Below are 121,896 nucleotides of genomic sequence, written 5' to 3' on the forward strand. Positions count from 1 at the left end.
ACGATACAAATGGGCGGTTATCTGTACAGGTAGAGGACAACTTTAAATAATATTTTTAGGACAAAGTGAGAGGGTCACGTCCCGCAGCAATGAGGACAACGACGCAGAAGAAGAAGAAGATAAGGCAGGTTAAACAGTTTTCACAAGGTAATAATATTAGAACAATATAGGGTCATCGAAAAATAATGTAAACATTTAAAATAACTGTTGGAAATAATTCATGAAAATGTGCCTTTTTTTTAAATCGTACCTTAGCCAGTTTCGATGTGTGAACCGTTCGAACGGTTCACACATCGAAACATACTTAGGTATAGGTATAGGTATAGGAACGCGTTCGTCGCTTTGCAGTTGTATAGTCTGTAGTCGATTTTTGCCATGTACGTGCAATCATTTCAGGAGTAACTGTCAAGATAGCGGCAGAAAATCGCTCCCGCAGATATTCTACGTAAATGGAAGTGTAAATTGACAAATTGTAATGATTACCACTTATATTTATGTGAAATACCTGCGGGAGCAAATTTTCTGCCGCTATCGTGACAGGCACTCCTGGAATGATTACACTGGGACTACGTCGCAAGAAATCGACTATGGACTAAACATCTACAGAGTAACGAACGGTGCACACATCGAAAATACTAAGACACGGAATAAATTGTATCTGTTTCCGCATATTTTAAGATGAAAACCGTTAAATTATTTTTCGATCATTCTGTATACGAAAACTATCTGTACAGAAAACAGTAATTGATTGATCTTTGGAATTGATGGCCTGAATAATAGCTCTTTGTTCTTACTATGTAATCTAACGTGGCAAAAACATTACTTTTGTAACTTATCGATTTTGCTTGTTAGGTTGGTGCGTGACTCTATCGGTAGTTATTTCACAAGATACCTACGTATAACGCTACGAAGGTTTTGAATGAATTCATTAAATAGAGTTTACTCGAATAACGCTGATTTAAATGGTAATACTGTTAAACAGGTAACCGTCGTTTTACGCCGAATCACAATTACGCCGTTTGGTGGCGGCCGTGGGATTCATGGGTTTAGCCAACACCAAAGCGCCACGATTCTAATAGCAGAAACACTCTTACACGTTGTTTTATTATATAACCGTGTGCGCGAGCAGCTAATTGTGTGGGTAAGTGAAATTATTTTGAAATTGTAAAAGAAATATTTTCTTAAATTATTATATTTCGCTTAATATTTGTGACTAAAATAACTTTCCAAAGAGGAAAAAGATGAGAAAAAATTATGGGAAAACCTTAACACGGCCGACCTAACTCGTATTCTTTCTTCTTTAGAAAGGTTCACAGATGAGCTTTGCTATTCTGCAAGAAAGGAAGCTACAATCAAAACAAATCAAATTTAATGTTTTTTTACGTGTGTGATTTTAATTTTGTACCAACAAACTGGTGAATTAGTATTTATTTTTATAAAGTCTTTAATTTTATCAAGAGGTTATTTATTTTGTAAACAAATTTAAACTTTATTTGTCAAATATATTTACAATTAATTGTATATATAGACTATATAATAAATAAACATGTTAGATTTTTAGTAAAACTTTGACACGGAACCTTACATTATATTTGTGTTCATTTAACGCTGATTCATTTTACACCGGTGTTTCTCGGCACGAAACCCCGGCGTAAAACGACTGTTACCTGTATTTAAAAAAATGTAAGAGGGTTAAAAAGGGCGTGCGTGTTCTAAATCAAAAACCATAAAAATAATTTTAATTTACGTTTTTTTTCGTGAATCGGTTTTTTCGTTAGTTTTATCGTAATTTTGTATGATAAAGTATTTGGAATCAATACATTTACTGATATAATAGATACAATGATTGCAAATGTTTGTTTCATCAATTCGAAGAACCGAGATATGAAAATATTTTTTATATCACTTATTTTATGGGAACCTAGTCACATTATTCTTATGTTATAAAAGCAAAACGAAAAAGGGAAATAAAAACAAATTATTATTCAATAAAAAAAATAAATTTTATCGGGAATTTCTGAAATAATCAAAAAACATTAAGTATTAACAGTATATTTTTGTATTCCATAAAAAATAAAAAGGAATTTTATCGAAATTGATTTTTATTGAAATGAATTTTTATTTTTATTTTTATTGAAAAAAAAAACATTTGGGAGTAAGGGAATATGATTACCTGTAAGTATTTTAATATTTAATTGTTTTAGAATTTAATGAACCCTAATGATGACAAGGTTCTTGTCGAACCGGTCGGTTAAAGTGTACTTACATATAATAAAGAAAGTAGTTAAAACAAAGTTGTTTAATTTTATAAAGTTCAAAATTGTTGGGTCATGTCAGGTGTCTAGATGTAGAGTATCTACCTAACCTGATAACGAAATGGATTGGTTTCAAGTTGATAGACAAGTCATTTGCACACAGATGGCTCTCGATATAAAGTAAAACAATGCCTTGTGTTAGGCAGGTCTGCCGAAAGGTAGTGAAACTACGTTTTTTTCGAGGTTTCTGAGTAAGGGAAAGGCTGAGAGAAAGTAATCTCATCAACCTACACTAGCCATAAAAGACTAGCTGAAACACCGGGAAACCATGGTATTTTAGATAAATATAAGCGTTTCTTATATTCAGCGTTTCTTCATTACTTATTTTTATTTTGTAATTAAATTCACACGATTTTCGAAAAATGGCTGCAAAAATTCTGCACTCTTGAAAACTGAATTATGTATGTATTTCATTTTTAAGAGAAATGGGCACGTTCAACTCATGGAACAACGTTATTTTACAGTTATCTTAAATTTGGGTCCCCATTTAAAAATTCTAATATCTTAATTAAACGTCAATGCTTAAAATTTCAATATTTTTGTGCTCTGTAGTACTCGTACAATAACAGAAATATATTATTTTAGATTTAGAGTTAACGGTTGTGTGTGTGTGTGTGTGTGTGTGTGTGTGTGTGTGTGTGTGTGTGTGTGTGTGTGTGTGTGTGTGTGTGTGTGTGTGTCATATAAACATATTTTGTGCATACACTCTTATTGGAACACTTTATTTATTATCTGCGTTATATTGTTAAATGCAAATTTTAAAATTAAAATAATAAAACAAACAAAATATCTATGTGTTAGTATCCAGCAAGCTTAATTCAGACTAATAAAAATAATAACTAACTGTTGATACCATTTTTATAAATTCATTAAGTTTGATATATGATTATTTTCTACAATTAAAGAAAAAAAGTTTTATTTACTACAGTTAAAGAAAAAATATAAAACACGTCTTTATTATGAATGAAGACGTGTTTTATTTTTTTCTTTAATTGTAGTAAATAATATTTCAAAAGAAACTTCAGCGATGTAGAACCAACTGAAGCCTCTTACTAAGGATTATTTTACTGTCAGTTCTATTTATAAAATGAATTTTCTACGTGCTTTGTAGCATTCTTTGTCGAGGGAATTATCACTTAATTACCTCTGGTTAAAAGTATAAATTACAGTAAAGATTCGAATAAATTGTGCGCCTTTATGGAACTGAACGTTGAAAAAAACTGTTGGGATGAAAAGGATTATCTATCTAAAAGACGAAAAAGGAAATTGCTTTTATGTGGAACATTTGATGAAGATGGGAAGTACTCACAATGAAAACCAACCAAACCTTTGTACCGGACGTTTTACAAATAAAACTGGGAATGAGTTAAATAAACCACATATACATTTTCGGTGACGCCATGGTCACTGACGTTACCTTTTACTCCAACTTGTAAATATGTCCAAAAAAAATCCGAAAACCAACTCGTTCAAAATAAAAATTGAATCCCTATTACGTATACAAGTAATATCATTCTTAAAAACTAAGAATATGTTTTATTTATTTCTTTAATTAGCTTATATTACATTTAATACAAACTATTTTTTACATTATATTTTCATATTTAATTATATAAATTTACATCTTCTTACGGTATATAAAACTTCTTATTTTCATTCTTCATATATTCAGGCATACATTTTCAAACCCTTATACATTATACGATTTTGCAAAAATTTCTTATACTTTGTTTGTGGTTATTATTATTTTATTAAACTACTTAATGCCAAAATATTTAGGTAATTTATCGTTAAAAAATTATATATAAAGATAAGCATATCATAAATTAGTATTTTTTTATGGGTAATCAGTTGAATTCTTATCTCATTTTTTCTTCATTTTTTCTACGTTCTTTTATCTATTTTTCTTAGTTCTTTTAAAAAATATCCATTTTTTTCAATATCTATCATTGGACAAAAATAAAACTATGGAGCAGTTATCTACGCGTGCAATTGCCAATATATCGTATAAATATATATACAGGAGAAAGTGACCAAGTGCATTTTTTACAAAAACGTGATCGTTGACTATTTATTATCTTACTAGCTTAATATTGCCCTAAAAAATCTTAAAGCGATTTTAAACTAGGAAGTATAATATATTGACTTGTTATGATAAATGACTAACTGCATTGGTGTTTATTTTTTTGCCAAGCAAAAGTGACTTAAATGGCCCTCCTGAACATTTTACGTTTTGTTAATTGGTGACTTTCTCCTGTACGACTACGATATAATAAATTCGGTTGTTATGAGAAAACAATCGTTTATTTAAAAGTCATATTATTCTATTGAATTTTTTCTCTCATTAAGTAAATATAAATTAGTCCACTTCCATAATATTGTGGTTAGTCAAATGTTTACGAAAGACAACTAATGATTTGATTGAATATTTATTTTTGTTTAATTTATTGTATTCAATCTTCATGTACAGAAAATAAATAAGTACATTGGCGGTACCAACTAACCAAAAACAGACTAGTGATATTGATCAAAACGTTTGATACCATATATAGCTGTTCGCAATCAGAAGGTTGATAGTACTTTACATTTAAAAAAAAAACAAAAATTACAAATTAACATTAAAAAAAAAACAAATTTCAAAAGATGATAATAAGGAGGGCAAAGGAAAAAATGGAGTTTGAGGAAGGAGGTAGAGGGAAAAACTAAGGGAGGAGGTTTGATGGACAGTTATGATTCTAATGATAAAAAGGAATGTCTCGGACGTTTCTTAAAAGTTATTAGAGAAGGTGCATTTTTTACAAGGAGAGGTCATTCATTCCATAGTCTGGCCGCTTGGACAGAGAAGGTTACAATTACTAAAGAATGAAGTGTTATGGCGAGGAATGGAAAGTGGTCTATCTTGGGAAAAACGAAGTGATAGACCATGATCCGATAAGTATATAATATAAAATTTTCAGCCAGATATTTAGGTGCATTGATATTTCTTTCATAAGACAGGTTTTTTTTCTAATTTAAAGTATATCCATTTTTGGTATTTGATAAATTTATTTTCATGGATCTTATGTCGCATTTTACTAATTCTACCCTGATTTAAATATTTATGAAGCATTTAAATTTGAAACGTTTATGAATTTCTACAGTAATTTATTCCGAAAGATTTAATATAATGTATCCTTAATCCTCTGAAGTGGTTTCATAACAGAACACGAAGACATATTTGTATTAATTTATGTTTTAGAGAAATATTACATTAATTGCATGTGATGTAAACAATGTTTAATAATTACAAATATAACGTCTCCGTTCTGATGCAAAGCAAACAACTAATGGCGGTGGAATTGTTTACCCTTCACATAATTAGCTAAAAGAGAACGCGATTGACAAAACGATTCGTTATCTGTTTGTTAACAGATAACGAATCGAGATAATATCCCTGTTGGGAGCATTTAAAAAATTTTAACACATCGCTAGAAAAAAAGCAAGCCAGCGTAAAAATCAATCCTTGTTTTTGATCATTATTTTTATAACATAAATGTAGAATTGTGTAATTGGCTTTCTTTTTTATGAATGTAACTATTTTTCATTATTTACTTTTACTAAATGTAAACCTGTACAATTCCCAAATAAAAAAAATAAAAAATAAAAAAAATTACCTCTCCAGACAATCAAACGCCTAAACCTGGTTTAAATACATTATCACAGCATCATGTACTTACCTACCTTTAAAATAAACGTATTGGACAATTATTATCATTTCTTGCGTTGCCATGTTACTTTTGACGTTGAATAAAAAATAGGAATATAATATTACAACTAAAAAAAAAAGTTAAATGGTCATAGAACGGGTCAAAGGTAATAGTAGAAGAAGAATCTCCACTTGGTAGACTAACCAAATCAAGTCCACCAAAAATTCATTGGTGGTTGAAACGATACAAATGGGCGGTTATCTGTACAGGTAGAGGACAACTTTAAATAATATTTTTAGGACAAAGTGAGAGGGTCACGTCCCGCAGCAATGAGGACAACGACGCAGAAGAAGAAGAAGATAAGGCAGGTTAAACAGTTTTCACAAGGTAATAATATTAGAACAATATAGGGTCATCGAAAAATAATGTAAACATTTAAAATAACTGTTGGAAATAATTCATGAAAATGTGCCTTTTTTTTAAATCGTACCTTAGCCAGTTTCGATGTGTGAACCGTTCGAACGGTTCACACATCGAAACATACTTAGGTATAGGTATAGGTATAGGAACGCGTTCGTCGCTTTGCAGTTGTATAGTCTGTAGTCGATTTTTGCCATGTACGTGCAATCATTTCAGGAGTAACTGTCAAGATAGCGGCAGAAAATCGCTCCCGCAGATATTCTACGTAAATGGAAGTGTAAATTGACAAATTGTAATGATTACCACTTATATTTATGTGAAATACCTGCGGGAGCAAATTTTCTGCCGCTATCGTGACAGGCACTCCTGGAATGATTACACTGGGACTACGTCGCAAGAAATCGACTATGGACTAAACATCTACAGAGTAACGAACGGTGCACACATCGAAAATACTAAGACACGGAATAAATTGTATCTGTTTCCGCATATTTTAAGATGAAAACCGTTAAATTATTTTTCGATCATTCTGTATACGAAAACTATCTGTACAGAAAACAGTAATTGATTGATCTTTGGAATTGATGGCCTGAATAATAGCTCTTTGTTCTTACTATGTAATCTAACGTGGCAAAAACATTACTTTTGTAACTTATCGATTTTGCTTGTTAGGTTGGTGCGTGACTCTATCGGTAGTTATTTCACAAGATACCTACGTATAACGCTACGAAGGTTTTGAATGAATTCATTAAATAGAGTTTACTCGAATAACGCTGATTTAAATGGTAATACTGTTAAACAGGTAACCGTCGTTTTACGCCGAATCACAATTACGCCGTTTGGTGGCGGCCGTGGGATTCATGGGTTTAGCCAACACCAAAGCGCCACGATTCTAATAGCAGAAACACTCTTACACGTTGTTTTATTATATAACCGTGTGCGCGAGCAGCTAATTGTGTGGGTAAGTGAAATTATTTTGAAATTGTAAAAGAAATATTTTCTTAAATTATTATATTTCGCTTAATATTTGTGACTAAAATAACTTTCCAAAGAGGAAAAAGATGAGAAAAAATTATGGGAAAACCTTAACACGGCCGACCTAACTCGTATTCTTTCTTCTTTAGAAAGGTTCACAGATGAGCTTTGCTATTCTGCAAGAAAGGAAGCTACAATCAAAACAAATCAAATTTAATGTTTTTTTACGTGTGTGATTTTAATTTTGTACCAACAAACTGGTGAATTAGTATTTATTTTTATAAAGTCTTTAATTTTATCAAGAGGTTATTTATTTTGTAAACAAATTTAAACTTTATTTGTCAAATATATTTACAATTAATTGTATATATAGACTATATAATAAATAAACATGTTAGATTTTTAGTAAAACTTTGACACGGAACCTTACATTATATTTGTGTTCATTTAACGCTGATTCATTTTACACCGGTGTTTCTCGGCACGAAACCCCGGCGTAAAACGACTGTTACCTGTATTTAAAAAAATGTAAGAGGGTTAAAAAGGGCGTGCGTGTTCTAAATCAAAAACCATAAAAATAATTTTAATTTACGTTTTTTTTCGTGAATCGGTTTTTTCGTTAGTTTTATCGTAATTTTGTATGATAAAGTATTTGGAATCAATACATTTACTGATATAATAGATACAATGATTGCAAATGTTTGTTTCATCAATTCGAAGAACCGAGATATGAAAATATTTTTTATATCACTTATTTTATGGGAACCTAGTCACATTATTCTTATGTTATAAAAGCAAAACGAAAAAGGGAAATAAAAACAAATTATTATTCAATAAAAAAAATAAATTTTATCGGGAATTTCTGAAATAATCAAAAAACATTAAGTATTAACAGTATATTTTTGTATTCCATAAAAAATAAAAAGGAATTTTATCGAAATTGATTTTTATTGAAATGAATTTTTATTTTTATTTTTATTGAAAAAAAAAACATTTGGGAGTAAGGGAATATGATTACCTGTAAGTATTTTAATATTTAATTGTTTTAGAATTTAATGAACCCTAATGATGACAAGGTTCTTGTCGAACCGGTCGGTTAAAGTGTACTTACATATAATAAAGAAAGTAGTTAAAACAAAGTTGTTTAATTTTATAAAGTTCAAAATTGTTGGGTCATGTCAGGTGTCTAGATGTAGAGTATCTACCTAACCTGATAACGAAATGGATTGGTTTCAAGTTGATAGACAAGTCATTTGCACACAGATGGCTCTCGATATAAAGTAAAACAATGCCTTGTGTTAGGCAGGTCTGCCGAAAGGTAGTGAAACTACGTTTTTTTCGAGGTTTCTGAGTAAGGGAAAGGCTGAGAGAAAGTAATCTCATCAACCTACACTAGCCATAAAAGACTAGCTGAAACACCGGGAAACCATGGTATTTTAGATAAATATAAGCGTTTCTTATATTCAGCGTTTCTTCATTACTTATTTTTATTTTGTAATTAAATTCACACGATTTTCGAAAAATGGCTGCAAAAATTCTGCACTCTTGAAAACTGAATTATGTATGTATTTCATTTTTAAGAGAAATGGGCACGTTCAACTCATGGAACAACGTTATTTTACAGTTATCTTAAATTTGGGTCCCCATTTAAAAATTCTAATATCTTAATTAAACGTCAATGCTTAAAATTTCAATATTTTTGTGCTCTGTAGTACTCGTACAATAACAGAAATATATTATTTTAGATTTAGAGTTAACGGTTGTGTGTGTGTGTGTGTGTGTGTGTGTGTGTGTGTGTGTGTGTGTGTGTGTGTGTGTGTGTGTGTGTGTGTGTGTGTGTCATATAAACATATTTTGTGCATACACTCTTATTGGAACACTTTATTTATTATCTGCGTTATATTGTTAAATGCAAATTTTAAAATTAAAATAATAAAACAAACAAAATATCTATGTGTTAGTATCCAGCAAGCTTAATTCAGACTAATAAAAATAATAACTAACTGTTGATACCATTTTTATAAATTCATTAAGTTTGATATATGATTATTTTCTACAATTAAAGAAAAAAAGTTTTATTTACTACAGTTAAAGAAAAAATATAAAACACGTCTTTATTATGAATGAAGACGTGTTTTATTTTTTTCTTTAATTGTAGTAAATAATATTTCAAAAGAAACTTCAGCGATGTAGAACCAACTGAAGCCTCTTACTAAGGATTATTTTACTGTCAGTTCTATTTATAAAATGAATTTTCTACGTGCTTTGTAGCATTCTTTGTCGAGGGAATTATCACTTAATTACCTCTGGTTAAAAGTATAAATTACAGTAAAGATTCGAATAAATTGTGCGCCTTTATGGAACTGAACGTTGAAAAAAACTGTTGGGATGAAAAGGATTATCTATCTAAAAGACGAAAAAGGAAATTGCTTTTATGTGGAACATTTGATGAAGATGGGAAGTACTCACAATGAAAACCAACCAAACCTTTGTACCGGACGTTTTACAAATAAAACTGGGAATGAGTTAAATAAACCACATATACATTTTCGGTGACGCCATGGTCACTGACGTTACCTTTTACTCCAACTTGTAAATATGTCCAAAAAAAATCCGAAAACCAACTCGTTCAAAATAAAAATTGAATCCCTATTACGTATACAAGTAATATCATTCTTAAAAACTAAGAATATGTTTTATTTATTTCTTTAATTAGCTTATATTACATTTAATACAAACTATTTTTTACATTATATTTTCATATTTAATTATATAAATTTACATCTTCTTACGGTATATAAAACTTCTTATTTTCATTCTTCATATATTCAGGCATACATTTTCAAACCCTTATACATTATACGATTTTGCAAAAATTTCTTATACTTTGTTTGTGGTTATTATTATTTTATTAAACTACTTAATGCCAAAATATTTAGGTAATTTATCGTTAAAAAATTATATATAAAGATAAGCATATCATAAATTAGTATTTTTTTATGGGTAATCAGTTGAATTCTTATCTCATTTTTTCTTCATTTTTTCTACGTTCTTTTATCTATTTTTCTTAGTTCTTTTAAAAAATATCCATTTTTTTCAATATCTATCATTGGACAAAAATAAAACTATGGAGCAGTTATCTACGCGTGCAATTGCCAATATATCGTATAAATATATATACAGGAGAAAGTGACCAAGTGCATTTTTTACAAAAACGTGATCGTTGACTATTTATTATCTTACTAGCTTAATATTGCCCTAAAAAATCTTAAAGCGATTTTAAACTAGGAAGTATAATATATTGACTTGTTATGATAAATGACTAACTGCATTGGTGTTTATTTTTTTGCCAAGCAAAAGTGACTTAAATGGCCCTCCTGAACATTTTACGTTTTGTTAATTGGTGACTTTCTCCTGTACGACTACGATATAATAAATTCGGTTGTTATGAGAAAACAATCGTTTATTTAAAAGTCATATTATTCTATTGAATTTTTTCTCTCATTAAGTAAATATAAATTAGTCCACTTCCATAATATTGTGGTTAGTCAAATGTTTACGAAAGACAACTAATGATTTGATTGAATATTTATTTTTGTTTAATTTATTGTATTCAATCTTCATGTACAGAAAATAAATAAGTACATTGGCGGTACCAACTAACCAAAAACAGACTAGTGATATTGATCAAAACGTTTGATACCATATATAGCTGTTCGCAATCAGAAGGTTGATAGTACTTTACATTTAAAAAAAAAACAAAAATTACAAATTAACATTAAAAAAAAAACAAATTTCAAAAGATGATAATAAGGAGGGCAAAGGAAAAAATGGAGTTTGAGGAAGGAGGTAGAGGGAAAAACTAAGGGAGGAGGTTTGATGGACAGTTATGATTCTAATGATAAAAAGGAATGTCTCGGACGTTTCTTAAAAGTTATTAGAGAAGGTGCATTTTTTACAAGGAGAGGTCATTCATTCCATAGTCTGGCCGCTTGGACAGAGAAGGTTACAATTACTAAAGAATGAAGTGTTATGGCGAGGAATGGAAAGTGGTCTATCTTGGGAAAAACGAAGTGATAGACCATGATCCGATAAGTATATAATGTAAAAATTTTCAGCCAGATATTTAGGTGCATTGATATTTCTTTCATAAGACAGGTTTTTCCTAATTTAAAGTAATATCAATTGGTATTTGATAAATTTATTTTCATGGATCTTATGTCGCATTTTACTAATTCTACCCTGATTTAAATATTTATGAAGCATTTAAATTTGAAACGTTTATGAATTTCTACAGTAATTTATTCCGAAAGATTTAATATAATGTATCCTTAATCCTCTGAAGTGGTTTCATAACAGAACACGAAGACACATTTGTATTTATTTATGGTTAATAAATAATTCAATGTCGTAGAGAAATATTACATTAATTGCATGTAATGTAAACAATGTTTAATAATTACAAATATAACGTCTCCGTTCTGATGCAAAGCAAACAACTAATGGCGGTGAAATTGTTTACCCTTCACATAATTAGCTAAAAGAGAACGCTTAATATTTACTGTATTTAATTTTCTTGAATATTGTATGATACTAGTTTGAAGTGTATAATTTAACCGTCATATGTGTTCAAAACACCATAATCCATGTTATACGTGAAATTTTGTATCTGAAATGGTACAAATATCTATTTTGTGTTACTCGTTAATGTTCATTTTTATTTATTTAGTTTATTTGTTCGGGAATTGTACAGCTTTACATTTAAAAAAGTAAATAATAAAAAATAGTTACATAAACAATAATAATAATTACATTACATTAACAAAAAAAGTTAAATTAATAAAAACAAAGCCAATTAAATAATTCTCTATTTATGTTAAAATAACTATTAAAACATTAAGAGATACAATTTTTTTTTAAAGTGGGAGTGTGTGTGTGAGGAAGGGAGTAAAAGGGTAAGGGTATGGTATTAAAAATATAATTTGCAGGAAGGAAAAGGAAAGGAGAGGAATTAGAGTGCTTTAAGGATTTTTTTATGAATTAATGTATCTATTTTGTTGAATATCAACAAAAAAAATATATAGTAAAACGTACACGATGTACAAACGTAAAGTAACGAATCAACAAAAGTAAAATTAAACTACTTTTCTAATTAGATTATTGAGGTAAAGTTTTACAAAATAAATCTGAGTAGAATGGTGAATGTTACACGTTTATAAAGTGATCACTAAAACCAGCCTACAATAGGTCGTGAAACCTGTAAATTCCCAAACTTCTATATCCTTCTTCATCTATGTTGAGATATCAATTTAAGCATTTACTTTACGGAACCGATACGCTGATAAAACAAATCTAATCAATTTAAGCAATTTGTATATAAACGTGAACATAAAAAATAGTCAAAAACTCGTCGTTTTTTATGTTTTTTTTAATCGTTAAAAATTTCTTAATAAAGTACATTATTTAAATTATGAAAATTGTTCAGCAAACTGTAAACGTATACAACACACTTTTTTTTTACAAAAATATAAGCAATTTTAATATAAAGCCACTCGCCGAGATTTTTTTTCACCGGTTGTGAGACGTACCCGTCTCTTCGTCAAGATAATGACTACTTTAGCATGCAAACATGTCACCACCATAGCACTAATCACACACTTAATAGTACTGAATAGTGCTATGGTGGTGACGTGTATTATTACTTGCATAATGTTATAGTGATTGTCCTGACAAAGAGATGGGTACGTCACGCAAACGGTAGACAAAAATCTCGGCGAGTGGTTATTTACTAATATTACTAAAAAAATATATATATATTTAAGTAAAAATGACTAACTATAAAGTAAATGCTTTAAATATTAATAGTATTGAGAGTAGTACGTCATCATTTTTGACATGGTCAGTATTTCCAGTGTATTCGCATTTATTACGTAAAATGAAAAAGCTTCTGTATGCACGCAAAAGGTTCTACACGAGAGCTGAAAGTATACAAAATTAGATATTTATGGCGTTAGCGTTCGTTCCTTTGTTACCAACTTCTGCTACCCTGGGTACTATGTATTTAAATTTTAATATAATTGTAAATTTTAATGTTAACTTGGAAAATACTACTAATTAAAATACAACATTAAAATAAAACATGTTTAAAATTAATTTATTACAAGGCACCTGTTATTTTAACGACGTATCACTGGTTCTTGAATCATTACGTAAAACATTAGCACAAGTAAAAAATATGTAAAATGTAATAATACTAGAGATCTCAATATTGACATCCTTAAACATGGACACACCCACTAAAGTGCAAAGGCAAATAGCCGCAAGTTAAAAACAGTAGTTTTGAGATAAATGGGTTTTAAGTTAACTTAAAATTATGCTTTTTGGCAACTCGTGTATCAAATTAATACAATTTTGCTATTTTGATAATGAATATCTCGGTAAAGAAAGAAGACAGAACAAAATCTGTAATTGTATATGATAGAGGCCAGTTATAAAAATGCTCTGAGCCGTGTAACGCCAAACAGCCGCAATTGGAGTTACGGCTAGTTGCCTTTACATATTAGCCCAACGAAACAACTACGAATAACTTCTGTTGCATTACTCATTTAAATCAACTATAAATAAAACTACAAGAAAATACAAAGAAAGTGAATCTTGCATTGATCTTATCATAGTTAAATAAAAAAATCATTATGAAATTGGTCACTCCACCTAAATACAGTCAGCTAATCATACAATTATTGTTGCATATTTGTCAATTTCTCATAGTAGGTACTTATTTCGTAACATAACATTATTTTTTATTTCGTGTTGTTATATTTGTAATTTAAAAATAATATTTTTTATAATGTAAATGAATGTTTCGTCACGGGTTCTGCCTAGTGAGACGTTCATCAAAAAATAAAACATCGTTAAGAGTAATTATTAACAAATAATTCAATTTCAGGCAAATTATTACAGACAAGAAAATTAAAACATATAGTGCTGAACATTCAGGACATCTAACAAATGTAAATCCTTCGCACCTACATATTGACACATTTTATATCGCTGCTTTTCTATCCTGATAATTTAGTTCATCACACCGAATGGCTTCAATTCTTCACTTGGCATTCCTTATTTCCAACTCCTCTTCTCAACCTTCCAAGACAATTTCAATTTCATTGCTCGGTCTTCTACATATTTTTGAAGTTTTCTTTTTAGATTTACATAAAGTTATTCCAAGTTCTTCTCAGAATCTTTTTAACTTGAGTTCTGGGTACCTTGCCTACAAATATCTACGCCTTTGTGACGATTTCGTTGTCTTTCCAAGAAACGTCAATGCATGTATATTATAAATACGAGAATAAGTGTCAAATTCATCAGGGGTCCCTCCGAGTAATTTACAAATTTCTTTCTCTGATGAATCCATGAAATCAGTGTTTATAAAATAAAGGAAAGGATAGTATGTATTCCGCTATAGTGTAAATATATCAGTAAATAAGTGTAGTAGTTGTCAAAATACATTTTTTTTAATGTCCAGTAATTGAAACGTTCTCGTTATTTTAATGAACAAATCAGGTTTATACCAAACGTTATATTTAGAAACTTTACAAAATGAAATAAAACACTTACTTTTTCTGACCACATTTTAGGCACTATTTTCCAAACTGATTTCGACAAATAACCTACTAACGTAGATAAATACTTTAAATATATAAGTATGTATAATTTTTGTTTTTTTGTTTTTGTTTTTTGTGTGCTCTGAATAAATTCAAAAAATCAAAATTCATAAATTGTGCCACACTATTCTTCTTCTTTCCATGTTCGCTCCCTAGTTGGAGCATATGGCCAACACGAGACGTCTCCAAGTCACTCTGTCACGCGCCATCTCTTTGGCTTCCTCCCAGGTCAGTCCGGCGTCTCGAAGTTCCGCTGAGTATAGTCGGTGAATGGTCGTCAGCGGCCTTCCGGGGCGCCGGAATCCTCGGATTTGGACGAAGAGACATGAGGGGTTGATGCTCTCAGGTGGCAATCTAAGGACATGTCTTAACCATGTCCACCTTCTCCTCTTCAGGACTTCCAGTATGAGGGGCTGTTGAGTTCTTCTCCATCATCATCATTCCTGACGAAGTCATACCACTTTCCCAGTATTCTCCTCAGGCACCTATTTTCAAAACATGCTAGATTCTTGCTTTGAGCTTTGGTGAGGTGCCACGACTCACATATGTACACCAACACTGTTAGGATGCAGGCGTTAAAGAGACGACACTTGGTTTTTGTCGAGTAATGCACTGAGTCCCAGATTTTTTTTCGCGCCAAAATATAGCATTGTAAAAAACATATTAATCATTTTCTTGACATTTTTTCCTAAAATAAAAATACTTAATATGGTGTGTGGATGATTATCGAGTTTGTATCTATGTAATTTTATTGATACATTTCTTTTTATCCGATGATTGATACTTTAAACTTCTATAGTCACTTATCTCACTGTTGACTTATTCAGTGCTATCACTCGTGCTATTACTATTACTATTGCTATTACTCGTTGACTTATTCAGTTTTTGTAATTACTTATTTATGATAAGAGGCCTAAATAATTTGTTAAGGATTTGTAATTTGATATATTATCATTTAATATCGAATTAGTCATACATTTATTTATAGTACTCTGTGTAGGGTAAAATTTTAAATAATTATGAATGAAGTTTAAAGCGCGAAGATTATTTTGTAACTGCAAAATCGTTTGCTGCTCCTAATATAAATGTCGATAACATTATGAATCCCCCTATACCCTAACCAGGTTTGAAAATTTTATATTGAATTCCAATCGCTTGGAAAATTGGTTTTATAAAGTTCCCTCGTACAATTGAATAGCATGTTTCAAATGAGAATATACTGCGATTTTATACTGAGCCTTTTGGTAATTTTAATTTATGAAAGGATATATTATTTTTTGACATCTCAACATAGATGAAGAAGAATATGGATATCTCGGCATTTATGGGGTGTATAACCGTCATAGGATGATTAAAGTGATCACTTTAAACACGTGTAATATTCAACATTTCTACCCATAATTAACAACCACACTAATCAAATTTTTTGACCTTCTATATTGTTTACATTAGAAACATTTTCAAACCCTTATCCGCACCCCAATGGTGCGGATAAGGGTTATATAATGTGTTTATATAATGCTGTGTAATGCAGTGCATAGGGCACTGCATTATATAAACACAGTGTTATCTTGATCGTTAACACACGAAGGAAAGGTGATCAGCCCTCTGCTTCAGGTACGAGTCCAGGGTAATATTGAATAAATATTAGAGTGAAAAAATCACTTGTATTTATTTGACCCCCCACCCTGGGAATCGAACCCGGGACCTCCAGAACGGTAGCCGAGCATGCTGACCATTACACTACGGAGGCAGACAAAAACATTGTGCTTGATTTCACTATAATTTCACTATCCAAGAGGAGAGGAAAGAAGCTTTTTATTGAGCAGAAACTCTTTCATTTGTATATGAGGTCCGATTCCTAGATAATAATCTAAATATCTGGATAAGAAAATAAATAATCTGGATTATAATCTAAGTAAATGCCCAGACTTCCATATTCTTCTTCACTTACATATATATTTAAAATCTTAAAATCATAATATTTCAAATCAATTCAAACTCAGCCAACCGTTTTTTATATCTTCCTTTTTAACTCTGCAATACATCATTTTTTTTCACTCATACGTCGAAGAGATTGAATTTTGAGAGCTCTCGTCATGCTTTTATCCTTCTTTTGCATTTTGCAAATTGTATATTTCACATTCATTCTTTTAACTTTTGCATATGAGGAAAGGCAGGATATAGAAACGACATATGTACGAAAAGAATTGAAGTAAATATTTCACAACCCCTACGGAAAAACGCCAGAAGGGTTCGTTAGTCGGGCAAATAATACTGTTCAAATTTTTCTTGAACTAAATTATATTTTAACTAAGTTACCCTAACACGTCCAACATTTACGGGCAGTGTAAATATACATAGAAAAACGTGCATATTTTACGCCTTAGAGGGATGTTTTTACTATGTGGAGGGTTGTAAACCGACGCAACGGAGCGATTTTATGCATAGTTCGGGGAGACGCGAGCTACTGCCACACCTGCCTCATAAAACATTCTGCCTCGTCATACGAGTAAGGGGGGCTGGTGAGGTGTTTGTAGGTCAAGAACTAATACTACCACATAACAAATGAGGTGGAAAACCCAAAACGCGTAAAATATTGTAATCAAAAGGGATGAAATTAATTGTGCTTTTTGTTTGACACTCTACGCCGAAGGTAGAAATTATCATGGCAGTATTCATTTCGCTCACTCCTTTCAACAACGTCTTAAATGAAAAAACTTGATTTTTCTGGAGGTCATTTGGGTCCGCCAAATAACTTTTTTTTTTTGAAAAAAGGGCGCAAAACATCGAGTGTAGCTTCGGCTGTGTGGCACGTAGCGCCGTCCTGTTGAAACCAAATGTTGCCAATATCCTCCTCTTCAATTTTTGTGAACAAAAATCCGTTCAACATGGCCCGATAACGATCGCCATTGACTGTAACGGCCACTCCTTGCTCATTTTCAAAGAAAAATGGCCCAATTATGCCTCTGGACCAAAATCCGCACCAAACAGTGACTCGTTTTGGGTGTACCGGCTTTTCAATGTATGCGTGCGGGTTTTCTGTGCCCCAAATACGACAATTTTGCTTGTTTACATACCCGCCAAGATCAAAATGAGCTTCATCCGAAAAGATGATTTTTTTGGCAAAATCGGCATCTTCTGTAAGTCGATCGCAGGCCCACTCAGCGAAGCGAAAACGCATTGGATGGTCAGTTGGCTTCAACTCCTGAACCAATTGGACTTTGTATGGCGTCATACCAAGGTCTTTATGCAAAATTCGTCTCAATGATGTCTCCGAAATGTTCAATTGTTGAGAACGACGGTGAATTGATGTTGATGGCGCTTCACGCACACTTTCTGCCACAACATCGATATTCTCGGGTGTACGCACTGTTTTTGGCTTTTCACGCTTTGGTTTATCGATGAGGATGCCAGTTTCTTTCACTTTTTTCACAAGATAACGAACATACGGAGCTGACGGTGCTTCTCTTCTTCCAAAAACCGTACGCAATTTTCGCACACATTCTGCAACATTACCATGATTTTCAAAGTAATGTCGCAATATTTCCCAGCGTTGTTCAAGCGTATACACAACCATATTCGCTCAGCGGAAGGATAAAACTAATTATCTGTCAAATCAGACATGAGCTAAGTGTTACCATTCACGAAATAAGCACTAGTTGAAAAAAAAAACTTTAAATGGCGGACCCTTTACAATGTATCAAAAATAAATATCAAGCCACTTATTGAACTTTTTACTGTGCAACAGATCTTTTTAGGTAAAACCCTGTTTCTTCTCCATTTGAAACATATTAAGTATATTTAAAAAAAAATAAAATAAAACCTTTTCTTCAAAATGCAAAAACAACACTTTCTGCCCTGTAGCGGGTAAATATTAAGTTAAAAATATGCCGCTTTTGCTGGGATATAGTAAATTTACAGGGCACTCCGAAAACATGCACAACTGAAAATTGACGATTTTTGGTTTATGACGTTCTTGAAAGGAGTGAGCGATTTGTTTGCAGCAACTCTAACACTGAAACCACTGTCTTAAGTTTTAAGGTCAGAATATTCGTCTTATTACTTCACCTTGTGGTGTAAAACGTTTTATTTACTTATTATTGTGATTTCGTTTATTTTTACAATATATTATATAGCTCCTTGAAGATGATCAAATCCGATCCGAAATTACTGTCAGTAAAATGTCAAAACTGCGCATCAGTAACGTCGAAATAATGAGCAAATGCTTAATGGGTAAATGCTGAGAAGTTCCTGATTGGCCCACACTAGATTATCCATCCTGTTCCCAACACAGATTTAAATAAAACATCTTTACAAGTTAGGGAAACAAAAATCCACTTAATGATCTATATACCTTGTACATAATTAGCAAAGAAATTAAGTCATGCAATTCCCATTCAAAAAAAAACGTAGAAGTAACGTAATGTTAATTTCATAGACTACAACCTGGCCATTTAAGATATTGAATCAATGTTTAATAAAATTATTATTTTTATAGGTTCCAAACACAAGTAATTAATAAATGTGTAATATTATTTACAACACTTTGAGTGTGTCCAAATACAAATCTGGATTAGCTCCAATTGAAGAAGTTATTTTTCATATTATTCTTTATCTCACCAAAAGATGTGTCTAGTGAAGTTCTAGTGATTCAAGAACAATGTTTTTGAATTGGTTCATATATATATAGAACTTCCAAGAATTTGAGTAGTATCAATAATGGGTCGAATTGGTGAATGTTACACTAATGCAATATTCCAATATAGATGGCAGTAGTGAAGCAATTAACCAACATTTTGAGTATGTCCAAATACTTGTTCACAAAATCTGGATTATCCCCAATTACAAGAGTCACTTTCGTATTATTTTTTGACATCTCATCAAAGATGAATTAGAATATGAAAGTTTGGGCATTTACGGGGCTAACGACGTCAAAAAATAATGTGTAATATTATTATTAATGTGATATGTTTTGAAGCATCTTAACCATATGTACCATATTACGTCTATAAAAAATTCTCGCTTCAGCCCTGGTAAAGCTCTGGTTTTTAAAAAGTAAAAAGAAACATTATTTCTTTATCTTTTGCGAGTACAAAAAAAAACATGTGGTAATAATGTTTTTTAATCTGTTTTCTTTGGTCATGTTATTCAAATTCAAATGTCAAGTGTCTCGGATTATTCAAAAAAGGATCCTGACCCCAATAAGAAAGCAAAAGACCTATACTCAAGATTCTTAGACTTTAAGTACAAGAGAATCTCGAGTCTAAAGATTGCCATGGCAGTCGAGAAGATTCTCAAACCAGTACGCCAGGGGATGAAAAACTTATTGACAGGCATATTTGTTTATTTTTCGTCCTACACGTATGTAATTATAATTTACAATAATATGTCCTCACTGGGTTGTCTCATGCCGAGGGTACATTTCACAATATTAAAAAAATAATTAAACTTATTAAATTAAATTAAACGAATAGTAATTTGTGCATGCATGCAATCATATCGCTCACTCCTTTCAAGAACGTCATAAATCAGAAAACTAGATTATTCAGGAGAACGTTTTTAAAGTTTTAAAATATAATACAATGTATTAAAAATACATATCAAGCCACGTATTGAACTTTTTACTGTGCAACAGATCTTTTTAGGTAAAACCTGAAGTTTTTTTCTCCATATGAAAAATATTTAGTATATTTCAAAAAATAATTAAACAATGCCTTTTCTTCAAAATGCAAAAACGACACTTTCTGCCCTGTAGCGGGTAAATATTTAGTTAAAATATGCCTCTTTTGCTGGGATATAGTACATTTTCTTGGGCATTCCGAAAACATGCACAACTGAAAATTGACGATTTTTGATTTATGACGGTCTTGAAAGGAGTGAGCGATGTATGACCTGACGGAATGATGCGGTTTATTTCAAATCTGCAGTCCTCTATTATTCAACTACGAATAGCTCTTTTATACGTAGTTTTGTTATTTAACGACTTTATGGAAAATGGAAGCAGGCTATACAGCTTTATTGCATGTGATGCAATAAAACTGTATAACTGAACTAATTAACTAACCATCACGCCGCTTTCCCTCAGGGGTAGGCAGAGAGAATAGAACGCCACACCAATCTGCATTTGCAAAAATTCTTCGCCTCTTCCACATTCATGCATCTCATACGTACCCGCCTATTATTTCGACTCCTGACCCGACCGCTTTCAAGTAGTTGACATACTTGATTGAACCAAGTTTTCTCGATCTTCCTCGGCTTCTTTTTCTTTCTCACTCTTTTTTCCTCGCTCATTCATTCAACATCTCAATACACCTTCCTTATTTTTTTAACTTACACCCAAACCCTCTATTTTAGAAGATTGTCTAAAGGTAGGATAGTAAGAAAATGGAAGATAGATATGAAAAATATATAAAAAACAATGGAAAATAAATATTATCCAACTACGCCACAGCGCCTGTCTTATATAAAGGTACTTGTATATTGAGAATTTAAAAAAATATCCCTTTTGGAAACTCTAAAATTACATCACAAATGGCAAAGTTAAGTAACACACATTACAATGGAGTTAATCCCTAGGCATTCAAGTTGCGAAATAATATTTTTCTCATCCCCTTCTGAGGGACTTCAGCCCCGAAGTGCCCTGCGTTAAGAATTATCTGGTAACAATTCATTCGGGCTTTCGTGGCAACACGTGGCTAAGTTAGGTCTTTTCATTTGGCATTTTCAAACTAATGTCATTAGTTTGAAAATGCCATAACAAGGCGAAATAATTGTCACAAATTTTAATTTTATGTGTTTTTAACAATAAAATACAGTTAAGTAGACTCTAGAAATCAGTGTTTGATTTTACATTTAATTTATAAGTTAAAATGGAGTTCTACAAATAAAACGTCAAATCTAAAATCATAAAAATAAAACATAGTTTTTTAATGCCGTATTGAGAAAACGAGGTTTATTTACTAGCATACGATTATAATAAAGTTTTTATTTGTTTAGGAATTATACAGCTCATACATAAAAAAAATAGTTAGATCGACAATGATAAAATCCAATAAATAATTTATCTTAAAAATATGTTTTGAAGTCCCACCCCACCAGACATACAAGGTGGCTTGGTGGGTGTCTGCGAAAAAAAAAATTAATACACTTAAAATGTGATTTAAATAAATGTATACAATTTATGTCAATAAAAATAAAAGTTATTTAAAAATGAAACACAATTGACAAATGATTTTTATTTTAGCACAAAATGTTTTTTACGTCTTAGGTAAATAAACGTTCCCCCTTTCGAATGTGCTTCCTCTGTCTCCCCACATGATTCAAAACACATTATTGATAATGAATGATAAATGGAGAATTCAATTCACAAGAACCTAAAGGAAAAGGGTGGTTTCACTGCCATGTAAGGCTTTCTCCATTCAATGAACGACGTCACGTTTTTTTTTAACATGATTAGTAAAGGCTCCAAAACATGAATTATATAGCCATTGACATTTACAGATTTCATTTAATAAAGGAAAGAAACGAAATTCTTTCAAATTTTCTGATCGATGTATTTCAAACTGGAAATTAAAATGAATTCGAGATTGTTGATATCAATCTGTTTTATTTTCAGAATAAAAATATGAACTAATTTACAATGATATATTATAATAAAAATCCGTGATTTTATTGCGCATTTACGATAAAACTTATCGTTCCAAAAGCAACTTAATAAAAAATGAAAAAGAAAAAACTTTTATAATAAAAGTCTATGATTCAGTATCGAAGTTAATGAAAATCGACAATACCATAAAAGTAAGAAATATATATTTTTGGAGTGCTGCTTTGAAATACAATCATTTATTTATTAATTTACGAAACACAAAAATCAAGTTGTATCCTAAAGAAACTCTTGGGACAACAAAGGGAGAGAGAGATATATATTTATCCGCTTCTATAGTGCATTTGTTAGCACGTTTGGCTACCATGCAAGAGGTCCCGGGTTTTGATTCTCAAGAGGGTTTTCTATTTTTTATTTAATTTTACCCTGGACGGGTAGTGTAATCGCTGATTTGGTTATTCGTGAATTCAACAATCAAGATTATACAACTTGTAAACCATGCCCTATGCACTATTGACGTCATCAGTGAATAAATAGAGTCTTTTTTTTTGTTTGTGCAATATCAACTTAAATAACTATAGTATGGTCTTTTCACTTAGTAAATTTACAATAAATACAGTGTGGGGCGTGGTCACTTCTTTATTTTAAAAAATCATAGCACAAAAAGTATTGACACTTTTTCTGCATATAAAAAACCCTTATCCGCACCCCAATGGTGCATAGGGCACTGTGTCATATAAACGCAGTGTTATCTTGATCGTTTACACATGAAGGAAAGGTGATCAGCCCTCCGCTTCAGGTACCAGTCCATGGTAATATTGAATAAATATTACAGTGAAAAAATCACTTATATTTATTTTACCCCCCTTGGGAATCGAACCCGGGACCTCCAGAACGGTAGCCGAGCGTGCTGACCATTACACTACGGAGGCGGACAGAATATTTTTGCATATAGGGGCATATTTTTAAATATATTTCAATTGATTTTAAAAACACATCTCGAAGGCATCCACTATTTGCGCTATGCGTCAATGCGCGTCAATGCGCGTCAATGCGCTAAGGTAGGCGAATTTCGACATTTCTGTCAAGTTTTTTAAGCATATCCATGCCTATTTTAGCATTATCAGCAAGAATATCCAGCTTACTAAATATCTTTGGACGATTGGTGTAAATTAATGTTTTAACTTACCCGCGCAAAAAATAGTCACAGGGAGCTAAATCTAGGAATCGCGCTGGCCCCTAAAGATCGTCGAAGTTCACGCAAAAATTTATGAAAATTCGTGTCGTGTGAGCCGTTGCGTCATCCAGTTGGAACCACATATCATTTCGAGTTCGGGTATAAAAAACTCGAAGAAATATATATGACGACGACGTTTTCGACAGTCAACGTTTTCAGCCATCTTATGATTTTAGAAGGTCCATTATGTTTTTTATTCACACTACCAGTATCGTAATGTATGATACCTGATGTAAAAATCAATCAACGATTAGGCACACGACCTACAGGGGCAATATTGAATTGTTTTCTGAATGCACGCTGAGTTGCGACGACGGAACGGTCAAAGGAAAATTAGGCCTCCACGGCAAACGCGCGCTCCTCGTTCGCCCATGGCATGATTGACACTAAACTAACCTTAAAAAAACTTAAGATCCTGTGCTTTTAAACTCTAGGAGTACCTGTCGTTTTGAGGCGAGAGATTTAAAAAAGGAAGTGACCGCGCCCCACCCTGTATATCCAGTATTTACAATACATAGGTACCTATTGGTAAATTTAAATTTCTTAGTGACACATTATTTGATCTTTCATTTCATATTCCCCGTGTCGTCGTAAGGATCTCAGTAAGCAAGGATGACCGTCTTAAGAATACATGTATGTAGGTACATTGTAACAGGGATCTTCCGCAGAGAGTTATATTGCCAACTCAGCCCTAGAGTAGCGTTATTTCCTAGCATCTGAGATATGGCCAAGGGCGTGCCTTCCATATAGGCAGAAAAGCCTATCCTAACCCGCGTGACTTATAATAACGCAATCAGTACCTACCCTACGTTACTAAGTAGTACCAGCTTACCTTTCTCCCTACCTCTTCTGTCTACCCAAGAGAGTAGTCCTAGCTTACCTTACTACCTACCCTAATTAATTCTCTATGCGCACCACTGGATATAGCCATACCAACGCTGTGTGCTATGCCGGACTTTTCCGCTACATACTGCATATGTATTGTACTATCATTAACAAAATACAAATTTCGGGTGCATTTTACCTCTATACTCGCACTGTTTTACGCCGAATATTTAGTTTTATTTTTGTTTCGTACAAAAAATATATCTTTAAAAGCTGTGTCGTCATCGTAGCAACGCTCATGGTAAAATAAATAATGAAAATCGCGCAGAATTGTTTCTATAAATTTACAGACTTGTTTACAACATTTTGAGTTTGTCCAAATACTTCACATGTTCACATATCTCGATTATCTCCAATTATAGGAGTTATTTTTCTTTTTTTTCACATCTCAACATAGTTGATGAAGGATGTGGAGATCTGGGCATATACGGGGCGACCGTCATAGGCTGGTTTAAACCAGCCTTTGACGGTCGCGTCGTAAGCCCCGTAAATGCCCAGACTTCCAAATTCTGCTATGTCTATGTCGAGATGTCAAAAAAAAAAACAGACTTGTATTTACATGCGATGCTCATATTTTACTAGATATTATTTTTATTTCTTATACGTTTTACTTGACTCCAAGTGACTTTACGTGACTCCACTATATCTCTATATTTATTACCAGTATCGATAATTTATCTGTATATTTAAAAATTTAATTATTTAGAAAACAATTCCAATGAAAAAATTAATCAAATAAATGTTAAACAACCAATATATAAAAAAATTCCTATTCCATCTTCAAATTACTCATAATTTATCAATAGATAAATTATAGGTATTTTATCTCTAAATGAGATACCTTTAATATTTATATGTCATCCGTAGGGTAAACATACCAGTGTTTGATAGAATAAAAAATATTTAGTTGCAATATATGTTGGTAGATTGCCATTTATAAAAATATTTAAATCGTATTCCACATTTTCTAATTATTTTGCTATTTTTAACTTTTTATATTCAACCTATATACCGATAACATATAAAAATGCCAAAAAAATCTTTCATCGGAATATATGTAATTGAGGATGTAAAAGTGAAATTTAAAAAAAAAACTTTTCCTAAATTAACGAAAAGAGTTATACGTATTTTCATTAAGAAATATTGAAGCATGTTAAGAAAAAAATTGCCATAATTCCTGTAAATTGTTTTTACATTTCTTGTTATGGCTTTTTTTCTGTGTTATAACGAGCTCCTTTTGTAAAATAACTTTAAATTATTTTCAGTTTTGTTTCAGTAAAATTTCACTAAATTTTCAGTTATGTTTCAGTGAATACTCGCTAGATTTTCAGATCTCATTACCCTGTGAACAATAGCGTTTCTCCCTTCGGAAACATTTCATTCAAATTTGTATTATCACGACACGGCAGTGGATGCTTAAGGAAGCTTCACAAATTAATTTTAAGGATCTTGCCAAACCAGTGTTAAGAATCAAAAAGTCCTTAATTAATGTGAGCAACCGTATATTGTCTTCATTTTAAATATTTTAATCAACCCATACGGAGTATGTTTTTGAAACCATATTTACAATTGTATAGTGAATAAATATTTATGTTCAATAGATTTATTTTTAATATATATTGCAAATTACAGGTGTCTCAACTGAGAAGAAAGATCTATTTTTGAACTAAGGAAGATGGAAGTTTAAGCATTCCAAGGCTTACGGTCTAGCATTTGGATGGCTTGAGTGATTACTTTATTCACTTGTGTAACGTTAACCATTTTTTCATAACGAAATATCCCTGTTGAAACTTGTATACACGAGCATATACAGATTTAGTTTCAGCGATGAATGTTATTTACTAGAATTACTTCAAAAGTAATCTTAGAGAAAGCACAAAACTTGCTAAAGAATTGCGTCTACTAAATATGGATATTTGGCCGATTAAAAAAATTACAAAGGTATAAATTCATTCAAGGTTTGAATGATAGATGTAATGCAGTGTGTAAAATGATCACTTGAGCAGCCAATGAAATATCGATTAAAAAAATATTTTTTTAAAAAAAATGTTTATATGTAAATAAAGATAGTCCCGTCCATCTTTTAAAAAGTCCAGATTCTGTTTCTACAAATTTCTTCGTTTGTGTTGAAATATCAATATTTTAGAGGATGGCGGTCTTGTTCAATCTTTCAACATCTTACAACCAACTTTATTTTTTTTAAATCATAAAATTTGAATTTAGTCGATATTTTGATCAATCACAATGACATGAAGAAAAGATTTTCCTTATTTTGAAAGACACAAATAATTTTAAAAATGTATTATAATTGGAATGGTGATTTTTATTTCTATTATATATTATTTTTCCGCAATTTCCTTTACAAATTTCAATTAACGTCTCCTTTTTAAAGCTATAAATTGATTTGTTTTTATCCTATTTTTCAGTATTTTTTTGGCTTTATGTTCAAGTAAATTAAATGAGTCAAAATTCTGACATTCTGTTGTTTGATTTTCTCGTTTAAATTTACTTAATGGCATGATTGACTATCCTGATTTATTAGCATTCATAAATTTAAAAGGTTAGTCGCGCCCCAATTTGTTTTCTGTTAAAAAATCAACAGAAGCACTGGAATAACTTTTTTACGCTATACATCAATTAAAAGATTTAAAATGTTTAATAAATTAAGAACCTTAAAATATTTATTTAATCTTCAAATATTTATTTTTATTTACATTTTATTTTATTTTAATGTTATTATAAATCATTTTGATTTTTTTCAGTAGTTGTCTACTCGTACATATTTCTTCCAACATTTAGATTTCTTTATTTTAAATCAAATTAATATCTACAACATTTTGAGTGTGTCCAAATACTTGTTCACAAAATCTGGATTATCTCCAATTACAGGAGTTATTTTCATATTATTTTTTTGACATCTCATCAAAGATGAAGAAGAATATGGAAGTCTGGGCATTTACGGGGCTGACGACCGTCATAGGCTGGTTTAAGTGATCACTTTACACACGTGTAACATTCACCAATTCCACCCATTAATGACAACCACACTGCGCTAATTCTTGGAAGTTCTATATATATATAAACCAATTTAGAAACCTTGTTCTTGAATCACTAGAACTTTACTAGAGACATCTATTGGTGAGATGTAAAGAAATAGATTCTCACCAATAGATGTCTCTAGTGAAGTTCTAGTGATTCAAGAACAAGGTTTCTAAATTGGTTCATATATATAGAACTTCCGAGAATTGGCGCAGTGTGGTTGTCATTAATGGTTAGAATTGGTGAATGTTACACGTGTGTAAAGTGATCACTTAAACCAGCCTATGACGGTCGTCAGCCCCGTAAATGCCCAGACTTCCATATTCTTCTTCATCTTTGATGAGATGTCAAAAAATAATATAAATTAATATCTTATTAATTCATTAATAATTTATGACTCATTTGGGACCCAAATTATTAGTTTTTGTTTTAATTGTTGATTACATTCTGTTGATGTTAAATTGATATTTAAGTAAAAAATAATACATAATCATTGAATCATTTTTATGACATCGATAAAATAATCACTCGTTTAGCTTATCAGCGAATAAAGAAATGGTTCTCAATAAAAAGAAATAAAAACACACCAATAAGTAATATGAACGTAAATATTTGCTCGTTTTCAAAGTTTTCAATTTAAACTTTCCTTATCAGTCAAAAGTTTTCACTTCCTCGTCATGCTCAGTATTGTTTATTATACTCCAAACTCGCTCACAAATGATATCCTGAATTCCAACCAAGTATGTTTATTTCAATGTACGCTATTTCGTGACAATTCAAATAATAACAATTAATTCCTACCCTGATGTACAACTGGTAAGGGCTGATATCACTCAAGTATTCGGTGATACTTTCTGTACTACGATATTAATTACAATTTATCCCCCTTTGGTTTTATATTCATCGTTTCATACCTGCATTTTCAAACAGATCAATAAACTCTCAACCACTTCTTATTTGTTAAATCGGGGCTTCGGTCTTGTTCCTTTGATGAGGAGATCCAACTTTCAGTCCTGATGGTCTGTGTTCTTCTGAGCATTTAGGGATTCTCGTTAAGTCCATTATTTCGACATGATCTCTCCAGTACCGACTTCTTTGACTGCTCCATCTCACGATGTCTTCGACATTGCAGGTTCTGCGGATTTCTACATTGGGTATCCTGTTTTGGAGAGTTTTAATTAATATGGGCCGCTGTGTTTTCATTTTGCAAGTTGTTTTGTTCTTACCGTGTCCGCTCTTGCTTCGATTCCATAAATCATAATTGGTCGGATGCATAATTTGTATATCCTGACTCAGTTTTCCACTTACATGTGACTATTTCCTCGAGAAATGTCTCTTACGCATCCAGAGATAACTGCTGCTTTATTAGTCTGTTCTTTGACTTCATTGTACAGATCACTGCAGCTAGATATCTCCGCACCCAGATACTTAAACTTCATTACCCATTATATATGCTTATTTTCAATAGACTCTCAACTACAATAAACTTATTTGTTGAAATATTAAAAATTTTGTTTTTGCAAAATATTATAATACAGTTCCAAAATATAAATACTTAAAAACGTAACTTCTTAAGTCTTAAGCCTTCTGTCCTCCACTGCTGGATAAAGACCCTTCCATTTCCTTCAGTCTGTTGCTGTTTGCAGCCAGTTTCTGCCCCCCACAGCGCCTATGTCGTCGGAGCATTTTTTTAAGTATTCCGACGCCTCTTTTATTCTCCCAAGGTCTGCATCTCGAAATTTTTGGGATCCATGTTATGGGTTCCTATCTTGCAACATAGGACATATTGTAAAACCATCTTTTAGAGGTCTTCTGACGTCTCTTTTATTTTCCCAAGGTCTGCATCTACAAAACTTTGGAATCTATCTTGTGAGGTCCTGTCTTGAAACATGTAACGCTCATTGTCGCTTGAGTCTTGCTAACGGATGCATGATAACTGTTTTTTGAGTCTGTTAATGATTTCTTCATTTCTAACTTTATTCCTCAGGCTTGAACCAAACAAGCGTGGATCTTTCCATGGATCGCTGAGCATTTGAGCTTCTGCATTTCTTTTTGTGAAAGCCATTAAAACGTAACATATTTTGATCAAACAAACTTGATTTTTACATCCCTAGGACACACCTCAAAAATTAAGACTTAGCTTCATATACGGTATTCGAAAATGACGCGGATTGCATCTAAACACAATATATTTTAAGACCGAGTAAAACTTGAATTAAAAATGGATAGATTTTACCAAAAAATGACTGCCAAATCAATTGATGAAAAGAGATAAAATTTGTACTCACAAGTGACCCCTTTTTCCAAGTCCTCGTAGAAGCCGCACAAGGCGAGGTGGTTAAGGGCGGAAGGCGGGAGCCGCCCCAGAGGACCCGCCCTTCGGAGCCGTTGGGCGATCAGCTCCGCATCTCTCGCATTCCTGTCACCGGGCCTATAACAATCCAAAAGACAAAATAAATAACCAATTAAGATTCAATATCCAACAAGAAAGTTCACAACATTTTGAGTGTGTCCAAATACTTTTTTTCTTTTATTTACGGCAGTAGCCAATTTTTACATGATAAATATAATACATGTTATAATTGTTTTATAAAATAAAAACCTCTTTTTAAGCATGATAATTAAATAAAGGTTAACATATTAGACAAGGAATTATACATCAGCCTGAAGTTTTATAATTATTCGTGCTATATAGTTAGGAAGTGACATGTTCCAGATATCGGAATGATTCGGAGTGACTTGTTCACGAATCTAGATAACCTCCTCTTAGGAGTTATTTTTAACATGTTTGAAATCTCAAAATATGTGAAGAAAAATATTTCAAGATTAAAAATAATTTTCAGGTGGGGCTCGAGTATGTCAATTTAATCCAAAGTTTTAGACCTGGCATACAAATAGAAAGTGCATTTCTTATTCATCATCTTCTTCTTCTTTTAGGACTAGGTCCTGTCATTCTCGGGTCTCTCCTGGGAGGTGGAAAAAAAATAGAAAGTACATTTGTTTAATAAATCCTTTCCCTATTCCAACAAAGATGTCTGTAGTGAACTCACATGTACTATGTTATGAGTTTAATTAATATATCTACAAGTTCCTAAAATTGAGTAGTGTGATTACGGGTAGAATTGGTGAATGTTAAAGTGAGTAAATTGATCACTTAACCGAGCCTATGACAATCGTAAACCCTGTAAATGCCCAGACTTCCACATTCATCTATGTTGAGATGTCAATAAAGAAAAACCCGTATTTTTGTTATATTTTTGCTATGTTTTTCCTGTATTTTTCGAAAATGTTTTTGTTTTTTTACTTTTTCTACTTCATTACTTTTAATATGTAAAAATATTTTAACTTCATTTTTCTGCCCGTATTCAATGTAAAAGTCCTACAGGCGTATAAATATTATATGTGATAAATAAAATGTACACTTAAACCAGTTTTTATCGAAATAACATACGGTAATATTTTCTTCGTATGAGTTGGGTTTCTGTTTTACAATTTTTTACTCCGAAAACCTATTCAAAATGATGCATGGATAAAAAATCCTTTTGTGTTTAAAACAGTACGTATACTAGCAAAAGTTAAAATCTTAATTTTATAGATATTGCGAAAAATGTAAATAAAATATAAATCGACATATGGAAAATTTTCCTAACGTGTTTACCACAAAACAACGAAGAAGTTGTTACTAAACAAAGTAACAAAAATCTATACCATTCGAAGATAATTTGACGATAATGGACCCTATTTATCGATTTTATATATATATATATATATATATATATATATATATATATATATATATATATATATATATATATATATATATATATATATATATATATATATATATATATATATATATATATATATATATATATATATATATATATATATATATATATATATATATATATTTATATATATATATATATTTAAAAAGTCCATTGTGGTTTTATTATATTAAAATTATATTCGTACATTTTAATTCATTTGTATAAAAAAAACCTTTATTTGTACATAAACCATATATATAGTAATAACAACGTTTTTACCACTGAACAACGAAAACGGTGTTTACAACATTTTGAGTGTGTCCAAATACTTGTTCACGGACCTCACATACCAATAAAAGAGTTTCTGCTCAATAAACAGCTTCTTTTCACCTCACCAATAGATGTCTCTAGTGATGTTCTAATGATTCAAGAACAACGTTTCCAAATTGGTTTATATATTTAGAACATTCAAGAATTTGAATAGTGCGGTTGTCAATAATGGGTAGAATTGGTAAAAATTACACGTATGTAAAGTGATCACTTAAACCAGCTTATGACGGTCGTCAGCCCCGTAAATGCCCAGACTTCCATATTCGTATAGATCTTTGATGAGACGTCAAAAAACAATATGAAAATAACTCCTGTAATTGGAGATAATCCAGATTTTGTGAACAAGTATTTGGACACACCAAAAAGGTTGTAAACTTTATAAAGCTTAAATGTACTGCAGATCAGAATTTGTTATTACGATTATTTTTTTATTATTATAATTTAATTTGTTATTTGTTATTTGTTACTAGAGTGGAGTAATTTTAACGCACGAAAAATAATGTTATTGAATATCTCCAACAAGATTGGCCAAACAGAATATTACGCTCCCTTTGATTCTGAAGTGTCCATAGCTGAAATCCAATTTATTCAGATTCATGTGAAAGCCTTACCTTTCTGGATAAATAACACCAGCTTGCCAATTTCAAAGGTCCTTTCGGATTTCAAGCATATGTATGAGCTTTTATTTGACCTCGTTTGGGATTGTGAATAAATAGTTATTCATTTTATGAAAGGTCGAAACCATTTGAGCGACCCTCACGCCTTTCAAGAGATTAACACTCCAATTGTTGCTTAAAAATATACACATTTTATGAATATTTTAGGGAAGGGATTATTGCTTAATTTTTTCCGGTAATATTTTAAAAACTTTTAATTAAAATTATTTTGTGCTTTTAAATTCAACAGGGTGGTTTATCAAGCCGCAGCCAAAGATGTTTTCTTCAAGTAACAAAATCCAATATTTTTGTTATTTATATAAAATATAGAACAAAGGCGAAATAAAAGAATGATTAAATGATGAAAAGTTGAATTATGAGACACCCTGTAAATAAATAAATAAATATGTATTTATGTATATATACATATATATATATATATATATATATATATATATATATATATATATATATATATATATATATATATATATATATATATATATATATATATATATATAAATATATATATATATATATATATATATATATATATATATATATATATATATATATATATATATATATATATATTTATATAAATAAATATTTATATATATACATATATATATATATATATATATATATATATATATATATATATATATATATATATATATATATATATATTATATATATATATATAAATATATATATATATATCTTTCTAGAAAATAATCTAGGACAATTTTATCTTAACAAAGAAGTCATTTTCTAAAGAGGTGAAGCTGATTAGACTTGATTTTAAAATAAATTAGTGAGTATTTAGTTGAGTAAATATAAATTCAGTGGAAAATTATACAAAACAACCCTCTCAGATACTACTCCCAGTTCAAAATGTCCCTTCGGCTCTGGGAATAATTTGCATATCACTCGAATCATTCATCCCCTTTTAGTTCGCTCATACAATATTTATAATCTAAAGCCTACCTACTGCGTACATGAGCCCTAAAAGGGACTGGAGATGCGAAGAAAATACACTCCTAATTTCACACGTACTACGGTTTTACTTTAACTGAAAATTGGTAAGCGTTATTGTTTATAAAATAATGGAATTTATTTATATATTCTCAATATTATTAATATTTAAACCATTTACTTTGTGATGTCATTTTTACTTATTTATTTTTTTAACAAAAATGTTGGTAATATTAATATACAACCACTCACCGAGATTTTTATGTGTACCGGTTTCGAGACGTACCCGTTTCGTCGCCTCCTGACGAACAACCACAGCATGCAAACAATATTTTGTGTAGTTTTAAGTTTGTAAATAGTGCTATGGTAGTGAAGGGTAGTATTGTTTGCATGCTGTGGTAGTGATTGTCTAGACGAAGAGACGGGTACGTCTCGAAACCGGTAGACATAAAAATCTCGGTAAGTGGTAATATACTAATATTACTTACATTTCTGTATAAAAAATAATGAGGAGTTTATTTATTCATCAAACTTATATTATAAAATAAACTCATAGAATATTATTTATTGATTCAGCATTAACTTTGTGGAATGACATGATTATTTTATTAAAATTAATCACTTGAATATACCACTTTAAGAAGTTTTATTTATATATACGACTAGTTTCGAAAACGACAGATGTTTTCATCTACTGGTACAAAAATATATAAATAAATTGGTTTATATAAATAAAACTCATTAAAGTGGTATATTCAAATTTTTAATTTTAATAAAAATCATAGAAAACAAATCCTTCCCGCGCTGTGATTTATTTTGAAATTTTAAAATAATATATATACGAGTGTATGGAAACTATTTGCGAGATTAGTTCATTTGTCTTATCAGCAATCGTTTTAACGTATATTGAATTAAAGTACATTAACTAAAATTTGATAACGTTAAAAATATTTTAAAAAACGCTTATACTCGTAAAAGACACTTTCAAGTTTACTAATATTTAATCACAAGTTTTGAGAACAACAAATTCTTATTACCAAGTGAAAATACAAAATCGCCTGTTGACGAGAACATGTGTAGTTTTTTTGTAGCCAAATCAATCAAAATTATATTCGTTTTATTTCGTCTGTAGGAATTAGAAATTCCGATTACCATATATTTACATAAATGACTATGATTAATATATGGAGGAATATGGATTGTGAGATATGTTTATATTATTTAAGGCGTATGGTTTTGTACGAATGGGCGTATTGTCGGAGGCAAAGACGTTTTCATATCTCAATATAATGTTGTGGTTTCAGTGGGGCGATGGGGAAAACACCAATGTGGCTCAGCCAGACTCGATGCTAAATGGGCTGTCACGAACGCTCATTGTTTTCCCGGATTAGTGTTATCATGATATATCACTCAGCATGTACGCGCGCTTTCCAGATCTAGTCAATTTTACCCCTGAAGATTTCCCTCTTAGTAATATAAACTCAAGGGTTGATATCAGAAGGCGCCGGCGAGCTAGTCGCATTGCTGTCTCCGTTTGTATTACATATTTGAAAAGTTCTACTTAAACACATTATTCTTCATTGAATGACTCCTCGTTCGAGGCATAGCAGGATGGATGGATTCCCTGATAGATACACCTAATGAATTATTAAGACCTCCTTGAAAAGCTGCCTTCTACTATCTCCTACTGTTTTTCTTGATCTTTATTTATATTTATTTATATATATATATATATATATATATATATATATATATATATATATATATATATATACATATATATATATATATATATATATATATAATATATATATATATATATATATATATATATATATATATATATATATATATATATATATATATATATATATATATATACATATACATACAAGTAATTTTTTACATTATTTTTGACATTTCAAAAAAGATGAAAAAGAATATGGAAGTCTGGGCATTTAAAGGGCTTACGACCGTCGTAGCCTGGTTTAAGTGATAACTTTACGGACGTGTAACATTCATCAATTCTACCGATGATTGACAGTCACACTACTCAATCTTCGGAACCCCTGGATATATTAATAATAATAGTAATAATAAATTTGGATAACTTATATAGCGCCATTTTCGTAAAAAAAAATACCTCAAGGGCGCTTCACTGTGAATGAATTGGGGAAAATATTATGGTGGAAATGATTTAGCAAAAAAATGTGTTTTTAGTCTTTTTCTAAAGATCATCTCACTCTCACTATTTCTAACCACTGGTGGAAGAGCATTCCACGCCGTCGGTCCTGCAACAGCAAAGGCACGCTCGCCAAATTTAGTGCGTTGGTTGCGAGCTGGTAAGATCACTTTGCCCATTGCAGATGTTGTAGCCGATCGAAGCGTGAGACGTCTATCAACCAATTCATCTAGAATACACAGCTCCTTAAGATATTCAGGAGCCGTATTGTGTATTGATTTATACATGAGTAGGCAGAGTTTATACTCAACCCTTTCGGGAAAGCGTAACCAGTGGAGTTTGTGAAGTAGTGGGGTGATGTGACTGAATTTAGAAATTCCAAAAATTAGTCTCGCTGCTGCGTTTAACACTGATTGCAGTCGAGTCATTTTATTGTTTGGTAGACCCGTGTATATACCGTTACAATAATCGACTCTAGATATTGATCTCACTCGTGACACAGTTCATATTATATGAGTTTCTACCGACATGTATGTCGGAATAGGGAAAGCTTTTATTAAGCAAAGACTTTATGTATGTATGTAAGGTCTGGATCTTGGATAAATTCACATACTCGAGACCCGACTCCCGGGCGGACCAACAAAGATATGGATTGATAGCTGGGAATCGACATCGCAGGAGGCTAATCCCTCTTAAAAACAGGCTACAAGGCCTACACCAAGAAGAAGAAGAAGAGAGCTCCGACTGAAACCATGATTTTCATTCTTTTATCTAGCTTCCTATTTCACCAATTATTTTATGTACAACATTTTGAGTGTGTCCAAATACATGTTCACAAATCTAGATTATCTCCGCTTAGAAGTTATTTTATACATTGAATACCTTTACCACGTACATATCGTGGTCATACAGGAGAAAGTGACCAAGTGCATTGTTTTACAAAATCGTGATAATTGACTATTTGATATCTTACTAGCTTAATATTGCCCTGAAAAAACCCAAAAGGATTTAAAACTTGGAAGTATAATATATTAACTTGTTGAAAATGACTAACTGCATTGATGTTTATTTTCTTGCCAAGCAAAAGTGACTTAAATGGCCCTCCTGAACATTTTACGTTTTATTAGATGGTCACTTTCTCCTGTACGACTACGATATATGTGTTCAGTATTTGAGTCGATACTGAACTATTAAGGGATTTGTGAAATGTTTTCATTAATTGTTTCAGACAGAATCCGAAGGATTTCACTTTACGGATAGGGTCTAAGAACAGGCTTTCCGGAGGGATGTACCACGAACTCAAATCTATAATTATTCAAGACAGATTCAATTTTAAGACCCTGGATTACTATATCGCCCTCGTTAACGTAATTACATCAGCACGTTTAGTAACTTTTCGGTAGCAATTCCAAATGACAAGTACAGTATGGTGAGAAAGCGTAAGAGAGCAATACCCCCGATAATATCTTTATATCGTTTAATAGAATTTATCTCGAAGAAAATTTTTTTTAAATCTTATTATAAACGTTTCGACAAAGCGTGCAAGCCACTTCATAAAAAATATACGTTACATTTAATATGCAATGCGAAATTGAGAAGTTTAAAAATATTATTCATAAAGAAAGTTAAGTTAGTATTCCTTAAAACAATCGTTTTAACGAAGTATGCAAGCCTGTAAGTTTCATAAAATATATACGTAACATTTGCTATACAGTGAAAAATAAAAACATAAGCAAACACAAAAAAGTTAAATTGAAAAATTGTTAGCAGAGAAATCGTGTATTTTTAAATTTTAAAGGTCAGTCTCATTACTAACTTCCAAATTTATAACATATTCGGGTTATGAATTCAAATTCTGAAAGTAAAGTAAAAAAAAACTTTTACGAGAATCTAAATATAAATAAATTAATAAATGTGATACACATATATATGTGTATCACATATATATATATATATATATATATATATATATATATATATATATATATATATATATATATATATATATATATATATATATATATATATATATATATATATATATATATATATATATATATATATATATATATATATATATATATATATATATATATATATATATATATATATATATATATATATCGCAAATCAAATTATTATCGTTATTAATATAAGTGTTATCTTGCGTTATATCTTGCGTCTCAGCTACCAATAAAAATGACAATATATATATATATATATATATATATATATATATATATATATATATATATATATATATATATATATATATATATATATCGCAAATCAAATTATTATCGTTATTAATATAAGTGTTATCTTGCGTTATATCTTGCGTTTCAGCTACCAATAAAAATGACAAGGCATGAAAAATAACAGACAAGGCATGAAAATGAAAGAAACAGATCAACTGACAGTTAAAAATGGCAAGGTAATTTACATTTTAATTTATTTCGTTAGAGTACAAGCATATTTCAATATTGAAAATCAACTTCCCTTTCTACTCAGCACTGCGTATTTAATTTGTATATATATATATATATATATATATATATATATATATATATATATATATATATATATATATATATATATATACTAGGGTACAAATAAAAATTAGTTTTTTTTTTACAAAGTACTGATTTAAGTATTTTTTTTTTAAATCAGACCAAAAAACAGAAACAAAAAGACAGAAAACGAGTTAAAACACACGTATGGAAGAGACAAAAAACTAAGTAAATCAGTAAATACTCATTTTATTATACTATCTATAATTCTATTGATTATCAATATCATTCATTATGTACGTATAAATTCTACTGTTCTTAGTTTTTGAATAACAAAATTTATCCATGCAATTCAACGTCATGTACCTGTCATTAGAAAATGCTTACGATACGACTTAAATCATTGGTAGAGTAAATTTATCAATGTAAATAATATAAAACGTACCCATAGTACGAAAATTGTTATACACAATGCACTTTTTTATTTTTTTATTATTTTTTTAAACCCGCAAAGCGTCTACTTTTAGAGGCTTGTCTGCAGGTAGGATAGTAAGGATAGGAAAGGTTAATGTGAAAAATACATCACAAACCCCCAAACAGAATGAAAATAAATATTTCTTGAATTTATTTTGCACTTGCGGGAATCGAACCCTCGACGCCAGTTTTGCAGTCAAGCGTCTTCCCAACTACGCCACGGCGCCTGTCCAATTACGCATAATTGCCATAGCTCAAAGCAATCATTGCAGATAAAAAATCATAATGATACCCGCATACAAAATTACAACAAAGACCACCAGAGCATAATTAAAATGCATTTTACGAGGCGTTGCACTCTATAAGATACGTGTACCTATGTTCGCTCACCAACATTTGATAATGTATCAACAACTGAACAATAATTACCAATTTAGTTATAAATAGCACCTATAATGGCACAAGCAGGCGGTGCCATTATGTCTGGGAGTGTTGTTATAACCATAGTTCTAATCGCGTGTACGTCGTCGAGTGCTCTAAGTGGTCTGTAATATTAAATTACACTATATCCTAGTAACGCTTACCTTCAACCTAAAATAACTTAACATGAAAACAAATAGTAAAATTACTCTGCACTTTTCTCCCATGAAAATTCGAGGGATGATAAAAAAAATAACTGCATAATATATATAAATACAATATGACTACATATTTTGTGTGAAAAAAACGAAAAGGAATGCTCTTGTTCAATTTTTAACGACTTAAAATAGATTAAAATGAGGTATTTGAAAAAAAACTGCGTGTCCGTGCGATAATAAGCACCAAAAGTGTAATGAAATAAATCAAGTTGAAATATTATTTTCGTTTTTGTTCTTTTGGAAATGCGTGGGTGAGTCTGATTCATTTCTAATTATTGGTATACTTATAAAATAATGTTCCCTTTTTTGTTATTTACGACCAAGTGACTTTGAAATCTAGCTACGGCTTATGCGACACCGCTCACCATGTTCCTACTTTGCTCAAACATTATAAATTTTAAAACCTATTCTTATGTACAACATTTCGAGTGTGTCCAAATACTTGTTCACAAATCAAATTATGGGAGTTATTTTTCATATTATTTTTTTGACATCTCATCAAAGATGAAGAAGAATATGGAAGTCTGGGCATTTACGGTTAAAAGACTTTCTGCTCAATAAATAGCTTCTTTTCATCTCACCAATAGATGTCTCTAGTGAAGTACTAGTAGTTCAAGAACATCGTTTCAAAATTGGTTCATATATATAGATAGAACTTTCAAGAATTTGAGGAATGTGGTTGTCAATCATGGGTATAATTGGTGAATGTTACACGTGTGTAAAGTTATCACTTAAACCAGCCTATGACTGTCGTCAGCCCCGTGAATGCCCAGACTTCCATATTTTTCTTCATCGTTGATGAGATGTCAAAGAATACCTACTCTTATGATTAAATTAACTATAATATAACTTCTAGGCGAAATCACTCGATATCTAATTAAATGCACGAGTTTATACAATTCTATGATTCTAAGTTTACAGTGAAATTACAAAGGTGTATGATTTCAGTTCTATGATTTTACTTGCGAGTTTACATAGGATATGAGTTTACTTGTATTATGTATTAACTATATTACATTCCACTGTGTTTTTATAACTAGCAAGCATCCGAGGGCAGGATTATTCTCGCCAATTAACAAAAAAATATCGTTTTATCAAAAAACAATTAAAAATATTTTTTTAAGGTAGATTACTACTGTTGAAAAATTCAATATTAAAGATATGTGAGTTTTTTATACTGCAAAAAATGTTTTCGTTGTATGGAAAAAAAATTTTTTTTGTAGGGTAATACCTACTAAAAAAATAATGTTTGAAAACAAAGGAAAAAAAATAATTTTTCCTTTGTTTTCAAACTCCGCTCCTTATTTATAGAACAATTTTATATTTTATATTTAAGTTATTATACAGACCTGAATTATGGAAGTTTAACTTCTGAAACATGAAGTCTTTAATAAAAACTCAAGTGGTATAAAACAAGTGTTTTCTTTAATCATTGTATATTAATACTGTTAATAATATCGATATTAAAGATATGTGAGCTTTTTAATGTTTTTTGTTGTATTTAATTACTGTTCACAATATTTATAAAAAAGATATATGAGCTTTTGGATATTATAAAAAATATTTCGTGGTAGCAAAAACAATAAAAATAAAAATGAATTCAACGCAGATTAACACCAATTATTAACCAATAGCGTATGAAAGATATACATATATGAGCTTTTTGATGCTACAAAAAATATTTTGTGGTATATTTTTTAATAAAGATTGATACTGTTAACAAAACCGTGGTAAAGGTATGTGAAGCTTTGAGGATATAGAATCTTTGAAACGATTTATTGACAAGAGCACATTTTTAGGCACCAGGTCGCATCATCGTTCCTTACAAGCTGGACAGACCTAATAATAAGTTGATAGAAGCATGTTAAAAGGAAACAAATCAGAAAATATAACTAATCATTTACACAAATATCTTTCCTTAATTTATTTTTTCAGTTAATTTATCTTGGATCCCTGACTGGGTTTTATTTTACATACATACATACATACATACATATGTTAGGCAGCTGGTTAATTTGGGTACAGGCAAAATATTGTAAGGACCTTACTCCAAACATAGTTGTGTTTATCAGCTTACATGTATTTTTTATGTCTTCTTTTATTCAAATGACGAATTTCTCTTTTAAAATCGGTCCGGTGTTGCTGTGAGTCCTTTTAAAATTATATGAAGCATTGTATTTGAAATCTCATATGTTGGGAGAATCTCAAAAGGTATGGGTGGCATCACCGGGTACAAATCCAAAAACCGATATTTAGGATTAATATAAATTTAGATTAATCGTTATATCGATGATACTAAATTTAGAAATGAGGCACTTAGATACAAAATTGGATATTGCAGAGAGGGTTAAGTGTACAAAAGACAAAATGGCATGTTTGAAAGGGTTAAGTGTATAAATTACGTTTTCAGGTCGGCGTCACGGCAAGATTGTCGGTGGGGATGTAGTCAGCATTGAAGAAGCCCCCTTTAATGTAAGGCACTTTACGTTAATATTGGGTTATGATCAGTGGCGTGCATTCCATAGAGGCAGAAAAGCAGTGCCTATCCTAACATACCCGCGTGACGGGTATGTTAGGATAGGCACTGCTTTATTATAAACGTTTCGACAAAGCGTGCAAGCCACTTCATAAAAAATATACGTTACATTTAATATGCAATGCGAAATTGAGAAGTTTAAAAATATTATTCATAAAGAAAGTTAAGTTAGTATTCCTTAAAACAATCGTTTTAACGAAGTATGCAAGCCTGTAAGTTTCATAAAATATATACGTAACATTTGCTATACAGTGAAAAATAAAAACATAAGCAAACACAAAAAAGTTAAATTGAAAAATTGTTAGCAGAGAAATCGTGTATTTTTAAATTTTAAAGGTCAGTCTCATTACTAACTTCCAAATTTATAACATATTCGGGTTATGAATTCAAATTCTGAAAGTAAAGTAAAAAAAAACTTTTACGAGAATCTAAATATAAATAAATTAATAAATGTGATACACATATATATGTGTATCACATATATATATATATATATATATATATATATATATATATATATATATATATATATATATATATATATATATATATATATATATATATATATATATACATATATATATATATATATATATATATATATATATATATATATATATATATATATATATATATATATATATATATATATATATATATATATATATATATCGCAAATCAAATTATTATCGTTATTAATATAAGTGTTATCTTGCGTTATATCTTGCGTCTCAGCTACCAATAAAAATGACAATATATATATATATATATATATATATATATATATATATATATATATATATATATATATATATATATATATATATATATATATATATCGCAAATCAAATTATTATCGTTATTAATATAAGTGTTATCTTGCGTTATATCTTGCGTTTCAGCTACCAATAAAAATGACAAGGCATGAAAAATAACAGACAAGGCATGAAAATGAAAGAAACAGATCAACTGACAGTTAAAAATGGCAAGGTAATTTACATTTTAATTTATTTCGTTAGAGTACAAGCATATTTCAATATTGAAAATCAACTTCCCTTTCTACTCAGCACTGCGTATTTAATTTGTATATATATATATATATATATATATATATATATATATATATATATATATATATATATATATATATATATATATATACTAGGGTACAAATAAAAATTAGTTTTTTTTTTACAAAGTACTGATTTAAGTATTTTTTTTTTAAATCAGACCAAAAAACAGAAACAAAAAGACAGAAAACGAGTTAAAACACACGTATGGAAGAGACAAAAAACTAAGTAAATCAGTAAATACTCATTTTATTATACTATCTATAATTCTATTGATTATCAATATCATTCATTATGTACGTATAAATTCTACTGTTCTTAGTTTTTGAATAACAAAATTTATCCATGCAATTCAACGTCATGTACCTGTCATTAGAAAATGCTTACGATACGACTTAAATCATTGGTAGAGTAAATTTATCAATGTAAATAATATAAAACGTACCCATAGTACGAAAATTGTTATACACAATGCACTTTTTTATTTTTTTATTATTTTTTTAAACCCGCAAAGCGTCTACTTTTAGAGGCTTGTCTGCAGGTAGGATAGTAAGGATAGGAAAGGTTAATGTGAAAAATACATCACAAACCCCCAAACAGAATGAAAATAAATATTTCTTGAATTTATTTTGCACTTGCGGGAATCGAACCCTCGACGCCAGTTTTGCAGTCAAGCGTCTTCCCAACTACGCCACGGCGCCTGTCCAATTACGCATAATTGCCATAGCTCAAAGCAATCATTGCAGATAAAAAATCATAATGATACCCGCATACAAAATTACAACAAAGACCACCAGAGCATAATTAAAATGCATTTTACGAGGCGTTGCACTCTATAAGATACGTGTACCTATGTTCGCTCACCAACATTTGATAATGTATCAACAACTGAACAATAATTACCAATTTAGTTATAAATAGCACCTATAATGGCACAAGCAGGCGGTGCCATTATGTCTGGGAGTGTTGTTATAACCATAGTTCTAATCGCGTGTACGTCGTCGAGTGCTCTAAGTGGTCTGTAATATTAAATTACACTATATCCTAGTAACGCTTACCTTCAACCTAAAATAACTTAACATGAAAACAAATAGTAAAATTACTCTGCACTTTTCTCCCATGAAAATTCGAGGGATGATAAAAAAAATAACTGCATAATATATATAAATACAATATGACTACATATTTTGTGTGAAAAAAACGAAAAGGAATGCTCTTGTTCAATTTTTAACGACTTAAAATAGATTAAAATGAGGTATTTGAAAAAAAACTGCGTGTCCGTGCGATAATAAGCACCAAAAGTGTAATGAAATAAATCAAGTTGAAATATTATTTTCGTTTTTGTTCTTTTGGAAATGCGTGGGTGAGTCTGATTCATTTCTAATTATTGGTATACTTATAAAATAATGTTCCCTTTTTTGTTATTTACGACCAAGTGACTTTGAAATCTAGCTACGGCTTATGCGACACCGCTCACCATGTTCCTACTTTGCTCAAACATTATAAATTTTAAAACCTATTCTTATGTACAACATTTCGAGTGTGTCCAAATACTTGTTCACAAATCAAATTATGGGAGTTATTTTTCATATTATTTTTTTGACATCTCATCAAAGATGAAGAAGAATATGGAAGTCTGGGCATTTACGGTTAAAAGACTTTCTGCTCAATAAATAGCTTCTTTTCATCTCACCAATAGATGTCTCTAGTGAAGTACTAGTAGTTCAAGAACATCGTTTCAAAATTGGTTCATATATATAGATAGAACTTTCAAGAATTTGAGGAATGTGGTTGTCAATCATGGGTATAATTGGTGAATGTTACACGTGTGTAAAGTTATCACTTAAACCAGCCTATGACTGTCGTCAGCCCCGTGAATGCCCAGACTTCCATATTTTTCTTCATCGTTGATGAGATGTCAAAGAATACCTACTCTTATGATTAAATTAACTATAATATAACTTCTAGGCGAAATCACTCGATATCTAATTAAATGCACGAGTTTATACAATTCTATGATTCTAAGTTTACAGTGAAATTACAAAGGTGTATGATTTCAGTTCTATGATTTTACTTGCGAGTTTACATAGGATATGAGTTTACTTGTATTATGTATTAACTATATTACATTCCACTGTGTTTTTATAACTAGCAAGCATCCGAGGGCAGGATTATTCTCGCCAATTAACAAAAAAATATCGTTTTATCAAAAAACAATTAAAAATATTTTTTTAAGGTAGATTACTACTGTTGAAAAATTCAATATTAAAGATATGTGAGTTTTTTATACTGCAAAAAATGTTTTCGTTGTATGGAAAAAAAATTTTTTTTGTAGGGTAATACCTACTAAAAAAATAATGTTTGAAAACAAAGGAAAAAAAATAATTTTTCCTTTGTTTTCAAACTCCGCTCCTTATTTATAGAACAATTTTATATTTTATATTTAAGTTATTATACAGACCTGAATTATGGAAGTTTAACTTCTGAAACATGAAGTCTTTAATAAAAACTCAAGTGGTATAAAACAAGTGTTTTCTTTAATCATTGTATATTAATACTGTTAATAATATCGATATTAAAGATATGTGAGCTTTTTAATGTTTTTTGTTGTATTTAATTACTGTTCACAATATTTATAAAAAAGATATATGAGCTTTTGGATATTATAAAAAATATTTCGTGGTAGCAAAAACAATAAAAATAAAAATGAATTCAACGCAGATTAACACCAATTATTAACCAATAGCGTATGAAAGATATACATATATGAGCTTTTTGATGCTACAAAAAATATTTTGTGGTATATTTTTTAATAAAGATTGATACTGTTAACAAAACCGTGGTAAAGGTATGTGAAGCTTTGAGGATATAGAATCTTTGAAACGATTTATTGACAAGAGCACATTTTTAGGCACCAGGTCGCATCATCGTTCCTTACAAGCTGGACAGACCTAATAATAAGTTGATAGAAGCATGTTAAAAGGAAACAAATCAGAAAATATAACTAATCATTTACACAAATATCTTTCCTTAATTTATTTTTTCAGTTAATTTATCTTGGATCCCTGACTGGGTTTTATTTTACATACATACATACATACATACATATGTTAGGCAGCTGGTTAATTTGGGTACAGGCAAAATATTGTAAGGACCTTACTCCAAACATAGTTGTGTTTATCAGCTTACATGTATTTTTTATGTCTTCTTTTATTCAAATGACGAATTTCTCTTTTAAAATCGGTCCGGTGTTGCTGTGAGTCCTTTTAAAATTATATGAAGCATTGTATTTGAAATCTCATATGTTGGGAGAATCTCAAAAGGTATGGGTGGCATCACCGGGTACAAATCCAAAAACCGATATTTAGGATTAATATAAATTTAGATTGGTCGTTATATCGATGATACTAAATTTAGAAATGAGGCACTTAGATACAAAATTGGATATTGCAGAGAGGGTTAAGTGTACAAAAGACAAAATGGCATGTTTGAAAGGGTTAAGTGTATAAATTACGTTTTCAGGTCGGCGTCACGGCAAGATTGTCGGTGGGGATGTAGTCAGCATTGAAGAAGCCCCCTTTAATGTAAGGCACTTTACGTTAATATTGGGTTATGATCAGTGGCGTGCATTCCATAGAGGCAGAAAAGCAGTGCCTATCCTAACATACCCGCGTGACGTATAAAAAACCAACCAGTACCTACCCTACCATACTAATGACTCATTTCAGTCATATACGCTGGATAAAATGTAATAATACAACTTATAACATAACTCCCTATAACATTCCCTTCGATAACGCGGAACCTAATTCAACGTTATATGGCGGGTAACTTCTAACCCTTATCCACACCCAATGCTGCATAGGGCACTGCATCGTATAGAAGCAGTGTTATCCTGATCGTTAAATACATGAAAGAATGGTGATCACCTTCCGCTTCAGGTACCAGTCCAGGGTCATATTAAATAGTTAAAAATCACCAATATTTATTTTGATCTGGTTAAAATGGGGGTTTTTTGCAGTATATGTATTTGAATACATATTTTTTTATATACTGATGTGCGAATGTACTTATGACAGGTGGCTCTCGAGTACCTGACCCGCCAGATATGTGGCGGGGCCGTGGTGACGTCACGCTGGGTCGTCACGGCCGCCCACTGCTTTGGGCGGGTGTTCCTCAAGTCGCAGGCGCTGATCAGGGCGGGCAGCGGCTCCCGCCTTAGCGGGGGCTCGGAACACCAGCTCAGGAATATTCTCAAGCATCCAGCGTTCGTGCTGAAGGTCAACGACAATGATATTGCACTCGTGGAGGTATGCGTTTAATCTTCATCTTTATGTATTATTTGTTGTGGTCAGCGCGTTTCGCTACCATGCTGGAGGTCCCGGGTTCGATTCCCACGGGGGTTCAAATAAATATGGGTGAATTTAATTCTCATGTTTATTTAATATCACCCTGGACTGGAACAAGAAGCGCAGAGCAATTACAGGGCTTACGACCTGTCTTAGGCTAATTAAAGTGATCACTTTATAAACGTGTAATATACACCAAAAAATAAGAAAAGAAGATTCTTTTCGATAGTCTTCTCTTCTTCTTCTTTTTATTATAGGCCTTACGGCCTGTTTTTAAGAGGGATTAGCCTCCTGCGACGTTGATTCCCAGCTATCGACCCATCTCTTTGGTAGTCTGCCCAGGAGTCGTCTACCATGGGGTTGGCCGTACAGTGCAATGTGGGGGAGTCTGGATGGTTCCATTCTCCTCACATGTGCATACCATTGTCTCCTTCGTTGCCTTCCCCACCTAACGACATCTTCGATCTCGCATATTTCCATAGTATTGTAACAAATCTTCTTCTTCTTTTCATGTCATGTCAGGTCCCTCTGACGTCGACTATCACTTGAGAGTAATTGTCTTTGTCCTGGGTAGCTCTAAACAGCGTCTCAAAGGTCCTGATCCCCGTCCAATCTCGGATATTCCGGAGCCAGGAGATCTGTTTTCTACCAACATCATCGACCTTTTATTAGGTGCAATAGCTCGTACTTCTCTCCTCCCAGCACATGCTACAGATAGGACACTTTCCGGACCTTGATATCAGTCAGCATATCTCTCTGCTCTTGCTCTTTGGAGAACATTTTCGTTGCTGACCATATCGTTCCATGGGATGCGTAGCATTCTACGATAGCCACATTGTAACAAATAGCAGTTTTAAATTAAACGATTTCATTATCTTTTGAATATTGAAAGCATTATTAACTTTGTGAATCATATTGAAATATTATTTTGAGAAATAAAAAGACTTTGTTTTTTGATCCACTCACATTTTTATTAACAACCAATTAGTTTCGTCAACGACCTGTTGCCCTCTCCAGGGTTTATGACTTAAACCCTGAAGAGTCATAAATTAAACCCTGAAGAGGGCAACAGGTTGTTGCCGAAACTAGTTGGTTGTTAATAAAAAATGTGAGTGGATCAAAAAACAAAGTCTTTTTATTTCTCAAAATAATATACATTTCAGTATTGTTTATCTACAGTGTAATGGTCAGCACGCTCGGCTACCGTTCTGAAGGACCCGGGTTCGATTTCCAGGGGGGGTAAAATAAATATGAGTGATTTTTTCACTATAATATTTATTCAATTTTACCCTGGACTTGGTACCTGAAGGGCTGATCACCTTTCCTTCATGTGTAAACGATCAAGATAACACTGCGTTTATATGACGCAGTGCCCTATGCACCATCGGGGTGCGGATAAGGGTTTGAAGAAGATGAAGAATGTCACGGTAGATACATGATAAAAATAACCATTATATTTTTACTCTCAACTCGATCACACTCAATTGTGAACTTGAGCATTAATCCAATATAAAAAGATAGAAAGCTTTTTAATACTGCATACTAAAATAGTAAAAATCAATGTGTCAAGGGGAGAAGATTGATATAGATAACAAGATGATGAAGATATTTCATTTTAATTCCCTTTTATTACAATCCTTGAAATTCAGGCAGGACAAGAGACAATTCGGGAGTTGATGAATAAGCAACTGGACAAACATTATGGTCTTATTTTAGAAATATTGCTATGCAATAACCAATCCAATAATGCGTTCATTTTTGGATTGCCATATGCACCATTGGGGTGCGGATAAGGGTTTTATTATTATTTTTATCTATAATTGTTCATATAAAATTGGAATTCTTTTAGGTCTACCCTGAGATGGAATTTTCTTCACGTGTTGCTTCTATACAACTACCGGAGTATTATCATAGACCGCTGGAAGGTTCACTTATGACAGTTTACGGGTTCGGATATACACGGGTGAGTTTCGGGGTGGTTAATTTTAAAAGCTACAATAAAATAACGGGTATCGAGCTATCTTACTAATTTGAATAATTGTATGAATGTGTAGTATGCTAGGAGTGTTTTGCATTTAAGGACAGATGAGTTAGCGTTCCATTCTCACTGCCTACTTCTCCAGAGAAACGGCATGATGGTAGAAGTAGTAGTAGTTTTATTACTGATTTAAGTTTTGTACTAACATTTCTTCGTAGAATTGCATTTTATACAATATACAACAACTATATAGTTTTTTCCACTTTTATTTTATTTGATCGTGATGACTGGCGATGACACCAGTCTGATGATATCGGTTACCAGGATATTGCGTGGCACTTCCTTAAAAAAAAAAACAAAACGTTAAAAGTATTGCCAGTGTGGAATAAATAATTTTTTCTATATAAAGGGCCACATTTCAAATTTTATTTCAGTGGGTTTTAAAAACGACACCTTGAAGGTGGCCATCGTCCTCGTCAATACGCTGAAGTAGTCGAATTTCGACGTCTCAATCCAGTTTTTCGAGCATGTGTGTGCCTATATCGGCAATAGCAACTCAAATATTGTACTTCACCTGACTAAGAATAACACTCTCCTTATCATTAATCGCTCGCTTTGAGTAATACAAATGACTAAAAAAATTTGGATGATTCGTGTAAACCGATATTTTAAGGTATCCCCACAAAAAATGGTCACAGTGGGCTAAATCTGGGGATCGCGCTGGTCACTGAAGAACCAAGGTATTGTGGATAAAGTTTCCGCAAAAAATAATGGAAGTTCGTGCCATGTGAGCCGTGGTGCTATCTTATTCGAACCACACACCCCCATACCCATTTTTTCGTGTTCTGTAGAGAATAAACTCGAAGAAATAGATGTGACAACGAGGTTTTTAAATTTCGATGTTTTCACGCATCCTGAAGGTTCAAGAAGGTCCATGATGTGTCTTCTTCCCACTACCAGTATATCTTTGAATGTGTCCACCTACAAAAAAACAATTCACGACCAGCCACACGCCCTGAATTGTTTTCTGAGTGCACGCTGGCTGGACCTTTTCGAGGTTTTCACTATTTCAATAATGCATTTGAACCGTAACTACCCTGGTTCAATATATCGCTCACTCCTTTCAACAACGTCAAATATCACGAAACTTGATTTATCAGGAGATAGTTTTTATAGTTTAAAAATAAAATACGATGTATTGAAAATAAATATCAAGCCACTTTTTGAACTTTTTATTGTGCAACAGATCTTTTTAGGTAAAACCTGAATGTTTTTTCTCCATTTGAAAAATATTTAGTTTATTTAAAAAATAATTAAACAATACATTTTCTTAAAAATGCAAAAACAACTCTTTCTACCCTGTAGCGGGTAAAAATTTAGTTTTAATTTTGCTGGGATATAGTACATTTTCTGGACATTCCGAAAACATGCACAGCTGAAAATTGTCGATTTTTGATTTATGACGTTGTTAAAAGGAGTGAGCGATATGCGACACAACAACTATAATTAGACCACAAGCACTCACAAATATAAATGCAATTCAAAGTAGTAGAATAATATTCTTTCAAATGTTTTAATTATGAAGTATTTTTATTTATCTATTTTAATCAGGTTTCAGTGTAAAAATTAAGCGCGAGGAAAGTTCAACTGAAGTGAAAAATTAATTTGATTTAGTTAATAATATGTAAAAAAAATAATGAAATGTTCGCATGTAAAGTACTTATCTAAAAACATGTTATATACAATTTTCGTTCTTTTTTCTTTGGTGGAAAATACATATTCTTTTTACTTCGGCTGAATTCTAGATGGAACACGCAATCTTGGAATAACATTTTCAGTCTTAGAAAATATTTTTCAAAACATGATGGCAATTGAGATAAGATTTAGAAAACGGATAACATTTTTTTGTACTGTAACAATATCATTTCTTTATAAGAAAATATTTCTTGTATAAGTGAAAGGGCAAGGGAGTAAGGTTGTTATGCAGAGCTAAGAAAAAGAGTAGTTAAAATGAATTATACCTACATATCGCTCACTCATTTCAACAACTTAATATTTACCCGCTACAGGGCAAAAAGCGTTTTTTTTACATTTTGAAGAAAAGGTATTGTTTAATTTTATTTTTTAATATACTGAATATTTTTCAAATGGAAAAAAAAATCGGGTTTTACCTAAAAAGATTTGTTGGACATTAAAAGTTCAATAAGTGGCTTGATATTTATATTATTTTTTGACATCTCATTAAAAATTAAGTAGAATATGGAAGTCTGGGCATTTACGGGGCTGACGACCGTCATAGGTTGATTTAAGTGATCACTTTACACATGTGTAACATTCACCAATTCTACCCATGATTTGACAACCACACTACTCAAATTCTTAGATCTTCTAAATATATTGATCAATATATTTGTGTGTAGGTGTGTGTTTGTATGTATGGCAATGTATGTATGGATATGTGTAATGTGTAAGATCAATTGCCACGTTTGGGATAAATACCAAGGTAGACATAGCGAGAACCAAATCTTATCTTAGAAACACATAAATGAGGACATTGAGGTGCAAAACCGGAAACACGTTAAGATACTGCATTAAAGAACACGGAAATTTGGAAAATGTGTAGTACGAAGGACAACTCAAATGGAAAAGCGAAGCAAAGACGATTCTGGAATGCAAGAGAAAAGACTCCTTGAATTGCTCTTCAACAGAACCTAGACGGAGGAAGACCACCTGGAAGACCTCCAAAGCGATGGCGTTACGCTGGCCGTCCACATCACAAGAGACGGATAACGGAATAGATAAATCCTTGGATCTATATAAAAAAGAAGAAGAACAACAACAACAAGATTCATTTATTGTAATTGCAGACAGTTAGTGGAATTCCACATTGAATTGTTGGGAAATATATCCAAAATAAAACAAGGTTTGTTGGATTGAATTCTACATTTATTTATGTATATGTTAATACGTGACGCGTTTTGTCTTCTTAGGACATTATCAAAACACTTGACAAAACACATTATCCGTGTTTTGATAATGTCCTGTAAAGAAGACGAAACGCGTCACGTATTAACAAACACATAAATAAATGTAGAATTCAATCCAACAAACCTTGTTTTGTTTTTGATATATTACCCAACAAAACAAAATTCATCATCGTTCATTCATTGATTCAGCGGTAAATTCGATCCAAGAGTGTTAAATATCAAACAAATATTTTTTTCGTTTTAAACTATAAAATTTCCTTGCTAGAAACAAACATGAGGTCGAGTAATTCAAGAATACACCACTTCTAGGGTGCACCAGTCGCACGAGTTATTCATGTTCGTGCCTTGGCTTGTTATGAAATATTCACTGGAAATAGTTTTAAAACCATTTTTCTAGCGAACAAAGGATGCGAGAAGTAAACACACCGTAGTGAATACTCGAAATGCAAAGAGAACCAATTTATTTGCCGGAAAGAACATTAATTTAAAATAATATCTGCCTTGCTACAATAAATTCTATTTACACTGGCCCATACAAATATTAACCCTTTCGTTACCTTTCGACTCTCCAAGTATTTTTGTGACCTAATTTATTTTAAATACTACAACTAATTGTGCGATGTAAATGATCAAGAATTCTACATTCTAATGTATAAAACTTATTGAACAAGAAAACATAATATGAATCGAAAAATTTTAACAATACCTAACATGCTGTCCAAAAGGTATCTGATACTTTTTTAAATCATGGCATCAGATCCGGTGGATTCTGTATTTTTTACAAGAGTAAGAAGAGTAAGAGTAGCCGATATATCGGATTTTGGTGACTAAAGAGTAAACTTACTGGAAAAATTAACATTCATGTGATTTTTGAAGCCTTTTTTAAATATCGTGAAATATTTTAGAAAGTCAATGTTATACGGATTTGCGTCAGTAAAATACGGCAAATTCATTTGATATAATTAGGGGTGAGGAATATAATTTTCATTCAAACCCTCATCCGCACCCGGTGGTGCATAGGGCACTGCATCATATAAACGCAGTGTTATCTTGATCGTTAACACATGAACGAAAGGTGATCAGCCCTCTGCTTCAGGTATCAGTCCAGAATAATATTGAATAAATACAAGAGTGAAAAAAAAAACACTTTTTCATTTTCTTTATTTCAGGAAGGGGGCGATCCTTCTTACTTTTTAAGAGCAGTACAGCTTCCTGTTTTCCCTCACCAGGAATGCGTCCAGCTCTACAGTTCCACCCTCAACGTCACCAGGCAAATGCTCTGCGCTGGTTATAGAACTGGAGGAAAAGACGCTTGTGTGGTTAGTATGCTATGCAATTCCAATATAACATAGAGCACTACATTTAACTATGACAAGTATCCCTCGTATGACGGAAATCTCTCCTTATCTTCTGGCAAGAGGTAATAAAAAATCATCGATCGTTTATGAAGACTGACAGGTTTGGCTGGGACGTTTTCAGCATAAATTATATTTTTTAACAAGAGTTGAATAACCTTTCATACACGCACTTCTATATAGCACATATTGCGGCTTTTGAAAACATATATTTTAAACATTTTGAGTGTGTCCAAATACTTGTTCACAAAATCTGGATTATCTCCAATTACAGGAGTTATTGTCATATTATTTTTGAAAAAAAATAAATATATAAATTTTTAACTAAACAATTTCATCTTATTATAATGTATGGTATTAAAAATGTTTTGTCGCTTCTTGTTATGTGGTTTGTAGCAACTTAATTCATTATCAATGATTCGATTCTCAAGTAAAACAAATATCTGCATATTTAGGACAAAGGAATGTTATTTTGTGTTTGTTTTATTGTTAATCATCGTTTTCCGTTTTCTAAATTTTATAGATGTATATTTTTTTAATAAAATAAGTTTAAATTTATACACAAATTCAAGTCTTCTTCGATCTTGTAATTAGATACGAAGCAATCATAAAAAATAAAAATAAAATAAAAACTTACACATCATTTTTGTAATACCGCCAATTTGAGAAGAAGTATAGCTACAATAATAATCCTGCGAATACCTATAGCCTCCCCTACAATAAAGTTTCCCCTCGAGGGAATTGTTCACATTAGCAGTGTCTAACTAACACAAGTTTGAAAGATAACGAGTATGCAATCCCTAGCTATTCAGCTAGTCGGCTGTCCAAACTCAAAACACAGTAACAGACATATTTTTTGTAGTACGTTTTTTTTTGCATTTTTGGACTAAGTAGATTCTACTTAATCCAAAAATGCAAAAAAAAACGTACTACAAAAAAATGTCCCTTACTGTGTTTGAAGTTTGGACAGCCGTAGTACCCAGCATAAACGAGTACTGCTATTCTCTTTTTTCTCACCTACTTTTTCTACTCCATTACTTTTCTCATATAATGGCAAAATCCTTCGCGCTGAGTTCTTTCACTTACATATACAATATACATATATATTTTTTATTAAAGTTTTACTTGGTATTTACCCAGTATTTCTTAAAATTTATTGTGACACGTGTATTGATGCATTCACGATAGATCACAATAGGTTGTTGGAAATGGTGTACTATGTGTGTGTACTACATAAATTTGAGTTTCAAAATAGACAGATATTACCAGAAAGTGACTGTCGAATCAATTAATGATATTATTTTCCCATGAAGAATCTGGGCAGAAGTATATATGTATATATATATATATATATATATATATATATATATATATATACATATATATATATATATATATATATATATATATATATATATATATATATATATATATATATATATATACATATATATATATATATATATATATATATATATATATATATATATATATATATATATGTATATATATATATATATATATATATATATATATATATATATATATATATATATATATGTAAACAAAGCTAGCTTAAGAGTTTTATGAAAATACTTATGAAATATTTTCATAGCGGATTACTTTTTCAGTCTATTTCAGCTTAATTATTATGAAATTAATTTAAATTTACGTTGCAGTTGGATTCGGGGGGCCCCTTAGTACGACAGGGCATCCTTAGGGGCGTAGTCTCGTGGGGCTACGGATGCGCCCGGGAGTTCCATCCCGGTGTCTTCACAGACCTTACAGCGCCTTCTGTTCGAGAATGGTTACGAGATGTACTTCAAAAATAAATTTCGCTAGTAAATATTTTTATCTTCTGAAATTTGCATTTCCTAATAGATAAATTAATATCGAAGGATTATGTATGAAGGTTATACGACCTGTTATTGGCTGGTTTAAGTGATCATTTAATGCACGGTATTAAATTTACCATTTTACCCAGATTGGTCACATTATTCAAAAATAGAAATTGAGAGATTACATTCGGAATTATTTCGGAAAAGAATCTCGCATGCATTATTTAAGGTTTTTGCTAACTTCATTTCAGGCATAGATACCACCTTTGAAGTTTATTAATAAAAAAACTTTAATGTCATGTCATTTATAACATTTTTGTATTTACAATTTGAGTAATGTGGTTGTCAACCATTGGTAGAATGATGAATATTACATGTGATATAAAGTGAATAGATTAACCAGTTTATGACAAGTTAAGCCCTATAAATGTCCAAATACATGTTGTCATATTAATAATATAGTCATTTTTGTTGAAATATTTATTTTATTTTATTTTATTTATTTAGAAATATAACATTAACGTAAATTAAAGTAACATTTACAGTAATGAATAACAATTAAAACAGATAATTGTAATATTCCATTTATTTATTGTTTCGGCATTAACTTTGTGGTAAGACATGTTACAATGATTAAAGAAAACACTTCGTTTTTTACCACTTGAGTTTTATTATAGACTACATGTTTCAGAAGTTAAACTTCCATCATTCGGGTCTGTATAATAACATATGTTATTATGCAGACCCGAATGATGGAAGTTTAACTTCTAAAAACATGCAGTCTATAATAAAACTTAAGTGGTAAAAAACGAAGTGTTTTCTTTAATCATTGTAATATTCCAATTACGAAATTTCCCAATGTTAACTCAGTTAAAAAGTAAACAGCAAGAATTAAATGTAGCAAAAGTTAAGAAGATTAATAGGCAGACTTAATTTAGAGCTTAAGTTAAAATATTATTAAAAAAAACATAGCAGCTATAAGATGTACAAGTTGAGAAGAGCAATAAAGTAAAAATAAGTGCTATAAGGCAACAGAAAAAAAAAAACACATAAAACAGAAAACATTCGCAACATATACGTAGCTATTCATATATTGATACGTAGTACAATTTATATATCCTGGATAGAATTGGATTTCTTTATCTAGATTAAGATGTCAAAAATTAATATTAATGATGCTGATAATCGCGTAATTTTGTAACAGCGTCGTACGATTTTTATTCATACAGGTAGCGAAATTGCTATAAGGCAACAGAAAAAAAACACATAAAACAGAAAACATTCGCAACATAAACGTAGCTATTCATATATTGATACGTAGTATCAATTTATTGATACTTAATATCAAAACATAAATATCTCCTATGTGAACAAACCCAGCGCTGTAAATAAAAATTTGGACACACTTAAAGTATTGTTGTATTTCTCATATTATCAGAATATATTACTTTTTTTTAAATTTATTTATGGTTCACAAACAATGAAAAACATATTACACGAAATGAAATAAATTTTTATTTACTATCATACATTTATACAATCAAATAATATCAAATATGAATGAATTATTTTCAATTTACCTTTTACGTTGTAAAATACCACTATTTCTTCTACCTATTCTACCGTATACGATATTTGAAAATGATGCGGAATGCATCGAAATACGTATCGTGATAGATTTTAAGAAATAACGGTATTTACCAAGTAAAACGTTAATTAAAAAAGGATAGATATTACCACAATGTGACTGCCGAGTTAATTTATTAAAAAAAAACATCAATTTAATCTTGATAAATAAGGATAACTTATTCTTTAGTGAAATACAACTTAGAGATAGTGATTTAAGATGTGTACACACTAAAACTACCGTGGTTAAATTAATATTTTTTATATATTTGTTTATTATTACTTTTAACAATACATGTTTTATTTTTTATGAACGTCTCACTAGGCAAAACACGTGACAAGACGTTCATGTACATTATTCAAAAATAAATTAAAATTATAAATATTACATTTTAAAATAGAGTTATATTAAGAAAAAATTGCAGTTTAGTATAATGAGAAATTGACAAGTATGCAATATAAGTATGATTAGCTGATATTATGGTTATTAAAAGCATCGTTAACTTTGTGGTATGGTAAAAAAACACTTTCATTTTCATTCATCGTTCACTTTGTGTAATACTACTTTAAAAGCACTATTATTACATCTAAGGTGCCGTAATAATAACAATTTTTCTAAATTTTCTAATCACCTTATATCTGAAGACCATAATTTTAATAAATCAACAAGGTATACAAATTTTACATGTAAATAAAACTGGTCTTCGTTTAGATAATCCAGAAATATGTAAAGCGATTAATAAATACTTACCCATAATAAATAACCAATTAAATTTAACAAGTCCACTTTTAAAAATATTGCCAATGAGATTCATTTGTCTTCTCTCTCTTTAAAATTTTAGTCTTGTATTAATGTCAGATTGTAACAATTTCACTTTAGTCTACATTTGACCTGATGATGGAATGATTATTCCGAAACCGGTTGTCAAGAAGTAGTGTTTTCTTAAGTGGTATTACACAAAGTGGACGATGAATGATAAGGAGAGTACTATTACATCATATAATGTAACCGTATGTACGTAAATGTTACGAAATTGTGTGCGTTTAATAAAATTTCATGAAACTGTGTTTTACTCACTCGTGCTACCCTTTACTGTCAAGTATCTGGTCAAAACATTCGGTCGTAAATATATTGTAAAAGCATTACCGAAATGAGGCAATATCCAAATGTAATCCAAATGCAAATGTATATCCAAATACTTGTTCACAAATCTGCATTATCTCCAATTATAGAAGTATTTTTTTGTATTTTATTTATTAGACATCTCAACATATATAAAGAAGAATAAAGAAGTCTGGGGTTACGGGGCTTACGACCGTCAAAGGCTGGTTTAAGTTATCACTTTACACACGTGTATCATTCGCCAATTCTACCCAGGATTGACATTCACACTACTCAAATTCTTGGAACTTCTAAATATATTGTTTTAATTTCGAAACATCATGCTTCAACTCATTAGAATGTCACTAGAGACATCAATGGAGAAAAGCTTTTTTCATCTCACCACATATCGCTCACTCCTTTCAAGAACGTCATAAATCAAAAAACTTGATTTTTCAGGAGTTTTCAAAGTCTAAAAATATCAATTATCAAACTACTTATTGAACTTTTTACTGCGCAAAAAATCTTTTTAGGTTAAACCTGAAGGTTTTTTCTCCATTTGAAAAATATAATAATAAAACCCTTATCCGCACCCCAATGGTGCATAGGGCACTGCATCATATAAACGCAGTGTTATCTTGATCGTTTACACATGAAGGAAAGGTGATCAGCCCTCCGCTTCAGGTACCAGTCCAGGGTAATATTGAATAAATATTACAGTGAAAAAATCACTTATATTTATTTTACCCCCCTTGGGAATCGAACCTGGGACCTCCAGAACGGTAGCCGAGCGTGCTGACCATTACACTACGGAGGCGGACAGATATTAGACACAGATATTAGAGACAGGAAAAATATTAAGTACTTTTGTTCAAAAAAAATAATAAAACAATACCTTTTCTTCAAAATGCAAAAACAACACTTTCTGCCCTGTAGCGGGTAAACATTAAGTTAAAAATATGCCGCTTTTGCTGGGATATAGTACTCATTCTGGGCATTCCGAAAACACGCACAACTGAAAATTGACGATTTTCGATTTATGACGTTCCTGAAAAGAGTGAGCGATATGTCTCTTCTTCATCTAGGTTGAGATGTCAAAAATTAATATTGATGATGCCTGATAATCGCGTTATTTTGTAACAGCGTCGTACGCTTTATTCATACAAGTAGCGAAATTGCGGAGGGTATCACCACAACATTTTGTAACAACAAAAATAATCCAAAGATTGAGCTAAAAATAATCTTATATACAAATAAAGGGTCTCAGCTAAATAAAAGCTTTTCTCATACCAACATAGATGACTGTTGGGAACTCATGTGCACTATCACATGAGATTGATCTATATAACATTTCTAGGAGTTCCGAGAATTTAAGTCGTGTAGTTGTCAATCATGGGTGGAATGGTGAATTTTACACGTATGTTAAGTGATCACTTAAACCAGCCAATGACGGTCGTAAGCCCTGTAAATACCCAGACGTCCAAAATCTTCTTCATCTATGTTTTTTTTATTTCCTTTAGTGTTTGTACCCTGCTCAGAAATACAAGGTAAATTACAAATATTTTTTTACATATTTACCACAGTGTTTTCAAAGACATTGTATGAAAAAAAAAAGGTAAGACAGTGTCTTCATCTATATTGAGATGTCTAAAATACTGTGAAACACCATGATGTCATAACTAATGTAATCTCGTAATTTCATAATATATAGATAGGTATTTTGACGTGTAAATGTGATAAAATTAATGTGATTTTAATGTTTAGTTGATGTACAAGTTGATGTGACATTTAGACACATACATGAACACGTCGAATAACATCATAATAGTATATTCTTGGTATAATCAAAACAGACGTCGTTCAACTATTGATTGACAGACATTCAACGTACGACAGTGTATAATAATAACTTGAATTATATTATTTGTAGATTTGTTGTGGAATAACACGATCATTTCAAAATAAAAATTAAACACTTGTATACATAATACCACATTTTTTTATACTATTAATGTAAACTCGACTAGTTGTGAGTACTAAGTAAAAAAATAAACAGTTTGTATTATCACTTGTTAATGAGTACATTCATAGTTCTCGAAACTAGTCGTGTTTATACAGATAAACTTTAAAAAAGTGTCATTAATTGATTCGGCGGTCACTTTGTGGTAAAATCTATGCACTTTTAATTAATGTTTTACTTAGTGTTTTAATTAATGTTTTACTTGGGTGTTTGAAAATGATGCGGAATGCATCGAAACACGTGTCACAGTAGATTTTAAGAAATAGTGGTATTTACTAAGTAAAACATTAGTTAATAATATAATAATAAAACCCTTATCCGCACCCCAATGGTGCATAGGGCACTGTGTCATATTAACGCAGTGTTATCTTAATCGTTTACACATGAGGGAAAGGTGATCAGCCCTCCGCTTCAGGTACCAGTCCATGGTAATATTGAATAAATATTACAGTGAAAAAATCACCAATATTTATTTTACCCCCTTGGGAATCGAACCCGGGACCTCCAGAACGGTAGCCGAGCGTGCTGACCATTACACTACGGAGGCGGACGAAAGTAAAACATTAGTTAAAAAAATTAAAGTGGTTTGATACGAATGTTCTTTTTTTATACTTGAAATATATTTAACTAAATCGTATCAGGTAAAATTAACGCGTTATGGTCAAGCGTGCTGAATATAAATGTGATTGTTTTTATGCTATCAATCTTGAAATAAGGATTCGACATGAAAATGGCTATCTTCATAAATACTGTGATAATTCTTCTTCACCTTGGTTTAATTCTTGGCAAAGGTAAGTATTTTAAATTTTATACTGTCGGGTATAAACGATTATTTTATTTACAAACAAGTGCCTACCCATATATGTACCTATAGCATGGTATTTCAATTCAGTAGAGTTCAGGGTGGCGTTTACTGTAATAAATGATACGACGTGTTCTGTTTATAACAGTGAAAAGTGTATTTACAATTATCTGGTCAAATTATAAGCTTAAATAATAAAAATGAAAATGATATTTTCTGGCGTTTCTCATGTGTGTGATTATTATAATCCAGGATTCGGACCTCACATACTAATAAAAGAGTTTCTGCTCAATAAAAAGCTTATTTTCATCTCACCAATAGATATATCTAGTGAAGTTCTAGTGATTCAAGAACAATGTTTTTAAAATAGTTCATATACAAGTATATAGAACTTCCAAGAATTTAAGTAGTGTAGTTGTCAATAATGGTGGAATTGGTGAATGTTACACGTGTGTAAAGTAATCACTTAAACCAGCCTATAACGGTCGTCAGCCCCGTAAATGCCTAGACTTCCATATTCTTCGTCATCTTTGATGAGATGTCAAAAAATAATATAAAAGTGTATTTAATACAGTTAATTAAAATTAAATCAAAATTTTAAGCAAACGTATTAGATACTGCTTATCATCACCAGGTATACTATTATAAATATCATGTTCTAAGATAGGCAGCATTTATTTATTTTTCTAAAATAGGGTGGCTAAAAAAAATCATCAAGGTGGGAATGATAATGAAGAGGATTTATTTTAATTTAAAATAACTAATAAAAACGTAAACTGAAAAAATAGAATCTAGTTGAATGGTTAACAAAATTTGTTAAAAAAATATATTGCAAATACGACATTTGTTATCGATCCAATATTTGTTATCGTTTTTTGGACAATGGTGATGATAATAATTTTAAAATTTTATGTTTAGGAGAACGCCATGGAAGGATTATCGGCGGTGGTGTCGTTGAAATAACAGATGCGCCCTTTATTGTAAGTATATTTTAACATTGCACTAATTTATAGAAAAATGAGCTTTCAAAAGCATTTCAATTAATTCAATACTGATTTTTCATTTCAGAACAACCCATTTAAGCATTATATTAATGTGAAGTACATATATATATATGTGAAGCACACGTCCGCTTCCGTAGTGTAGTGGTCAGCACGCTCGGCTACCGTACTGGAGGACCCAGGTTCGATTCCCAGGGGGGGTCAAATATATTGAAGTGATTTTTTTCACTCTAAGATTTATTCAATATTACTCTGGACTGGTACCTGAAGCGGAGGATTGATCACCTTTCATTCATGTCACCGATCAAGATAATACTGCGTATGATGCAGTGCCCTATGCACCATCGGGTGCGGATAAGGGTTTTGAAATGACCTTATATAGCTGGAGGGAATGGAAAACGAAAGAATGGTTATTTCATTAGTGTAATTGTCAATCATGGGTAGAATTGGTGTTTGTTACACGTGTGTATCACTTAAACCAGCCCATGACGGTCGTAAGCCCTTTAAAGCCCAGAAACCATATTCTTCTTCATCTGATTTGAGATTTTTATTGACAGCTGTCCCACCGCATTCCCAGATCTGATACAGAAACATCTAGGCCTCCTGACAGACCTTCTCTTGCAAAGCAATAGTTTTATGAACTAAGTTTCGAAATTTACAGAAAATATGAAACAAAATTGTATCATGATTTGTATCTATCTGATTTGAGATGTCAAAAATCTTCTTCAAACCCTTATCCGTACCCCAATGGTGCAAAGGGCACTGTTATCTTGATCGTTAACACATGAAGGAAAGGCAATCAGCCCTCCGCTTCATGTACCAGTCCAGAGTAATATTGAATAAATATTAGAATGAAAAAATCACTCATATTTATTTGATCTCCACAACGGTAGCCGAGCGTGCTGGCCATTACACTATGGAGGCGGACAGAATTAAAATTAATTAATCTTGTGCCTATTTATTATACCTGTTTATTGTTTTTATATTTTGCCATGTATTAGTATTAGTTTTGGTTATTGAAAAAAAATACTTTTTTGTAACTTTATTATTTGTGTTCCAGTCTTGTTAACCTAAATCTCATGTCCCAAAATGAGAAATAGAAATTACTCATCGGGAATATTATATGTATATCGTAGTCGTAAAGGAGAGAGTGACCAACTACCAAAACGTAAAATGCTCAGGAGGGCCATTTGAGTCACTTTTGCTTGGCAAGAAAATAAACACCAATGCAGTTAGTCATTTTTAACAAGTCAATATATTATCCTTCCAAATTTAAAATCCTTTGGGATTTTTTCAGGGCAATATTAAGCTAGTAAGATATCAAATAGTCAAAGATCACGTTTTTGTAAAACAATGCACTTGGTCACTTTCTCCTGTAATACTACGGTATGTAACTTATGTATGTAATATGTTTTAAAATATTGAAAGCTGTCCCACCGCATGCCCAGATCTGACACAGAAGCATCTAGGCTTCCTGACAGATCTGCTCTTGCTAAGCATTTTTTTAACTTTGTTGCGAAATTTATTGAAACTGTGAAACAAATATAAAATTGTATCCCGATTTTACTGTGAATTTACATTTAAAAGCTTTCAATATACCTGTCACTGCCTATCTAAATAAATACAAGATTGTAAGTCCATCACCAAATTTTCTAGAAGTACCCCAGTGTAGGCAGTGATTAGTGTTTAGTTCAATTAGTCAGCTAGACGTTGGCCGGTACACAGACGCCCACAACCCCGACCAGCACAGCAGACAGACACGGAACAGTGTAAAGACACTTACAGAAAATATGTTTTGAAATAAATAAATATATAAAAATAATGTTTAAAATACGTAGACATTAAATTTAATTTCAGGTGGCTCTGGAATACACCAGCCGCCACATTTGCGGTGGGGCCATCATGTCTGAAGAGTGGGTGGTCACCGCCGCCCACTGCTTCGGTCTGAGGGGCTTCTACAGGGACAGGGCGGTTGTCAGGGCAGGCAGTGGCTCGCGAGGCATGGGCGGGACAGAGCACACCGTCAAGAGAGTGCTCAAACACCCAGATTTCCAATTCCAACTTGTGGATAATGATGTCGCTATGATGCAGGTCAGCCAATTATTTAAAAAAATATATAATTGATTTTTTTTAATTGAGTAAAAAAATGTGGGAGTAGAACGTGTCGTGTTGTGGTCCAGTGGTTAGTGTCGCGGACTCTTGAGTCAAGAGTTCTTGGTTCGAACCCACTCTTCCACAATTTGATACCTTTTTTTAATAATCAGCACGCTAACAGGAAACGTATGAAATTGATTTTTTTTTGTGTAAATGATAAAAAACACAAATACTTCTCTTTTATTAAAAAGAAAAAAGGACACTCTATATAGTTCCGAGCATTTTTAATTTGTTGCCGATGGAGGTAAGAGGTCAAAATAAAATAAGGAACAAAGGAAAAATAAAGGAGTGGGTAAATGATCAAGAGTTAATACTATGAAAATTGTAAAATGGTTTTAATTTTTTTCTTTTTTTCATGTGTATATTATGTAAAAATATGTAAAAATAAGATAAAACGCGACAAGAACTCCACCGACAAGACACATAAAGTAGTATGTATTTATATGTTTGTATGTATTTATATGTATTACATATATATAAGTAATTAACGAAGAAATTATACAATAAAAAAAATTACTTGAGATCAAACATCTCAATGCAATAAGTAGCCACTCCAGACTGACTATAATTTTGCTGTCATAGTATCAAATTTAGTTGAGTGCATTCTACCGTTTGCGCATTCGCTATTATACCGGTCTAAAACCTCCTAGTGCAGAAATGGCTAGCCTTTTATAGCCTGTCAAAAAACTATTTTTTTCCATATAAAAATATGTCGCGTGCAACATGTCATAGAAATAAAACTGCATGAAATGTTTGTGCAACTTCAGATTTTTAATATAAACAAAGCATAAATACACCGAAAAAATAGGTAATTAAACACTTTTAAATGGCGAAATAAAATAAATAAATAAAAATAGGCTTAATGAAAAAAAAGTAGAACCCTTATAACTTCATTATTAGTGAGATGGCAATTTTTATATCAGGTTCATAGCTGTTAGCTTTCAATAGAATACAGGCAGTAGTACTTTCGTCTGTAAGTCTTCTTCTAATGTCTGATTTCATAAAGTTCATTAAAGAAAACCGGAAAGTCGTCGAAAAAAATATTGAAATACTCATTGCTATTTTTTAAGACAAAAAAAGCCGGATGACTATTGAATATTTATGACTATTTAAATATCTTTTGAAAAAAAAAACTTTTTCTAAAACTTTATTGAGTTTGTTTGTATAATAATTTTTTTCACATTTTCGTAAAATCGACCACTACGATTGTAATATTTGTACATAGTGTCTCAGAGTTGAGTTCGTATAGTATGTAAAAATGTTTTTTTATAGAAAAATATGTTCCATGTTCCGATGACTTTAAAGCTTATTTCGAACCATTGATTATATTATTTATTTATATTATATAATTTACATTAAAGGCTTTGAATCAAAAGTTTGGAAGCCACAGATTTAAGGCAATAAATATGTTACTTGACATTTTTATCAAACTCAAGTAATAATTTGTAAAACTGGACAGTGTGATATTTTAGCTTTGACCATTAAAAATATGTATTGATTGAAACAAACCTCAAAGGATAACACATTTTAAAAATAAACTTTTGTTAAAATTTAATCTCAGCCAAACATGGTGGCATGGAAAAACACATTTTTAACCAATTGTTAGGGTTGCCATTGTGTTATTTATTCCTCCGATTATATTCCAAAGAAGGGAAATAAACAACAATGAAAAATAAAATTCGAGAGATCAACTGAAATAAAAATAAGAAAAAAATAAACTTTGGCGTTCACTAGACACTCGGTGAAATACAATCTTGTTCTTGAAAAAAGCCAATAGAATTTTAATTAATTGAATTGACATTTATTTTATGAGTTTTTATCATTAACTTTGATTAATTTTGTTGATTTCATCAATTGATTCGGCAATCACTTTGTAGTAAAATCTATTCATGTTTAATTAAAGTTTTACTTAGTGACTACCACTATTTCTTAAAATGTACTTTGACACGTGTTTCGATGCATTCCGCATCATTTTCAAACACGGTATTGGAAAATGATGCGGAATGCATCGAAACACGTGTCAGAGTAGATTTAAAGAAATAGTGGTACGTACTAAGTAAAACTTAATATAACTAAAAATAATTTTATTGACATTGACTTCGTAGAATTCTATAATCTATTATTGATATAATAATATAAATAAAAAATTATTTATGTTTTATTGAATTGTTTATATTTGTAATAGTTGTCTTGCGAAGAAAAACGTGAAAAGAAAAATGTGGTCGATGATTTGTCATTGTTTTATCTTCATCGCGACGAAAATATGTCTCGGATTTTATTTAACTAAATGTACCTAATCGTATGCTACGCTATAAAAAATCACTAACTAAATGATTTAGAAGTAAATATTGCTCCACCTTCTTTTTACGCCGTACGTATGATACTGAAAATCAAACGACGCGCCGACATAATTGCCGACATCCGGTGTTGAAAGAAACAGTGTAGGGGTGCGTGTTTGACAAATAAATAAAAACATTATATATTTTTAAAATAGTTATGCAATATATGCATTATATTTGTATCAATTTACTGCATTTAATGTTTTTAAACGTTGACACGGAAAATCCATATTTTTTAATAATATCATACCTTTAAACAACATACTTTTCTTGGAAACAAAATTATTTTAATGTGCTTTGTCAGCATTTTTGTGACTTCAGTTTTTCTAATACCACAGCTAATTGTACGATGTATATGATCGATAATTCTAAATTTCGATATATAACTCATTGAAGAAAAAAAAATTATATGAAAAAAAATGCAAAAAACATACTGTCCAAAATGTCTGACCGTAGATTAACAAATAAACAAAAAGCAAAGAAATAAATAAAGAAATATCAAACGCATGATCATTTTAATTAAAGCATTAATATAACTTCCAAAATTTGAATAGGGTAGCTGTAAATCATGGGTAGTATGATATATTTTAAGGGTGGATACTGTGATCACTTAAACGGGTCTATGACATTAATTAAAGTTTTCCGTATTTTTTTACATTTTTGAATATCAAAAAAATCTTGAGCATATTTTAATTTACAACATTTTGATTGTGTCCAAATACTTGTTCACGAAATCAGGATTATCTCCAATTACAGGAGTTATTTTCATATAATTTTTTTTACAACTCATCCAAGATGAAGAAGAATATGTAAGTCTGGGTATTTACGGGGCTGACAACCATCATAACCTGGTTTAAGTGATTACTTTATTTTATCAAAGATGAAGAAAATTAAATAAAATTATCTGGTCAAATTATAAGCTTAAATAATAAAAATGAAAATGATATTTTCTGGAATTTCTCATGTGTGTGATAATAATCCATGATTCGAACCTCACATACTTATTAAAGAGTTTCTGCTCGATAAAAAGCTTCTTTTCATCTCACCAGAGATGTCTCTAGTGAAGCTCTAGTGATTCAAGAATAATGTTTTGAAATTGGTTCGTATAATATATATATAAATTCCAACAATTTGAGTAGTGTGGTTGTCGATAATGGGTAGAATTGGTGAATGCTACACGTGTGTAAAGTGATCACTTAAACCAGCCTATGACGGTCGTTAGCCCCGTAAATGCCCAAACTTCCATATTCTTCTTCATCTTTGATGAGATGTCAAAAATATCATTTTAATTTGTTTGATTATTATTATTGCTTACAGTTACATCCCTTATTAATATACTCCCCGAAAATCCAGCCAATTTCTCTCCCTCAATTGAAACCACTTACGACGCCACAGGCTGGAGATCTGATGACGGTATATGGGTGGGGATTAACCAAGGTGAGTAAAATAAAGATGTGAATGGTGTAATTTTTACACTAGATGTTTTTTCCACACCCAATCAAGATCTTTATAAAATTGGAGTCTTTTCTTTTCCTTCCAGGTGGCAATAAGTTAAAGATAACGAGGGAAACTGTATCACTCAATTTAGCTTTGTTTTTCTTGTTTTTTTCTTTTCTCTCTCTTTTAAACCACTATATATATATTTATATATATATATATATATATATATATATATATATATATATATATATATATATATATATATATATATATATATATATATATATATATATATATATATATATATATATATATATATATATATATATATATATATATATATATATATATATATATATATATATATAATATATATATATATATATATATATATATATATATATATATATATATATATATATATATATATATATGTATATATATATATATATATATATATATATATATATATATATATATATATATATATATTATATATTATATATATATATATATATATATATATATATATATATATAAATATATAAATATATATATATATATATATATATATATATAAATATATAAATATATATGTATATATATATATATATATATATATATATATATATATATATATATATATATATATATATATATATATATATATATATATATATATATATATATATTATATGTATATGAATTCAGAGGTTGCAATATTGAGGGAATATTTCGGATGCTGCAAGCCTTCAAAATCAAGCTCCCTGATTTTTCTCTGCGTGATTTATGCCGCGTGTGGCCCAGCATTGTCGTGCTGCAAAAACGCCCCTTTATAATTTATTTAAATTATTTGGGTTATTATTATTTATGAGTTCGTGTGACAACCTTTTAATGTAATAAAATACGACAAAAGAAAACGGAAACGACGTGTCGCTATTTTTCAGGAAACGGGCGAGCCTTCACAGCATCTCCGTTCCGTTTCTCTGCCAGTGTTCCCACAGGACGAATGCACAGGGCTTTATAGATCTAGAGTCAACGTTACAGACCAGATGCTGTGTGTTGGCTACCGAGAAGGGGGCAGAGATGCTTGCGTGGTAATATATACTTTCTATTCGATACAGAAGCCAGCCATCGAAATATAAAACTGCCGGATATATTAACAGGAAAAAATAAAATAAAATGAACAAACAATGTTTTTAACCACTTTTATTTGTGGTATTATTTCTCTAACAGGTTGTGTTTCACCTTGTCTTGTTTAAGGATAGATACAAGTGGTTTAAACAAATTTTGAATCTAATTTATATTTGAAGCAATAACTTTGTTATTTTCCGTTTTATAATTAATGTATAAGGTTGTTTTAAAATCACTATAAATATTTTATTATAACTTAATTATAATGTCTACCGGTTTTGAAGCTAACCGCTTTTTTTTCGTGTCTGATTAACGCTCAAACACTATCTACTTCGATCAGGGATATTGAGTGATTGGAAATATATTTACTAACGGACTTTTAGAAAAATCGTTCACTTGTGTATAGGACTGACATTAGATTACTTAGAAATATTAGAAATTAAAAAAGCAATAAATAATAATTTACAACTAATAAATACACCTGCAGACCAACCCCCTAAAATGGAGGCTTTGCGTAAAAATATATGATATTAAAAATTAAATTGGTATAATTAACAATTACCGATAATCACTTATGTTTTCAGTTGGATTCTGGGGGACCCCTCGTATGGGGCGGTTTCCTACACGGCCTAGTATCATGGGGTTGGGGGTGCGCCCGCCCGCTGAAGCCTGGAGTGTACACTCGCCTCGCCGCCCCTCCACTCAGGAAATGGATTCTGGACACCGTCTTTATGAATACAACCATTCTCGATCTTATAACGCCAATATAATTCATACAAAATTGTTTGAAACTTTGTACATAAAAAAAAGTTTAAATATTTTCCTTTTATTCAATTTTAAAAACGTTTAGTGCCTTTTACAAAGTTCATATAAATATGCACAATATCAATAAAGAATACACTAATAAAAATCATAATTCTCGATCTTATAACGCTAGTATAATTCATAACGGGTGTTTTTTTAAGAGATTGAAAACTTTAAATAATAATACAAGACAGATATATTGTTGGATTGATTTTTTTATTTTTATAATCTGGTAGATAATTTCATGGCATTTATTTTTTAAATATCATTTCCGGCATATATTTGCCGTGGCCATGAGTTACATAGTCCATTCAATCAGTCAATTTTTTCAATACTTTTTACGATAAATCTGGCCGTATGGCGTCAATGGTGGCTTAAATAAAGGCTGTTGGGTAATATATCCAAAATAAACAAGGTTTGTTGGATTGAATTCTACATTTATTTATGTAAATGTTTATACGTGACGCGTTTCGTCTTCTTAGGACGTTATCAAACACTGACTTAAAATATTTACAAAATGTCCTTATATACTAACAATAATTGCTATTATTAGGTCTAGGAGTACATATAATGGTGGGCATGTATGTACATTATTCCACCGAAATACCCACGATTTTGGATATATTACCCAACAATTCAATATGGAATTCTACCAACTGTCTGCAGTTACAATAAATAAATTAAATACAGGCTTCCAATGCTTCAAGAGTAGCTGGTTTGTCAGCATAAACCAATGACTTATCATAGCCCCATGGAAAGTAATCGAGAGGCGTTAAGTCGCACGAACGAGGAGGCCAGTTAACAGGGCCACTTATGGAAATGAAATTGTCACCAAATTGATGTATGGCAAGTTGCACCAAATGTTGTTGGAACATTTGGTGCAACTTGCCATCTTGTTGGAACCAAATGTCGTTGACGTTTAGTTGATTAATTTTTGGAAATAAAATATCAGTCAGCATGGCTTGATGGCGCTTGCCGTTCACTAAACGGCAGTTCCTTCCTTATTTCGAAAGAAATTAGTACCGATGAGCCACCAGCGTGTAAACCGCACCAAACAGTCAATTTTAATGGATGTAATGGTGATTCATTAATGGCTGGAGGATTGCTTTTTGTATTGTAACGGTAATTTTGCATATTGACGAAGCCATTTAACCAGAAATGAGATTAACCATTAAACATAATTCTTCAGTAAAAATACTCTGTGATCTTGGCGGACAGATTAATTTTTTCAAATTAAATTTCCATAATATGAAAACGTTGTTCTGGCGTTAAACGATTCATGATAAATTGCCAAACCTTAGTGAACAGAAATGTCAACACAATTTGACATTCTCAACTGTCAAACCATAGACTACAACCATCGAAACTTCTCATGCAGCTAAAAAAACACCCTCTATAAGATTGTTTGAAACTTTGTCACTTTGGTTAATATTTGTGAAGATGAATTTTATTATGAAGAAGAACCTCAAATTACAAAGTTGAACACAAAAAAATGTTTAACATTTTATTTTATTTTATTTTATTTTTAAAACGACCAGCGGCTTTTATAAAGTTAATATAAATATGTACAATATCAATAAAGAATACAGTAATAAAAATCATCACTATCAACGAGTAGCGAGAGAGAGTGAAACGCAACGTTTAAATATAATCATTGGATGGATAAGAAATGCTAAGAAAGTACAGACTTCAAGGTGGGTTTTTATTTTTCTGGTCCGACTTTTGGACGTTGGATGCCTTCGGCTTGGTTCGTCGCGGCTTTAGTCGGTTCGGAACTTTTCGGATTTCTTCTACATGTGTATTGTTATCTCATATATATATATATACGAGTATACAGTATCTCCTCACCGAATTAGAACCACTTTTTTACACATTTTCTCGAATAAAATATTTGAAATAAATAATAAACCAAAAATAAAACATTTATAGATTGTCTTTTCTTCATAAGTACTTGACTCATTTAACATTAGCAGGATTTTTTTACAACTTATATTTAGTATTTCTGCCTTTTGATAATATGACTACCTCTATTCTTGCTGGCATACTGAAAACGCATCGCCCTATCCTTTTTTTCCTCTTCACTCGTCCATGTTTTTTCAATATTTTTTTAAAGACATTGAAGAGTGGGATTTGGGGATGAATAAACAACTTGTTTTAACATTCTCAATAGGGCTGAGGCCAGGAAAACTCTCAGGCTAAGGAATCATATATTTTTTTATTTAATTATGTTTTTTATCGACTGTGCCCGATGACAAGGTGTTTCATCCTTTGAAAGTATATGGACCTTCTTTTGGGTCAAATATATCATAGAATGGAAAAAATACCCCTTTCAGAACGTTTTAAAATGAACTTTCATTAATGTTTTCTTTAAAAAAAATTATAGTCCAGGCACTTGATTAATAATGCATGACTGAATCATTATTGCAGGTGAATATATTAATACTTTTACAAGGCAATCCTCATCATCTCGCTCACACTTTTCAAGAACGTCATAAATCAAAAATCGTCAATTTTCAGTTTTGCATGTTTTCAGAATGCTCAGAAAATGTACTATATCCCAGCAAAAGAGGCATATGTTTAACTTAATATTTACCCGCTACAGGGCAGAAAGTGTTGTTTTTGCATTTTGAAAGAGGTATGGTTTAATTATTACTTTAAATATATTAAATATTTTTCAAATGGAGAAAAAAACCCTTAGGTTTTACCTAAAAAGATCTATTACACAGTAAAAATTTCAATAAGTGGCTTGATATTTGTTTTTAATACATTCTATTATATTTTTAAACCTTAATACGTTCTCCTGAAAAATCAAGTTTTTTTTATTTATGACGTTCTTGAAAGGAGTGAGCGATATCTCTCTAATGGTCTTCTTCTAACAAATAGTCGGCTTTCCGCGACAACCGCTAGGCGAAACTCATCACTGAAAATCATCTAAGGAAGCAATATTCAATTGTAATTATCTGTGCTGACGTTTTACTTTAAAAAATACAAAAAAAAATGTATCTATGTACACATTTTATTGTATTTTTTTTTTCAAGTAAAACGTTAGCGCAGATAATTGAAATTGAATTTTGTTTCCTTAAGTGATTTTCAGTGATGCTTTTCAGCTTTACTTTTATTCCATATTAAATTGGCTTTATAGCCACCTTAGTGTAGTCACAGATATATCGCTCACTCCTTTCAAGAACGTCATAAATCAAAAATCGTCAATTTTCAGTTGTGCATGTTTTTGGAATGCCCAGAAAATGTACTATATTCCAGCAAAAGAGGCATATTTTTAACTTAATATTTACCCGCTACAGGGCAGAAATGGTTGTTTTTGCATTTTGAAGAAAAGCTATTGTTCAATTATGTTTATAAATATACTAAATATTTCTCAAATGGAGAAAAAACCTTCAGGTTTTACCTAAAAAGATCTGTTGCACACTAAAAAGTTCAATAAGTGGCTTGATATTTAATTTAAATGCAATTTATTTTATTCTCAAACTTTAAAAACGATCTCCTAAAAAATCAAGTTTTTTGATTTATGACGTTCTTGAAAGGAGTGAGCGATATGAATGCTCTCTTCATCCAAATTTTTGTTGTTGTTGTTGTTGTAAATTACTGGAGCACTACGACTTTTATTAGCTCTTTGGATAATTTTTCGATTCATTCTAGGCATTGTTTATCGTTTTCCACTACAATTTTGTCTATTATTTTTTGACATCTCATCAAAGATGAAGAAGAATATGGAAGTCTGGGCATTTACGGGTAAATTTAATTTGAAAATGGTATTTTCTGGCGTTTCCCATGTGTGTGATTATAATCCAGGATTCGGACCTCACATACTAATATAAGAGTTTCTGCTTAGTAAAAAGCTTCTTTACATCTCACCAATAGATGTCTCTAGTGAATTTCTAGTTATTCAAGAACAAGGTTTCTAAATTGGTTCATATATATTGAACTTCCGAGAATTTGAGTAATGTGGTTGTCAATAATGGGTAGAATTGGTGAATGTTACACGTGTGTAAAGTGATCACTTAAACCAGCCTATGACGGTCGTCAGCCCCGTAAATGCCCAAACTTCCATATTCTTCTTCATTTTTGATGAGATGTCAAAAAATAATATGAAAATAACTCCTGTAATTGGAGATAATCCAGATTTTTTGAACAAGTATTTGGACACACTCAAAATGTTACAATTTTATCTATTATTGCTCGTTGAGTGAAACTTTAATTTTATAATTAAAATGTAACATTGTTTTAAAATCACTAATAATACATTATGAAATGGAAAATCATATAGTTAGTGTTTCAAATATAATTTGTAACTTTTATTTTTTTAAATTGCGTTTCTGTCAACGTAACACATTCTTTTTCGGCAATTTGTCTGTTAGATAGAGTTTCCATATTTATCAACGCCGCGATACTGCAGTTCTTTTCGTAAGAAATGTCTTTACACCTTTCCATTTTAAAATAATCTCAAAAAACACTTTGATGTCACTAAATAATTGTTTCCGGGAGAATTCAAGAATAAAACACATTCAAACTATCGTAGAAAAAACGTGGACATTCTTTTATCAAACAATAGAACTAAAGTACTTGAAATCTCACTCTAGATTTTTTTGTAAATTGAGCGTTTATCTACCTGCCTTGTCCCGGAGTCGATTCCTAGAAAAAAGGCTTGAAAACCTTCCTGGTTGAAAGTAACAATCGAGTAGTTTACAAAATTTGCAAATTATATATTTAAAATATTAAACAATATCAATTCTGAGAAGAAAAAAATATGACATCTGGGTCTAATTCGGTGAGTAGATACTGTAGTTGAGATAACGATAACCTATACATACGCAGCAAAGCATTTAAATATAGGAAGCATTGTCAGTATTAAGTCAGTTAGCGAGTGTTTTTGAGTAGAATAGCTTTAAACATAAAGAGTAAATCCACTCGCGAGTAGGCATGGGCTATGAAACTTAAAAAGTTGAAGCCTGAGTAGGGTCATGATAAGCAGTGTTGCATAAACCGTAGCTAGATTTCAGAGTCACTTGAACGTTAGGTAATTTAAAAAAAGTATTTAGTCAGTGCGTGTCCACGGTGGAACCAGTGATCATTAAGACGACTGACAGGATAAAACTAAAAGTTTTCAGAGACTGAGAAATGTTGATGTTTAAGGTCTTGGCAATTTCATTTATTTTAATGATAACAGGTTGGTTTCTAATTTATTTTGGTTTTTATTTGTACGTATTATATCTGTTTTTTTTATTATTTATTTTAAAGTATCCTTTGAAAATGGTCTCAATGAACTTCGGGTTAATGTTTCAAGAAAGTTCAAACAACCGCTTAATCTGAAAGCTTCTGTTGCGCTCATGTGGAACGACATTAAGTTTTTATTCTCTTAAGCTAGCTGAAAGATTTTTCTCATGTGCAATTCGTTAACAAGACTTTAAAACAGTTTCAGTATTGTTTTCGTTGAATAATTGACTATGAATATCCAAGTGTGCTCGAAATTTTTCAATCAAATGAGTTTCAGTAACAAGTATAACACTTTAATGTGTCTTCCACTTCTAGCGATATCCTTCAAAACGAAAACACAAAATCGAAATTTCGAAAACCGTTGCTTTGGCACATTATTTTCTTATTACTTGACAAAATATGTTCATAAATACATCATGCAAAATTCTAAAAACGAAAATGGAAGTCGTTGAATAAAAAAGTTGAATTATATTGCGTTTTTGAAAGGGGATAAAATATTCGTCATGTTGCTCGAGGGCTTCCATATTATTCGATCCTGCTTAGAGGTAAGAATATTTTGGGTTGGACTGATGAAATCTTTTGGGACTTCCAAACTTAATTTGAACAAAACTAGGTCACTTCACTAAAAATTATGAAGCGCAGTTTAATATTTTTGATCGAATTTTTGTGAAAATGTTTAATAAAAGACCTTTCCTTTTCCTGGACTTATGAATGATAAAATTATGTACATATTAATAATATAATATGCAATGATTTAAAGTTAAGGAAACCTTAATATTAAAAGTGTATTTTTGTTGGTTGACATTCTGGTTCTATCATAAAAAAATGGAAATTGGTAGTGAAATCTTGTGTTTGACAATATTTTCATAAATAGTTCCACTTCTTTGAAATTACAGCCATCTTTTTCACTTCATCACTGTCGTAAATAGTATTTGTATGTCCATGTATACAGCCAACTTTGCTTACTTTAATTTCAATATATCAACTATATTTCAAAGCAAACTTGTATTCTATATGTCTTTTATTAAAAATTACTGTAATTGGGGTTGTACTTGTAACAAGTGTATTACTATGTTTAATTTATAAATTATGTATAATTTAGTCGCAACCTGTTTATGCTTAATGAAAAAATAATATATTTTTCTAGAATGTGCTGCAAATTCTCAAGATGGTTTCACTCGAATCGTTGGAGGAAAGGACACAGAGATAGACCAACATCCATATACGGTAATAAAATCAAATATGTATTGACTACGTACACCATTATTGTAGGTCGCAAATAATCAATTTTTAATTTATTTATGCATTTCTTATATATTTTATATTTCTTTTGTACCATGAAGCAAATATTTATCTTATTTTTTTGTAATGGCCTAGACATTTGCCATTCGCACTTTTTACAGTCCTACCTAGACAGTCGAGGGACTCGTCATTTGCTAGCAATGTGTTGTCCGGCTTTGGTGCAAGATGCGTTCCCATGGCTATAAATCGGTACAACATTTTAGGATCGTTAAAACCCTAAGCAAAAGGTTTTTAAAATATATTCTAAATTGGTATTTCGTGAGAATCGGGTGTAACATTACTTTACAGAGCTGTTTGGAAACATATGAGTATTGACTGCCGTATTGTTGTTTCGTAAATAAACATACATACAAATAGTCGATAGATCGTGTTCTTAATTAATACTCGCTTCAGTCCAACCTACCTCCTGACAAAAAGGGGACTCAAGCGTCCTTGTTAATTCGGGCGTCAAATAAGTGCTATCACAAGCGTCTTCGCGCACGTAGCACGCGTCCTATAACATTTTATAATTATTTTTTTGTGGCAAATCACTAATTTTTTCATCAGGAGACTAAATTGCAAAAATGCACTTTCTCTAATATCTTTTAAGAGACGTCTGAGACATTACTATTTATCATTAGAATCCTGACTGTCCATCAACCCTCTTACCTTAGTTTTTCTCTCTACCTCCTTCCCTAAACTCCGTTTTTCCTTTGCCTTTCTTAGTATCATCAATTTGTAATTTATGTTTTTTTTTTAAATGCTCAAGTACTATCTACCCTCTGATTGTAAACAGCTTTATATAGAATAGATTTTTATATCATAAAATAACAACTACCTACTTATGTAATTTTTTCACATGTATTTTATTTAACGAGCAACTGGGTTTCGTCGTAACTGACATCATCAGACTGGTCTGATATATGAAATAAAATACATGTTGAAGAAATTACATACTTGTTATTTTATTCTATTTTCAGAGTATTTAACATATGTTTTTTATCATTATTATATAACTGCATGTTATTAAAAATTATTATATCGAAACATGGAACTAGCAACGTAAGGATGAAAGTAGAGTGAACGCCGTTGAAATGCGCTCCCTTAGACGAATGGGTGGAAAATCATTGTATGACAGAATTAACAACCAAGATAATAGAAAGGAATGTAAGGCTGAACTAGGGACAAATGAGAATATAAAGAGTTATTTAATGCGGTATGGACAAGTGGACCGAACGGGTAACGAGAGAATGACTAAGAAAATATATATAACGAATGTGACCATCGCGATGGTCCGATGCATCGGTTTGATTAAAAAAACTTGGCACGGTCAGATCAATTAGAACTTAAAATCTGGTGTTGTCAAAATTCTGCATAATCTGAGGGTATGTATGAATAGATCTATGAATGTGAAGTAGGCGAGGAGTGTATGTCAGGACAGAAGAGTGTGGCGTTCCATTCTATCTGCCTACCCCTGCGGGAAAAACAATGTGATGGTAGTAATAGTAAAAAAAAAATCATTTTCGACCATGCTAAAATGCTTCACATCAACCTAATTTTATCGAAAAATATATTATGCTGTAAAAGCTTTCGTATAAAAAGTTATTCATTTATATTAATTGAATTACATTAGATATCCAAATAAATTTACATAATCTTTACTTTTTAATATTTTGACACTAAACCTTATCATATTTAGATATCTATTATTGCGTACAAATTTTATTTGAAAAAAGCTCACTTGGGTGACATTTTTTTGGCGTCTATCTTAGCGGTCGGTGAACTTTTTAACCATTACCCCAAAATATTTTTGCGTTAGTCGATATCCCCTCCCCCCTTTTGAAAAGAAGACAATCGATGTATATTTAAAATAAACATTTTAAAAAATGTTACACGGAAAATAAAAATAAAAGTTACATGAAGCATGTAGTAGATAAACAAAAAAAATCTCAAATTGGATCAAACAAAATTTCAGGTTTTCAGGTTTCCTTTTCAGTTTTTGGAGAAATGATGATGCTTCATGTTTAACACAATTACTTCAAAATTGGGACTTTTTGATGTAAGAGCAATTTGAATACAGTCTTCGGCGTTAAATCGATTTCTGTTCTTTGTTTTTTTGTTCATTAGAGTGGAAAAACCTTGTTTGCGATGTGTTGTTACAAATGGAAGTAACTTTTTTACCGGTTCCTCATGTGCAATTTTGAAAGCTTTTGCGGCTTTTGACAACCAAAAAGACGACAGATTTGCTTTGATAAAAGAAAATTCATGTTTACCCCATTTGAGGTCATTTACCCTTGTTCCCCGACCGATGGTCTATCTTAACATATCTCACCGTCAAAACGGGAAAGTCTCTAAAATTGGTAACTATTTTTCAAGGACTTACCTTACGATAACATGTTTCCTTTATCCGAACTGCTGAGATAAAAATTTATCAACTGCCAAGAAAGGTTCTATCCGTTTATTTTCAGAGGGGTGAATTATTTAACCAGTTCATGAGATCTTTATAAAGAGAGTACAATAAATTAATACGTTCATAAAAATGTGGCTATTTTATCCTCATACAAATCCACAAGTGTAAATTTATGTCTAGATAATTATGTTTGCTATCATGAACGATTTTCTAAATAAAAACTATATTTAATTATCAACTTATTCGTTTGCATTTAAATTATAACGGCGTAAAATTTTCCTGAGATTTGGGACACTTTTACTGATTTTTTTAAAAAAAAAACAAAGGTCACACAAGAAACATATTTTTGTGATTAGGCAATCTTGTTTTCAAGTTATCATAATTATTGTAAAAAAAATTTCAAGTTATCATAGTTTTTGAGGTATTTCTACTAATGTCAATCATTTCTTTTCAATATATTTCAAAACTGCTGACATTCTCATTTTAAGGGGTGGTATGGGAAAGTGAACAAGATAAAAAGTAAAAACAAAATGAACTAAGATTTTTTTAAATTGCAAATTTCACTTTAAATATTAAATGTATGAAGAAATTTATTGAAGACGAATATGCGTCGAAATGATGTATGGTAGATGTTCAAATAATGATATAAGGAAAGAATGCAAGCCTGAGATAAGCATTTACGATAAAATTACGAAAGGTGTATTGAGATGGTTTGGACATGTGAATCGAACGAGTGAAGAAAGAATAGTAAAACAAAATTATGAGGCGAATGTAGAAGCTAGAAATAACAGCAGAGAAAGACCGAGAAAAGATAATTGGCATAATCATGTATTCCAAATATTTGAAAGTGGTCATGTCAGGAGCTGGTATAATCGGCGGGTATTAATGTATGAGAAGATGCATGAATTTGGAAGAGGCAAAGATTATTTGCAAAGACAGATTGGTGAGCCGTTCTATTTTCTCTGCCTACCCCTACGGAGCGGCATGATGGTTGGTACGTTTAAGTTTATTTGTTTCTTTATAATCTTTTGCTTTCACTTGATTATCATTTCATAGTATTCCATTTGATAAATCATTTACCTAATCAAAAATATTAACAAAAATCCCACAAAAGCACACCTGTGCATAGGTTTACAATCAAATACAAATTAAACTGTATAATAAAGCTAATTGTAAACATAAAATAAATAAATAAATAATAATTATTTAAAAAAATGTAGATAATAAAGTGGATAATTAAATAACACATTTAAGTTACTGATAAAGGTGTATGATAACTGAAGTGTACAGGTGGAGAGATGGAGTTTGGTTTAATAGAAACATTTTAAAGTAATAAAGTATTAATAAAGTTTCGAGAACTACAGATATTGTCATCAACACTTGAAAATATAAACTTAAAGGCAATACACATTTTAGGTACTGATAAAGGTGTATGATAACTGAAGTGTACAGGTAGAGAGATGGGGTTTGGTGCAATAGAAACATTTTAAAGTAATAAAGTATTAACAAAGTTTCGAGAACTACAGATATTGTCATCAACACTTGAAAATATAAACTTAGAGGCAATACACATTTTAGGTACTGATAAAGGTGTATGATAACTGAAGCGTACAGGGAGAGATGGGGTTTAGTTCAATAGAAACATGTAAAGTAGTATGGTATTATGCAAGTGTTTTTTTATTTTATATTTTCAGTATGTATTCTGTCGTTAACATATTCTTTTTACTGTAAGCTGTTTCATCAACATTCAGTCACGTAATATTATATTTTTTAAATTACTCATCATATTTATTTTATATTGAATGTTACTTTTTTAAATTCAAACATCAGAAATAAAATATTTGTACAATACCACTTTTTAGAGTTTGGAATTAATTAAAGTTTTTATTTTAACCCATTGCATTGATGAGAACATCTGTAGGTCTCAAAACTAGTCGTGCTTACATTAATAACTTTTAAGAAACGTCTGAGACATTATTATCTATCATTAGAATCCTAACTGTCCATCAAACCTCATCCCTTAGTTTTTCCCTCTACCTCCTTCTCTAAGTCCCTTTTTCCTTTGCCTTCCTTATTATCATCAATTTGTTATTTATGTTTTTTTTAAGTACTATCTACTCTATGTAAGGTATATAAGCTATCAAACGCTATATAAGGTAACAAACGTTTTGACCAATATCACTAGTCTGTACTTATTTCTTACTTATTTCTTTTCTGTACATGAAGTTTAAATACATAATTAACTGAAAAAAGTAATTTTTTTACCGATTATCGAACCCGCGACGCCAGTTTCACAGTCTACGCCACATGTAGGTATATTTAAAATTATAATGCGTATTTCAATCGTTTTTTAGGTATCCGTCGAATATTTAGGAATCCATAATTTTGGCGGCAGCATCATTGATTCCTCTTGGGTGTTGACCGCTGCACATTGCTTTGGTCACAAGAACAATTTTCGAATGGAATTTCTCAACATCAAGGCTGGTTCGAGCTATCGCCGCAACGATGGAGTACGGCACAACGTATCTGACGTGATCATTCATCCGAACTTCACTAAAGCTTTTGACAATGACATCGCTCTCATAAAAGTAAACAGATTTTTTTATAATACTTATAATACAAAATATGTATGATAGATGTTCGAATTGTGATAAAAGAAAAGAATGAAAAACTGAGATAATCATATTCGATAAAATTAAGAACGTGTATTGAGATGGTTTGGGTATATAAATCGAGTGAGGGATGAAAGAACGGCAAACAAATTTTCGAGGCGAATGTAGCTGGAAATGTAGCAGAGGAAGATCGAAGAAAACTGGGCATTATCAAATATTTCAAATACTTGAAAGGGGTCAGGTCAGGAGTTGGAATAATTGGCGGGCATATACTCGCATAAGGAGATGCATGAATGTAAAAGAAGCGAAGATTGTTTGCATAGACAGTTTGGGGTGGCGTTCTATTCTCTCTGCCTGCCCCTGCTTCAAAATCGAACTCACGTGCTGTGTGTGTTTCTATCCATTAAAGAAATGGGTGAATACATTAAACTTTACTAACTCATAGAGCTAGATTCCGCATCGCTCCTAGGCTCTCACCAGTGCGTATCTAGCAAGACAGAGCGGACGTGATGGGTTTTTACCCTCAGTAATTTAATCGAAAATTATTAGTTTGACATTCGATCTAAGTTGTCTTTGCTTAAATCAATAGTGTTTAATCAACTGTAATGCATTCGGTTTTTGATAATATTAATTGAATATTTTACATTTACTATATGTATGTATGCTATTATAAACATTATTTAATGAAGCAAATATTTGCTTGCAGTTGGCGATACCACTGCAGTTCAGTGACCTTATACAGCCTATAAATTTTCCTGCTCCAAACCAAGAAGTATTACCAGGAACAAGCGCTGTAGCGGTAGGATGGGGTGCGTCAGATGTAAGTCAATAATAAAACTTTAAAGTACTTTTTTTAATTACCTAACGTCCAAGTGACTCTGAAATCTAGATACGGCTTATGCAACACGGCTTATCATGACCCTACTCAGGCATCAAATTTTAAGCTTTATAGCCTATGCCTACTCGTGAGTGGATTTACTCTTTATGTTTAAAGTTATATAGTTTCATGTTACTATAGTTTCATGAGTGAAAATTCTAGACAAAAACACTCTCTACTCACCATCTCGCTTAAAGCACTATTCGCATATGACGCACATTAAATGTTTACGTGAAAGTTAATACCGCTATATAATAGCATGACATCAAATAGAAAACATCATCAAGTTATTTCTTCATAATTTAATTAAAGATTTAACTGTAAAAAATGGTTCATTGCATGAGAATAATAGAATTGAGATTCCGGCATATGAATTCCTGATCATTATTCATATACATAAATTATAAACAAAACCGTGAGAATATTATTATTTTCGAGTAAAACTCTGTATGCAGTGCACCGAGGCGATTCGATAATCGCCGATTGGACGAAGTACCACATGCGCGCGTTGTAGATGAACACGTTATACTCGTACGCACGAGCTGGGTATTCATTCGTCTTCAACAAAAATTCTAAATTCATTCAGAGTTATTTCTGAGAATTCTTATTTTTAGAGTACGATGTTGATGAAGTAATTAATTGTTCTTCTTCTTGACACGAAAATTCACAATTCGATGTATCCATAATTTTCTATTTATATTTAATGATAAAAAAAGTAATTTTTCTTTGTAATAAAGTTAAATGTTCTGTTATAGCTAAAATAATTTTCTCAGCAGTGTTTTCATTTAACGAAGGAAACATATCTACTTTTTTCTAGAAATTGCGTTTTGTCTAAATAGTTTTTATTTTCCTAAAGGCTGTCAATTTGTCAGTGGACATAAAAAATATTTTGTCATTTACGCTATTCAAGTAATCAAAAATATTTGCTAAATATGTCATTTTAGCACACCAGATATCATTTTGAAGATATTGTACAAAATCATCCATACCTTCATTTTGGAAAAAGGTCACCTTCTTAAGTTTCAAAAATCGGTATAGCACTTTTCCTCCGGATAACCACCTCACTTCAGTGTGCAATAGTAAACATTCGTACTTGGCTTCCATATATGTTTAAAGTTTTTTGAAAACACATGTTTTTAAAGGTCTCGATTTAATGTAGTTAACAAGAGTCACGAATCCTTTCAATGAATCTTCCATTTACTTTTTAAAGGTGATTCCGTTTTCAACTCAAATTGCACAGTACACGTGCGAAGTAAATATTAATACCATGTGTCATTTCGGAGAGTCTCAATACTACCTGATAAAACTATAATAGCGTTAAGCAGAGTTTCGCCAAGCGGGTCTTGCTGTACGTAAAACCTTTCCGTGCCCATAATACCGTTAATATCTTATGAATTTTACTGCTATTTTATCGCACGCGTCAAAGGTTTTTGTGATTTGAAACACAGATCAACCGGGTTTTCCCTTGAAATCTGAAATCTTGAACTGTATAAGAAGGGTTGAGCATAAGCCCTAAATTCAGTCACCCCATAACCATTTCCGGAACGGCATTCGCAAAAAACGTGACGTACGATATAAATGGTAGTATGTAAGAAAGTAAACCTTCTCAGGACACAGATGTGGCCAATTTCTTATTTATATCGTAAGGATAAATCTTATCAGATTTATTATACCGTCGTATTAGTGTTTATTCCCCGTTATATTTATTACTATTGCATAACGACATAGTTGTACCATTAGAGACATAGTCACAAACCTTCAGATGCATGATATTATACGTTTGTAAAAATATAATTTCATCTCTATTTCTTTCGCCTTTCTAAATAAGTAGTTAGCATAATTATAAATATATAAATATATATATATATATATATATATATATATATATATATATATATATATATATATATATATATATATATATATATATATTTATATATATATATAAATTTATGTAAATATATATATATATATATATATATATATATATGTATATATAAATATATATATATTGTATATATATATAAATATACATACATATATATTTATATATATATATATATATATATATATATATATATATATATATATATATATATATATATATATATATATATATATATATACATGTAACAAAATACCTAGGTACCTACCTATACATTTTATTAAGTACTTACATAAAGTACCTAAATAAAACAGATCTACCACCAGATGTCGCATGCGTCGCACTGAATAAAACAAAAGACATCAGATAGAAAAAATATAATATTCTGAACTGTCAGAATCAGATAGATAGATAGAAAAATATTATAAAGATAAATTAAGAATACACTTTAATTATAAACTTAAATTACAAAGCAACACATTGTTTATTTTATTATTATACACCCACTTTGCATATTATTTACACCCAATTTACAAAAGAAAATTATTACCACGTAATAAAACGACAATTTCGCTATTAGGGAATGGATTATCAAACATTAGAAGACGTATTAAAACAATTACTACAATATGTTTGGAGTGATAGAGAAAGATTAGAAGATGATCAAAGAAGACGTGGAAATCTAAGAACTAGTGATAAAATTGAAGATAAAAGTCCATGTAAGATTTGTGAAAATTTAAATAAGGGAACTCGATATCACCCTGAAGCAACGTGCTGGTTTAAAACAAAGGAGGATAATAAGATTAAGAATAAAAATGAAGACTTACAAATAACACAGAGACAATGCTTGAAAAATGAAAATAAAAATAAAGTAGAAAAAAATACTACAAAATATAAAACAAAATATACTCCAGAAAAGAAGAATTTAGAAGCAGATTGTCAAAAAAGGAATCCAGTATTAGAATCGAATGAAAATGCAGATGAACAATTAAAAATTGTACATTTGGTTAAATTAGAAGATACTTTAAGAGATCAGAATAAAAATGAAGGAATTCAAAATAAAAAAAATAAATGGATTGAAAAAAACTGTGTCTACTTTAAAATGGTCAAGAAAAAAAAGAAAGAAAAAAAAGAAGAAAAAAAAAAGGAAAAAAAATACAAGAAAGAAAAAAAAAGAAAAAAAACCTTATCATATTATTAAACTTGTAATATTTCCTTCACTACAAGGAGATGATCCGGAGGAGGACGAGTGAAAATTTTACTGTGAATTTTCTTCTCCAAGGGGGGTACCTACCTATACATTTTATTAAGTACTTACATATAGTACCTAAATAAAACAGATCTACCACCAGATGTCACATGCGTCGTACTGAATAAAACAAAAGACATCAGATAGAAAAAAATATAATATTCTGAACTGTCAGAATCAGATAGATAGATAGAAAAATATTATAAAGATAAATTAAGAATAAACTTTAATTATAAACTTTAATTACAAAGCCACACATTGTTTATTTTATTATTATACACCCACTTTACATATTATTTACACCCAATTTACAAAAGAAAATTATTACCACGTTATATATATACAATATATATATATATATTGGTACCTGAAGCGCAGGGCACCACCTTGCCTTCGCGTAATTAACGTTTAAGGTAACACTTTATATCTATGCGATGTAGTGCCCTATGCACCATCGGGTGCGGATAAAAATTATCAACAAAAAAAAAACCGTTTTAATAAATTCGATTGTTTCGAAGCAACGTTTAGTTACTTTAGAGAAAATTCAAATCTTTGAATAACGAATTCAAATAATACTTCAATCCAATTATTTTATGATAACCGTATATAAGGTTACAAACCAAAATCTATCACTTCCAAAATGAGGTGAACGGTATTTTTTCTTATCAATAAATATTTGTAAAAGAAGCCTGTTTACGTTATCTTTTTACACATTGCTTATCGGTCTTAGTCACCCTTCTTTTATATATCTTTAAAAAAAACATTTACGTTAGTTAGTACAATAAACTGCTACTCTATATGATATTCACTATATTCTGTACCATTGAATTATTAAATCTCCTTTGAAACTCGTGCAAATTTTGGAATAATAACCTAATCAGCGACAAACTCGTACTGTACCAAGGAAAATATTTGGTTTCACGACATAAAACGATTTAGCCTGGGGGCCAGGTTACGTATCAAATTCAATTTATTCAGAATAATACACAATCTGCTCTGCAAATTATATTTTTAAAAAATCGTTATTTTAAAATTTATAAATCAATTTATTCAATAATTAATATAAACATTAAAAATAACATTTATAGCGTATATATAAAAAAAATTGAAAGTAAGTAAAAAGACTCTTGTTAAAGTTGGGGAAGAATCCCGCTTCGGAATACCCCCTCAGACACATGAAACATGAAATCAATATTGTTCAGCATAGCGCTAGCTCTTCCTATGGGCATAACCATCGGCAGGTTGGTCCTGTATATAGGAATGTGAAACAATCTATGCCGACACGTCGTATTTTTACATGAAAACATAATTGTTTTTTTTGGCATATACTTTACTAATTTAGTTAATTACAATTTAAAATTAATTTAAATGACTTTCTTACATCTTTTGGCCAACTTTTTAATCCTATTTGAATATACACTTTCGGGTTTCGATGCAAAGAACGTTTCTAGTGCTGTTTTCACTTCCTCCGTTATTTTTTTTTCCATTTTAATAGTTTTGTAAAGATTAAAAAATGTAAAAATTAAAAGGATCTAAATCAAGAGAGTAAGGTGGATGCTTCAAAACATCCCATTTTAGCTTCTTAATTTTATGTTGCGTTATCATCGCAGAATGTGGCCGCGCGTCGTACTTGGAACCCGTTCCAATGCCTTGACTTGATCTGGAAAGCGCGCGTACATGCTGAGTGATATGATATATCATGATAACACTAATCCGGGAAAACAATGAGCATTCGTGACAGCCCTTTTAGCATCGATTCTGGCTGAGCCACATTGGTGTTTTCCCAATCGCCCCACTGAAACCACAAAATTGTATTGAGATATGAACACGTCTTTGCCTCCGACAATACGCCCATTCGTACAATACCATACGCCTTAAATTAATTGTGTGTTATCATCGCAGAATGTGGCCGCGCGTTGTACCCACACGTCGTACTTGGAACCCGTTCCAATGCGATGCAGATGCCTCACCATCGTAGATTGATAAATATCCATCGTCAATGCGATTTCCATGGTTTTTTGAAGGGCGTATCAATCTTTCTTCATCAGCTGTTTATAATTCCCAGATCTGAATTTAGCAAACCATCGTTGACTGCTTCAAACATCGATAGCATCTCTGCTGTACACTGTGTACCGTACACATCACGTATGTTTTTGGTTGCCTCAGTTGCATTGTGGTCTTTGTCGAATTAAAAAAGTAAAAGTGTCGAATATGCACGAAAAATTTCACAAGGGCTCTATATAGCGAAACCGCTAATGGTAAACTGAATAAAATGTTGGGAAAAACCCTCCTTTATAAGATACAAAAACAATATATATATATATATATATATATATATATATATATATATATATATATATATATATATATATATATATATATATATATATATATATATATATATATATATATATATATATATATATATATATATATATATATATATATATATATATATATATATATATATATATATATATATATATATATATATATATATATATATATATATATATATATATATATATATATATATATATATATATATATATATATATAAATATATATATATATATATATATATATATATATATATATATATATATATATATATATATATATATATATATATATATATATATAATAATATCTTAGATTGAATCTGCCGTTGATTAATTACGAGTAATTTTGTTTGAGTGAGTATATATATATATATATATATATATATATATATATATATATATATATATATATATATATATTTATATATATATATATATATATATATATATATATATATATATATATATATATATATATATATATATATATATATATATATATATATATATATATATATATATATATATATATATATATATATTTATATATATATATATATATATATATATATATATATATATATATATATATATAAATATATATATATATATATATATATATATATATATATATATATATATATATATATATATATATATATATATATATATATATATATATATATTTATATATTTATATATATATAAATATATATATATATATATATATATATATATATATATATATATATATATATATATATATATATATATATATATATATATAATAATATCTTAGATTGAATCTGCCGTTGATTAATTACGAGTAATTTTGTTTGAGTGAGTTCCCAAATTACTGTTACAAAATTATGATTTAAAGTTAGTATTTCTTCCAGCCCGGGGGCCTCAATTTCATGGATAAACTTCAAGAAGTCAAGCTAAACATTATCTCTCCGGACTTGTGCGCCAATACTTACCACTCTCAGTTTACCGCAAATATGATGTGTGCCCATGACTTGAATGGAGGAAAAGATACCTGTAATGTGAGTATGAGTATCGCTTCTCTAATATATTTTTTATATTTATTCAAACCTTAAACCAAACTGGCCAAACTGTTTGGAAGTCAAACTGGCCGTTCACAACGGAGTGTTAGTACCGACACTGATGAAAGCGAAACATGGAACTGGCAAAGAAAGATGAAAGCAGAGTGAACACCGTTGAAACCTCAGACGAACGTGTGGAAAATTATTGTATGAAAGAATAAAAAACGAAGATATAAGAAAGGAATGTAAGGCTGAATAATCATTGAAAAAATTAGAAAGAGTTCTTTAAGGTGGTATGGACATGTGGAGCGAATGGAGAGAATGACTAAGATAATATATGTGGCGCAATTGGAGCAAAATAACAGAACGAGGTCGGCCGAAAACGACTTGGCACGATCAGATCAATCAGAACCTAAATTCTGGCGGTGTCAAAAGTCTGCGTAATCGGAGGGCATGTATGACTAGATGTATGGATGTGTAGGAGGCAAGGAATGTATGTCAGGTTAAAAGAGTGTGGCGTACCATCCTCTCTGCCTACCCCTGCGGTAAAAAAAAATACAATTTGAATTCTGAAAAAAAGATTGGGCCTGAACTGACGTCCGGCTCCATGCATTGTCGGAAGTTAACTGAATTTTACTATTACGATTATGTCCTTAACAGAATAAAATAACAACTATGTAGTTTAAATGATGTTAAATCATGTCTGATGATGTCAATGTTGATAACTGTCAATCTTGTTTTTGATAGCGCACCATTTTGACAGTAGAAAAAACAGTAGAATCTCACTTCATGTATATTCATATATATATATATTCATATATATATTTATATATATATATATATATATATATATATATATATATATATAATATATATATATATATATATATATATATATATATATATATATATATATATATATATATATATATATATATATATATATATATATATATATATATATATATATATATATATTCATATATATATATTTATATATATATATATATATATATATATATATATATATATATATATATATATATATATATATATATATATATATATATATATATATATATAAATAAATTTATATATATATATATTTATATATATATATATATATATATATATATATATATATATATATATATATATATATATATATATATTTATATATATATATATATATATATATACATTTATATATATATATATATATTTATATATATATATATATATATATATATATATATATATATATATATATATATATATATATATATATATATTTATATATATATATATATATATATATATATATATATATATATATATATATATATATATATATATATATATATATATATATATATATATATATATATATATATATATATATATATGTATATATATATATATATATATATATATATATATATATATATATATATATATATTTATATATATATATATATATATATATATATATATATATATATATACATATATATATATATATATAATATATATATATATATATATATATATATGTATATATATATATATATATATAGAAATCCGCTCAAGTTTTCGTACTAAAATATCATTAATTGATTTGGCAGTCACTTTGCGGTAAAATCTATCCATTTATGATATAAGTTTTACTCTTATAAAAATAATAAATAAATATTTTACTTTTATAAAATGAAAAATACTTACGTTTTTATTATTAACACAAATATTTTTATTTCATACTGTTTCTGTGTTGAATGTTTTTTCTCCATTTGTAAAATATTTAGTTTACCTAAAAAAATAATTAAACAATACCTTTTCTTTAAAATGAAAAAACAATACTCTCTGCCCTGTAGCGGGTATATATTAAGTTAAAAATATGCTTCTTTTGCTGGGATATAGTACATTTTCTGGGCATTACGAAAACGTGCACAACTGAAAATTTACGATTTTTGATATATGACGTTGTTGAAAGGAGTGAGCGAATTGTCATTTAGCGTTTTTTACATTTTTCCCGTCAGTATATTTATAATAAATAATAAATGTCCGCCTCCGTAGTGTAATGGTCAGCATGCTCGGCTACCGTTCTGGAGGTGCCGGGTTCGATTCCCAGGGGGGTTTAATAAATATAAGTGATATTTTCACTCTAATATTTATTCAATATTACACTGGACTGGTACCTGAAGTGGAGGGTTGATCACCTTTCCTTCATGTGTGATCGATCGAGATAACACTGCGTTTATATGAAGCAGTGCCCTATGCACCATTTGGGTGCGGTAAGGGATTTAAAAAAAAAAATTAAAAAAAAATATTTATAACGAGATTTTTCGTCGGATATTTAAATATATTGGTAGATTTACACAGGACGAATCCTTTTTCAATATTTGAGAAGAGAATTCAAACGCGACACATCCAAAAGACGTCTATTTAAGACGCTTGAGGATGCCGCTAGCGTATTTTGTTTAACCAAACATTCACAATTATTTTTACCTCTGTATTTACGCTCTGAAGAAACGTTTTGTTATCAAAAACGTAAAAAAAAACATTTGTCGAGTAGGCACTCCTTTCATTTATATACTTGTATCCAATTCAATATGGTCTTTGCTTGAGTAAAATAAAATTAACTAACCACCACGCCGATTCTCCGCAGAGGTAGGCAGAGGGAACGCGCACCAATATGTCTGTATAAACGATCTTTGCCTCTTTCACATGCACGCATCTCCTTTTACATATCTGCCTATTATTCCGACTCCTGACCTGGCCACTTTTAATTATTCGAGGTGTTTGATTGTGCTTTCTTCGGTCTTTCTCTACTCTTATATCCAACGACATTCACCTCAGAAGTTTGTTTTGCGGTTTTTCCCCGAACTTTTTCGTTTCCGGCGTCTAAACCATCTCGACACGCCTTTCTTAATTTTATCAACTATACGGATCTCAGCCTTGCATTCTTTTCTTATTTCGCCATTCGAACATCTATCATGCATCGTTTTTCAGCACATATTCTGAGACATCGCATTTTGACTGCATCCAGTCTACTCTCATCCTTCTTTTGCCAAATGCATGCTTCATTTTTATAAATTTAGGTTGGAACCAAGACTCCGTTGTTTGCGTGATTTCGTATGAAAGTATTGTTGACTCTCACCGTTTTTAGCTGTCTCTTGCCCGTTGGATTTCCTACCAAAAAAAATATCACTAAATATTAATCATTTAACCCTTAAAAACTAATGTAACATTAGTTACCGTACAAAAATTGTTTATTAGGCATGCGAGATGTTTGGGGTTCTTCTTAGGGTTATTCTTTTCGGGTCATGTCGAAAAAAAATTATTTGTTTCGTGAGTTACCTTTTTAGCATAAAAATATACAAACTTCAACCCTACATTTCAGTTTTCTTAACAGCAACAAATAACTTAATATTTTTCATTGTGTTTATTTTGAGTATTTTTTATTGTATTTTCAGAGGAGATATAATAATGAAATAATATTTTGTTTCAACGAAATACGTCGTAGCACTGTCAAAAGTTGCACTTTGCTACGAAACACAGTTTGGTATACATAGGAAGTTGTAGACCGGAATGATAGCGAATACGCAAACGGTAGAATGCACTTATCTAAATTTGATACCATAATAGTAAAATTATTTTATTTATTTATTTTAGGCTACTTATTGCACCAGTGGATGAAACCCAAAATTAAACTTGGAAATGCACACTGGATAAAAAAAAGTAACAAAAAAGATTTTTCATCAATTGATTCGGTAGTCACTTTGTGGTAAAATGAATCCATTTTCAATTTAAAGATTCGTTATATTTGAAATATATATTTAAAGATAAAATAATTTGGAATCCATTGAAACACGTGTCACAATAGATTTTAAGAAATAGTGGTATTCACTAAGTAAAACTGAAATTTTAAAAATATATACATATCGCTCACTCCTTTCAAGAACGTCATAAATCAAAAATCGTCAATTTTCAGTTGTGCATGTTTTCGGAATGCCCTGAAAATGTTCTATATCCCAGCAAAAGAGGCATATTTTTAACTTAATATTTACCCGCTACAGGGCAGAAAGTGTTGTTTTTGCATTTTGAAAAAGGTATGGTTTAATTATTATTTTAAATATATTAAATATTTTTCAAATGGAGAAAAAAACCTTCAGGTTTTACCTAAAAAGATCTGTAGCACAGTAAAAAGTTCAATAAGTCGCTTGATATTTATTTTTAATAAATTGTGTTTTATTTTTAAACTTTAAAACGTTCTCCTGAAAAATCAGGTTTTTTTATTTATGACGTTCTTGAAAGGAGTGAGCGATATTTTAACGTAGATTTCTGACGGATGCCATTTAAAACATATAACCCTCTCCTTTGCAGAATGAACTGGCCATCTTTCGCTTTCTATCGCTTTCTTTAATATATGATCATGTATGATGTGCACTATCGGTTCTCGACAAATCCGTAAACTGATCTTCTTCTTTTATATTTCAAGCACTAACTTTGTGATTTTCCATTTTATAATTAAAATATGACTTTGTTTTAAAATAACTACAAATATTTTATGATAATTAATTATAATATCTAAATTTATTTATTATTTACACAAATATTCCAATTTCATACTAGATAGAGGGTGATAGAGAATTATTTATATAACGTGGCGCCTTCAATTAAATGCGTATCTTTACTTGCGGTTTCGCAGTAATCAGATTAACTGATAACTTAATTAGTGACTAACTGATTTAAAATAACGGATAATGCAAGATTTGCATTTGAATCGTGCTTTACGAGGCATACTTATGCGACAGTAATACAGAAATGAACATATATATATATATATATATATATATATATATATATATATATATATATATATATATATATATATATATATATATATATATATATATATATATATATATATATATATATATATATATATATATATATATATATATATATATATATTTACATGTTTATATATTTATATATATATATATTTATTTGTCCGCCTCCGTAGTGTAATGGTCAGCACGCTCGGCTACCGTTCTGGAGGTCCCGGGTTCGATTCCTAAGGGGGGTTAAATAAATATAAGTGATTTTTTCACAGTCATATTTATTTAATATTACCCTAGACTGGTACCTGAAGCGGAGGGTTGATCACCTTTCTTTCATGTGTAAAACAATCAAGATAACACTGCGTTTATACGACGCAGTGCCCTATGCACCATTGGGGTGCGGATAATGGTTTTATTACTATTATTATATATTTATATTATATTTTTCTTTTAGCAAGATTCCGGAGGACCACTAGTGTCGGAGGGTGTACAGATTGGGATAGTGTCAGCCGGCGTACGTGATCGATGTGGAGATGCTTCTCTACCAGGCATATACACCGCAGTATCAAAATTTGTCGACTGGATACAAATGAATACAATTAGCGTAAAATTTTCCGATGAAAGATTTTTCGTGGAATATCAACCCACAACTGAAATATGTATCAATTAAGAATCCTTTTGTTTATTTATTTAATATAGTTTATATATTTAAATTTTTTTAATACAATTTGATATAATTTCATACATATGGAAATCTTAAAATAAATGAGTTGTTTTTCGTAGGAATCAAATTTATTATTATAATCAAGTAATTTTGATGTGTGACAGATGGTCCTGCCATCAGTTGAGATTTGTCGAATTTACTCCTTTTTTTCATTGGTATTTTTTTAAAAATAACATGACTTAATTGAGAAATTTACCTAACTTGACTCTTTATACCCGAAGCGTACATCGTTACTTTTGAAATTGTAAATACAAACAATCTTTAAAAAAAAAAATAGCAAACACTTTTTTTTCCAAATAAACAACTTTTATATGGAGAACTTAAACATATTTTTCTAATGATCCTACAATGAAATTATTTTTAGTTTATATTTTTTGCTTTAATGTCACAATGAAATTATTTTTTAGTTTATATTTTTTGCTTTAATGTTACAATGAAATTATTTTTTAGTTTATATTTTTTGCTTTAATGTTACAATGGAGATTAAAGTTGATAAAAAGTGGAGATTATCCATATATGATATTATATTATTATTTATTTTGAACACTGTTAACGTAGTTTTGGTAAGAACGTTACTCAAGCCAATTCACGGGGCGTGAGTGATGAACTTACGTCCTTGAGTCTGTACGCAAAACTACCCAGAAACCCTCACCGCAACCGCTTATTAGCCGTACTATTCAGTGTTAGTTTAATTGTAAACCAAATAATTATGTTGAAGGTTTTCTAAATAGTTTAATAGCTTTCAGCCAATTTAAACTTGGTCTAGACTAGAACCTTTGATTTACATATCGCTCACTCCTTTCAACAACGTCATAAATCAAAAAACTTGATTTTTCAGGAGATCGTTTTTAAAGTTTAAAAATATAATACAATGTACTAAAAATAAATATCAAGTCACTTATTGAACTTTTTACTGTGCAACAGATCTTTTTAGGAAAACCTGAAGGGTTTTTCTCCATTTGAAAAATATTTAAAAAATAATTAAACAATACATCTTCTTCAAAATGCAAAAACAACACTTTCTGCCCTGTAGCGGGTAAATATTAAGTTAAAAATATGCCGCTTTTGCTGGGATATAGTACATTTTCTGGGCATTCCGAAAACATGCACAACTGAAAATTTACTATTTTTGATATATGACGTTCTTGAAAAGAGCGATATATAAAATTTGTTTATATCGAAACTATACATGCAATTTAAAATGACACTGACTGTTGTAATTTGAAACTTAAAACTATATTATATGATGGAAATAAATATTATTTAAATATATATTTCTTTATAAAAACTCAGTCTAGAATTGAACCTTTGATATATATAAAATTCGCTTATATGGAATCTATATATATACATATATATAGTGGTCAACTTTTTTATTTGAATATGTTTAAAGTGATTCTTTATATCGAGTTCTAAAAATAAAAAATATGTATGCATAGACAGACCAATAGTTTTATTAGAATTACTTTACCCGCCATGCCGTCTCCTTATACAAATTGGCCGACTATTCCAATTCCTGACCTGACCACTTTCAAGTATTTGAAATACGAAAAAGACGATTGTCCTGGCTCCATCATATACACGAGCGGACAGAAGTGTCGAGGGGCTGTTTTGGACTGCCCAAACATAAAATTAAGTTATTTATCAAATTGTAAGCTTAAATAATAAAAGTGTGATTATAATCCAGGATATCACATACTAATAAAAGAGTTTCTGCTCAATAAAAAGCTTCTTTCTATCTCACCAATAGATGTCTCCGGTAAATCAAATAAAAATTTTGCATTTCTGTATGTTATCATTTTTTAATGAACATTTTTTTAAATTTTTTAAGCCTTAATCAAAAACAGATTTTTTTTCCTGTATTTACAATTCATTTTTGTTAATACAATTTCGCAGTATCAATACGAAAATCTGCGAACTTATGAAAATGGACGTTGTGAACCACTCGATATAACTTCAAAAATGATTTTGAGTGTATATATCATATTAAAATCGATACCAGTAATTTCTGCAGTTTGTTTTGATTTGCAAAAATCTTCGGCCGGTATTACATCATCGGTGTTGCCAAACCCAGCTCTCGGTAGGTACATCAACCATCAAACCCGTTTTTCGTCTGAATTTTTCCTCTGATTCTTTTTTTTTCTCCTTAACAATGATTATATCAGTATCTGTTCTTAACTGCCACTTTTTCACAGAGAGTTTGTACATAATAAAATTAAATATTTATATTTAAAAAAAACAATCTTTTTAAAGAATATTAAAAAAGGATGAACATATAAGACAAGGAATTATACATAATTTATCATTTTTTAATTCGTACAATAAAAATTGCATTTTTATTTTGATCATCATACTTGAAATAATTTAGGTACAAAACAGGTGACGACAGATGTATTTTTAACACTATCCGGTTTAGAGACTAGGAACTTTACTTTCCCATCATACCATGTCTCCCTCACCCAGTTGCCATAGCAACGTATTAAAGGGTCCCGCAAATAAAACACCATAAGAATATTTTGTGATCTCTCACCGTAAAGTCACGTTTCTATTAGCCAAAAAGGTGGGCCACACGTATACGAATAGTACACCGAGCGCTCAATACCTTCTGGTTGAAGAGGTCTACTATAGGTGAATGCTAAAATAAAATAAAATAAAATAAATAAATAAATATACAATGCCTGCATTGCTCCTGTTCTCTTATACGGCTGTGAAACATGGCACCTTACAAGGGCCCAGAGCAGCCGTGTGCTAAGCTTTGATAATAGGTGTTTGCGGAGAATTTTAGGCGTGCGGTGGTTTGACTTTGTGAGGAATGAAGAGATAAGGCGTAGGACGCAGCAAATTTTGGTCACAATTGTCGTCAAGAAAAGGCGATTCAGTTGGCTTAGCCATGTACTCCGCATGCCTCCTGAGAGCCTTCATTGCTTTTACAAGGCATCAGGTTCGCGCCGCCCAGGACGACCACTGCTGACAATTCGTCGGCAGTTCTCGTCAGAACTTCGGGACGCGGATCTGACTTGGGAGGATGCAAGGGAGATGACAGCCGACAAAAAAGCCTAGAGACAGTTTGTGGACTCCATATGCTCTACCTAGGGAGCGGATGTTTTGTTATATATATATATATATATATATATATATATATATATATATTATATATATATATATATATATATATATATATATATATATATATATATATATATATATATATATATATATACATATTTATATAGGTTTATTATTTTTTGAGAAATCACAAAATGCATTAACACTTCCTAGTGCCTATTTTACATTTTTGGTGTTTACGTCAGAGCAGCAAAAAATGCTTATTATTTAATATCGAGGTGATCTCATTATATCACGTTGAATTGTGTATTTTTGTTTCAAATGAAAGTAAATGCAAGACTCTTTTAAAACGGTATTACTTCATTGCTTTTTTCCGTGAGAATCTTTCAAGTAGAACAATTATGCCACACTTACATTTTAAGAAGATCATAGCAAATTACGCATCATAGGCGATGTACTCGTAATTTCGTGATATATGTGGAGATATTTTTTATGTGAGGCGTCCTTCGCCCTTTGTTTCCTACCCTTATCAATTTTCAATCGTTTTATTCTCTTGGAATTTACTGAGGCACAGTTCCGATGTGTCTTAAACTCCAAAGAAAACGTAATCGCCGTCGTCGAACATAATAAAATTAGCAATGATAATTTATATGACCTACCGGTCTGCAATGTATTTTTATCATTTCTGTTTTTTTTAATTTGCATGTTTGTACTTTTACCTCAATTTTTAAGTTATTATCTTTGTTCATAAGTTTTGCAAATACTGAATTGTTTGTATTCTTGTTTAATGTATGGATTCTGAGGGGTGGGGACGAAGTGTCGACCTCTGTCCATACATCCTCCTCCCCCCCTTATTAATCTGCATAGAGTTTTTATTCCTTAGCAATAAATTAAAATTATTTCTCTGTGTGGAGTCCCCCAGGACTCTAAAACTGCTACGGGTGAATGGTGGAATAAAAAAAAGTAATTAACTGTCCATCGTTTGTTAGGATCATGAAAGGTTTATGTCAACAAAAAAATCGTAATTGTGAAACGGGTAATAGAGTGTCGATGAATAATGGTTGAGTGAGAAATGCTACGACTGAACATTTTCCGCAAATGTCTTAGCGCTGTTCAGTGTCTGTCTACTGTGCTGGTCGGGGTTGTGGAGGCGTCTGTGTACCGGCCAACGCCGATATTTAAATTGTGAATTTTATAATTTGTTTATGTAACTGCAGACAGTTGGTAGACTTCCGTATTGAATTGTTGGGTAATATATCCAAAATATATACACATATAATATTATGTATATGTTAATAAAATTAGAATTTAATCTAATAACCGTGTTAAATTTTGGATATATTATCAAACAATTTTATTTTTTGTTTTCTTCTTCAAACAAACTTTACCTATTGATTTAATAAATTATATAACTTTGTTTATATTTGTATACCATGTCTAAATTTCAGTTTTCTTCCGCATGTTCCGCAGTACGTGCTGCATTTTTCTATCGTGAAATTATCTCAATTATTTTTTTAAATAATTGAAATGTGTAATTTATTTACGAAATCTACTCGGGTTCACGTGAAAATGTTGCCAGTCAGATTCGTGAGAAAAAGAAGAGTCATCAGGCGCTTCGAATGACTGGGTTTCGGTATATGAATAGCTATAAATGAACGATAAAACATAATTTCTAGGTCAGCGAGCCTATGACTTTTAACAAACAATTACGTGTTACTGAAAATACAAATACTGAATCCATAATAATTGTTTAATTTTTTATAAAACATTAACTGATAAAAGTAAATGTTTCAAGAGATAACTTCAGTTTCTACAGATATACAAATCACTATTTAATTATGCAAAGCACAGCTATAATATGACAGAATTTTACATACTTACAAATCGTTTTTAAAGTTTAAAAATATTACAAAATGTATAAAAAAATAAATATCAAGCCACTTATTGAACTTTTTACTGTGCAACAGATCTTTTTAGGTAAAACCTGAATATTTTTTCTCCATTTGAAAAATATTTAGTGTATTCAAAAATTCAAACAATACCTTTTCTTCAAAATGCAAAAACAATACTTTCTGCCCTGAAGCGAGTAAATATTAAGTTTTAAATATGCCACTTTGCTGGGATATAGTACTTTTTTGGGCATTCCGAAAACATGCATAACCGAAAATATACGATTTTTGACACATCAAGTTGTTGATGCAGGCGGGCAATTACTGAATTATATTTTTGTGTTTAAGGCCTTGATTTTAGGCATACGCATAGAAATAATTTTTAAAACACCTATTATGACAATACAAGAAATATATTTGTGGATATGTTTTAATCATATCGCTCGCTCCTTTCAACAACGCCATATATTAAAAATCGACAATTTTCAGTTGTGCATGTTTTCGAAATGACCAGAAAATGTACCATATCCCAGCGAACGCGGCATAATTTTAACTTAATACAGGCCAGAAAGTGTTGTTTTTGCATTTTGAAGAAAAGGTATTGTTTAATTATTTTTTTAAATATACTCAATATTTTTCAAATAAAGAAAAAACATTCAGGTTTTACTTAAAAAGATCTGTTGCACAGTAAAAAGTTTAATAAGTGGCTTGATATTTATTTTTAATACATTTCATTATATTTTTAAACTTCAAAACGATCTCCAGAAAAATCAAGTTTTTTATATGACGTTGTTGAAAGGAGTGAGCGATATTATGCAACTCAATATGATTTGTAATTTTTACCGTCGTCTTTAAGTACATAATGAAATAATAATATTTTCATGAATTATTCTAATTATTTATACAATTTTTGTGTTAAATTCTATTTACGTGATGATATCTTATATTAACCTTTCTGAAAACTCTCTCAAGGATGTACATTTTCAGGGAAAAGCTTACTGTCAGGTAGACTGTAGACGTAGCTCACATAATCGCACATGTTCAGGATATAAACGCTCTCTATTATTTACCGGAGGCATACGATCATTCTCTCGGGGTTAGGGGAGGCTTTTATATTATTAAGATCGGAAAAATACCAGGAAAAATGTGAATTAATTCATCAAGAATGACCGTTGAAGGCGAAAAGAACCGTCCATGCGGTGATTGAATGAGTGGAACGATTTATAGAAATTGATTACAAATATTAATTGTCTCAGCGTTCATTTATCATAAGAACTAAGATGTTTTAATTTATCTACGAAATGAGTGTGTCCAAATACTTTAGTATTAAGTATTTGGACACACTCAAAATGTTGTAAATAAATTAACTGGTCAAATTATAAGCTAAAATAATAAAATGAAAAGGATATTTTCTAGCGTTTCGCATGTAAGTGATAATAAGCCAGAATTCGGACCTCATATACAAACTAAAGAGTTTTGCTCAATAAATAACCTTTTTTCATCTCACCATAGACGTTTCTAGTGAAATTCAAGTGATTTAAACACTTTGTTTCGAACAATATATATATATATATATATATATATATATATATATATATATATATATATATATATATATATATATATATATATATATATATATATATATATATATATATATATACATGTATATATATATATATATATACATGTATATATATATATATACATATATATATATATATATATATATATATATATATATATATATATATATATATATATATATATATATACATATATATATATATATATATATATATATATATATATATATATATGTAATAAAATAACTAGGTACCTACCTATACATTTTATTAAGTACTTACAAAAAGTACCTACATAAAACAGTTCTACCACCAGATGCCGCATGCGTCGCTCAGAATAAAACAAAAGACTTCCGATAATATTATTAACTGTCAGAATCAGATAGATAGATAGATAGATAGATATAAAAATTATTATAAAGATAAATTAAGAATAAACTTTAATTATAAACTTTAATTACAAAGCAACACATTGTTTATTTTATTATTATACACCCACTTTACATATTATTTACACCCAATTTATAAAGAAAAATATTTCCACGTTATATATATATATATATATATATATATATATATATATATATATATATATATATATATATATATATATATATATATATATATATATAGATAGATAGATGTCCCAAGAATGAGTATTAAAAAAAAATAAAAGCATATTTTCTGTGTTTTTACGTTTATCATATATGTGAATATAATCCAGGATTCAGACCCCACATACAAGTTAAAGAGTTTCTGCTCAATAAAATGCTTCTTTCATCTCACCATAGATGTCTCTGGTGAAATTCTAGTCAATTCAAGCAATATGTTTCGAATTTGAACAATATATATAGAGGTTCCAAGAGTTTGAGTAGTGTGGTTGTTAATCATGGGTAGAATTGGTGAATGTTACACATGTGTGAAGTGATCACTTAAACCAGCCAATGACGATCGTTAGCCCCGTAAATGACCAGACTTCCATATTCTCTTCATCTTTGTTAAGCCGTCAAAAATACTATAATTTATCCATTATTTTCGTATCCATGGACACATTTTTTTACAATTAGATTTTTAATTCCAGAAACACTTATTTGGTACATATTTCTCATTTATAATCGGTTAAATTTTTTTTATTATAATTGCAAATTCATATTTTTAAAGGTTTATTTAATTTTGCCATTGTATCGACTGCGGAAATTCATATTTATATCGGAATATCGTGATTTTCCCAAAATTAAATATTCTTTATTAACACGCGCCTTGATAAAAATTTCTGTAATAATGAAGACGAATATTGTTTTTAATCGTGTAAAATGGAATGGACCATGTTGTAAATTTTGCAAATGGCGTCGTACGTCATTGACGTAATATTTGACATTTGTGAACTAGCTGCAGTACACGAACAGATTGATAAAACGGGCACAAATATGTATCAATACTGGCGGCAGTCACTTGACGAATACCATATTTTTCACTTTACAAAAAATTGTTAAAGTCCAAACAAAGATTTTAATTGCTAAAAAAAAGTTATTCTAAATCAAAATAAGACGATTAATTTTGCGCCATCCTAAATCTGTTTTTATCCTACAGCTGCCTAGTTCACAAATCGCTCACTCCTTTCAAGAACGTCATAAATCAAAAAACTTGATTTTTCAGTAGAACGTTTTTAACGTTTAAAAATATAAGGCAATGTATTCAAAATAAATATCAAGCCACTTATTGAACTTTTAATGTGCAAATGATCTTTTAAGGTAAAACCTGAAGTTTTTTTCTCCATTTGAAAAATATTTAGTACATTAAAAAAAAAATTAAAACATACCTTTTCTTCAAAATGCAAAAACAACACTTTCTGCCCTGTAGCGGGTAAATATTAAGTTAAAAATATGCCTCTTTTGACGGGATATAGTACATTTTCTGGGCATTCCGAAAACATGCACAACTGAAAATTGACGATTTTTGATTTATGACGTTCTTGAAAGGATTGAGCGAAATGTCACAAATGATTGACGTACGACGCCATTTGCAAAAATTATAACATATTCCGATAGGGTGATTAGTTTTGTGCCATCTGTATTTATAGCGACTGGGCTATTACTCCTTAAGAACCGTCTCATACATGTAATTTCACTATTTCGTTTTTATTGATCTAGGTCTCCTGCGGTTATTTTACCGTACTCTCGAATAGGGAGTTAAGTATTGGAACACTCTAGTCAGGACAGAATGAGTAGTGTTTTTTTTCGACAGCTGCCACTCAAAATAAAGTAAAAAGGCATAACAACAAATCGTCTTTCAATTTTTCTTCGTTAAAAATATATATTTATAAAGGAAAGCCAATTTTACAGACAATTGGTCATTCGTATTGATTCAAATGATATTGTTTATTTTTAAATAACAACATATGAAAAAAATAACAGCGTTTTTTTTTGCACGTGAGTATATGTTGTTTTTTTTACTCGTATGCTAATGCAGCCGTATGCTTATATTTGTAAATCCGATGAAGCATTATGTTTTTTTAAATGCATTCATTCTAACCCTCATCCGCACCTAATGATGCATAGGGTACTGAATATAAACGCAGTGTCATCTTGATCGTTAACACATGAAAGAAAGGTCATTAGCCTTTCGCTTCAGGTACCAGTCATTACCAAATATTAGAGTGAAAAAACTACTTGTATTTATTCGACCCCCCCCTGGGAATCGAACCAGGGACCTCGAGTATGGTAGCCGAGCATTCGATTCTCTCTGCCTACCACTGCGGGGAAGCGGCGTGATAGTCATAGATATCCGTTCATAATAAATCTACAAAAAGTTATAAAATATTTTACGATCACAATATTTTGGGTCATATTTGAGGAACGTGACAACATTTGACAATTAGCGGTGCCTATTGACGTCTGGAATATTCGGACATTCCCCATAGCATGTCCGCCGGTAATAATAAACAATATTTACTTCATTTAACCGATTAAGGCCCCGAGTCATAAAAATATGTACGTGTATTGTGTAGAAAAATAATTATAATTACGGGCGTTATCATCATTTTACAGTTGGTTTGTTTTTCACTTTATTGGATATTTTACAGTTATTAACCAATTGTAAATCGTAACGTGCGAGGAAATGCCATTTCTCACACTGCAATTAATTTTTAAGCATTCAACAAAATAATCGAGAAAATCATCACAGCAATATAAAATCGATACAGTTAATGCCATCGCCATTCCTACATTATGACCAAAAAGTTAAAAAGGTGCCTCATTTTATCCGACTCTCTAAGCTCTCTTCAAAAAATTAGCAGCAATCCCTTCAAACAAGCCTAATCCCATTTAATATTCCAAATCCGTGAGAAATTATATTTACTCAAAGAAAAAAACGTTCAGGTTTCTCTCGCTTGGATTCCAAGCCACCATGGCATTCCGGGAAATGAAAAAGCCGACTCTCTAGCTAAGGAAGCCGTTTTAAATGGAAGTACGAATTTCTCTAACTACCCATCTGATGACCTTTTGACAATTCCAAATATTGATATGTCTTCCAGCTGGTCCCTCAAATGGAACACCTCCAAAATTTCAAAGGGAAAACATTACTCTCTCATTCAGCCTACTGTCCCGTCCCGTCTTTGGTTTAGGAAAATTTCGATGAACAAGAAAGATACATCCACCATTTGTCGAATGAGGATTGGTCATTGCTGTACGAGTGGTACGATTGGTGTCTTTGACTCCCCCATTTGCGAGTGTCGTTTTGAAGAGGAAGACCTTAACCACATATTCTTTGTTTGCCCAATAAATGACCAAATGCCAAAATTTTTTAAAACTCTGGCCTCGCTTATTCCCCTCCCTACAGATATCCATCTCATCCTGGCGAGCAGGAACCCAATTATGTACAGACCTTTAGTTGTTTTTTTAATTAAATGGAATAAATTTATAGTTTAATAGTAAGTCTATCATATTTTATAATTAAGAATTCAATTAACTTGACATTGGCAAATGCAATGTATTTCATGTGCAACGCCATTCCATATTAAAAATAAATAAAATAAAAAAAAATGCATTGCCAACTGATTGATTGATCAAAATGATAATAATTTCATTAAGGGTGCTGCAAATTTCTCTATGATGAGACTCTATGACAGGTCAATAAAGTGTCAGAGTGTCTAAGAGAAAAATCTGGAAGAATAAACACATTAATAATTAAAGAAAAGAAAACATTTAAAAGACATGTGTAAGACCGATTGCCACTGTACCAGAGCAAACAGAGCGAAAACCAAATCTCTTCTAAGAACTTCAGAAATACGGACATTGAGGTGTATAACTGGAACATTAAGCGACCGATTAAGGAACACGGAAATTCAGAAAAATGGAGGATATAGTCAAATTAGGAAGACAGCAAAAAAGATTCTGGAATGCCCATATTAATAAAACACAAGAAAATGACTGTTCCGCACTGCTCTTTAAGAGAATGCAGACGGACGAAGACCACCTGGAAGACCAAAGCGATGGCGTGACAACTGGCAGTCCACATCACAAGAGACGGATATCGGAACAAAGAGATTCGAGGATCTATAAGAAGGAAAAAGAAGAAGTGTTAAAATTTCTTTTTTTAAGATAAATTTTCATTTATCATACGGTTAAAATAACTTATTACCTCATATAAAAGGCTCCTGACTAAACATTAGAAATAGCAAGAAACGTTTATTTTCAGTGATATACCCTAATATTTAGTAACTTATTATATTTTTATTAATATAAATCAAAACACGATTTTTATTCAAATAACATATATTTAAATCTATTTACAGTAAACAAAACATTTATTTTCAAATTGTTTCATTCTTCATACATTCAAACATCTCATAAAAAAAATTAACCCTTATACATAATACAAGTTTGCGATTCTGTTTTTTTTTATGACAGCCTTATTCGATTCTTATTTCTTGTTACTTGTTTATGATTTTTATTATTTAAAACTACTTTATTCTTATGTAGGCATTTTATAGTTAAAATTTTTCAACCTGTTCCAAATTTTTTATTTATTTTACCATGTATAACGATTAAAAAGGCTTAATAATTTTTAATTTAAGTTTTACTTAGTAAATACCACTTTATCTTAAAATCTATTGTGACACGTGTTTCGCTGCATTCGTCATCATTTTCAAACACCATATGTGTAACTAATTCTAAATTTTAGGGTACTATCCTTGCAATGTTACAGGTTAAAGTGGGGGTTGGAGCTATTTTTATCTTATCAGTGGGAACATAGACAATAGATTTTTTTTAAATAGTGATGTTTACTAAGTAAAACGTAAATTAAAAATTAATAGATTTTACCACAAAGTAACTGCCAATAAATGAAATTATTTTTAAATAACTCTCAGGTTATTCAGGATAACTAATGAAGGTATATGAATAAAAGAAAATTCAAAAGCAGAAGAAAAATAATACCCTACAACAGAATAAATTAAGGTCTCAGAGGGTTAATGCGATATTACAGGGTGACGAACCGACCATGATGGCAGATGTAATATTATCCCCTTCGGTGTTAATGTCGCATTAACATATCCGTAAATTCGCGTAAAATGGGTAAAAGCATCGTTTTACCCATCGTATACATATTGAACTGGTGTTATTTTATCCAAAGCATACGTTCAAGCTTTCTACCCATGTTATTTATCGGAGTATTTTAAAATAATTCATTGTATTTATAACGGCGACACCATCGTAACGTATGATTAATTGAAATGATATTCCATTCGCAAAACAATATTCTGGAAACAGTATTATAAAAGCAATTTGATTCTTGCATTTATTAATCAATGAAAGAATCAAATCACTTTTCATGTCACTTTGAAACAAATCAAGTCACTTTGTAGTAAAATCTATCTATTTTTAAGTTTTACGGCGTTTGAAAATGATGCGGATGTCAACACGTGTCACAATAGATTTTAAGAAATAGTTGTATTTACTAAGTGAAACTTGAATTAAAATTTAATCGTTTAAGACGATAATATTTTTCATAAAGTTTAATAGTATTGTGGATATCAAAGCAATATATTAAGTATTGTGGTTATAAAGTATGTTTTTTTATACTTAATTTACCTTTGAAGTATTAATCACATTAGGGCGGCGGTATAAGTAATAGGTATTTTATTAATACCGTAAAAAGGCGATGTCTACAATAAAATTACAGTGGAACATCTCATAACGAGTAATTCGCATAACAAACAAAAAAAAGTTGAAAAGTTGCTCCCTTAACGAGCGACATTTCGTATAACGAGTTATAGAGTAAGGGCAAGTCCCCTTTTCACAACATTCATTCGTGAGCCGGTACTTCCGTACGAGTCAAAACAAAAAAATGTTTCGCTTAACAAATATGATTCTAGATCGAATTATGCTCGTTATGAGAGGTTTCACTGTAATACAGAATCAATTCTTATTACGTTAATATTGCTGGTCTTAGCGTATATTGTACATACATTGTAAAAATAAATAATGCAAAACTAAAAATTAAAAAATATCAAATACATGACTCCACGTAAATTTTACTCATTCATTAAATTATTTATATGAATCATGATGATTATTATAATATCCTTTAGAAACGATGGGTGGCGTCTTTTTCATAAAAAATCATCTGACTTTGGATGTAGTACACCCGAATTCACATATCCTATGAAAATTTTGACTTTTAAACGTAAAATTCGCACAAAATTGCATTAAAATAAAGTATAAACGTGATCCGTTGCATTATGTTTGACAAAATTTCAAACAACAATAAGATCGTATAAATTTTCATCACTCAAACAGTTTTTTTCGTGCTATTATTGCAAATATATATTTCTCCTATATTTCGATTCCTGGCCAATAAATACGAGGTAAAAAAATATCGTTTTACCATACTGAAATATCAAACGCACGCCATAACCACACTAAAAATGGGAGAAAATGATGGCACAACGATAGCCGAAAAAGAGTCATATATCAGGGAAACGTTTTTTTACTGTTTTTCATTATATGAAAAGCAAATCGAAAAGCACTTTTATAGCCCCAAAAGAGTGAATGCAAAGTTTTGCCATAATGTTTAACAACCTAAATATTTAAAATTGTTCAGATTCATATTACTTTTAAATATTAAAACGTAATTAGATTAAATCACCAAAAATATGATTTGAAAGCCTAAATTTTATCGTATTTACTTAAATGTCGTATGAATTTCTAATAAAAACAGAGTTTCGTTATTATTTCTGTAAATAATTTTCATGTAATTTAATTCTTCAATAGAATCATAAATTAACGTATAAAATTGCCTACTTCACAAAGCCTCTTTAAATTTACATTAAACATGGCTCCGTCCGTTCATCTTGCGTTCACACAGTAAAATTATAATAACATGATAAGCATGGTTCAATTTCCTTTCTGAATTTGAATAATGAGAGTGGCTTTATCACGGTAAGAAAATATGCTGAGGGTAGAATGGTTCGTTAAATCTTTTTATGAAAACTTTATAATAAACGACTAAGGGATGTCGTCCCCATTAATTGGTAAGCAGAAACTATATTCTGCACTTCTCATTATAAAAGCATAATCAACGAAATCATACACACTTCATTTTTATTCAGCCGCTTTTAACTACTAGTTCAGCTATTTTATTTATTGTTTCGGCATTTACTTTGTGGTAAGACATGATGAAATTATTAAAGAAAACACTTGTTTAGAATAAGAAATGCCAGGATCAAGGAAATATGCGAGATCGAAGATGTCGTTAGGTGGGGAAGGCAACGAAGGAGACAATGGTATGCGCGTGTGAGGAGAATGGAAAAATCCAGACTCCCCCACATCGAACTATACGGCCAACCCCATGGTACACGACTCCCAGGCAGACCACCAAAAAGATGGGTCGATAGCTGGGAATCGACATCGCAGGAGGCTAATCCCTTCTAAAAACAGGCCGCAAGGCCTACAATAAGAAGAAGAAGAAGACTTGTTTTTTTACAACTTGAGTTTATTTTATGACGACTAGTTTCGGAAGCTTAGCTTCTATCTTCAAGTCTAAATGTTCAGCTGCTCTTAACTGAACGATAAAAGGAATAAAATCGTACCATTTGAGTGTCTATTTTTTAAACACCTTTACTTCAAAGCTCTTTTTTAAGTATTCTCATACAATTTGTACAATTGGAGCCCAATTTAAAAATATGTCCGAGTCCCCTTCAGTACTTTTCATATAATTGGCATTTAAGGCTTCATTTTGCTACAGAAACAAGGGTTGTTCAGAACGTAAAAATGGACGCTTATACAAAAAAAAACTCCCCTGGGACTTCCATACAATTAATTAAGATAAATTTTATCTTTAACGAAAAAATTACTTATTTTTAAAAATTGTGTCCAAACATGTGGTTCCTACATTTATTTCAATTTCGTTAGAATAACGTGTTTCATAGTTTAAGAATCCCCATTGAAAATCTCAATATAGATGAAGAAGAATATGGAAAACTAGGTATTTACAGGGTTTTCGACCTGTCATAGGTTGGTTTAAGTAAACACTTTATACACGTGTAACATTCACCATTCTATCCATGATTGACTGCAATTACCCACGCTTCCATATTATTCTTCATCTATGTTGAGATTAAGATTTTTTAACAAATATTTGGACACACTCAAAACATGATGCTTGTTTATATTTGCAGTATCTCACTCATAGAAACTTGTACGTATACGGGTATGCAATTTTGAGTGCTCTGGCCATTATTAATTATATTAATCTTAAATATTTTGTTTATCGCTATTATCATGAAATACTACTTCAATGGCACTATAATAAAATTTTATAAAGCTACATAAATCTATAATTAAATTAATCATCCTGGACACCTCGCTCCCACAATTTCGCAGTAGACGCTCGACTGCGAAACTGGTGTCGCGGGTTCGATTCCCGCCAAGTGCAAAATAAATTCAAGAAAGATTCATTTTTAATTGGTCTGGGTGTTTGTGGTGTATTTTTCACATTTACTTTTCCTATCCTTACGATCCTACCTGCAGACAAGCCTCTAATGGAGGCTTTGCGGGTTATTCCTTTTCAAAATAAAAAATAAATTAAAATAATTTTAAAACTGTTGATGAATTGTCAGCAGTCAGAAGAAGCAATCTTGATTGAGGCTTTCGGAAGACATGCCTAGCTACTTAACCGCCTTTTCTTGACGACAGTTGTAACGATGGATTGCTGCGTCCTATGCCGTATTTATTCGTTCATGGTGAATTTAAACCACCGGACGCCTAAAATTATTCGATGACATCTTTCATGTTCTCAAATACAAGGCCGTAAATGTAATAAACGGGTACAAAATCATCAATAGAGTTCATATTTCAGTAGAGACACATTTAATTTATTAAATTTAACTTTCGTACAAGTAAGCTTCATCTCTTTTGAAATCAAAACATAACTCTCTTTAACATCAAAGCTTCTGCTTTTATATACAGTTAAAGTTCCATTTAACGAACTCTTATTCAGCCAAAGTTCTCTCAAATATATATACATAATCTATTGATATTCATCGTGTATTTTATCTTCTATAAAACGAACATCTATTTCTATTTCATTACGTTTTTTTTCTAAGGTTCTTCTCATAATACGATTTACAATTGAAGGTTTCACCTTATAGCACGTAATAAAATATTTAATGTTCAATACGACAGCTATGATATAACCAATAAACGATTTTACCCTTAAATAAACATAAATATATATGTATATATATATATATATATATATATATATATATATATATATATATATATATATATATATATATATATATATATATATATATATATATTGTATGTACTGATCTTTAAGACACGATTTTGTATTTAAAAGCAGCTTTATTTCTTAAATTCGCGAACATCAGATCCGTTAGAGTATTTTTTTATACACAACATTTTGAGTGTGTCCAAATACTTGTTCACAAAATCTGGATTATCTCCAATTACAGGAGTAATTTTCATATTATTTTTTAACATCTCATCAAAGATGAAGAAGAATATGGAAGTCTGGGCATTTTCATCTCACCAATAGATGTCTCTAGTGAAGTTCTAGTGATTCAAGAACAATGTTTCAAAATTGGTTCACATTTATAGAACTTCCAAGAATTTGAGTAGTTTAGTTGTTAATAGTGGGTATAATTAGTGAATATTACACGTGTGTAAAGTGATCACTTAAACCAGCCTATGACAGTGGTCAGCCCCGTAAATGCCCAGACCCATATTCTTGTTCATCTTTGATGAGATGTCAAAAAATAATATTAAAAAAATATATATTATTTATTAAGTTTTCTAGTTACTCAACGGAATATAATATATAGAAATAAATAAAAACAAATCAATAAAATATCTAAGTGTACAATTCTACATACATTTGTTTGTAATTTTGTTTCGATTTAAAGTAATAAATATTCCATATTGCGAATTTCCTGTATAGCGAACTTTTTTATGTGATTTAACAACTTCGTAAAATTGAAGTTCGACTGTATTTGAATATTAAAATTTATGTAAATACGAACATGCCCGCTTTTCTGAAACCGATAGAAACCTAAATATATTGGAAACAGAAAATCGCTACCTTTATACGAAGTAAACGGTTGGGCTTGTGCCGTAAATATTAATCTAAACATTAACATTTTATTAAAATACCCTGACAAAAAAAATCTAAACTAAAAACTTAATAGCTCTATCACTGATCATGTGATTTTTTTTAATCATTGGCATTCGAGCCTTATAGAAACAGCTGTATTTTTTATGAAAGCAAATTAATGTATCAACAAGGCCCTCAAATCAAGTACAATCGAGTGTTTTACAGTAATAATAATATTTTTGAATAATTTATGTAGCGCCATTTTTGTAAAATCAAGAACGTTTAAGTCTTTAAGTCTTACGTCTGGTTCGTGATGCTGTAAAGATGCAAGATTTGGACACACTGTCGAGGATTTTGAGATGTGGTTTTGCCGTAGAATACTCCGAATATCACGGACAGACCGGATATTTAAAGAGGCGGTTTGTACAACGGTTGTACAAAGACCGGGAGCTCATGACATCCTTAAAAAATGTAAAACTCAACTTTTAGTATCGCCAAATTTTAATCCCAAGGAAGAAAGGGAATAAGAAGGATATCTTGTCTGCGAGATATAAAAAATTGGTCGGGTATCAAGTGAAGTAGCTTTTCCATGTCACAAAGGATAGAGATCAGTACGAGGCCATTATATACAATACTACCAACGTCTGGAAAGGAGCTCAGCACCGAAAAAATATAATTTAAATATACTAAATTAAGTATTATTACGTCACGTTATTTTTTCTATTATGCTTTTTGTACCACCCTATGTATGTTGAAGGTTGGCAATCATCATATCAATTTTTACTTTGTACCCAACAGCTCTAATCTGCAACTTAGTACTACAGAGGAATCACTTCCGTAAGCTCTTACGCTAGGATATACGTCTTCTTCCTATACTGCGTTGACGTTCCACCTTGCCTTATAATATTATATTGTATATAACGTATTACTTCGTATTTTTATACTATCATAAAATGGACCAAGTACTCTAGCCCTCTTTTTGTGTCAATAACTTCTCTTTTTTAAGTCATGCGTCTTGAATACCTTTGTTTCGAACTTCTCAACTCATGATATTTTGAGTTTTCTTCCATGGCATCGCTTTTCGAAAGTATGATTATACATATTTCATAATATAAACATTATTTTACTATGTTTTGTTTTAGTTTATTTCTGTGGTGCAATTCAATTAAGGCCTTACTCACAAACACAGAATTCAACAAGCGGCCGGCAGCCGGAGAGACCATACGTCCAAATTTAATTTTCAAACACACAAAAACGGTGTTTTAAGAAAAGAAAAAAAAAATTACGTCAAATGTTACGTGGATTCAAAGAAAATTTAGTTACTTTTCAACGTATGTAGGACCTTAACGATAACTCTAGTAACGTCGAGAACACTATTACGATAGTTTTTAGTTATCGATTTTTCAGCACTTACATCATTATTAATATTTCAAACGTTCGTGTCTTTTGATATAATACATTTATATATTAAAAAAAGTGTTTATTATACCTTTAAATTATGTAAATGCTCGCAAGTTATAATTGAGAATATTCCTAACGGGTATAAAATGTTCGTATGCGAGAAACAAAATACCTCGCTAAAATAATGCTTTAATTTCCGCACACAAATTACAATAAAGAACTATTTTTCGTACGAACTAACGTAATAGCCATCAGATTGTTGGTTTCGTGATTAATTCCTGTAATTTATTATTTGATTAGATCATTCATTACTGAAACGTAGGTACGTCCTAGAAAAAAATAATAGATGGGTAAAACAAGTCCCTTTTCCATCGAATAAAAACCGTGTGCCAAAACGTATTACGAAAGCCGTTACCAGTTCAGCGATATTCCTATTTGATACATGACAAGGTAACATTTTTTTAAAAAGGTCACCAAATTGAATATAATATTTTCAACTTTTATTTCATTGAAAAATATGAAATATTTCCAATTTATAAATGATAATTCCTAAAATAATTCACAGCTTCGAAATAAAGATGATTGAAAAAAATATAAAGATTAAACCTTATTTCGCCAACTAAGTTGTTGACATGATACCTTACCTTAAACCACTATAAACCGACTAAACATTTTCTATCTAATCATTTATTTACAGAATAAAAATACATTAGTTAGCTTATTTAGAAGAACCAAAAATAAACTCGTTATAATGAGTTTCAGTAATAATGATCATAAAATTACAATTTTGTAAATTTAGGTAGCTTTAAAATCGATGAAAATAAGGAAAATAAAGGAAGTAGGATCAACTGAAAAGTTGAGTCAAGGGGGGAGACGTAGAGGAAACCAAATAAGGGATGATATGATGAACATTTAGGGTTCTAAAGACGGATAGTAAGGTTTCAAAGGTTTTTTTGATATCATAAGAGATGGTACCCTTTTCACATGAATAGGTAATTCATTTCATAGTCTGGGCGCTATTTTAAACACGTAAAATTACCTCCCTTAGAACAGGTTTTCTGTATTTTTAGTCACGATATATTTAAATAACTGTTGGTTGTCTCGGAACCTTCGTGACAATCTGTACATATAATACAATATGTTCATGGTTCGTCTGACAACTTAATATCGCTGAAATACGGATGGAGTCCATGCAGTACCCCGGGTACTCGAACTTTAACTAACTAACTAACCATCACGCCACTTCCCCGCAGGGGTAGGCAGAGAGAATAGAGCGCCACACCACTCTGTCCTTGCAAACATTCTTCGCCTCTTCCACGTTCATGCATCTCCTCAACATACCCGCCGATTGTTACGACTCCTAACCTGACCACTTTCAAGTATTTGGCATACCTGATCGTGCCATGTTTTTCTCGGTCCCTCTGCTTCTTTTCCCACTAACATTCGCCTCATAAATTTGTTTTATCGTTCTTGGGTACTCGAACTTTCAGCTGATTAATTTATTTACTTATTCAATGGCTCGTTTATGATATCACTACGTGTTTTTTTCATCACAGTGTGACATCACAAAGCGAAACAGCTGTCACAAAAATAGAAGCATAAATCTAGTTTTGATATAAATTAACAATACTTTTGTTTCGATCGATAAAAACATACGATTGTTTACATCGATAAAAAAACTCTTTTTTTTTATTTCGTTAGAATGAGAGCTAACCAAACAATTAAAACATCATATTCGCTAATTCATTGTAATTAGTGACTATTTTTAAGACGGAAAGATTTTTACTATCGACTTGTATTACTATGGCAGCTTTCATTTCATTTATTTACCTTAATACATTGGAACATTCCATGCTGAAGGTCCCGGGTTTGATTCCTAGAAGGGTAATAAATAGGTAATATCCAAAATAAACAGGTATTTTTATACACTCTGATAGGATTCGAACCTGAAGGCATTGATCACCTTATCTTTACATATTTAACGATCAACTTAACATTGCATAAATTTGATCCAGCGCTCTATGCACTACATATTCACTAGACTCACTAGACAAAGTCACCTTTTTTATAATTCAGCACTATCAAATAACTATTTGAAAAATTCTTTTATATATCGAAGTTGTGGGAAATTCAATGAATATTGTACCCACCTTGACATGTTTTACTCCAATCTTTCTAACTTTAAAGTAAAATTATTAAAAATTGTATAAACCGAAAAGGGTAATTCTATTCCCAGTCCTCTCGTTTTCTTCTTTTCCTATCACTGTCATCTCCTTTTCTCTTTATCCCATCCTTATCTCATATCTCTTGTTTTATATAGATTTTTTTCTCTCTTACTTTTCCTATGTATAAATGTGAAAAACTGTAATTGGTATTCATGATTTTTTTGTATTCTGATTTTTCATGTATTGAAACTGTTGTTTTTCCTTCTAATAAAATAAAATAAAATAAAAATATTGGGTGCATATGATGATCAGTAGTAGTAAGCCCTAGAAACAAGAAATAAAAAGGATAATAAATGCCACCAATACGTTAGTATAAAATCTTCCCATTTAGTGACATTATCGACAAAGTTTCTCCCCTGAAACTTTTGATTTAACAACTTACTCTGCCCATTAGCAGTTAAGATCGAGCCCAACACATTTTGGTACCAACTTTTCATCTCAAACATTCTTGACTGTTCCAACATTACTTTGAAGTTCATCTAATATGCCGTATAATAATTCGATTAAACGGTTTCTCCAAATAACTAAGTACTAACACCACCTTAAATAATCAAACATTTGCACCGTCAGAACTTCGTTCAGTTATTCACATCATCCCTATTTGAACCCTTATCTATGGAATACTTCAAACAGCTGGCTTTTAGCATACGCGTTTTTATCGGAAAAAAAGGTTAATTAATATTTATAAAACGCCTTCGTCGGAATGAGACAATGGCAAATAAGGAAAAACACAGAAATGAAACCACAGCAGTTTCAATTTACAACGATATGATAGGATACGATACTTAAGTTACCATTTTATTGCGGGTATTTTACCTGATCGGAAATTTGAAACCTTCCATTGTTTTACTGATCTACATTTTATTTACTTTATAGTATTATTATTAAATAAAATCATATAGGTGTACATGAATCCGGTTGATTTCCTATTTTTGGAAATTTATTCGCCTTCAGGATACTATATATAAATCATTTACAACAAACAACAGTAACATAGATATTGAAAGACCAAAGGCCATATGTGGTTGAAATCAACTCAGCACTTAAATACTTTTTTGGACAGTTTTTTTTTATTCACCAGATCTTTATTCTTTATATTCCAATGTTTATAAAAACCATTCAGTCCTCTTTCCAAAACACTATTCTAGTAAAACAAGTAAAAAATGCATTTGCATCATTAATAATAAATAAAAATATTTAATGACTTTCGACATTTTCGGTCTTAAGACCGGATCATAAAGGATTAAACCGTAATTTTAGACGTTTTACAATATGATTTCATTCCAATTTAATATACACAGAGCCATCGCTTGAGTTGGTGATTTAAAAAAAATGCTATTCGACCAATAAAGTTTCGAAAAATACACCATTATTATTTTTTTTTGATAAACGAGATTCGTATATTCGAAGACCATTAGTTTGCTTTGCTTTCTTGTTTTTATGTAAAGTTCAAGTGAAGATGATGTTTTGCGTGGTACAAAGGGTAAACTTATTATTTCCAGCTTACGCAGGGTTTCTATTTCTAGAAATATCTACATTGTTAGAGAAACAAAATAGATATTGAACTGTCGGTAAAATTTACATGCTTAGATCACCGTAAACGTACCAGTTACTGTTTTTTTCATTGAAACTTCATGTACAGAAAAGAAGTATGCACGTAGTAAGTATGCGTACTTATTGCTATCTTCTTATCAACAAAAATAGACTTGTGATTTTGGTCTAAACGTTTGATACCTTATTTAGCTGTCTGCAATCGGAGGGTAGATAGTGCTTGAACATTTGAAAAAAAACATTTATTACAAATTACTGCTGTATTAATGAAGCAACATCTTTAAATTTATGATAATAAGGAAGGCAAGGTAAAAAAGGATTTTAAGGAAGGAGGTAAAGTTAAAAGAAAAGAAAAGTCGTTGACACTTAAAATCTGATAAATTCAAACGATGATAATTTGTATCCAGAGAAGCCAATAATTATGAAAAATCAAAATTATGACTCAAAATTCAAAAGTAGTCAAATAATCTGGATAATTAAAAAAAAATATATGTACTTATACGAATAACTACTGTACTTGTACGAGTATATAATAAACACGGTTTTTCCCCCTCTACACTTATGGGTATAAACAAAAATATGATTGATCGAATTTCTTCCACCCAAATTACCATTTATTTAGTTGAGGGATCTTCAGCTGTCAACATTTGTTTGGCCTTTTTGTTTTTTTTTAGACAGCCACTATGAAAAACCTTAATTTTATTTATTTAGACAGGGTTATTTTTGTTGACTACACTTGTATTGATATGTAATATAACATATTTTATATAACATTAAATGTCACGGCTTAAAATATAAGCTACGTTCACCATACTTGGTCAAAGTAGTAGTAAAATCACCTAGTTTCAAGGATAATTGAGTGCCTGTGTATTAGGTATTGTTACATGTATTGTGTGGGTGTAACGTAGTTAACTACCTACACGTTAATAATTTATTGTATCGAATGCAATTTATTTAAGGTACCTACATAATGAGCTGTTATCTTTTTACTAGCGTTCGTTGAACAAAGTTATTCTCTCTTTTAAAATTTACCAAAGAGATTAAGAGTAATATTTTTTTAATAGAGTGAAATACCAAAATATATTGAAAAAATATTGGTGAAATGATTATCATTTCTCACCATTTCTCACCTTCCAGAAATACCAAAAATGTTAGTTTTTGTAGATGAATAAATTTTATATTACTCTAACAATTTATGAAAATCAATCAATTACTCAATTTACGTACTAAATTTTACTGTGCGAACTAGCGAGCAATTGATGCTTTCAGTTACTTTATTCCAGCTGCCCGGTAGCTACATAACATAAATAAATAAATAAAAGCATATATATATATATATATATATATATATATATATATATATATATATATATATATATATATATATATATATATATATATATATATATATATATATATATATATATATATATATATATATATATATATATATATATATACATATATATATATATATATATATATATACATATATATATGTATATGTTTATTTATATATATATATATAGATATACATATAATATATATATATATATATATATATATATATATATATATATATGTAGATATATATCATATATATATATATATATATATATATATATATATATATATATATATATATATATATATATATATATATATATATATATATATATATATATATATATATATATATATATATATATATATATATATATATATATATATATATATATTTATATATATATATGTGTGTGTATATTACGTTTGCCAATCATGTCATAACCGCAGTTTAACTAACCCCCCTCTCAGGCTCCTACACCAAAACGACGTTCATTCATTCAATTAATCGTCATATTCTGCAATAAATTTGCAATTTTCCAAAAAAATTGTAAAATACATATTTTTTTTGGAAAATCGCAAATGTTTTACAGAATATGACGATTAATTAATCTTTTTTGGATATATGCAGTATTTGTACTTTTTGTTGTTGCTTTTCTATTACGGTGTTGAATTCAATGAAAGAATTTTTATTTATTTTAAAAATAAGAGTCGCTTCTTTTATATTCCAGTCCGCCTCTGTAGGTACCGGGCTCGATTCCCAGGGGGGGGTCAAGTAAAAATATGTTTTTTTACTCTAAAATTTATTTAATAATACCCTGGACTGGTACAGGGCTGATCACCTTTCCTTCATGTGTTAACGATCAAGGTGACAATGCTTTTATATACACTATTTTCTCAAAATGTATCATGGAACTGAAAGAAGAATGTTAGTAAATTATTTTCTTACATCATCACTAGGTATTAATAATCGATTTTTTGTCTAAATACACTAGTTTAAATACAAAAACAACATTAGCAGAATTAGTATTGTACTTTGTCTACAGCAGAGGTTTCCAAACTCTTTTATCTCGTAGACCCCTTGCCTTACCTGATATTGATTTTTATCAAATTCATTAACTTCAAATGTATTTTTGACAGCCGGTATATGTAGTGTTACTCACTTTGAACCACACATGTTAGGTTTTATACATTTATATTTTAAAACATAGACCCCTTGCAAGTTGTCATAGACCCCTGGGGGTCGATATAGACCACTTTGGGAATCACTGGTCTACAGTATATCATGATAACTTTATATTTCCAACAATTTCAACCGATGAAACTGGGCAACTCCGCAAAAATATTAACATTATCAATTTTGTTTTTTGTAATATTTTTTTAAAGGAATAACCCACAAAGCTTCTACTTTAAGAGGCTTGTCTACAGGTAGCATAATAAGGATAGGGAGGGTAAATGGGAAAATACATCAAAAACCCAGAAGTATTGAAAATAAATATTTCTTGAATTTATTTTGCAATTGGCGGGTATCGAACCCACGACGCCAGTTTCGCAGTAGAGCATCTACCTACTACGCCACGGTCCCTGTTTTTTTTTAATAATTTGAAAATTATTCTTCTTTATATTTTTAATGTCCGCACTTAGTGAGGCAAAGGGCATATATTTTTGTATCACGACGCAGTGATAGTCTTAGTAATTCAATGAAGGTAAGAGTATCAATTATGTGTCAGGACAATCATTTCACTTGTCCAGGGGGAAATCCAATAAATATTAGAGTGAAAAATCTATTTTATATTTTTCACCCCCATTGAACCCAAGAACTCCAGCAAGATAGCCTGATGCTCTAACCACTACACTACGAAGACGGATAAATAAAATAAATTTGAAAAATACATATTACAATCAAATTGTACGCAATGTATATTTTATTTTAAGTCAATACAAACTGTTCCATAGTTCGCAATTTCTAAAATAAATCATTTATAATTCATTTGTTTTTCGATCCAGTGAACAGAATGATATGGGTTCAGAATGTAAAGAATACTTACAACAATAATATGTAATAATAATAATGAGCGATGTAAATGAGTCATGCAAAACAAACATTGAAATTGATCTTACCTTTTATCAATCGCCGTCAGCCACTCGGTTGCCATGATTAAACAATAATATAAACACAACACAAGTGTCGATCGCGCTACAAGAAACTATACACTAGTTATCAGTTCTGTATATACCATCGTTGGAAAGAAACGACCGAGCCGATTGCAAAATGTTTCGCAAACATGTGCACGAAACAACGTGCGAATTGAAACTGGTGATCTAACTATCCGATCTTGATTGTCTTTATCTTACTCGAAACTTCCGCCGAAATTTCTCGGAATTAGAAAACTTTCAACAAACTAACTAACCTCCTGCGCGGAAAATATGCAAAAACTGATCTGTAAACATAGATAAACGCGCCGCACAAGTTTACCCGATTTCCTTCGCGCGAAAACTGGCGGCAAAGTCGTAAAATTACGAAAACTCGGGACCCGAAATCAGTGCGCAGGAACAGATGAGCGCGAAACAAATGAGCGCAAATTGGAATGATGCCGAACGATTTGAATAATAGAGCGAGCGATCGAGCTGGTAAGGCGCGACACCGGTCCTCCCACGTTGGTCGGCGGCTCGCGAGACACTGAGAGTTTCTACCCACCTGCAATGCGAGAGGCAGTACGGAGACCGCCAGGCTCGGTGGTCCACGCCGCACAACGCGCAAGTCCGCCCGGGAGGGTTTTCGATGATACTTTTCTTCGGTTTTCCCATCCTGAAGAACTCCTTTTAAAAAATACAGTAAAAGTCCAAAATCTGCGTCTTGACAAAGAAAAAAATAATCAAACACCCCCGATAATAATTTATACTTAATGATAGTAAACGATTTGTGATGTTCACATTATTTTCAAAGTAAGTTTTGGTATTATTTACTTAAGTTTACACGAACGTCATGCCTATCGAGTGAAATAGGTCAAACCTTTAAAGGGAATTGAATCCGGTTTATACATGTTCCGTGAGTAGGTCACGCTCCAAGCAACAGGTTCATATTGGGGTTCCAACATAAAGCGGCTTGGAAAAGTCTTTTCTGGGGGTGACGTTCAGTGGTGAAGAAAATCCCAAGTTGATTCGACCTCACACTAACGATTTTAGAAGCGCGGTGTGCGCGAATTAAATTAGAACTTTCGTATCAGATATTTGGGTACTCATAAAAATTCCTAATAAATTTGGCAAGCTAAAAGATAGAATATTTAAATTGTCAAACACTATAAAATTTAAAATATGTCTTTAAAACCACAAGAGACCTACCCGTTAGGTTTTGAATTTAATCTACTTATTTCTTTAAAAGGGTAAAGTTAATTTGTCCGCCTCCATAGTGTAATGGTTAGCACGCTCGGCTACCGCTCTGGAGGTCCCGGGCTCGATTCCCGCGGGGGGATGAAATAGATATAAGTGTTTTTTTCACTATAATATTTATTCAATACTACCCTGGACTGGTACGTACCTGAAGCGGAGGGCTGATCACCTTTCCGTCATATTATAACGATCAAGACAAAATTGCGTTTATATGATGCAGTGCCCTATGCACCATTGGGGTGCAGATAAGGGTTAGAGGAAGAAGGGAAAGTTAATTTAATAATTACTTACATAGCAATTTTAAAAACATAACTCTGTACTTTAATATTTTTGGAATTGTAGTTACTTAAGCATCATATTAATAAATTCCTTATAAGTATATACAACAACACAGGAAAGATATTTATGATTGTTGAATGGTTACATACGAG

The 121,896-nt window shown here is 30.7% G+C and overlaps 3 protein-coding genes and 1 long non-coding RNA gene across 6 annotated transcripts; 3 read left to right on the plus strand and 1 right to left on the minus strand.

Annotated features, from left to right (window-relative positions):
- Positions 1-28,245: 28,245 nt before the first annotated feature.
- On the minus strand, positions 28,246-120,757 carry LOC148304071 (rap guanine nucleotide exchange factor 4-like). Its single transcript, XM_088268878.1, has 2 exons — positions 120,197-120,757; positions 28,246-30,255 (listed from the first exon to the last, which is right to left on the minus strand). Exons 1-2 carry the CDS (start codon positions 120,229-120,231, stop codon positions 30,057-30,059), a joined length of 234 nt encoding a protein of 77 aa, XP_088125004.1. The 5' UTR covers positions 120,232-120,757; the 3' UTR covers positions 28,246-30,056.
- Positions 39,083-42,888, plus strand: LOC148304072 (uncharacterized). The gene is made up of 3 exons (XR_015838396.1): positions 39,083-39,613; positions 41,773-41,834; positions 42,801-42,888. It is a non-coding gene; the product is annotated as an uncharacterized LOC148304072 (long non-coding RNA).
- Positions 43,870-55,952, plus strand: LOC148304073 (trypsin-1-like). Of its 2 annotated transcripts, XM_088268832.1 has the most exons (6): positions 43,883-43,985; positions 46,491-46,552; positions 47,048-47,278; positions 49,167-49,280; positions 53,452-53,601; positions 55,317-55,952. In XM_088268832.1, the coding sequence occupies exons 1-6, from the start codon at positions 43,898-43,900 to the stop codon at positions 55,467-55,469; spliced, it is 798 nt and encodes a 265-aa protein (XP_088124958.1). In that variant the 5' UTR covers positions 43,883-43,897; the 3' UTR covers positions 55,470-55,952. The 2 variants fall into 2 exon arrangements, with proteins under 2 accessions (XP_088124959.1, XP_088124958.1); XM_088268833.1 differs by lacking the exon at positions 49,167-49,280 and having other exon boundaries at positions 43,870-43,985.
- Positions 74,662-95,931, plus strand: LOC148304074 (chymotrypsin-1-like). Of its 2 annotated transcripts, XM_088268830.1 has the most exons (6): positions 74,662-75,082; positions 76,277-76,356; positions 81,175-81,408; positions 82,139-82,252; positions 88,682-88,828; positions 94,127-95,928. In XM_088268830.1, the coding sequence occupies exons 1-6, from the start codon at positions 75,034-75,036 to the stop codon at positions 94,340-94,342; spliced, it is 840 nt and encodes a 279-aa protein (XP_088124956.1). In that variant the 5' UTR covers positions 74,662-75,033; the 3' UTR covers positions 94,343-95,928. The 2 variants fall into 2 exon arrangements, with proteins under 2 accessions (XP_088124956.1, XP_088124957.1); XM_088268831.1 differs by lacking the exon at positions 88,682-88,828 and having other exon boundaries at positions 94,127-95,931.
- Positions 120,758-121,896: the final 1,139 nt, after the last annotated feature.

The sequence above is a fragment of the Brachycentrus maculatus genome, unplaced genomic scaffold (assembly GCF_059751285.1).
Source record: "Brachycentrus maculatus isolate JH-2025_06_01 unplaced genomic scaffold, ASM5975128v1 h1tg000334l, whole genome shotgun sequence".
Taxonomy (NCBI): domain Eukaryota; kingdom Metazoa; phylum Arthropoda; class Insecta; order Trichoptera; family Brachycentridae; genus Brachycentrus; species Brachycentrus maculatus.

Bases quoted from the DNA above. Each gene is read 5' to 3' on its own strand.
- LOC148304074 (XM_088268830.1), top strand. From the start codon at position 75,034: ATGTTGATGTTTAAGGTCTTGGCAATTTCATTTATTTTAATGATAACA. The intron at 75,083-76,276 runs GTTGGTTTCTAA...ATATTTTTCTAG, and splicing joins ATTTATTTTAATGATAACAG to AATGTGCTGCAAATTCTCAA. The intron at 82,253-88,681 runs GTAAGTCAATAA...TATTTCTTCCAG, and splicing joins TAGGATGGGGTGCGTCAGAT to CCCGGGGGCCTCAATTTCAT.
- LOC148304071 (XM_088268878.1), bottom strand. From the start codon at position 120,231: ATGGCAACCGAGTGGCTGACGGCGATTGATAAAAG. The intron at 30,256-120,196 runs GTAAGATCAATT...GGATTGTTATAG, and splicing joins CTGACGGCGATTGATAAAAG to GCCCGGTGACAGGAATGCGA.
- LOC148304073 (XM_088268832.1), top strand. From the start codon at position 43,898: ATGGCACAAGCAGGCGGTGCCATTATGTCTGGGAGTGTTGTTATAACC. The intron at 49,281-53,451 runs GTGAGTTTCGGG...TCTTTATTTCAG, and splicing joins ACGGGTTCGGATATACACGG to GAAGGGGGCGATCCTTCTTA. The intron at 53,602-55,316 runs GTTAGTATGCTA...TTTACGTTGCAG, and splicing joins GAGGAAAAGACGCTTGTGTG to TTGGATTCGGGGGGCCCCTT.